Source organism: Rhinolophus hipposideros, assembly GCF_964194185.1.
Source record: "Rhinolophus hipposideros genome assembly, chromosome: 9".
In the NCBI taxonomy this organism is placed as follows: domain Eukaryota; kingdom Metazoa; phylum Chordata; class Mammalia; order Chiroptera; family Rhinolophidae; genus Rhinolophus; species Rhinolophus hipposideros.
In genome coordinates, this window is record NC_138055.1 from 706069 (window position 1) to 845105 (window position 139037).

Consider the following 139037-nt stretch of genomic DNA (forward strand, 5'->3'; position numbering starts at 1 on the left):
GGCCTGAGGTCCTGGGGGCGGGGAGGAAAGGGCGCCTCGACAGGCGCTGCCCAGCTCCGACTTGCTGGGGCGCACTCCTATCCAGGGAGACACTGGGGCACTTTCACCAGAAAGCTAGCGTATCAGGCTGGAGTCCTGGGGCCCCACAGCCGTCACGGTGGAGGCAGGCCTTTCCAGGGCTCTGCCCCATAGCCTCGCAGAGCCAGGGCAGCCAGCCAGCAGGGAAGGAGCCCCCACAGCCAGACCCCAGGCTGAGACACGGGCGCCACTCCCCACGCGGAGGGGGTCTGGGGACGACCTACACTGCTCCCACCCTTGAATTTGCATCAGCTTGTTCACCGCCTCCTATGCCGGCCTTGTTTCCTGCGGGACCCCCACCCCCACCCGCGCAATGATGTCACGAGGGGCGCGAGCATCCCGCCCGCGACCACCTGTCGCCAAACGCTTTCCAAGAAGGTCGTGGCCGAGCGCGCACGCGCCACGCCTACGTCGGAAACCTCGGGTTTTACCATCAGCGTCATCATCCCCACGTTACTATTGCTCCGGGAATGGGGGCGTCCCAGTGCCCGGACGCGCAGGCCGCGGGGTGGGGACGCGGGCGGGGGCGGGCGCGGGCGGCCCCCGGACCCCTCCAACTCGGACGAGACCCTCAGGACAACCCACCCCGCCCCCTTCCGCAGCCCCTGCCCCCCGCGGCCCCTCCCGCAGGGAAAGTCCGGCCGTGGCTTCCGGCGCCGCCCCCTTCCCGGCAAGACCGCGCCCCGCTTCCCGCGTGTGGACTTAGCCCCCTCCCCGCCCGGGCGCCGAAACCTGCTCAGCAAGGGCGGGAAAGGGGGGGCGGCGGCCTACCCCCTCCCTCGGCTCCGGGGGGCGCGGGCGGGCGGGGGGCCGGAGGAGGGGAAGGGGGCCCTTGGAGACCGACGAGGGCGGAGACTGAGAGGGGGGCGCTCGGGGAGGGGAGTGGGGGGGCGCGGAGGAGCGGGCGGGAAGCGGGGACCGGGAAGGGGCTCCCCGTTCGCACCTGCCGCGCCGCGGGGTTCCCCAGGCGCTGAGCTGCCGAGAGCGGACCCCACGCCGGGCGCGGCCTCTCAGGTGCCCGCTCCCCACCCCAGTCGGCACCTAGGTTTGGGCCCCGAGGCCGGCGGGCGACCCCTCTGCGGGGCGGGGGGAGGCAGCAGCCCGCTCAGTGGCCTGCAGGCCTTGGAGGGCGCTGCCCAGGCTCCATGAGAGGCCCCTGGGCCTGCAGGGCTGAGTGAGGAACGTGGTCAGATACGCTTTCCCGCCCTGGTCTGCTCGGCCTCCCCGCAGGTGGGTGGGCGCGGAAAGGCCCTACCCTGCATGCCATTTAGTGGCTGAGGGGCAGAGGGTGGCCAAGCAGGACGAAGGGCAGCCAGGGCTAGTTGCCCGGGCCCAGTCTGGTGATGCCCCCCAGAAACTTCAGAAGGAGCCCACTGGAATTGAGAGGAGGGGGTCTCTGAAAAGGTGGGTGCCCCTCCCTCCATGCAGCCCCACCAGGAGAGGCTGGGCCTTTGCCCCTCACTGGTGTGGAGCCAGCCAGCCTGGCGTCTGGGATGAGCCCAGTCACAATGAGGGCTTTGAGGGGCCCCTGGAGTGGGAGGGGGCAGATGGCCTGAATGGCAGCCTGTCCCTGAAAAGGCCCGAGGCTGGTCCCACCCAACCACAGTGTGCAGCCTTCTGCCAGGTGGCTGCCCACAGGATCTAGGCCTCCTGCGCCCCCCACCCTGCCACCCAGGGTCCAGTGCCCCCTCCCCATGGTCCCTGACATGCCCCCACCACAAGGCCCATTAGGCTAGCTGTGGAATAACAGCAAGAATGTCAGCACTGCCAGGTCCTGACCTCCCCCGCCCATCACCTTTCTTATGACCATCCTGTCCAGAGTGGTCAGCTGGAGCCCCTACCCAGAGGCCTGCCTGTCTGTACGGCCTTGGTACCCCCAGGCTGGGGGTCAGCAATTAGAACCCAGAGCAGAGGCTGTGTGTGGGGGGCAGCAGGGTGGGAGGAGCCAGAGTGCTGATGGGTGGGGGTCCTGGAAGGCTGGTGGGGTAAGCCTGTGAGAACTGAGTGCATGGCTGAGGGGGGGAGCACCAGGACCAGCTTTCAGGGTCCGCGCAGGTGGGGAGTGAAGAACCAGAGAGACGGTGGCCCACAGAGGGGGGCCCTGGGTCAAGGGACTTGAGGAGCCAGTGGCATGGGCGAAGGGCAGGCTTTGGTTGAATGCTGCTGGGGTGCAGTCCCACACTCCCCCAGGAGCCCTCCCGGAGATGCTAGCAGGTGAGCAAGCACTGAACTGTGGCCAGGCCTGGGTGGGCATGGCTCTGCACTGGGGGTGGGAGAGGTGCTGGCAGTGCAGGGTGGCAGGTGGGGAGGGGAGGGGACTGGACATGGGGGGTGAAAAGAGGAGCAAGATTTGGTGCCTGGTGCTGGGGGGATGGGAAGGGACTGTCCCCAGCTGCTGGGACTTCACCTTCAGCCTCTGCAGAGATGGCCTTGGCTAAAGGCTGCCTTGCCAGGCTGTGCCCCTTCTGAGTAAATAGTCTACTGGGGGTCAAAGGTGAGGCCCTCATCACAGCCTGGGATTCTCTGAAGGGTCACCTCCTTCATGCTCCCAGGGGGTCAGCTGAGGACCCACTGCTCCTCTGGGAATCAATCAGACAGGCTGAGCCAAGGCAGCCTGGGCAATGAAAGAGGACAGAGGGCCCGCCACTCGGCCCGAATGCAGTCCAGTCATCCCAGCTGTCCCTGTGGGGAGTCAGGAGGGGGTCCGCACTAGCTGAGCAGTCTGGCTGTCGGGGAAAAAGGATGATGGTGTGGGGGGCTGCTTTTGTCCTCTGTTGCTCTAGGAAAGGATAACAGTTTGGGGGAGAGACCTCCCGGTCATGACTTCATGATGAGAGGAACCAGATCCCAAGAGGGTGAACCCCCAGCCTGGTGACTGCTGTGTCCCAGCCACACACTGGCTGGGGGGAATGGGCAGGCAGGGAATGACGGCTAACCTCACGTCCTCGGACCCACACCAGGCCCACACCCCTCCTTGAAGACAACAGTGCCTTACCCCTCAGGACCTGCCCACCTCCTTCCTGGATTAAGTGGAGACATGTTTTGGGGGGACGTGCTGGCCCAGGACTGGACAGAAGGGGCTGCGCCGCCAAAGGGGCCTCAGGGCCCAGCAGCATGGCGGGGCAGGTAGAGGGAGCCCGTGGAGAGCCGAGCCTTTGAAGTCGCAGCGCTGGGAGGCCCGTAGAAGCATGGACGCTGGCTGGCGAAGACGGCAGACCCTCGGAAGAGCCACGTCAGACGTGGAGGAGGGTCTGGTGACCCTGAGGACGCCCTGCGGCCAACCCCTCAGGAACATGCTGGGAGAGACACCAGCATCATCGGCAAAGTTGGTGGAGGCTCCCGCAGGCCCTGCTGATAGTGGGAGAGGCCATGGCAGAAATGACAGTGACGGGTGATGGCACCTGATCGTCAGGCCAGGTAGACAGCTCTCAACAGCAGCAGAACTGGAGCCGGGCCAACGGCCTGAGGTGCCAGGGTTGTGGTTAACAGAACATGGTGTTCCCGGCACTGGACAGGAGCCAAGGAGAAGCAATCAAGGATGCGTGACCAGGAGGTCCAAATAAAAGGTGGTGACCTTTTATCCAGTTTCCATGCCGCAGGCAGGTTTCAGACCCAGAACCCACTCACTTGCTGGGGGCTGGGTCTGCACCACCAGACAAGTCTCACCATGACCTCGTAGCTGAACGTGGAGGGGACTGCTGGACATGGGTGTTACCTGGAGTTACTCGAGGCATCATCGTGGCTCCCCTGTTAGAGTGGGGGGCTCCCAGGAGCCAGGGAACGGATGGAATTCTGGCCAGGTCTGATCCCTGACCTTGGGTCTGCACATCTCCCCAGTGGTCATTTCTTCAGGCCTAGAACGGACAAGTGGAGCAGACACACTTGATGGTGGACATCACTTTGTTGGCCACCATCATGGACAAGTCCAGTGGACGTCTCTGTAACTACCCCCCACCAAGATAGGAAGTCAAGAGCAATGTGACATCCCGGGGTGGTTAGTGACACAGTGTAAGACCTGACGATGCGAGGTGGTGGTCCTGTCACCTGCATTTCCTCCACCAGTCTGACCACTACAAAAGGCAGGTGGTGGGTGCAGGAAGCAAAAGCCCCCCAGGTCGCAGCCAGACCTGGTCTCTCTGCTAGAGTAGGGTCCGCTCTAGGCCCCAGCTATGTGGAGTGGACACTGGGGGTGGCTTCTCCTCCAGGCCCATTGGGAAGAAGACCAGGAAGCGTGGACGACAGTGTCCGTTGAGTGTCTCCAGGCCCATGGTCTCCACTGTGGCTGACAAAGGGCCGGGTCATTCTGGGAGGGGGTGTCCTGGGCATTGGAGGGTGTTGAGCAGTATTACTGGGCTTTACCCAGTTGAGCCAGTAGCACCCCCTCAGCTAGTCGTGACAAATGTCCCTAAACATTGGCAAGTGTCTCCTAGGCTGCCGGTTAAGAACGGCCAGCTTACAAAATGTTTGATTCTGTGATACAGGATCCTGTGTAAAGACACATCAGGCCAAGGGCCCACTTTACAGCAAAGCTGGGCTGGGCAGTGACCACGAGCACTCACACGTCACACTTCCAGAAGCTCCTACACTGACCAGGTATGCAACAGCCTGCGGAAATCCAGGTAGAAGGCACCCGAAGACCCGCCTGTGGTGCAGCGTCCCCAAATGACCATTCCTGGGTTCAGGGACCGTGAGGGGCTGGCAGCAGCCCTGGGGGCCTGACCTCCCGGCTGTGCAGAGCCAGGGTCCTGGCTCCCCCAAGGGACGTGGCAAAGAGCCCCCAGTGGGCCCCAGGCCCTTTGTGACTGGGCCCAGCTGGTGAGCAGGGGTCCTTGACCGTGACCCCGGCCAGCAGAAGGCTCGGGTTGCTGACCAACGGAGGGCGGTGTCTGCATCCAAGACCCTGAGGAGATATGTACAGGGGCTGAGTGGTGAAGGGTGGGCCACGGTGGGCGCGCTGCCTCAGTGCTCTGTGGCCCCCTCCCTGGTGCCTCGGAGGTGGGGTGAGGGAGAAGGCACAGCCGCTGGCTAGCACTGGGTTACCCCAACCAAGGTCGTTAGGTCCGTGGTTCCCTGCCTGCCCGTCTTATCTGTGGTCGAGATTCCAGGAGCAGGACATTCCTGTAAACGCTGGGGGCCGGGGCCAGCCTCAGGATACCCTCCGCCGGACCCAGGGAACCACCCTCCAGCATCCTCCTTCCCACTGCACCCCAGGGGGGCCCGGGCGCAGGCTCTCAGTCCGGCAGGGGGGCCGACTGGGTGGTCCCATAGCGCCACCTGCTGGCCACGCCCGACCCACGGAGGACGAGCAGTGGCTGAACCCAGGGTCCTTATCAGGTAGTGTGGTCCCCACTGTCAGTCTGCACTGCCACCTGGGGCTGGAGGGGAGGCTGCAGGGCTAGCTGCCAGAGGTGGGGATTCCCCCGCATCACTCCCCGTGGGAGGGCGAGAGCTCCTGCAGAGGCACCAACATTCAAGCTCCCAGAACCCACATCCCTGTGCGCTGGCCCTTGGACCCGCAGCCACCGTGGTCCCAGGGGCCCTGCCTGCACCCCTCGTCCCTTCCTGGCCTGGCGGGGTCCTGCTGGGGTCAAGTCCACCCTTCCTGCCCGATCCTCACCCCGGTCCAAATCCCTTGTCCTCCACCTTGGGCCAGGTGGTGGGCCCTCCCTCACATGGGAACACTCTCCCATATACAGATGAGAAAACTGAGGCTAGAGTCTCTCCACCATTGACTCCAGACCTCAGCCTGAGAGAGAGGAGCCGGCATCCCTGCTAAGGGCATAGACATGCCTCTGGGGATGGGTGGGGGCTCCCAGAGGGGAGCGACTTGGGGAAGGAAACAGCAGATTTATGAAGGGAGCCAGCTGCTGGGCTCAGGCTAGGGGTCCTGCTTCCTGGTGTCCAAAACTGAGCCTGCCCTCTCTCTACTGCCAGGTGACTGCTCAGCCCGTCAGGACACGCACCAATGCCCCTGCGCTCACCCAGCCTGGGTAGGGATGGGGTGGGGCAGCTGCCCAGGTGACCCTGCCATGCTCAGGGAGACAGCAGCAATCCTGGGGCCCTCTCCTTGAGGACCTGAGACTCTCTGGGTTCCAGCTGGAAAACGGGGATTAGCTTCACACTCAGGCCACGAGACCCTGCCCTGGAGATGGCTTTGGCAGCCCAGGCCTGGCCCGAGTGCCAGATCGGAGCATGTCAGCGGCGGACCCCTTGGACTGAACCTCCACTGGAAGCCCTCCCTGGGCCGCCCGGTGCCGCCCCTCACACCTGCCGTGGATCTGGAGTCACCTGTACCACCCCTCCTCCCCCAGGCACCTCTGGCCAGGGCCTCCCTTCTGGGCCTCACTCCCCTCACAGGCCCACCTGTTAGCACTTCCACCACCACCAGGCTCTGTCACACCCATCTCACACCATCCTGCCAGCCCCCAGCTCTCACACTGCTCTCCCTCCTCCGACCCCGACCCCCAGCCCCAAGGTTTCCTGGAAGCCCCCCAGGCTCAGAAGGGACCCACAGCCCTGACCCCCCCACCCTTCACTTCCCTTCTCACCCACGACCACCACTCCTCTGGTGGTGACCTCTCCCACTACCACATTCTGTCCCCGTGGGCTGACCCAGCCACTGTCCCCCGGCCTGCAGCCTTGTGCCTTCTCCAGCTAGATGACTGTCACTGTCCCCCAGCGTGGAATCCCCAGTAGGTCTGGATGGGACAAGAGCTGCCTTGCCTGTCCTGCAAGTCTCCTTGCTGAGCCAACGACTCCATGTTCCCTCTGGGAACTCAGGAACATCTGGCCTGGGACTGGAAGCCCCACCAGAGCTGGACCCACAGCAAGGGAGGCTGGCTGAGGGCAGACGGGGAGAGCCAGAGGCATGCCTGCCGGGCGGGGTGTGGCTGGCGCCGTGGTACTGGCCATCACCCTGCCTGGCAAGGACCCACCGGGACAGTCCTGCCTGCAGGTGTTCCAGCCCAGGGCCCAAGTGAGAGGGACCACCCTGGGTCTGAGATCACAGGTGTAGCGTGAGGTGACCTGTGGAGCTGTGGTCATGGTGGCACGACAGGGTGAGACGGATGGCTGCCCCCAGAGTGACATTTACATGGACAGGCGTATGGGTGGTTGGGCACCAGGAGGCCGGAGGGCTGGGAGGGCGGTGAGCAGCTGGGCCTGAGCCCTGGAGCGGAGAACTGGCCAGTGAGAACACTCGGGAGGGGTGGTGTGGGAGGGTGTGCGTGTCCCCACGAAGCCACAGCCTCGTCCCACAGCCAGCCCTGTTCTCAGAACGTCTTCACTCCTCGCTGAGGAGTCGGCTCTGGCGTTTGCAGCTGATTTTTTCTCCGGCTCAACCCCCCAGATGGCTGTGCCCTGCCCTGAGGATCCCTCAACAACTCAGTGCAGGGGGCCACCGGCTGGGCCCTGACACCTGCTCCAGGCTTCAGTGGCACCTACAGGCCTGAGGTGCGTGCCCGGGCAGGTAGGTGCGGGGCCCCTGGAGAGAGCAGGGCGGTGCCTGCCCCAGTGCCCCCACCCCCACAGGACAGGGGCAAGCTGCACGGGACGGACTCCATTTTAAAGCGCCTGTACGTTTTCAATGAGACAGATCCACGTGTGTTCTATGCCTGACTACCTTCAGTGGTTAGTTTTATTACAAAGACCGGTATCAAAATATACAAATCTGTTTAAGAACCAAAAATGCAGCTTTTTAAAGGGCCGGACGAGCATCCACCGTTCTGAAGGCAGCCACTTCCTCCAGCCACCCCCTGGAGACACGGGGCACGCGCTCTGGTTGTCGCCAGGACGTCAGTGAATAATTTAAGGGGCAGGAGTGGCTCCTGACTCTGGGTGCGCGTCACAGGTCTTCCCGGGAGGGCGGCTGTGTCGGGTTTCCCTCTGTGGCTTCTGCAGACACAAACAGACCGTGTGCTCTTGAGGATGGGGCCACGAGGGGGTCATGAGGACCACCCTGTCATGTGGATTGCCTGTCCGTGGCCCTGGCAGATGGCACCCAGCCCCCCTCCAGACGCAGCTGGGTGCCCGGATGGCATTTCCAAGCTGCCCCCCTGTTCTGGTGGGGAGGCCCTGCCTGAGTCGGGGGGAGGGGCGGGCGGGGAGGGCTGGTGACGTGCGCTGCATGTCCAGAGCTCTCCTGACCGCAAGGGTCTCTGTGCCCTTGGTGTTTCAGAGTTACTGCAATGTGTACAGACGGGGACTCACCTGTCCCTACCCTGCTCAGGACTCAGGGAGCTCCTGGAATCTGAGTCACGTCTTATCCATTCTGAAAAACTCGTAACTAATGTCTTTTCAAACATTGCTTCTTTCACACTCTCCTATTCTGGAAATTCTATAAGACTGTCATGGAAAGAACTGGGTGTCCCCCAAAGATGTGGGTGTCCTCACTCCCGGAGTCTGTGCACGTGACGTCACTTTCCAAATACAGTCTTACAGATGGTCAAGCTGAGATGAGGTGGTTGGAGTGGCCCTAAGCCCATGGCTGTGTCCTTGTAAGAAGAGGGGAATTTGGACACAGACGCAGGGAGCAGGACAGATGACAACAGAGATGGAGTGAGGCCGCCGCAAGCGCAGGACGGCCCAGGACGGCGGCCACCAGGAAGGACACTGCCCTCCAGGACTCCTGGGCCCAGACGCGCAGCCCCCAGTGCCCAGGCTGCTGCTCGGCTCTGCTCCCGCCACGTCAGTCCTTGGCAGCCGTGTGGCTGGCTCCCTGCTGCTGACCCCACTCGGGATTTCACCTCCCCAGGACTGCTCTTGGCACCTGCCCATCTGCGGTCTGTGCAGTGCTGGCACCCCACTCACCATCGCCTGCCGGCTGCTGCTGCACACATGCGTCTGCTGTTTCTTCAAAGCCTTCGGGACACACGCAGACGTAGCTCCCAGGAGTATTGTAGCAGTTCTCATTTGTCCTCGTACATGCTTTCTCCGCCAGCGAGCACTCATCTATATCTAAATAGAAACACTGCAATGACTCACCTCTCTTGGCAGACACACACATCACAGAGGAGGCGGCTCACACAGGAGCACAAACGTTAGAAACGTCACTGCCAGGGAAAGGAGCGAGTCTCGGAGATCAGGACTCACGGGGAGAAAAGCAAACCAGTCCAGGCGATGAGCAGGCAGGAAGCCCAGTGCCGGCTCACAGGGGGTGACAGTGGACTTGCCGCCTTTCTCCAAGGCGGTTCCAGCCAGGCCTTGACCGTGGAGGCCCTGGTGTCCAGCCACGGGGCCGTGTCACCCTGGAGCATGAGGGCACAGGCACTCCCCAGTGGTCACCCGCATCACGCCCCTGGGGGCTAGCTGGGACAGGCCTTGCCCCCTGCCCCCTGCCCACTGCTTCTGCATCTCATGAGACCCCCAGGTGCTTGAGTAGCAGGGTATGCAGGAAGGGCCTGAGCCCAGTGTCCTGTTCCCACTGGCTGCTCACGGCGTGGTCCCTCGCAAGGTTCTGTCTTAGCCCAGCTGACACAGTCCACTGACCTGTACACTGGCCGCTTTCTTTACTGTATCCGGGGATGCACTCTTTGCACTGTCCTGGGCCCTTCCCCGTGCAGCCAACACAGGTAGAGTCACATTCTAGAAATAAGAGGGGAAAGACAATGACGACAGCGGACCAGCTTCCCATGAGCAAAACGGGATCTGAAACCACAGCACGGATTGCTGGAAGCTCTGACGCCCGAGGAGCTGACTGTCCCCTCACACATCACGCGGGGGTGCCAACACCGGCCTCTGCCTCCCGGCGAAGGACAGGTTGAAATTTGCGCCATGGACAAGTGCAGAGGGCAGTGCTGCGGCTGGGCGAGGGAGCAGCTGTTGGAAGCCACCGCTCTTTAAACAACAAGGGCACCTCAAGCGGGGTGACACTGCCTGACCGGCCCACTAGGAGTGTAGGAATAACAGTGGGGAAGTGTCCACGCTCGGTCAAGGACGTCTCTGCAAACACTCAAAACCCTGACAGCCACCCACGGACACCGGGAAAGGCAGCCCCACGCACGGCTGCCGGCACGACTCTCCAAGACAGCCTTCCTGGGGCGTGGGGCCCTGAAACCCACAGCCCCTTGACTGAGCCATTTGGCAAGTAATTCCAAGAAATGGTGAAGAACATGAAAACTACCTACGAAGGAATTCCAAGTTCATGGGTGTAAAAACTGGCAAGACTTAAATATGTAACAATATGGACAGTTGAAGAAAACCATGAAATTGTGGCATGCCCCAGGGGCATTAGCACGTAGAAAAATATGACACACGTAGCTGGCCACAGTGGTGCTGAATGAAAAAGACGGGGAACACGGTACCCTGTCACACGGGCGTGCACACGCAGTGGGTCCCCTCTCCACAAAGTGCTATGCTTTCTACCTGCTTGCCAACCCAGTGGAATTTTCTGACTTGTCGACAGCACATGTCCTTACTCGGGTTAGACCTTAAAGTCCCTAAGGGTGGCAGGACATACAGAGCCGTGCTGACCAACCACCTTCACACTGGAAAGACCCGCTGGTGTTCTCGCAGTACTGCTGGTCGCTGCAGGGGGCCACGTCTGCCGCACACTCGTCCACGTCTGGAACACAACAGCAGAGCTGTGAGTGGCCCCGACCCCTAGACCACGGAGCTGGTTCCCGGCCACCACCCGGCATCGGGCTGGGGCCACTTATCTCCCCGCTCACACTGGGGCCCAAGGCCAAGCAGCTGTGGGGGTGGCACGGACACCAGTGGTGGGGAAGGCGGGCAGCCACCTCCACCTGCCCGCCTCAGCCTCCCAGGGCCTATGAGCCCGCAGATTCGGGGTTCCGGCTGCAGGGCAGGCAGTGGCCACCTGGCCGTGCGGACAGAGGGGGGGGGGGACAGAAGCCTCAAGTCTGCACGGCCAGGCGGAGTCCGGGCAGGTGTGCGTCGGGAAGACACTGCCTCCTCTGCGGCTGAGCAGACGGACGGGCAGCCAATGTGGCTGCCAGGCCAAGGAAAGTTCTGTGCCTCGGTTTCCCCATCTAACTGCACACCAGCAGGACCTGCCTGCACCTTGCCTGTGCCACATTCTGTGTCCCCACCAGTCAGGGGCTGCCGCTCTCCCTTTCCTGTCCCCGCCCACTTGCCAGCCCCCCAACTGTCTGTTCTATCAACTCAGGGCCTGAGCCAACAGGACCACCCAGGGCCACTGATGGCAAGGACAGCTGGTGAAGGGGCCACCTTCCCAGCCCAGAGCGTAGGCTGCAGAGGGTGTGAATGAAACCATGCAGGCTCCTTCCTGAAATCCACGGATGACACCATACATGCAAATCTAGGCCTCCACAATGGGAGCCATCGAAATGTGATGTGGAGCAGCTGTCACCTTCCCCACGAGTCCAGAATGGGGCTGAGAGGGTGGGCAGGGGTGTCGAAGGCAGCCCACCCGAAAAGGGGCTGCACAGACCCCACACGGGGAGCCTCACCCACGCAGGCGCCGTCCTCCTCCACCCAGCCCACTTCGCACTGGCTGCAGTCTCTGTGGGTCGGGCCCGTGCACGTCTTGCACGACTCGTCACAGGCTGGAAGGCAGAGGTGGGATGTCTGTCAACATGCATGAATCTGCACTTAGCAATGAACACAACACCAAGGTCATTTCAGACATCAGGAGTTTGTGTTCAGCAGGGCGAAAATAAAAACCAAAAACGAGCAAAAACTCCCAGGGAAGCAAGATTCCTCTAACAACAGAAAAATGTATTCGTGTGAATCGTAATATTCACCGAAAAAACCAATCCCCGGGGCTTTCAGTGCCCATTAGTGGTAGGATTCTTGGCAATGAGGACTGCAGGGAACCTGGCTGCCCACACCTGGCCGACGGTGCCCCACACCACAGCCCTGGCCCGGCCCGAGAAAGGGCCAGGGGAGGACCGGCATGCGGACAGCAGGCGGCATGTTTACCACGTGGCACAGCCAGGGCGCTGCAGACCAGCCTTCAGCTTTCTATACATCAGAGGTGGGCAGTGAGAAAGCGCAGAGAACGGCTGTGGGTTAAAAAAACCACCCGGGTGCGGGCCTGGCCTGGCCGCTCCACTGCTCTGCCCACGGCATCCCAACCGGAATGGTCAGTGTGGTCATCACAGCCGAGAGGGTCTGTCCGAGCCCGACAGCACACCTGGACGCTCAAGCTGAGTGGAGCCCAGATGAGGGCGAGGGCACCTCTGAAGACCCAGGTAGGAAGGGCCGCCTTACCCAACACCAGGGTAACCAGACGCTGTCCTCTAGAAGGGATCTAGGGACCAGGAGGTCATACTGGCTACCTCCAGGTGCTCTCATCAGTGTCTGTGCCATCTCTCCATCCCGTGTCCTTGCAGTGACGTGGGCCTGTGCTCACTCCAGGGCACTAAGCCTGAGTGACAGCTGCACAGCCAGTCTCTGCACACGCATCGCCCCCAAGGTACCCAGCAGAGCACTCAAGGGCTGGCCATCCTGCCGGGAGAGTCACGGGGACAGCAGCCCTATGTTGCAGGGACACTCCAGGTGCCAGGCCACAGAGACCCAAGACTGGTGTGCACATGACACGACTGCCTTCTCCCGAAGGGCATCAGGACAAAAGTGACACACCTTGTCTGGGATTGTTCAGGACAGTGCCCATGGCCCAGGGGCCCCGCCTTCTCTTGTCACACGGTTAAGCTCCCTGAAGGTCTGGGGTATGAACTACAGGCAGCTCAGGAAGGGTCCCTTCTGCACACCCGTGGGCAGCGGTGTCCCCCCAGTACCTGTGCAGACGCTGTGCGTCTCATTCCTCAGCGAGCTGAAGTAGCCATCCACACAGTCGGTGCACAGAGCCCCCCGGTACCCCACGTGGCACTGGCAGGACCCGTCGCCCTCTCGGCTGCCATCCCCACTGCAGTGGCCGTTCCCGCTGCAGGGCCTCTCAGACCCGCCCTGGCACTCTGTGGGGACACAAACTGTGTTCAGAGTGTACCCCAGGAGGCAGCTGGGGCACAGTCAGAGAAAACGCCACTTCACTCAGCGTGTTCACAATCAAAGTAGCTTTTTGGGGCTGTCGCTAAAATCCAAACTGTGCTTTACCCTGAAACGAGCAGATGCTTGGGGGAACACAGAGCCTGTGAGCTGGAGAGGGCATCTGGGCAGCCTCACCCAAGACACGGGACAAAGATGCTCATACGTGGGGTAGCCCACTGTGGCCACATGTCCCTGGGAAAGGCAGGCAGGAGGCATCTGCGGCCAGGGAGAGGGTCTGAACTTGAAACCAGTGCCACTTTATCCAGCTGACCAACATGAATGACTGGTAACATCCAAGCAGCAAGCCGGCACAGCTTCAGTTTCTGTCACGGCTTCAGTTTCTGTCACAGCTCCTCGCGGAGGCTCTGCCTTGCCCACGAGGCTGAAGGTGACGTGTCGGCTCCGGCTTTTCACACGGCCTTTGCTACTCTGAGTGGGGCTGCACTGGGCCCTGCACTCAGAGGGGCCCACAGGTGGGCAGCCGTGGGTCACTGGACCCCTGAACTACAAGCACAGCTGTGATCAGATACTCAGAGCTGTGTGGCCCAGAGGTCCCTACAGCATGAAGGTGGTGACGCCGCTGCGGCCTGGCGCTCAGGGGAGGCAGCGCCCAGTCTCCCTCCCGTGCTCCTGCCCACCCGGGAATCACAACTGGGGTAACTCATGGTCTGCCCGAGAACAGCGTACCGAGGCAGTGTGGCCCGTAAGTTCCTGGAAAACAGCAGACTTTCAGTGTTTTCACACAAAACCACTCAAACAAGTCAGGGTTCTCTTTCTTCCTGAGGGTTTGAAAAGCGTTCGTTAAGCCTCAAGTGCAATTTTTTCAAAATCAGAGCGGTCTAACATGACACGTGCTCCCAGGTAACAAGTCCTGGGAAAGCACGGCCCAGGGGTGCACACGCCTCCCAGCTCCCTTCCTGCACACCTGCCTTCCTTTGAGCGTTGCACTGAGCCGACAAAAGGCGGTGGCATGGGTAAGAGAAAAGGCAGGTATGCAGGGACTGTTCGTGCTGGCTTTGTGACTTCCCTGTGTGTGACATCACCTCAGAACCGCAAGGTAACAAGCACGCTGTGTGGGCTGCAGCGCACACGGGGAGAGGCATGTGGCCGGGTACTCACAGCCGCAGCCACCAGGCCTCCAGGCGCTCCTCGTGCTCCTCTAGCATCTGATTGCACTCGAAGTCGCTGGGGCCACACAGGCTCTCCACGATCTCCAGGAGGCGGACCTCACTGAAACACAAGCCGGTCAGCACTGCAGGCCAGGGGACAGTGCCCTCAGCGGCCAGGGTCCATCCTACAGGTGCCAGCCGGAACTGCAGTGGCACTTTAGTGAAGACAGACTCCCCAGTTCAACACAGCAACCGGGGATGGGGGTAGCGGGTGCGAAGCAGAGAACTGAACCCGAGGCCGAGGTGAAGGGTAGGGTGGCAGGACGTGGGGGCAGGGGGACCCGTGGGCAGCACTGACGCTGGCGGGATGCCAGGCTCTGGACAGAGTGGGCGCCCAGCATCAGTTCATGAGGGTGGGACTCGCGTTCCAGCCTGCGTTTTAAGAAGACCATCACGTCTGTGGCACGGACAGTGGGCACAGGGACAAGTGAGGAAGCCCCAAGGCCAGGGAGGGGCCAGCGCACGAGTCGCAGGCCAGGTAACAGGTGTGCATGCTGCAGGGACGTTCTGTGCGTCACCAACATGGGTGACGACAAGGCAAGAGCCCAGGCAGGCATGGGCACCTACCTGAATTCGTACTTGGACAGCGACTTTTCCTCCCAAGCCGTGTTCCCACCGCCGAAGTTCTTCTTTGCCGTGTCTACCATTCCCTGCGGGGAGAGGGCGCGCACGGGGCTCCGCGCGGCTGTCCCCGCCCACTGTGCGGCGCCCCTGGCCCATCGGGGTGTGGCCCCAGCCCGTGGCGGTTACCCCGCGTGGGTGCCCCCGGCCCCGCCGCCCCCCGGCTCCGTGTCCCGCGGGGGCCGGCCCACCTGGTTAAACTTGTCCACCAGCTCCCGGCAGCGCTTGCAGGGCGTCGACTTGTGGGCGGCCTCGCCGGGCAGCAGCAGCAGCATCAGTAGCCCCAGCGCGGCCGGGGCCGGCGGGCGCATGGCGGGCAGCGTTTCCAGGACGCGGCCACGCGGGTACTGGCCGAGGTCCGGCGGGAAACGCCGAGCACTCGGGCCTCCGGCCGCCCACCGGCTGAGCCGCGCCGGCCGTTCCCCCGGCTACTTGACGGCGCCGGCGGGGCCCCGCCCCCCGCCAGCCCTCGCGCCACTATTGGTTGGCAGGATCCGCCCCGTCCCCATGTGGCCCAATCCGGGCTCGCCACGAGAAGCGACCAATAGGAAGGCCCCGGGTCAGCGTCCCGCGGGAAGGGAAGGAGACGGGGCGCGTGGAGAGCTGAGCCCGCCCCTCGCGCGCACCTCCCTCAGCGGCCATCTTTACTTCGGGCAAGGAGGGCTCCTGCAGCAACGGCGGCTGGGCTTTGGCGGCCATGTTAGGTTCGGGCAAGGGCTTCGCCTTCGTTCTTAGTTTCCGCCACCCTACTTCCGGCCGAGGGCCATCGAGACGGCTGCGCTCGGAGGAACGGCGCCGTGGACGAGCGAGGTCAGCGCGCGCTGTGGCGGCCGGGGCTCTCGGGGCGGGCGGCCTGGCCTCCGAGCCGGCGCTTTCGCAGCGCCCCCCGTGTCCACACGGGACGGCGGCGGGCCTATTCAGCAGGGGCTCCGCGCCGCCTCCCCGGGGGCCTGATGGGCGTGTTTCAGGGGCGCAGCCACCTCCAGGGCCCCAGGTGCCGCCGGTGCCCGGCACGGACCACGGCGTGAGCGGGAGAACCACTGGGAGCGTCGGCTGCGTTCCAGCAGGACGCGTGGGCCGGGCGGGAGACGTGCAGCGGGAGCACAGCGTTCCCCGGCGTCCGGCTGGCGGGGGCCTGATGCGCCCCAGTTCGCGTGTGTTCCCAGCGGGGACTGAGAATTTGAACGTCCGCGTGGACCGAGCTCAGCAGAGGCCTTAGAACCCCCACTGGGGGCACGAGGGCCTCTGCAGGCCATTCCTGATCCGAGCGGCGCCGCCCTAAAAGCCACGTCCTGGGGGCTCGTGCCTGTGGTGGCCTGTGATGGCGCAGATTGACGGCCCAGACCGCCGCGAGCCGGGCCGGCCAGTGCAAACGTCCGCTTACCCTGTGGAGCCCCGGCGGCGGGTGGGTCGGCCGCTGGTGTCCTGGCTGCCTTGCGTGCTCCTGGGGGCCTCTGGTTCCTGCCCCCGGTCGCCAGCCGAGCGCGCTCGGGAGAGGCCCCCGCGCAGGGGCTGCGCGGATCTGCACGAAGCCTCGCTGCGCAGCTTGTGGGGGACAGGACGTTCCTGGGGGGGCGCAGTGTCCTCTGGACGGACGCAGCGTGGGGTCCGAGGGGACAGGCCCGTGCTGAGCTGGCCGGGGACCGCTGTGGGCGCGTCTGGTCCCTGCCAGGCCGGGCGTGAGCCTCACTGTGTGGCTGCGCAGATGCCTCCTGTTTCCGTAAACTCTTTTCCGCCAACGATGAGAGGAACGGAGATCGGAGGTATGGATGTTCCGTGGTCTCCTCGGCTTTCCTGCAGACGAAGCATTAACGTACTTGTAGTGAAAATATAAGCTGGTGTCATGAGGTCTACACTTAAGAGTTTTTACCGAATTTCTTCTTCAGCGAGTTTGTTGAGCACCTACTATGCGCCAGACGCTGCTGATACAGCAGTGCGTCCGCCTGGTGGCGCTGTCTGCAGCATGTAAATCCCACAGGGAGACAATCAAAGGCGTCGTCCAGTCGGCACATGTGAGCGCCTCCTAGGATGACCAGGGTCATCCAGGGTCATGTCCTGGCTGAGGTTATGGTGGGGGGCGGGGTACAAACAAGCCAGAAAGATCCCGCCCTCTGTGAGCTTAGTTTTAGAAAGAGATAGACTACTGGCAGCACCCCTTTCCATCGGTGGTTTCTATTTTTGGAAAGGAAAACCTTAGGTTGCTTCTGATGGGCAGTGCATGTTGACTTGGTAATCCTTAACCGTGGAAGGCAGCTTCCCCTTGCCTCCCCCCACCTCACCCCCACCACGTCCGGGGTGGTCCCTGATTGCGATTCCTTCTCCACAGGTTCTGTCACGTGTGGACCCCCACTTGCTCTCTTTGGAGGGTGTGGACTTCCTCAGTGCCCCTCTTAGCAAAGGCAGCCGTGACAAACAGGAAGCAGTGTGGCTCTCTCCTTCACATTCTGGCCTCTCCAGTTTTGAGCCAATAAAATGAAACCCGTTTAATGAGAAACTGGAAACGTGAAGAAGAGTTTGCCATGTCCTCCCCCCAACTCTCCGGTTGACAAGACGTAGGTCTTCTAAGTAGGAACTGACTGGCCATGTTCTTGGTTTCCTTGGGAAGCTCTGCCACAGGTTGCCCTCAAACCGTCCTGTTGGTGTCTGGGTGACCCAGGCACATCTGTCTGAACCCCCCAAGGACAGGGCATGCTTTCTGCCACCACGTATTCATGTTCATGACCAGCATGCTGCCCTCCAGGTGCGCCCCCTTCCACAGTACAGCTCAGAAGGCAGCAGGGCGGGCGTCCATAGCCCATCCCACCCCATCCCGCTGGGTTGGGCGCAGGGGCTTCTCTGGCTGCCGTGTCCCCCTCCTGCCCTCCCACCTCTCAGACTCCTTCCTTCTCTCGGTGGGGACCAGGGACCCGAGCTGGGTTCTGCCCAACTGTCCTATGGGATTTGAGCGCCTCCAGTGCAGGGGCATTCCGCTGCCCCCCAGACGCCGGGCACAGCGAGGGCCTGGAGTGTGTTCTGCAGAGACTCGCACACAGCTTCACGCGTGAGCCAGTGGTTAAAACGTGGAAGCTTCTTGAGCATGTCTTTTAAAAAAGCTTTGTACGTTGATGTGTTTTCAGACGTATGGAAGTTGTGACAATAAGTCAAAGCATTCCCCTCACCCTTCACCAGACCTCACGATGTTAACTCGAGTGAGAGTCTAAGAGTAGGGAACCTTCGCTTTCGTTCTTTCAAGGGCTCCCAGAGTGGCAGTGCTGACGGTTGGTGACAGCGTGTGAAGGTGGCGCAGAATGGCCGGGAAGAGGCCATCGGGCTCGGGCAAGCAGCGCTGGTTGCTGGGGCTGCTGGTGGCCGTCGCTGCCGCCCACCTCGTCGCCTGTCCCTATGCCAAGGTGGAGGAGAGCTTCAGCCTGCAAGCTGTGCATGACCTGCTGTACCACCGGCTGGACGTGGAGAAGGTGGGGCCGCGCCTGCAGCCGGGTCTCATCCCCGTGTCTTGGGGCCTCTGCTGACCTCCTCTCCCCCTGCAGTACGACCACCTGGAGTTCCCTGGCGTGGTCCCCAGGACGTTCCTCGGGCCGCTGGTGATCGCGGTGCTGTCCGGCCCTGCGGTCTACGTGCTCTCATTGCTAGAAGTGTCCAAGTTCTACTCTCAGCTGATAGGTAAGGACGGGACTCTTCCGATGGTGACCGATGAAGGGTCGTGAGAGCAGGTGACCTCAGCCAGCCGGGCAGAGGCTCCCTCACTCAAGAGTGTCCGTCTGCTCAATCTTGGTGTCCTTGGCCACTCAGTGTGGCGGTCAGAGCACGGGTTGAGGTCAGACATCCGTCCGTCCTGGGGTGTGACCTGGGGCAGAGAACCGAGCACCTCTTGAATCACTCGTGACTGAGGTGTGGCCCTCCCGCCCAGGCTGGCACAGCAGGAAACCAGCCTGGGCTGGCGCCCCGACCTGCGGCCTCGCCAGAGGACGCTCCGTACACAGCGCCGTGACCTCACTCCTAGTCACAGTGCCATCTTCCCAATTCGGTGTTTTCATTGCCAACGCAGACTGGACTCGCATGTCCCCAGCTGACGTGAGCGCGTCCTCACGGCCAGTTTGACCTGCCCAGGGGAGCGCTGTGACAAAGTCAGCTTTCTGAGGAGTAGTGGTGCTCTCGGAAGGGGCAGCTACACAGGCTGTGCTGGTTGTGGCATCAGTGGGGCGCCCCGACGGGACAGTGGGGGCCCGTCTCAGTGATGGCTGTGTGGGGGACCCCCAGTGCTGGTGCCAGGCTCGTCATACTGTTGTACGGACACTGCCTGCCTGTCCTGGGCCACATGGTCACCATGACGCATACACGTCAGGTGGTCCGTTCCCTACACCTTCCTTTTTTTTTTTTTTTAAGATTTTATTGGGGAAGGGAAACAGGACTTTATTGGTAACAGTGTGTACTTCCAGGACTTTTTCCGAGTCAAGTTGTTGTCCTTTCAGTCTTAGTTGTGGAGGGCGCAGCTCAGCTCCAGGTCCAGTTGCCGTTGCTAGTTGCAGGGGGCACAGCCCACCATCCCTTGCGAGAGTCAACCGGCAACCTCCTGGTTGAGAGGACACGCTCCAACCAACAACTGAGCCACCCGGGAGCTGAGCAGCAGCTCATTGCCTTCATTCTAGTTGCAGAGGGCGCTGCTCACTTGCCCATGTAGGAATCGAACTGGCAGCCCCGTTGCCCAGAGCTCGCGCTCTAACCAACTGAGCCACCCGTCCACCCTACACCCTCCATTTTTAATACCAAAGGCCACTCCCCTGTCTCAGGGTTGTTTCCCTGTCACCTGGTCATTAACGGACCACTGTGTGTTAGTTTTAAAGACTGGCTTTGCCTCAGCACCTGTCTCACGGGTTGCCCATGTGTTGTCTCTTTGTTTAGTCAGAGCAGTCCTTGGGCTCTGTGTGATTTGGGGGCTCTGGACTTTACAAAAAGAGGTGAGACGGCACTTTGGGGCCACGGCGGCCACCATGTTCTGCTGGATGACGGCCACGCAGTTCCACCTGATGTTCTATTGCACGCGGACACTCCCCAACGTGCTGGCCCTGCCCGTGGGTACGTAGCTGCGAGCTGTGCCCGCCAGACATAGTGATGGCCCCAGGCCTCTTGCTGGGCTCAGGCGTACTGCTGGGGGACAGCCAAGGGGGTGTCCATTGAGGGAGGCGGGCACTGCTCCGGAGAGCCTTGGGCCCTGGAGACAGGCAGCAGGTGGCTGCTCTGGGCCTCTGGGTCCGGGCTGTGCGAAGGCCACGTCGGTGGGCCGGGGTTCGGTGTGGCCTCTGCCTGAGGAGTACCCCGTGTCCTGCCCATGTCTTGCAGTGCTGCTGGCCCTCACGGCCTGGCTGCGGCAGAGCTGGGCCCGCTTCCTCCGGCTGTCGGCACTGGCCATCCTAGTCTTCAGAGCCGAGCTGAGCCTGCTCCTGGGCCTCGTGCTGCTGCTGCTCTTGGCCACCCGGCGGCTGTCTGTGGCCCGGGCCCTGCGGTGCGCCGTGCCGGCCGGTGTGCTCTGCCTCGGTGAGTGGGCCGCGGGCATCCTGGCTGGGCCGTGCTCTGCCCTGTCTCCCAGACCTAGAGAAGTTGGGAGGCTGTTTTCACGGGACGAGACCCCCTAAAGCCAGGCGTCTTCATGCGTGGTCCTTGCTGTGGTGTCCCCTCCTCCTGGGGCTGCTGGCTGGGGGCCCCGGGAAGGTGCTCACAAGGGAGCAGATGCCCTGATGCCTCAGTAGCTTTGCGTGACACTGCGGGGCTGCTTTGTGGGGACATGACCTGGGACCTGGGACTGGGACTCGGGGCTGCCATCGACCCAGCAGCGTCGAAGTCTTAGCTTTCCGGTGGCTGTGTCCTTGCCTGAGGAGCTCTTTATTTTATCAGGACTGACGGTCGCTGTAGACTCCTACTTTTGGCGCTATCTCGTGTGGCCCGAAGGAACGGTGCTTTGGTACAACACCATCCAGAACAAAAGTTCCAACTGGGGAGTATCCTTTATGTGTCGTCGTAAAATGGCCATAGGGCAGGCCACCGGCCACCCCCTGGCCTTGTTCAGGAGAGACGCAAGGCTCTGCTGTCCTCCCTGCCCTCCCCACCTGACGGGACGTGGCAGTCTGCTGCAGCTGCTGCAGCACCCACACTGGCGTCTTCCACCCCGTCCACACCAGTGCCCCCTGGGCCCCTGCTGCAGCACCTGCCCCCGCTGTGGAAACACCACCCGACTTCTGCGTCTGTCCCGTGAGAGTCTGCTGTTCAGATGTTTCATTGTGGATATTTAGACGCACGGAGAGCAATGTGACCAGCCCCTGTACACCCACCACCCCGGGACTGTCTGTTTCTGTACAGAACAAAGAAGGGGAGGGTGAAAACCATGCACAGCCCGGTCCCCAGCTGCTGGACTCCCTGCCGGCACCGATGGCCCTTCTGTCCTTGGTCACCTGAGGCCCAGGCGCTCCCGCAGGGACACTCCCGGCCCCCGGCTGAGCTGGCCGAGGGTGACTGACGCTGGCACTAGCCTCCTTAACCCCCCAGACCTCGCCCCTGCTCTGGTACTTCTACTCGGCCCTGCCCCGCGGCCTGGGCTGTAGCCTGCTCTTTGTCCCGCTGGGCCTGGTGGACAGGAGGGCCCGGGTGCTGCTGCTGCCGGCACTGGGCTTCGTGGGCCTGTACTCGCTACTGCCTCACAAGGAGCTGCGTTTCGTCCTCTACGCCTTCCCCATGCTCAACGCAGTGGCTGCCCGGGGCTGTGCCCACCTGTGAGTGCTTCCGCGGGCGCCTCTGCACATGGGCTCATTGGTTATCAGGGCAGCCGGGCGTCCCGCTGGGCCTGGGCCAGCTTGACGGGCCAGGCACTGACCAGTGGCTCTGCTTAGTCTATCTTGGTCTTCTGCCAGCCCGGACATGTGTCTCGGGCCCGTTGGCACACAGCCATGCTAAGCACCCAGGGCTCGGTCACTTGGGGGCGGGACACCTGCCTACGACATAGCCACAGCTCCGGTGGCGGGGAGGCTCCGAGAGTGGCAGGTCTGGTGAAGGAGGGAGCCCAGGTTGAGAACATCCGTCCGGTGGGTGGACAGTGGGGGAGAGTCAGGCAGGAAGTGAGGGTGGCAAGGTTGGGAGACGGGGCAGAGCGCCGGAACCGACGCGGAATGGTCACTGCTGTGGTGGGAACTGTGGGCAGCTCTGTGAGTGTGGGAAGTCGGTGATGCTGTGCGCTGGCCTGGGGCTTCTCCAGTCAGGGACGTCCGGAGCCTGAGCGGGGACCCCGACACAGCAGGCTGACACCCTTGGGGCCGAGAGGGAGGATGATCTTGTTCATGGGAAACACGGGTGTCACTTAGCAAAGCCAGGAGGACGGGCTGTGCTCATGATAAAGCATGTGCTGCCCACGTCCCCACACAGAGGCCCAGGTGTGTAGGGACCCCTGTGCAAGGACTCTGACAAGCTGGGGAGTCTCCGTGTACAAGAGGTAGGAGGTGACGTATGTGGGGCCCTTTCCTCTCACAGGGACACAGCAGCAGGTCCCCTAGACGCTGCCATTTCAGAGGCGGCCCTAGGTCCTGGAGTAAAAGGTTTGGGTGTCAGAGGCAGAAACAGGACTTAGAATTGCAAACTTTGCACAGTCACTGCTCTTCATGGTCCCGGGCCCCCTGCCCGTCACCAGGTTTTGGCTGGAACATGTAAGGAATCTGGCAGCATGGGGCTTCCTCTGGCAGGCCCCTAAGGGCTGGGGCCACCCTAGGGGTGTGACTGTGAGTGGGGGTGAGGCACATGGCTCACGCTGAGGGTCTGCAGTACTCCAGAAGGTTGAGCAGCAGCTGTGTGTCCCTGACACCCGTTCCACTTCCTGGCGGCCGTGCCCCTTCCCTGAGCCGTGTGCTCTTCTTGCAGGCTGAACAATTCCCGGAAGTCTTGGTTGTATAGAGCAGGGTCCCTGCTTGTGATCGGGCACCTTCTGGTGAATGCCGCGTACTCAGCCACGGCCCTGTATGTGTCCCACTTCAACTACCCCGGTGGCGTGGCCATGCAGAGGCTGCACGAGCTGGTGGCCCCCCGGACAGGTAGGAGCTGGGGTGAGCTGGGCGGTGGCAGCTGTGGCCCAAGGCCCATGCGCAGTTGTGACCGGGCGGCTGTGGTTCCACAGATGTCATTCTGCACATCGACGCAGCAGCTGCACAGACAGGTGTGTCTCGGTTCTTGGAAGTCAATGGGGCCTGGAGGTACGTTCCCACCGTAACACGACAGCAGGTGGTGCTACTCCCAGAGGCTGCATGGGGGCCGCAGCACAGGGGCACCGCCCTGCTGTTGTCTTGCAGGTACGAGAAGAAGGAGGACTTGCAGCCCGGGTCGGAGGCCATGCTGGCCTACACACACCTGCTCATGGAGGCGGCCCCCGGGCACCTGGCCCTCTACAAGGACACACACCGGGTGCTGGCCAGCGTCGCAGGTACCACTGGGGTGAGTCTGAACTTGACCAGGCTGCCTCCCTTCGACGTCAACATGCAGACCAAGCTGGTGCTTCTGGAGAGACTCCTCAGGCCTTCCTGATCAGGAGCAGCATTCTGCCAAGAACGAGGGACAATGTGGACAAGTCGCAGAACCACCACACACTCCCAGGAGGCCTGAGGCGCAGGCCGGGCCCACCGACAGCCACACGTGGGTGGCAGCCCACCCTGTTTGCTGCCGGAACACCCCTGGGAACATCAGGCCCCCCGCCTGCATTCCAAGCTGCAAGCTATGGGGTGAGCACTCTAGTCACAGGCACATGTCCCTATTTCAGGTGAAAGTTTAGGAGATACACATGTTCAAAAAGGAATGAGAATTAAAGTTTGTAAATCTGTTCTTGTTAGCAATCTTATAGTACGTGGTATTTCCAGAGAGTGCGTTCCCCGAGGTTGTATTTTTAAGTGATGATTTCGGCACTTCCACTTTACTGAACAGCATTTGTTAAGTAGCCGAAGTATGTCTAACAATACAGAGAATGGGGTGCTGCTGCATGCGTGTCACGTGTGTCACACACACCACGCACGTGCAGAACGTCAGGCTATTTCTGTCTGAGCCATTTGGGAGTGAGCTGCTTACCATATGGCCTTGACCCCGAGTGCCCAGTGTGTCCTGGGAAGGAGGTGGGGCCTTTCCCACCTGCAGGTACTGTCTGTCCAATGGACGTGACAAGCCGACTGTGCAGACCTGTGACAGGGGACCTCCCCCAGGCCCCAGAGCTCCCCCACTCAGCGCCGTCTGGTGACGCTGCCAAGCAGCCTTTGCAGCCCATCCTCAGCGCCTGGCGGCTTCCCGGCCGCGCTCCTCTTGGCCTCTGTCGCAGCCCTGAGCCTCCGTCTCTCAGGCCTCCTTTCGGTGGGGAATGCTTTACAGACAAGATCTGGGCACAAACTGTGCTTGTCGCTATTGGGATGTCCTTAGGGTGTTTCTGTGCACGGAGTTGGGAGAACGGGGCGCCTGCACACGTGCACGTGCCGACACCTCCAGCCCCACCTGTCCACATCTGTCCGGCCTCCCACAGTGAGCCCTGACCCCAGCAGTGGCAATGCGTCTAATCAATGCGAAAGCAGCTCCAGTCGCTTTGCCCCTCCGAGCAGGGGCGGGATTCACATTCTACTCGCCCATGAGGGAGGTTTGGGGCCAAAGGCTGTGTTTGTGAATGCCTTGGGTTCGTCCCCCTCCGCTGTGGTCGTGCTGTCATCTGTCTTGGGGTTGGGTTCACTGCTTTCCATTTGCTTTCATGTTAGGACCCGACTGCCATCCTTTTCAATTATTAGCACATGGCCATGCTTCTAGAAATCCCAGCTATTCATCAAGGCCTGGCAGGGAAGTCACTCCCTCTTGTGCCTCCTCCTGTTTCCTGTAACTTCCGTCTTGGTTTTCTGGCGTTTCTTTCATGTGCTGTTTTTTGTAAAGATAGGCAAATACATGTACACACACTTTATTTCCCTTCATTACACAAAAGGTGGCACTCTGTACAGATGCTCCTTTGCATTTTGTGTTTTCTACTTCTGGAACATCTGAACATCAGCCTGTCTGTTCTGAGAGTTCTCTGGCTTTGGGGACCACGTGACTGCACCTGTTTCCGAGTCAGTCTCCTATGTGGGAACACCGGGGTGCTGCCGATGTCTTTAAACTTCAAATGAAGGTCTGATGCATTGATATCTTCAGATTGTTCGAGGTGCATCTTCAGTTTGAGTTCCTAGAAGTGGGGTGCTGGCTGGGCCTGAGTGCGTATTAGTTCTGCTCAGTCTTGCCAAATTCCTCTCCACGGGGTGGCATCATTTCAAGTTAACACCAGGTGGAAAGTCTGTCAGGCTTTTCCAGTCTGACGAGTGAGCATGGTACCAGGACAGTGTGGTCTCTGTTTCCCTCGGGAATGAAGCTGATACCTTTTCACAGCTTTAAGGGCTGTTTGTTTTGTAAATTGTCTGCTCACATCTTTTGTCCATGCTCCTTTGGATTTCTGGTCATTTTCCTTTCACCGTAGAACAATTCCCCAATTAGTAGGGCATTCACCCTTTACTACAATATGTTGCGAATGATTTCTCCGTTTGTCTTTTGGCTGCAGAAGTGTTCTCAGCTTGAGGTTTCTATGTTTACGTGTCTTTTCTTTCCCTGCGTCAGAGTTGGGAAGCCTTTTCCATGCAGAGTCCAGCCACGTTTTCTCCCCATGCTTGCCCGTGTCAGCATCTCATGTAGTCCTCTCATCCATTGGGATTTACTTTTGTGTGAGGGAGAGGTGGCCAGATTTTCTCTTTTTCCAAATGGCTCTCCACTTATTAAAAGTCCATCTTCGCCTCTGAGATTTGAAGTCACAGACTGAACTTCTGCATCAAGTTCTGGCAATTACAAATGAAACTGCTGTAAACATCCGCGTGCAGGTTTTTGTGTGGACATGTTTCTAGTTCCTCTGAGGGAAATACTGTGGAGCTCTGTTGCTGGATATGATAAAAGAGTACGTTTAGTTTTGGAAGGAACTTCCAGACCGTCTTCCAAAGTGGCTGCACCATTTGCCCTACCAGCAGTGAGTGATGGTTCCTGCAGCTCCACGTCTGCCAGCATTTTTATTGGTGTTGTCTGTGTTTGCTGTCTACCCCAACGGCGTTTTTGCCTTTGAGTGTGCCTTGTCGTTTACTGTTGAAAGGCGGACATGTCCTTGGTAACAGGGAGTACAGTAAATGGGCCTTCGTGACATGGTATCAGGTGTGGGGGGCAGTGTTCTGTGGTTCCACGATTCGGGTCAGTCTATAGTGAGCCTGCGCCCTGCACTGTGCTCCCCGTGTGTGTCTCTGTTTTCTCCTCCCCCCTTAGCTGGACCAATGGATGGAGGGGCTAGAGTTGGGTATTTCCCGTCTGCAGTCAGTGGGCTCTGATGATCCCCAGCTGGCCGGGCCCGGTTAGTTTCTCCTGAGGGCAGGCCTTGAGAACAGGGTGCCTGGTGTGTTTAAAATGGTTGCTTTCCTCCTTTGCTGGAAGCATGAGGGGATCTTTCTCTGATACTGGGAACCTGGTGGAGCTCCTGGAGATGAATCTCACGATACCGTGCGGCCCCCTTATGACTGGGTCCCTGGAGTTTCTCACTCTGACTTGTTCACTCTGAGCCTCCAGAAATGCATCGCTTACAGTTCAGGGGACCCCCATACAGATTCCCTGGTGGTTTCTGCCCGTGAATCTCTGCTCTGGGAAGCCGTGATGACTTGTGTTCACCTGTCTGTCCAGTTTGGGGAGCAGTGGTTTGCCCTGTGTCTTCTCTTCTCTTACAGATCCAAGAAGGGCTGTTGCTTTTTCAGTTTCTTCTGCTTGTCACTTGTTAGGATTGAGTGATGACTTTCAAACTCCTTACATGAGGAACCCCAAACCAGAAGTTAACAATCGTTTTTTAAAAAGACACATCAGTCTCTTACATCATGCAGAAAATGAAAAGTGGAGTTATAAAACCATGGTTACAGTAAGACTAGCTTTTATAATTGCCATGTATTTTTCCTGAACCCTTTATTTCTTCACACATTTTCAAGGTATTGTCTCGTGCCCTTTAATGTCACCCAGAGGGCTCCCTTGAACATTTCGGGCCATCTGGTGGTCACCAACTTCCTTCTGCTTTTGCTCATCTGGGAATGTCTTAATTGCTCCCTCGCTTTTGAAGGACAGTCTTGCTGGATATAGGATCCTTGGTTCACAGTTTCTCTTTTAGCCGTGAAAGTATTGGTCACTGTCCCCTGGCTGCCAGGCCCTCTGATGAGACATCTGCTGGCCATCTTATTGATGTACCTTTGTATCTGATGGGGCACTTCTCTTGAGGTTTTCAAGATTCTGTCTGTCTTTTGACAATCCAATTACATAATGTGTCTCGATGTGGGTCTTTTTGAGTTTATCTTACTTGATGGTCATTGAGCTTCTTGGATGTTTATATCAATGTATTTAATTAAATTAGAAGTTTTTGGCCATTATATATTCACATATTCTCTCTGCCCCTTTCTCTCTCTCCTCCTTCTGGGACAATGTGTATGTTTGCTTGATGAAGCCCCACAGGTCCCTTAGTCTCTGTTCACTTTTCTTCAGTCTTCTTTTTCAGACGCAATCATTTCAATTGTCCTATCTTCAAGTTTGCTGATTCTTTCTTCTTTCTGCTTGAATCTGCCTTTGAATCCCTCTAGTGAATTTTCCACTTCAGTTATTCTTTTTCCTCAAGGAAACAAATACCAGTGCCAATTTAAAAAATGTAACAGGAACAAATTTCCAGATACAGATCCAACCTGAACTGCAAAATCACTACCAACAAACCTGACAAAAAGCGAGGAGCCACGTGACGCAGTGTGCAGGCGCGAGGGGAGGTGGGCTTTGCTCTGGAACAGAAGGCAGCAGTGAGTGTGGGACGTGTGGCGTCGCCCTAGGTGGAGCGACCTGCCTTTCTTACTGAACCAGAGCAGAGCGTGTGCAGAGCTGTCACAGACTGTGGCTACCAGGCCCCCTCAGCCCCATGCCTCTGCTCTCCATGCCGGCCCCCTTCCTCCTCTCCTGTGGACTTGGCTGTCCCCTCCCTCCGAATGCAGGTCCCGGTGGCAGTGCCATGTAGAGATGGGCAGCCCCTCTCTGCTCAGGCCGTCTGCCACGCAGCACAGCCAGTTCCTGGGCTGTGGGGACAGGAGAGGTGCAGGGTGGGCAGCCGGACTGACCCGGCTGCGGATCGGCCGCCCACGTGGCCGCAGAGTGGTCAGAGCTGGGAACCATTCCCGAGCTGAAGCTCGTGGTCTGCTGCTGGAGGCAGATGGCTCCCAGGACCGGGCGTGAGGCCGCCTTACTGTGGAGCTGTTCTTGGGTACGTTTGGGGAGTGCAGGGTCATTGTGTCTTCCGTGAAGTGGATCATTTATGGCTAAGAAGCATCTCTCTAGTGGTGCTTCCTGCCGGAGACTCCCTTGCCCCATGAGCAGCCATCCCAGCTGTCCTCGTGCCCACTCTGTGTCCTCAGCGTGATGAGTGGGTCTTGTAAATGAACAGAACTGGGTTTGTCATTGTATCCAATCCAGCAGTCTCTTAATTAGTGTTCCGCTTGCATTCAATACAATTGCTGATCCACTTGGGTTTAGAGCTAAGCGTTTACTGTTGGCTTCTCTTTGCCCCTTCCTACCTTCCTTTCGGTTAATGAAAGTAATTTGTTAGTTCATTTCCTCGTTGTTAGTTTTGTAAACATTTTTATTGCTGTTAATGTTTATCTTAGAGATTATATGCATCTGACTTCTAGAATTTACTTTAACTTCCTACTGTTACGGTTTACGGGGTAGTGATGGGTCCCGTCAGCCTTTGCTCCCTGTCCTATCCCACCACCTTTCATGCTGCTGGGGCTTGTTCTGCCTTTCCTTTAAGCCCTAAGCGACACTGCAGTTTTAAATGGCCAGTGTTCACCTTGACTTCCCATTTCTTACTCTCCCCAGAAATGTCCTTTATTCCTTCCAACGTCATCACACGTCGATCTGCCTGGAGAACGCCCTTCAGAAGGCATTTCAGGGCAGGTCCGCTGGTGACAAATCCTCAGTGTTGTTTTCTCTGGAAGCTTCCCTTCACTGTCATTTTTGCAGGGTGTCCACTGGCCATGTGCTTGGTGGTCATTTCCTCTCTGCACCTCACAGGCTGTTCCATTTTTTTACAACCTGCATTGCTTCTGCTAAAGGGGAGCTGCCAGTGAGTTGTTCCTCTGGAGGTAAAAGTTTCTTCCTTTCTCTGCTTTCCAGATTTTGTCTTTGGTTTTCAGCACTCTGCTGTGATTTGCCAAAGTGTAGATTTGTGTGTCATTTTTGTTTATCCTGACTTTGTGACAGCCGTGGCCACGATTGCTGTCAGTTTGGGAAAGCCCCAGACACCCAGGCTCCTTTGGGCACTGCCTGCGCGTTCCCCTCCTCCAGCCCTCCTGGGACCCGTCAGACCCCCCACTGCCCCGCGTCTCGTCCTCTCTTCTCTCTGCGCTCCATTCCGAGGTTTTCTCCTGACCCAGCGCCAATCCAGCAGTCCTCTCTGCTAACTTAATATTAGGTCCACCTACTGAATTAGTTTGTCATTTTACTTTTCAGTTTTAGAATGTTCCTGTTTGTGGCTTTCATGTCTGCTGACATTCTCCACCTTACCATTTCCTGGAGTGTGCTAGTCAGCGTCTCTGTCTGAACAATGACTTTGGGTCACCCATGTCTGTCTTTGTTGTCCATTCTCCCCTTGCAGTCTTTGGTCCGATTTTTCTTACGAAAAGTCAAACTTTATGTAAGTAAAGTTAGAGAAGCTCAGGACCTTTCCATAGAAAGAAAATTTTGCTCTGGGCAGCAAGGTGTAGGAGGGCAGGCCACCTCGATGCACTTGAGGCTGTGCTTTGTCACGACTGGTCTATCTCGTTCGCCCTTCATGGATCTCCCCAGAGAGCTGGGGTCCTCTCGCTGCAGGCACTGAAGTCCGTGTTGCTCCCTGCCCAGGGTGCCCGCTGAGCTTCTCAGGCGCTCGCCCTGCCCCCTCTTGAGGCGCCCTCTTCCTGGACTCCGTGTTGGCATCACGGGACATCTCCAGAGTCCAGTGCTCACCCCTTCTGTCACGTCTGCAGCCGCCCCCGAAAGCCAGAACTGCTGGATGAGGACGCCCCCACGTCCTCTGCAGCCCGCAACTGGCTGGACCAGGGCTGCCATGGCACCTCCGGGGACTGCACTGCTGGGGACCGGCACAGTCCCACTCTGGCGGGGACGGCACCAAGCTGGCGAGTGCAGGTGACAGAGACAGCAGCAGAGCTCTGGGAGGGAAGGGGCCACACTGTTGTCCCCCAGCTCACTGTCATTGTGACAATCACCTCTCCCCCCCACTGTGGAAACCTGTCTTAAGTTGAATCTTTGAAGCATGAACACAGAAAGAAGCAGGAAAGTGTTGACATCCCCAGCGTGAGCTGGGTGACAGTTACATACGGGTGAGCAGAGCCGTGTGGACCTGGCTTCTGACCCAACCGATGAACTGGAGGCGGAAGGGAGCTGTTTACAGACCCGAACGACTTAGTCTTGGGCCAGCACCAGGCACACAGGTGCACAGAGCCTTCGAGAAAGTGTCCCCTGTGTGAGTCCAGCCAGACACTCAGGTGGGCGCACCAGGCCCCCAGCCAGGAGGCTGGCCACGGCCTCGTCCCGCCTGCTCTCGTGAGGCCGCGCACCACGGGACCCAGAAAAAAGAACCGGGGGACTCTGCCTTCAGGAAAGCCATGAGCCCTGACGTGGCAACTTGACAGCACCTGTTCTGGGCTCTGGACTCACTGCCTGGACCTGGGTAGAGCCTGGACACGGCTGAAGGCCGAACCCAAGCTGGTGAGACATCCACGTGGCGCTGCCTTGAGCGCTGAGGAGGGACACTTGCACGTCAGCAAGGGTCACTCGTGTGACCCCGGTCGCTGCTCCCTGAGCATCCAGAACAAGGCTGGTCTCTGGAACGTGCGCACTGCCACCCAGGCGAGAGGGTACATAGCCAAGGCGACTGCCAGGCTGCCTGACGGGCTCTTCCGTTCGGGCCCCGCACAGAACGTTCTCGGCACTGTCAGCACCGTCATCAACGCTGAGAGCTGCGTCACCACCTCCTGTGCCCTACCCAGGGCTAAGGCTGCACGCTTGGGGTTTCCGTGTCTACTGGCCCCCAGGGGACGACTTCTATTATCCTAACAATAAAAAGCCACTGTCCTCCAGCAGTAGAAAATCGCAAATAAAAAGTTTAATTTCAAAAACTGAGTTCATCATTTATAAATACACTAAAACATGGTCAATGCAAAGTCAGATGAATAATAGGTACAGTATTTTAACAAAACAACTTTTCTAAAGGTAAGAGGCAAAGGAGTGACTTGCTTCACCCAGAATATTTAATTGGTCTGAAATAATATGAACCCTTTTCTACCTGTTGAAGCAGAAACTTTGAAGACATATTACTGTTAGAAGAACCTGACAGCTGACACTTCATTCTGACGTCCTTGGGGTCCCAAAACACCCCAGTGATGGCTGAATGTTCCCCATTATAAATCTAAACACCTAAGGCTATTCTCACAACCATAATATAAATCTTCCCTGTTGATAAGCCATCTCTTCTAAAAAGAATTTTACACATAATTTGATCAAACTGGCGGTCACTACACAAATTTCAAAAGACAGTTTCAAAGTGTACAGACTTCGTCAGGGGCTTGGAGGTTTAATCAGCAGGACTGCTGTAAACGAGTCATGTTGTGTCCTGGCCGGATGCCTATTAGAACCAGTCGGGCATCAGCCACCCGGCCACGTGAGACCTGGATGCAGGGCAGGAAGTGGGAAGCTCTCCTCACCACTCACTGTATCACTGACACTCCGTGACACAGCTCGGTTTAGTTTTGTCTTCAAATGCCATGTCTTTCTTGTAGTAAACAGCTATCTTCCAGAGTATTCTCTGTGCTCCTCACATACTTTACAACCTGCACTTAAAAACCGCTCAGTCAGGATGGCTTCAACTCCACCTCCTATGTACAGGTTTTATTCGACAGCCACAAAAGCTGTTTTGCTGCAATTAAAGCAATATTTAACTAAAATACAGTACCTGATTTGTGGTTTTTACATAATTGAATAAAAAGCCTACAGAATAAAACTGTTGACATCTTCTCTGCCATTCTAGTGAAACAAATTACTAACCCCCAACTTTTAAAAAACTTTACAGTTACGGATTCAAACCTAATCATCGTATTTCATAATTGACTAGACGGGCTATTTCTAGCGGACTTCTTAAAAACCACGCCGTGATACCTGGCCGAAGGACTGGGAGTAAGGCACATGTGGACATTCCGGTGAGCGCAGGAACTCAGCGTGGACCTGAGAGTGCTGGGTCTGATGTCCTACATGGCCCCGACCGGGGCAGCCAGCAGCCCGGGACAAACAGCCGGTGCCGAACAGGCAACAGGTCTTCCGCCAGTGGCTCCACTGTGAGTCTCAATACTGAAAGTATATTAAGGGAAGATTCACTTTCAGAAAGATCAGTTTTTCAAAATGTTCCATCATGAGCCTGGACTGGCCGAAGCTTCCATTCTCAGGGTGTGTGCTAAACAGCCTCTCGGAAGGGACGATGCTCGGGGGGCAGCCCAGAAACCTGACAGCCAGAGCAGAGAGGCCCGGCCAGGCCGCCTTCTTCAGGTTCCAGTAGGTGAGCGGGTCACAGCTGTGTTCAAGCACCTCCTCCTCCAGATACGCGAGCACCATGTCCTCGGGGACCTTCGTCTTTCCTCGCGGGTCCTGCTGCTTTATCTCGGCCATGAGCGACCACAGGTTGTCCTCCCCACCGGAGTCTTTCGATGGGGAGCCTGGATCACACCCGTTGGCGACAGGTGTGTCCTCTGAGGTAGAATGCAGCATCTCGAGCTCCCTGATTAAATCCTGTTTGTACTGCTCGGCCTCTTCCTCGGAGAACAGCGAGGCCTTGTAACGCGGGTCCAGCAGTGTGGCAAACACGTACCTGGGGTCGTGCAGGGTGGCGGACAGCCGGCTCACCATGGCCTCCTTCAGGGACTTGAGCATGGTGTCGATGCCCATCGTCTCCTCGAACAGCATCTCGACCTTTCTGGTCAGGATATGGATCATGGGGATGACCTGGCTGAGCGTGGACACGTGGCTGCTCATCTCCCGGCTCGCGGCGTCGAACGGCTTCAGCGCATGACACACGGACTGCATGACCTCCCACTGGTCACAGCTGATCAGTTCTCGGAAATTACACTCGATGGACATCTCGTTAATTGCCCTCTTCTGCTCGACGAGTCGTTCAAGCATGTGGAACGACGTGTTCCACTTGGACGGGACGTCCTGGATGAGATGGTGTTGCGGCAGCTCATATTCCTTCTGCAGCTCGGCCAGTCTCTCCTTGGCCCTGTGTGACCGCTGTACCCGCTCGCATACCTTCCGCGCGATGCTGAGTAAGTTCTGGACCATCCTCTGGCTCTTCATAGCCTCGCTGACAATAAGGTTCACTGTGTGGCTGAAGCACTGCACGCTCGAGTGGTCCCCTTCATTCAGCGTCTTGCCTACGCTTGGGTTGTCGGTCACTGTGATGCCCACCTGGAGGCCGGTGGATGTCACCCAGGCCTCCCACCAACATTCCAGCTGCTTCTGAATGCTGTTGCCGCTGTAGTCGCAGTCAATCTGTGACACGTCTAAAAGTGCTGAGCAGTGGTGGTCCTCACAGTGCGGCCGGAACGAAGACTCGAACGTGACCCAGTGAGCAGTGAGGGTCAGGTACTCCCGGGTCTGGTTACTCATCCATATTCCGGACGTGAAGTGGATCACGCCACTCTCAGCTTCCTTCAGATGTGACATAATTATCTGCTTCACATTATCGTACATCCCTGGGATAGCTGTCCTGGAGAAGTAGGAAGGTGAGGGCAAAGAGTACTGAGGTTTCAAGTATTCGAGCAGCCTATTAAAGCCAACATTGTCTACAAAAGAATATGGCTGAAGGTCAAGTGCAATCATTTCCGCTATGAGACTCGTTATTTTTTTGGCAACTGGATGAGAGTCATAGAGCTTCTCATCGGTGTCATCAAAGGAGGAGGCTCGTGACAATTCTGTGCTCAGGGGCTCATGGCCGCTCGGAGCAGAGGGCAGCACGGTCTTGGGGACGTCGGCCTTCAGCACGCTGCCGTGGAACCTCTGCAGATGCCTCAGCAGACAGCTGGTGCCCAGGTTGGTCGGCTTTTTCCCCCTGCTGATTGTCCGGCCACAGTGCAGGCACACGACTTTCGTGGGGTCTGCAGGGCACACGGAAAAATGATTCCACAGCTTTGAGGTCTTCTTGCTGTGAACGGGAAACAGAGCTGGACTGCTTTTTGTCACCACTGTTGGCAAGTCAGTTAATTTGGAGGAGGAACTTTCTGCAGAAGCCAAGGTGGCATACGGAGAATTTGCCAAACTGGCCCCCAGAAGGCCCTTTTGGTTCCCAACCACTTCCGGGTGGCGTCGGTAGAGATGTCTCATCAAACAGCTTGTGCCCACATCTCCCTTCTTCCCCCGACTGATGACGCATCCGCAGTGTCTGCAGACCGCCTTCAGGCTGTCCGTGGGGGCCAGCGAAAAGTGATGCCACACTTCGGACTTCAGCCTCTTCACCGCCTTTTTATTCTGTTGGAACGCAGCACCAGGTCCAAACAAGCGAGGGCTCAACCTGTCACCTGGCCGCTTCTGGGGAGAGGACACCAACGAGGCCTCGCCGGCGGCATCGGAGGGCGACGACACAGACACGTCTTCCATCAGCGCGTCTCCGGGCAGCAGATGTGACTGTAGGTCCTCCGTGGGCCGGTCGGGGGAGGAGGCCGCCGAGGGGGACGCCTGAGCCAGCTTCCCCGGTGATGACGATACGGAGCCTGGCTCCCCGTCTGGGGGCGGCGGGGCAGGCAGCAACGTGGGGGGCGCGGAGTAGAGGGGCGGGATGGCGGCGCCCCCGCCATTCTCCTGCAGCACGATGGAGCGGTGTGCCCTCCACATGTGCCGGATCAGGCAGCTCGTGCCCAGGTCCTTCCCGTTCTTGCCTCTGCTAAACTCATTCATGCAGTGGATGCAGACGGCCTTGGAGCTGTCGAGAGGTGACAGGTAGAAGTGCCTCCAGACGGCCGACCGCCTGCGGGACCCAGATGTGCCCTTGGGAAGCGCCAGGCTCCTCTCCACCCCGCTCTCTGCAGCTTCATCGTATTGGGGCGTGGGGAGCTGTGAGTGGGGGCCCACTGTGGCCTCTTCCCGGCCGTACTTCTCGGAGGTGGACAAGTCGGAGGAGATGTCTTCAGAAGACATGACAGACACAGATTCTTCCGTCACTCGATCGGGAGATGGGATCTTAGATCCCATCCTCTGGACCAGTTTGATGGGTGACAGCACCGTGCCCAGGTCTCCGACCTCAGCGGGCTGTGGCGGGAGCAGCAGCGACGGGGGCGAGAGCGAGGGGGCCAGGGCTGAGGCAGTGCCGTGTTCCTGGACGAGCACCGTGGGGTGTGCTCTCCTCACGTGTCGCATGAGGCAGCTGGTGCTCAGGTCCTTCTCGTTCTTGCCCCTGCTGAACTCCTTCATGCAGTACATACATATTGCTTTCGTGCTGTCCCGAGGAGAGATGAAGAAATGCTTCCAAGCCGGAGACTTCTTCCTGGAGCTTATGTTCCGGCCGGACAGCAGGCTCTGCGTCACGGCCTCCATCGCCACGTCGTACAGCGTGCTGCTGTACTGTGAGAACAGGGACCCGTACTCGTCCTCGCCGTCGGCGGGGACACACCTCCCCGGCGGCTCACAGCCACAGCTTGTCTCTCTGGTCTCTGCCTGTCCGTCACCACTGTCGGCTGGTTTCCTGTCCTCTTGCTCAATTTTAAAGTCCATTCTTTCCAGACTGTGGTTCGGAATTTGACCATCATCTTCCTCTTCTATTTTAAAATTTACTTTATCGGAAACAAAATCACCACCCGCTTTGGGATGAGTTTCCTGGTTTATCTCCATGGCTGTCCATAACTATTCTGGCTGTTTCACCACGCTGATATCTTAGGTTGGTAAAAAAAATGATCCAAACGCACACTTGTTGCCCAAATGCACATTTTCTTCAGTGATTTCAACAGTTCTATCTTTTGGGATGTTTATGAATATGGCCAATCATACGTCTCCCTGAAATCCAGAACGTGTAACTCATGAGCACATCTTTTTCGGGTGCAGACCACTGCTTTCCAGGAGTTCGATAAGTCCTTCAAGCTGCAGACATACATTCACGCGGTGCAGCCCTGCCTGGCGTCTTGGAAACAGGATGGCTGCCATCTTGATGGCCCCTCTGTATTTCCTGTAAGAGATGAAATCAAGTCAAGCACCGAACGAAATCACACATTTAAAACTGATACTGCCAGGGGTAGACTAACATACACAGCGGGGGAAAAAAATCCCACGATGGTAAATTAAAATAGAAAATCTTGTTCCCTAACTTTTTAACAATCCACTTACACAATGAAAATACCCCAAAACTGTAAAACAAATGAAAAGTAAAGATACATATTTAAATTCAAATGGCCTATTAATAAAGGATCGGGTTGGGGGGACACAGAAAAAACCTACAACAGTATAAAAAGGTTGGTTTGATCTAGAACCTATACCATCAGTCATCAGAGAGTTGAGTAGCTGCTGTCATCAGCAGAGCTGAACCCCCAAATCAGTCTCACTCCACCTGCAGCAAGGATTGTCACAGGAACTGAGAACCTGGCAGCTAACATACGTGACAGACTATTCACAGACTGAACACTGAGCATCCTAAAGAAAACGAAGACTGCCCGCGTGCAGGGGTGGAGGGGAGGCCTGCGACAGCACACTGGCATCCAGCCTGGGCGGCCGCTAGGACAGCCAGCTTGCAGGGACACACCAGTTCTCAAGGACTGTAAGACCTCGACCATGACAGAGGCCAGAAGCAGGGTGCGTGCTGCTCTGAAGGCACATGAGAGTGATGGGAGCAGGAGCAGGCGGCACCTGGCGACCCAGCTGAGATGTGAAGGATGGTGCACAGGTGGCAGGAGTGGAGCGCTGATAACAGTATAAAGAAAGCAACCAAAACCCAGTCGTGGCTATATGGCTGCACGAATAGTGGGAAGAACACGCTTATGACACTGAAGCTAGACCCTAGGTAACCTACGAGAAACGCACCTTTTTTGGGGGGGACACCCACCAGGGGTTTAGTATAAATAACAACCAGCACAGAAAAACTCAAAACTACACATAAACCAAAACCAGAAGGCCAAATGGTGGGGACAAAAGGCACATTTCTAACCCTTTGTGTTAGCCAGCCCCGAAATAAAAACCAAAGTGAGAACAAATGAAGACAATGGGAAGGAAAGGCTCGCGCACAGCTATGGGAGGAGAGAATGGCCACAGAACCCAGGGGCCAGGGCCAAGCCTGGGCCGGGAGGGGGATGGCCAGGTTCTTCCCAGCTCAGCTGACCCTGAGCTTCCCCAGGGGCACCGGCACCCTGCCGGCTGGGAGGTGAGCCAGGCCGAGGGCAGGGTCTGCTCCTCCCATGGGAGCAGATGGTGGCTGGGGTCAGACACAGCCTCTGCCCACGTGTTCAGGCTGCCCATGGAGAGGATGGGCACGGGCGTCGCCACGGTGCCACCAGGAGCCATGCAGACAGCGAGCGTCCTGCCACCTGGGACCAGCACAGCTCAGAGGAGACCACTGACGGGCACTGGGTACCCAAGGAGGATCACCTGATGCCAGAAGCTGGGCCAGCCAACGGCCTGTGCCCGAGCACGTGGTGGGGGCACTGCCCAGCTCCATCCACCTGCACAGCCCCTTGGGACGCCAGCCTGGCCCAAATGCCGATAGCAGCCGTTCATGTATACAAACGTGACATATATGTGTCATGTATGTACGTTGAGCAGACTATCATTTATTGTATGTCAATTATATCCAGTGTGAAATAATACAAACTATATACATATTGGTCTCTGTCCTCAGTTCCTGCTAATATTTGGTCTTTAATCCCGGTTTCTCAAACCCTTGTAATTTCCTGAGTAATGGGGGCATTGACACAGAGCTCTTGAATCCCTGGGGATTTCCTGGGTGATGGAAGGATCTCTTGTTCTAATGAGGCGAGTCTGGGCGGCTCCTGGACGGGACTCGGTACCACCAAGACCAAGCCTTGGTTAGAACGTGGAACTTTCAGGCCTGCCCTGCCCCCATCCTCCGGAGAGGGGGAGCTGGGCTGGAAACTGAGCTCACAGCTGACCATGCCTGCATGATGAAGCTCCCTACCAATCCTCCAAGTACAGGGTTCGGGGACTTCTAGGCTGGTGAACACACCCATGCCCATCTCCACGGAGACGGGTGCTCCTGTGCTCAGCACGCTCCAGATCGCGCCCTCTGCACCTCTTCACCTGGCTGCTCACTTGGCTCCTTCACCATGTCCTTTAACAACTGTAAGTGTTATTACGTAAGTACGTATTTCCCTGGGTTCTGTGAGCTGCTCCAGCACATTACCAAACCTGAGGAAGGGGTTGTGGGAACCCCAATTTGTAGCCGGTTGGTCAGAAGCCCAGGGGACACCTGCAGTTGGTGGCGGAAGCAGAAGCAGTCTTGTGAGACTGAGCCCTCAACCTGAGGGACAGACGCCACCTCCAGAAGAGCTATGACTGCTGGTCTTTGCTTCAGAATAACTGAATGAGGGGTACAGATCAAACGGAAACGGCCATGAGTTGGCTGCTACCTGTTGAAGCAGGATGATGTGTCACGGGGCTCATTATGCTGGTCTTCCTAACAGACATGAGAAAACATCCTGAGGAATTGTTTTCAGACTTTCAAGAGAAGCAGTGTAAACAGGGAGACAGAGGAGTGATGTCTTCAAAGTTCTGAAAAAATAAAAGCCAAACCAGGATTCAATATCCAGCACAAATATTCCCACAGCAGTGAACATGAGATAAAACACTGTCCGACAGATCAAACACAGAATGTGTCACCTGGTGACCTGTATTTCAGGAAATGCGAGTGTTCTTCGGGCAGAAGAATATAACTGCATACAGAAGTTCAGTGACGCAGAAGAGACACAGAGTAATGAAAGCAGCAACAACGGTGTGGGTGGAGAGCGAGGCGTGTGGTGTGCTCACTGCTACTGGGGGCCTTTGCTTCTAGGCCCTTCCGAAGAATTAACTAAAAACCACACACACACACACACACAGTGAGAGACATGCATGTAAATAAACACCTTGATTTCACACTGACACCTCTAATTTCAACCCAACACCACAGGATCATTCTAGCCTCCCTTTTTCCATACTTGTAACTTCTTTCTCCAGCAGTGAGAAATCTGGCTCCCACCAGCTTAAAAGATTTACTCATTGACTCGGTTCTACAATATCCAGAAAGTCGTTTCTGAATGCTATCCCATACCACCAAGGAAGAAGAAGCTTTCTAACTAGAGACACTAGTTTATAAATGTTTGTCTTTGGGCTTGAGCGTACATAAGCAAGCATTGTGTCCAAGAGTTCCTTGGGTCAGTTTTCCCTCTTAAGGGTGGTTATTTTATTCATTTGAAATATAATAGTTGTTTCTGTTGGTAACACAGCACAGAACTAGAATAGCCATACCACAATCTCAACAACAAGACAAAACTGATGGAATGTTTCCTTACGTCCAAAGTATAAGCCAAGGACAAACCAAGGACACATACAAGGCCTGTAGAGTGTTGGATCTGTACAGGAGGAAAGAGAAGGCAGCCCTGGTCATGCGATACACAGGTAATCCCCAAGGAGCCCACAGGTACGCTGGCAGTGCCAGGCCAAGCTGCTGGAATTGGGAGGCATGCTCTAGGCAGTCAAGCAGGGGGCGTCAGGGCCCCAGGTAAGGTCCAAAGTGGCTGGAGCTGAGCTTCCTTCCAGGCAAAGACCCACAGCAAAGAGAATCTGCTGGGGAAAGACTCAAGGACAAAGGAAGGATAAGTTAGAGAAAGCAGAGGGGACACCCCATGAGACCACAGAGCCAGCCACTGTCCTGAGTGGCAGGGTGAGGACCTCTGTGCATCAACTGCTCCAGAGAAGCAAAGAAAGTGCAGAACTCAGAATTAACCCAAGGCCTGCAACAACCTGAGGAGTGTTAATTCAGGAAGAACTATGGGACCTGTGAGGTAGCAGGCGGTGCATTGGACCGCCCACCTTTCCTTCCCCATGAGCAGCCATGAAGCCAGCAGCCCCACAACCACAGCACGTGCGCAAGTCCACAGGCTTGCAGCCACCAGGAGGCACATCAGGTCCGCAGCCCCTTGAAAAGTTCTGCTCTCTGCAGCACTGTCACTGTCTGACCTCTGTCACAGGTCCCTAGGACAGCCCCATTCACAGAGCACAGCTACTATTTGGCCTGACTTGGAGCTTGCTTTGTGGGCGTCAGTTGAAAACAAACAGGTGCACCTTTTTTTAACATCACAGCTGCCTAAAGCTGCAACACCAGGTGGGGCAAGCGAGAGCCTGGGAACCAGATGTCTGCAGGGAGCTTTGAAAAGCGTCCTAGTGATGTCGAAGGGCACGCGCATGTGCAGAGCTGTGCACAAGCCAGGAAAGACATGAGGCGTCCCCGTTGGCTGCCCCTGAAGCCCTATGGAAGCAGAAGGTGAAGGCAAGGCCAACTGCTCGAGGACAAATGCCTGTCCCAGCACATACACACAAAGAGCCCCCGGCAAGGGTGCCCGACATATCTGTGTGATGCATTTAAGGAAATCTCTGACCACCAAGCTAAGCAAGCAGAGACTTAAGTGGCCAAACAGTACAAGGAATACAGACTTTTCAGAATTAGTACAGTAAAGTTACGAAAGAAATAAACAGGCAGAAACAAAACAAAATAAACCCTAGCAATAACAACAAACTCCAGAGGGAGGGGGATCTGATGTCTAGCTTTCAACAAAAACAAAAATATTATAAGACACACACAAAAGCAGGAAAATATGGCCCCCACACAGGAAAGTCAAAAGAAATTGTCCCTGAGGGGCCCATGTGTGGACTTACTAGACTAAGACTTTATACCAGCTATCATAAATATGTTGGAAGAACTAAAGAAACCATGTATAAGGAAATGAAAGGAAAGTATGCCAAATTTCTCACCAAATAAATATCAATAGAGAGACAAAAATTGTAAAAAAGAACCAAGTAGAAATTATGGAACTGAAATATATAACTAAAATGAAAATTTCACTAGAGGGGCTCAATCGCTGGCAGAAAAAAGAATCAGCAAACCTGAACACATGTCAACTAGAAAAACTAAACAAAATCTGCAAGCACAAAGAATACCATCAACCAACATGAAGTAACACACATCTACAGAATACTCCATCCAACAGCAGCACAATACATATTCTTTTCAAGTGAACGACACATTCCACAGTACACACCATATGCTAGGCCATGAAACAAATATTAATACATTTAAGAGGACTGAAACTACGCACGTATGTCCTTCAGGCACAAGAGAGTTAGATTATAAAACAATAGGAAATTTGAGAAATCAATAAATATCTGGAAATGAAAACACATTTCTAAATAATTCATGGGTCAAAAAGAAATTATAGGGAGTATTTGAGATCTTGTTCTCCAGCATATGCCATCAGTTTGGATCAAACAAACTTTTATAAAAATTCACATTTCTTATGTCCACACCTTGCATCCCACACCTCCCTGCCACAGCACACACAGATGTGTGTGTGTTTCTCCCCATTGCTGGGCACAGTTCTATCACAGGAGAAAGACTTTCAGATATTTGCTCCTGAGCCTGGACCAGATCTTCCCTAATTTCCCTGCAACCTAAAACAACAAACAAACAGGTGTTCAAAAACTTGAACTTAGTGAGTCTAATATTCTCTTCTCCTACGTCCTAGAGAGCCAGGATTCTCAGGGTAGAAAAGAAATAAACAAAGGTCAAAGAAACATCCTATAGTCGGTGAGCGGAATAACAACAACAAAAACCACATCAAAATGTATGAGATACAGCTAGCATTGTGCTCAGAGAGAAATTTATAGCTTTAAATGCCTATATTAGAAAAGAAAGAGCTCAAATCAATAATGTAAATATTCACCTTTTAAAAAAAGGCCTAGAAAAAATAAGAACCAAACCAAGGCAGAGAAGAGGGAAATAGTAAAGATTAGAGTGGATATTAGTGAACTAGAAAACAGAAAAGTGATACAGAACATCAATGAAACCAAAAGTTGTTTCTTTGAAAAGATCAACAGAATTGACAAATCCTTAGCTAGATTCCAAGAAAAATAGAAAACAAAGAATGTAAAAATGTGCAGACATCACCAGATTCTACAAAAATTAAATGGAATATAATAGAATACTATGCAATAACTTTCTATCAACAAAACTTAGGTGATATGGAAAAAAATCCTAGAAAATAATAAATTACCAAAAGTGACTCAAAAGAAATAGAAAATCAGAATAGACCTATAACAAGTAAAGAAATTGAATTAGTGACTTAAATTTTTCCCACAGAGAAAAATGTAGGTCCAGCTGACTTCCCTGGTGAATTTTATCAAACGTTTACAGAAGAAATAATACGAGCATTCCACAAACTTTTTGAAAACAGAGGAGGATGGAATACTTTTCAGCTTATTCTAAGGGGCCACTATCACCTGGACACCAAAGCCAGACAAAGAAAGCAAGAAAAGAGAAATACACACTGCTATTCCTAGATACATGAAGGAAACCACCATATTTTTAACAGTACATGAAGACTGCAGGAGAGGAGGCGCCAGGAAGTTAGTTATGTTGAGTCAGGTCTTTTTAAATTCCAGAAACCTAGCATTATATGAAAATAAAAGTGGCAGACAGAATAATCGACTTTCAGAGAAGTCCGTGTCCTAATCCTTGGACCTGTGGATATGATATGCAAAGGGGATTCATAAGATTGCAGACGGAGTTAAAGTTAGTAATCCCGGATAACAGGAAAACTATCGTGGATTAGCTGGGTGGACCCAATGTTATCAAAAGGGTCCTTAAAAGTATAAGAAAGGGGCAGAAAAGAGACAGGGAAAAATGCCTTCAGAATGATCAGACAGGTGTGGCGATTGGTGCTGGCTCTGAAGACGGGAGAAGGGGTCCCACAGCCAGGAGTGCAAGTGGCCTCTGAAAAGCATGAGAGGCAAGGAAACAGATGCATGTCGAGGCCCTGCAAGAGGAGCAGCCGGCTGACGTCTCGACTTTAGCCCACTGAGACCCAGCTCCAGTTCTGACCTCCAAATTTATGTTGTTTGTGGTACTCTGTTAAAGCACCAATAGAAAACCAAACAATAGGAAACAAAAGGATTAAGCTCAAATCCCAGAAAAAAAATAAGAGAAAAAAATAATAAAGAGCAGAAAAAAATCTCTATAGATAATGAAAGCACACAAGAAAACGACAGCTTCAAATTAAAAGAAAACTATAACTTATTTCAAAAGAAGCCAGTACTACTAAAAAAATAACACGAACAACAGAAATCAGGGTAGAAGAGGAGGATTTTTAATGAAAGAAATGAAGAGAAAAAGAACTCCAGAGAAACTGAGCAGTTTAGAGACAGGTAAATAGAGCCAACACAGGGGTGATCAGAGCACCCCTCACCAACAGGATGGGTGAGGCAGGAGAGCAGAATACTGAAAACTGAAAGTACCCATTGGGAGCGGGTACCAGAGAGAGAATACGTTGCATACTATTCTCTTACTGGACCTAAAGAAAAAGAAATGTCATTCAGGCAAAAAACAAAGTCACTGACAAGGGACAGAAAATAAAATTGTCATGAGTCTGACAGCTACGTTTTGTGCTAGAAAAGAGAATAACATATTTAAGATATCCAAACAAAGAAAATGTGAGCCAAGGATTTTATATCCAGTCAATCTTTCAAGTACAAAGGATGCAGAAACTTGTACGAAATGCAGGAATTCAGGAACAATTTTTCCACAAGTCCTTCCTGAGAAATCTACTAGAGAACAGACATCAACCAGAGTCTGGAGAAACACTGACCTCAAGGCTGGGGTGAGCTTTGGTGTCTGCGTGGGACTGTGCTGGTGGTGGCGGTGTGTGCTGCAGTGTGGGGCCCATGTGCCTACAAAGGAGGGGGGCAGTGGGGAGTCGTACAGAAGACGGCAGACGCTGTCAGCCAGGACATCGACAGCGGTGCTGCCTCCGTGTCTGTGAGGCTGGTGTGTAGCGAGGGGTAAGGCAAATGAGCACTTAGGGAGTCAAATACTCTCTTCTCCTCCGTCCTTGGGAGCCAGGTAGAAAAGAGACAAAAAAGGTCAAAGAAACGTCCTGTAGTCAGTGAGCAGAATAGAAACCCTAACTTCACTGCACAAACCTACAGTGAGCACACGTAACCCCCAGGTTGTGGCTCTGAAACACCCCTGCCCACAGCAAAGACCAGGGTTTCTTGGAGGAACAGCTCAGTCCCGGCCAGGGGTAGGACGGACACCGGGGGCCGAGAACACGCTGGTGGACCAGAAGCCAGGGGCTGGGTCGGTGTCTAGGAGCCAACTTGTAAAGGTTCCCACTGTGCAGAAGTGAGACAACTGGAACATAAGTAAGGACCATAATAACAATACATTAAAACTCATCAAATATGTTTAAATCTAGTTCATAAAACCAAAATACAACCAACTGGTCCCCTTTGGAGGACCACAGGATAAAACCGATACAGAGCGCAGGAAGCATTTATCTTCAGTGCGCCACATGCATGAACTATCGCTCTGGCTAACCAGTGGATAAGGACGGGTTTCTCTCCCGTGAGTCCAGCTCACAAACAGCAGCGGGAATGAACAACAGCATCGCCGTTTCCTAACTGCTCCTGAACTAATACACGTCGGTATGGGCTTGGTCAGCTCTGGCATCAGAGAGAGACGGCACACATTTGGTGCCTCCTGATGGAACAACACCCGCCCTCCTGTGAAGGTCCTCAGAGGTCAAACCTGAACCCGATGGAGCCTCTACAGCCAACGACTGGCTCACGGGGAAACAACCGAGGATGCCTCACGCCACCCCAGGGGCCCACCACCAGCCAAATCTAACTCGGGCCATGAGTCCCACCACGGCGCTCCTCCACAAATGACGTCCACGGGAGGTAGGGCGGTGACCTGTGGGTAACAGACTGAAATGTCGTATGAAAAACTAGGCTACACTTCACTACCATTTAGAGGTGCAAAATTCATAAAACTGAAGAAAAAGAAGTAACTTCCATAAAAGTGAAGTCAGTGGTTACCTTTGTTGGGAGGGAGGGAGACGTGACGGATAGGACACATGGGGAGCAAGATTTTATTTCTTGCCCCAAGCGATGGTTACAGAAGTGTCCACCTTATGACAACTCATCAAGCCGTATGTTTATATAATATTTTAGGCAGCTTCTGTATCTGTGCTATACTTTAAAATAAAAGCTTAAAAAGAAAAAAACCCTTATGAATCTGCAGTGAGGCAGGCATTACGGTGTTGGTGCCCGGGGCTAACAGACTGCCTGCCCCACAGGCCAGAGACACCCAAACACCATGTCTGCACACACCGGATTTTTATGCCAGAGTGCTGCAGAGAGCGAGGAAGACCTCCGAAGTAGTCGATGCCAGGACAATTTCTCCATGGAAAAAAGGACACTTGTTGGCCCCTAGCTCATGCCATCCCCCAAATCAACTCCAGGTAGATGGTCCACTAAGTAAGTAAAAAACAAACAAAAAGAATTGAAGTCTTAGGATAGGAGAGGATTTAGCCAAAATGGCAAGTCCTGGGGCCAGCCCGGTGGCTCAGGTGGTTAGAGCTCCGTGCTCCTAACTCCGAAGGCTGCTGGTTCGATTCCCACATGCGTCAGTGGGCTCTCAACCACAAGGTTGCCGGTTCAACTCCTCAAGTCCTGCAAAGGAAGGTGGGCTGCGCCCCCTGCAACTAACAGCGGCAACTGGACCTGGAGCTGAGCTGCGCCCTCCACAACTAAGATTGAAAGGACAACAACTTGACTTGGAAAAGTCCAGGAAGTACACACTCTTCCCCAATAAAGTCCTGTTCCCCTTCCCCAATAAAATCTTAAAAAAAAAAAAAAAAAGGCAAATCCTGAACAAGCCCTTCATAAAAGGGGCCCCTAAATGGATGCAAAGCTGCTCAGCCTCATTGCAAAGCAAGGAAGTACAAATTAAAGCCACAGCAATGCACACACTGCTGGGCCAAAGCGCGCGCGCGCGCACGCACGCACACGGGCTGGCAGGGCCGTGCTGCTGAGGCCTGTGGTACAGAAGCATCTGCCACCACCTGGGGGTGCTCACCACCACATCTGGGTCAGCATGGCTCCTATCACAGGAACAGGCCCGACAGAAATGCCCGTCTGTAAGCAGCGAGAGGCCGATGCAGAAACGTGCACAGCAGTGTGCAGGGCTCACACCGGCTCCTGTCCATGGACATGTAAGCGTGGAACGTCACACAGCACTGAAAACAAAGTATCATTATACTCACCGAACATGACAGTGAGCATAAGGTGCAGACAAAAGCACACACACTGCGCGATCCCACGTGGACTCCGCGATAGAGGTTGGGGAAGGTTCACGTGAAAAGGGGGCGGGCAGGGAGGCCACGGGCGACATCCCACGTCCTGACCTGCCCGATGGACCTGTCTCAGCTGGCGACAACTCCCTGAGCCATGTGCATTCCTGTGTGTGCTGAGGCTTGGGAGGGGGGTCACCCCAGCAGGAGGGGGGGTCCCACCACTGCTGCCTTCGCTGCAGATGAGGGTCAGCCAGTCGGTGTAAACGAGCAGTCACACAAGTGAACGCGTGGGGAGGGACAGAAAACGGTGCAGATATGAAAGACTTTCACTTTCGAGTCTATGTGCTTCTCTTTTGCTCGACTAGTTTTGCACGTATCATCTTATAATCATAAATAGCACATGTTTCTGTTTTAGGAAAAATGCTGTCACTTGCTCTAGTAGTTTACTACTAAAAAAAGTCTTTTCTTCCACTATTTCAGCACCAATTTAAAATGAAAAGCATGCTAGCTTTGGTTTTCAAACCACAAATGGACTATGTTCCTCCAGCCTTTTTGATAATTTTATGTATGTGTGAAGAACAATTTGCTATTTGCAACCTACCCTAAAACTTTGCAGGTGACACTCTGGCCTTTTCAAGATGAGGGCTACCTGCTGACAGTGCATCTGGAACCAGTTAGCCATGGTTCTGATTCTACTCTCCAGCGAGCAACAATCAGCTTAAAATAAAACCAGTCAGCATGAATATAAAACAGGGTAATCACTGACAACCAGAATCCTTCCAGAACAAATGTTGTCACTGCTGCTCACAGCCCGACCCCCAGCACAGAAGGGAACCATCTCTTTCCAGCTAGAGGCCATGGTGATGATGACACCACAGCAATGAAGAAAACACTGTTACACGTGCACGGTGAGCGAGGCCGCCCCAGATATGAGCAGAGATTGAAGGAGGATGACAGGTAGACAGGAAGCATCCAAAACCACTTTCTAGAATTATTTTACATTTTTAGTTTCAAAGACAAAAACACCTGAAAGTGATGGTAGCTAATTGGGGGATCCTTCCCATGGCTAGCAAAAGTAAAATGTATAGAATATTCTCAACCTCAGACACGTGTTCTGAATTTTTGGACAATCCATTGTTATTTTCCATTTAAAGAATTAAAGAAACCACTTTCCGAACTACTGTGATGCAGAAGTATCGGAGAGAGAATTCCCATGGACGGTGTTCCCAGTTCTCATACTGCACTAGGTTGGTCAGACTCCCTGACTTACTAATGTAACGATCGACTTTCATTTCATGATCTCAAATGCTTTACTACGTATATCCAATGCTGTGAAGTCTATTTTTCCATTTTTCATTCAAGTTAAAGCATACTAAGTAAATACTAGGCCAAGATACCAGTCTCACTGGCGGAGGCTGGCAACGCCGCAAAGCGTGGTGCAGTCTGTCAGTGAGGCTGTGAGTGCCCATGGCAAGGGAGCTGGGGCCACACCCCCGAGGGGACTTACCCATGGACCCAGCAATCCCAGGGCGGGGAACAGCCCCTGACCACGAACCTTACCAAGTACAGAACAACATCCGCCCAAGGTTAGTCCTGCAGCATCCCACAGCCAGAGGCTGGAAAGCCACTCAGACACCATCTTAGCGAGGCTGACACACTCATGAGGGCTGACAGAAACAGCAAGACACACACAGGGTAAAGGTACCATTTATGAACGACAGGAGGGAAGACAAGGGGAGGTGTGTGTGTATGTGCATTTTTGCAGGATAAAGCAGAAATAAAAGTGGTTGCCTACATTGTGGAGGCGACAGGGATGGAAGTGAGATCTCTGATCGTAACCCTTATATAATTTTGACTTCGAGCCACGTAATTATTTTGTACATAAAAATAAAAAGTTAAAAACTCCAAATCCAGGGGGCAGCCGGATGGCTCAGTTGGTTAGAGTGCAAGCTCTGCACAAGGTTGGCGGTTCGATTCCCACATGGGCCAGTGAGTTGCGCCCTCCACAACTAGATTGAAGACAAGGAGCTGCCGCTGAGCTGCCGGAGGCGGGGCAGCCGGATGGCTCAGGTGGTTAGAGTGCGAGCTCTCAACAAGGCTGCCCGTTCAATTCCCACATGGGATGGTGGGTTGCGCCCCCTGCAACTAAAGATTGAAAATGGCGACTGGACTTGGAGCTGAGCTGCGCCCTCCACAACTAGACTGAAGGACAACGGCTTGGAGCTGATGGGCCCTGGAGAAACACACTGTTCCCAATAAAATTTAAAAATAGAAAAAAACCCTCCAAAACAAATAAACCTAATGGTACATCAAATGGACAACACAGCACAGACAGAAGAGTATCTATCAAGGGGCTTTACGACATACCCAAAGGGCACAGCTGACCGTTGAACAACACGGGTTTGAACCGCATGGGGCCTATATGTGGATTTTTTTTCCAATAAACACCCGCAGTACTATTTTTGACCTGTGGTTGGGAGTCCATGGATGCAGAGGGCTACTGTATGCTTTGATCTGTCTTTTTATATAGAAGACTTGAGTGTCTGCGGGGGTCCTGGAACCAATCCCCCACAGGTACCAAGGGCCAACTAAGTTTTGTGGGAGTCAATTTATATGTAGATTTTCAGCTACATGGGGGTCAGCTAACCTCTGTGTTGTTCAAGGGTCAACTGTTATATACTAAACACAAAAAGAACTTAAACAGAAAACACCTTAAACTTCTCTAAGCAGTTTCATTAGTAGGAACAAAATATTGTAACTTAGCAATCTATTTTATATTTTAGCATAAAACAAATAAGTAATTATGCCAATGGAATTAAGAATCAAGACTTGCAGGATAAGAAAACAATGCAAATTTTAAAAATGAAAGAAACTAAGTAAAACCGTATTAACTTAACACGTGTATTGAAAGTATAGGTGCGAACTCGTGATGTTTTAAGTGTATTTCCTTGCCCCGTCCAGCAGAGAGGTGCTTACAGCAGTGGCAACGATGGACACTGAGCACGTGATCCCCAGAGCGTGGGGTTTCTAAACAACCTTTCTGCGCAGAGAGGAACCGAAGCGCTTTGGAGAAATGGCTCATTGCAGGTCTGGAAAGGGAAGGGAAACGTGCCAGAAAGGAAGTTCTCCCAGACGATGCTGGGTGAGAGGTTACAACCATCTGAACATCCAAAAACAAAAACAGAAGGCTTTAGTAGATTGTAAAATAATGAATGACTAGAAACCCATTAGACTGCACTGACAGTCAAAGAAGGACAAATAAAAAACATGGGGGTGAATATTACAACCAATTCCTTCCCCAGAAAAGTGGTAAGGAGGGCCGGCCCGGTGGCTCAGGCGGTTGGAGCTCCATGCTCTTAACTCCGAAGGCTGCTGGTTTGATTCCCACATGGGCCAGTGGGCTCTCAACCACAAGATTGCTGGTTCGATTCCTCGATATGGTGGGCAGCGCCCCCTGCAACTAAGATTGAACACGGCACCTTGAGCTGAGCTGCCTCCCGGATGGCTCAGTTGGTTAGAGAGCGTCCTCTCAGCCACAAGGTTGTCGGTTCAACTCCCGCAAGGGATGGTGGGCAGAGGCCCCTGCAACTAACAACGGCAACTGGACCTGGAGCTGAGCTGCGCCCTCCACAACTAAGACTGAAAGGACAACAACTTGAAGCTGAACGGCACCTTCCACAACTAAGACTGAAAGGACAACAACTTGACTTGGAAAAATAAAGTCCTGGAAGTATACACTGTTCCCCAATAAAGTCCTGTTCCCCTTCCCCAATAAAATCTTTAAAAAAAAAGTGGTTCCTTCTGGCCTGGGCCTGGCCTCTAGCCTCTGGGGATTTCTGGGGGGGAAAAAAAGAAAAGTGTTAAGGAAGGGAGAATTCAGCATTTTCTTGTCTCCTTGGGACGTAATGGATGAGGGAAACATGAATGAAAATGGGCTCAGGCCCAGCGGACCCCCTCCAAGGACGGTGTATAGGGCACGGCCTGCGTGGAAATGGGCCGCCTTCCTGCCAGATCACAGGGCGGACACGGGGCAGAGGGGCAAGTTAAATGACACAGCGTGGAGACAGCAAGTAATTCCACGACACGGCACATTCACAAGCCACTGGCCTAGTCTTTTCAAAAAGTCAGTGTCGAGGAAAAAATGGGGGTGGGCAGGGGAGGGGTGTTGCTCCAGAACCAAAGAGCTACAACAAGCGGCACAATGACCACACCAGAGGAAAGGACATCAGCGGTGACGTGATGTGCTATCTGCAATTGCCTCTGAAAAAGCTCGGCAGCCACCGATGGGCAGGAGGGGCAGTCATGGCGCCACTGTCCCAGGGCTCCATCCTGGGGTGGGACCATGCTTTCAACCTTCTGTAAGTTGGGAACTTCATAATGTCACCTTGCAACACGGACGCGTGTTTGCTTCCAAGTCAAAGTACACATGCTCTCCAGGAGCTGTCAGGTACACGGACGGGACCCACGGTCAGCTGAACAGTCCTGCCGGCGTTGCACCTGAGGGGACAGTGTTCCCACCAGGGTCAGGCAGAGAGGTGGGGGCTACAGCTGCCAGCCACGTTAGCATATGCTGAGCGTGTGTGGCCGCAGCTAACATATTCCAGGGGTGGTGACAGCACCAGCTATCTCAAAGCCAAATGCCGGCAGGAGCTACTGTGCTCAAGCAAAGGAGACTACAGTCGTGCACTGGCTAACCCCAGACGGAGAACCCGGGCCACAGCAGAGAAGCTGCTAAGGCCGAGGCCTCAGAAACCCAGAGCCAGAGCCCTCTCGGTGAGATGCGCTCAGAAGCCATGAGAAGGCTCCCTGGAAACAAGGCACACGCCAGGCCAGCAAACAGGCCCTGTCAAGGTCAGCTGGTTCCTGTTCCTCCCGATACGTCCTGGGTCACAGGCCAGGGCTCTGTGGGTGGTTGTCCTATTGCTTTTCTGGGTCCCCTGTACCTGACACCAGCATGCTTGTTGCCCACCTTTCTCTGGGGTACAGGGCAGTCCACCACTGACAGGTCTGAAATTGCTGCTGTGGCAGGAAGCTGCTGGAAGAGTCTTTAAAATGTTCTTTTCCTCCAGGATGTAGAATATGGCTCCTGCGACAGGGTAACGGAGCGCTCCAGGAACCGTACCCAGCTCCTGACACCGCTCCCTCTGCAGCGAGCAGGCGAGCTGACCACAAGGTAAGGCTCAGTGAGCAATGGACTTGGACCAAAACTCAGCCCTTCCGTTTGTATCTGCAGGGGTGGTGAAGCAGGACAGAGCAAGCAGCCATCACCCCGCGGTGGGCCGGCGGGGTCGCCCCAGCCCAGCCCAGCCGGGGCCAGTATCGTCTGTGCGTATGGCACAGACGTTTCTGGGACAGAGCTGGGGCCCGGCTGCCAACAGGCCTCTCCTGACCGAGCTCCACTTCAGGAGGATGAGGAGCTGGGGAGGGCGATCGACAGGACAGGTTCAAGCAGAGGAGCCAGACTCCACCACCCATGTGGCCTCCACCCTGTCGCCCCCAGACCCTTGGGGATGGACTCAAGGTCCTCTTGCTCCACGAGGTGAGGTCTGCCGGAGCCCTTCTCGCAGTGCCCGCCACCCGTGCCCTCGCCCAGCCATACTTGTCCTCAGACACTCACTGGCCCTGCTCTGGCCCACGTCTACCCATCACTCCTAGGCTCTCCTGTGGAGGGCCTTCTGGTGAACAGCGCCTCTGCCCAGCAGGTGGTGCAATGCCAGGTGCAGGGTAGAGGCGGGTCAGGCACCTGTGTCTCTTCCATCCCCTCTGCCTCAGAAATAGGGGACATGAGGAGGAAAGACTTTCCTTTATTCCTAGCAGTGCCTGCCGAAATTTCAACTACCAAAAGCACATATCAAATTAGCAAGGAAGTGATCTGCAATATTCCAGAATGACAACAAATGCAGGCAATGAAAAGTGGGGTGAGAGAGAAAGACGGGGATGCAGAAGGGCCGGAAACCGGCTGTAACCCAGACACTGGAGGGAGGCGGGACCTGAGAGGCTGTGGGCAGTTAGGAGCCAGAGGCTCTCCAATACGTTTTCACGCAGCTAGATTCAGCAAAAGAAAAACATAAATACGAACAACGGATCCCTACAGCTTCTGTCCTCAAGTTCTGAGATTTAAATAGTGCCTTCAAAATCCAAGAGGAATTAGACAAACGACAGTCACTGACTCTCAGAAACTACACGTTTTGTGTAGAGAAGCTCTGGAAACAATGCTGGCGAGGGGGAGTTGCCTAGGCCTCTAACCCCATTGCAGGCTCCATGGTCGCCATTGTGCCCAACGGTCACTCACCTGACCTGTCCCCTCACAAGGCGATCATCACACCGAAGGAGAAGGAAATCAGCCCCGAGGGGCTGAAGCCAGGCAAAGAAAACACGGCAAATACAAAACACTGACCGTGATCACTGCTCTTGCCGCTCCAGCAGCTCCATTCCCGTCTGGTCACTCTCCAAATGTTATGTGGGACAAGAATCTGAAACACAGACACACATAGAGTTGTCCCTCAGGGTCCAGAACCCACCTCGGGTCCCCAAATCCAAGACACCCGCGTCTCTTCTGTAAACAGCACAAGGCGGGGTCGGGGCGCCGATCCCTACCCTACGTCCATGCAGTCAATCGCGATCGCGCACAACTTTTGACTCCCCCACATTAATACTAACAGCCTATTGTTCTGGAAGCCTTGCCAGTAACATAAACAGTCCAGCAACACATATTTTGTATATGTGTTATACACTGTCTTCTTATAATAAAGAAAATTGTAAAAAAAGTACATTTACGTTATTTATTGAAAAAAACTCTACATATAAGTGGACCCTCACAGTTCAAACCCATGTTGTTCAAGGGTCAACTGCATTAACACATAACCTGCACATAACCTCCATAAACTTTAAATCATCTCCAGGTTACTTATGCGTCATACAACGTAAATGCAACATGACTAGTAGTTATACTGTATTGTTTAGGGAACAATGACGAGAAAAGTCTCTACCTGTTCAGTACAGCCCGACATGCAACATCATAGCCAACTACAAAGCAGACACCAGCAACAATGTAATTTTCTTTTTCCAAATATTTTCCATCTGGCAGCAGACACAGAACCGGCCCAGGCAGTGACAGAGGGCCAATGCAGAGGCAGGGACAGAGACCCGACGCATTTCCTTCACTAAATGAATACCTCAGAGCAGCTTCTCCGGCACACAGAATTCAGTCAACAGCCCTTATAATTTGCTTAGTCTTTCTCCAAGGTGTTAGGGACATTCTTTGCACAGCTGGAGTTACTTAGGGACCTCCTCGTGTGTGTGTGTGTGTGTGTGTGTGTGTGTGTGTGTGTGTGTGTGTGCATTCACTAGCAGCAGACTGTTCCCATCCCAAGACACCAGCAATTAACCGGGCCGGGAGGGGGCACTGCCAAATACCTACTGCCAAGTGGACTAGAAGTCTGAGCTTTCTTCCAATAGAGAAGAGTGTGTCCTGCGAAACTTTGAAGATCCACGGAATATCTCTTAACTTGTGCTAGATCCTTTCCTGAGAAAATGTAAATCATGACGCCAGACAGAATCTGTTTACGGGTGACAGGAAGGTGGATTCCTCGCAGACATCCCACTGGAAAGCCTCGGCGTATGGAGTCAAAGTCTTTCTCTTCGCAGAAGTTCCCCTGTTGAGAAGCGGTTTCCTCTCACAAGATAACTTGGTTTAGTAACCGAAATTCACAATGGAAATCTGGCTTATTCATAGCACTTGAAAACCCCAACTAAATCCTTCCAAGTCTCATTTTAATCACCGTGCTACAGAGAAAACATCGAAAATTAATTACTTCTACATATACACTCACAAGGGTACCCGGGCTTTAGCAAACTGGCTCCGTAAAGTCTGAAGTGAATTTTTGAAAACTGTGCACTTGATCTGATTCCAGTTAACTTGAGAACAAACAACTTCCCTTTTTACAAACAGCAGAATGCCACCAGAACCCGCCTGTTGGCTCAGCTTGGCGGCGCTTGTTTCCCGAGAAACGCGTGTGTCTACGGCCAGAGGCCGACCACAGGCGGGCAGCACCAGGGGCCAGCGGGCCGGCGGGGCTCTCAGGTGTGGGTCACGGGGAAGGACAAAGGACGCTCGGCTGAGTCGACGTTCACCTGGGCCTGGAGCAGACGGCCCCTGGAAAAACAACTGAAATGCTCCGCAACCCGGCACGCGTTTTTGCGAATGCGAGTTGAATGTTCGCAGTCAGACGAGCGCGCAGTAACTGGAAGCTTCAAACGCCGCGCTAAGGACCAACTCGCCCGTTCGCTCCCGAGACGTGTTTCAATGGGGCCCCTGGTGGTTTCTTCCTGGAAACGCCACCGAACACGAAATGTGTCTCGAGAAAACACCCTAAAAACGCAATGTGCAGGCAGTGCGCTGCGGCGGCGGCGGGCAAGCGCCGCGGGGAGGACCCCGAGCCGCCGGAGGGCCCCCCGAACCCGGACGCTTCCCGCCCCACGGCGCTGCCGCCACGGTCCTGGCTGGCCCCTGCAGACCACGTTCGCTCCACGCGCCGGCCCCACGCGCGGCCAGCGTTCACGCGGGCACCCACCGGGGAACTTCGGCGGGCAGCGCTCGGGGCCCTCCGCCCGCACGACCCCCGGGCCCTCGTCGTCCGCTCCCCGCGGTGGCGGCCACGGCAGCGCACCCACTTTTTACCACTTCAGGCGCTTCGTCAACAAAACCCCGCTGCCCGGAAAGGCGCCTCGGGAGCGACGGCCGGGCCGGGCCGGGCCTGCGGCCGCCGCTCGCCAGCTGTCAGCGGAGCCAGGTCGGCACCGGGGCGTCGGGCGGCGCGCAGGCTCGGGCGCCGCAGGCAGCGCGGCCCGGTCGGCGGCCCGGGCGGGGTCGAGGCCACGGGAGGCGCGCCGGCCGCGGCCGCAACCCCAGCCCCTCGCCCCCGCGGGCGCAGACGGCACCGTGCGGGTGCTGCTCCGGCCCCGGCCCGAGCACCAGCCGCCGGCCCCGACCGCAGCCTGGCCCGGGCCCCGGGCCCCCGGCCCCGGCCCCCGACCCCGGGCCGGCCCGACGGCGCGCAAGGACGGCCGGGCCCCGGCGCGAGCTCGCGGCTGAGACAGAGCCGGCTCTGGCCTCGCACTCACCGCGGGCTCCGGGCTCGGGCGGCGCGGCTCCAGCCCGGGTGCCGACGACCGACAGCGCAGGCGGACGCGCTCCCATTCATTAGCCGCGGCTTTGTCTGCCCCCGCCGGCCCCTCCCGCCGCAGCCTCCGCCGCCCGCAGCCCGCCTGCCCGCGACGCCGCCGGACGCTGCGCCCCTCCCAGGGCCCCGCGCGGCGCGGGGCGGGGCCGGGGAGGGGCGGGGCCGGCGCGCGCAGGCGCAGTGCCTGCAGGCCCGCCCCGCCCGGGGCCGACCAGGAGAGCGGCTCCGGGGACCGAGGCCCTACTGCCCGAGGGGGCCCGGGGCAGACCACGCAGGCGCAGTTCCGGGTGCCCGCCCCGCCCCCGCGCTGGCCCGTGCGAGCCACGCAGGCGCAGTCCCGGTGCCGGCCCCGCCCCTGCGCCGGTCCGGACCGACCGCTCAGGTGCAGATTCGCACGCCGACCCCGCCCCAGGGCCGGGGAGGGCCGACCACGCAGGCGCAGACCCCGCACGCTGGCCCCGCCCCCGCGCTGGTCCGCTCCGACTCTCCAGGTGCGGACTGTCGCGCGGGTCCCGCCGGGGCCCGAACGCGCAGGCGCAGTCCCCACGCGCCGGCCTCGCCTTCGCGTTCTGGCCGGCGGGTCGCGGGAGGGTCGCGAGGTGTCGGCGGCCCAGGCGGGCGCCAGGCTCGCTGGCAGGTGTGCTGGCGCGGCCCTCCTGCGCGGGCCCGGGCCCGGGGACGCCACCTGCGGGCCGCCTGCCTCGCGTGGCCGCGGACGCGGAGCGCCGAGGCCGCCTTTCCCCGAGGCGGCGCCGGCGTCCCGCCCGCGAAGCTGCCGCGGAGGCTGCGCAGCCGTGTGCGGCCTTCAGCCTCAAGTCTAGGCGGTCGGCTGCTTCCCCGCGCGGCCTCGTTCACTGCGGAGCGGGGATCGCCACCTAGGCCGTGGGCCGGACCGTGGACGCTCGCTCGGCGGCGGGCAGGGCCCTGAGGACACGTAACGTCTGGACGCGCGCGTTCCCGGTCCACAGTCCCCGCAGCACGTGGAGCCTTCACGCGCGGCGTGGCGCGGAGGCCGCCGTCTGGCTCTGCGTGGGACTAGAGCTCATTTATGTCACAGGGAGAAGCATGTTCGCTCTGGGGCTCCGTGTCGCGCTGCGGAAGTCGTTCACGCGCCGGGTACGGCCTCGTTATGGGGCGAGGGGCGCTGCCGCCCGCCGCCGTGACCCCTCCTGTGGCTGCGCCCCTGGGCCCGCTCGTGCGGCGCGGCTTCGGGGCCTCACTTGCACGACTGAGCCACACACGCAGAAACAGGATCTTCTCACACCCCCGAGAGTGGACTTATTTCGCATCGCGACGCAGTAGCAGCAGAGGGTTGTCCCCTCTGTGTTCTCACGATGGCTGCCACCTCCCAGAACGCCGCCTTCGCGCGCGGCGGTGGCGCTGGCGGTGTTGGCTGTGCGGCTCCGAGGGCGGCAGCCACCCGAGCTGCAGTCTCACCCCCGCCCACCAGCTGTTTCCGTGCGGCTCCCCACCCCCCACCAAGAAGAATGGTTCCTCAATTTTAAGTGGCTGGGAAAAATCAAACTAATACTGTTTCGTGATCTGTGAAAATGATATGAAATTCAAAAGATCTGGGCGCCAGGTTCTCTCAACAACGTCTGGTCCACGTAAACCCCCACGGATGCCCATGGGCTCCAGGCGGGAGGTCGAGGCGGTCAGGGTGGCTGGAGGGCAGACACCGCTGCCCCGGTGGAATTGGGCACTGGCACCAGATGAACCCAAACACTGTACTCCGGTATCCCCCTACTCGGGTACCACTCCCATCCCGGCATCTCCATCCTTGCCGGCCCAGGACCCCTCCAGCTTCCTTGGTGGGTGGGGTCTAGAGTGGAGGCGCCAGCAAAGAGGAAGTGCCTTGGGGCTGGCCCTTTTCAACTGTTTTCATTGTTACTGGGTGCTGGGAGAGGCACAACTCCCTCCAGGCTCCTGCCGGAGACGTGTGTGGTGTGTGCGGTGTCCAGCTGTTTCTCTCTGGGGGCTCATGCCTGGAGTGGCCCTCCTCCTTTGGGGTACACAGCTACAGAGCCTGCACAGAACAACTTCCGGAAAGCTTGCCCCGGGGACAAGGATGACTTCGAAAACAATTAGATGTACATCTCGCCCAGATTTTATATACAAGCCTGTAGATTAAAAAGAAAAGGTTTTACCAGATCGACTCTTTTCTAACCTGCTGTTTCCACTTAATAAAATACGGACTTACATGCGCCCCTATGGCTGATCACCGCTGCACAGCACTGTTTTCACAGCTGCCTGACCTACCCAGCACAGGTGAGAGAACACAGCTCTGGGGAGGGGTGCCAGCTGTGTCCACCTCTCTATCATAGACAATTCTCAGAGAAGCATGACTGCTCTTACCTTTGCAGACCCTTCTGGTTATTTTTTTAACTGAAAAATTTACTGGGTTATTAGAGACTCACAAGCAATCCTAAACTAGCAGGAGCCCTGGTGTGTGTTAGCTAGTTTCCCCAAAAGTAACTAACATTTTATAAAACACAGTAGAAGGTTACAACCAGGACACTGACACTCATACAATCCACTGATCTTGTTACAATTTCTGGTTCTACCTGTAACATGTGTGTCTTAAATTCTATACAATTTCATTCCATGAGTTGGTTCCTGTGTCCACAGTCAAGATATGGACGACACCCCTCTTCCCCCCCCCCACACACACACACACACACACACACACGAGGATGGCTCCTGTTGCCTTTTTATAACCACACCCACCTCTGTCCTGCCCCCCACCTGTCACCAACCCCTGGCACCCACTAATCTGTACTCTGTTCCCCAAATTTGTCATTTTAGTGCTCCACACTTGGGTCCTAGTAACTAACCTTTGGCAGTGACTAATTTTGCCCAGCATGGCTTCCTGGACATGTATCCAAGTTTCTGCATGCATCAGTCGTCCATTGCTTTGCAGTGAATGATCATCCACGGCGTGGATGGGCCCATTTGTTTAACCACTCATCTACGGGAGCCCATCTGGGTTGATTCCAGTCTCCCCCTGCCACGAACGAAGATGCTGTGAACGTTTGTATGCAGGCTTTGGTGTGAACAGGAGTCTTCATGGCGCTGGGATAAGTGACCAGGGTGCAACGTGTGGGTCACACACCACTGGAGTGCTTAGTTGTTAGAGAAACTGCCAAGCTGGTTTCCAGAGCAACCGTACCATCTCGGTTCCCACTGGCAAAATCTGAGCAGTCCCATTTCTCCACATTTTCACCAGCATTTGTTGTGGTCACAACTTTTTATTTTCGTCATTATTATAGGTGTGATAGCTCGTCATGCTTTTAGTTTGCATTTCCCTAGTGGCTAATGATGTCAATCATCTTTGTATCCAACTGGTTGGATAAGGCCCACCAACATAATGGAGAACAATCTGTTTACTCAGAGTTCACTGATTTTACTGTAAATCGCACCCAAAAACACCCTCACAGAGACATCCAGAATAATGTTTGATCAAATAGCTGGGCACTGTGGCCCAGCCAAGTTGACATGTAAAATTAACCGTCATGACCCTTTTATTACTGATTGGGTGTCTGTGGGGTCTGGAGTGACATATCCTATTTCATTCTTTATGTTGGTAATTTGTCTTCTCGTTTTTTCTTGTCAGTCTTTCCTGAGGTTTGTCATTTTCATTGATCTTTTCCAAGAAGCAGCTCTTTATTTCATTGATTTTTCTCTTGTATTTCTGTTTTCAATTTCATTGATTTCTGCTTATTTATATTATTTGCTTCTTTCTGCTTATTTTGGTCTTTTTTTTTCTAGGTTCTTAAGGTGAGAGCTTATTGATTCGAGACTTTTCCTCTTCTCTCAGATGAGTATTTAGTGCTATAGAGTTCCCTCTAAGCACCACCTTAGTTGTGGCCCAGAAATTTTGACACATTGTATTTTCATTCTATTCAGTTCAATATTTTAAAAATCCCTTGAGCTTTCCTTTTCATTCTACTTTCATTCTATTCAGTTCAATATTTTAAAAATCCCTTGACCCACGGATGACTTGGGAGTTTGTTGTTTAGTATCCAAGGTTTTCCAGTGGTCTTTCTGGTATTGATTTCCAGTTTGATTCCATTATAATCAGAGAACATACTCTGTATGACATAAATTCTTTTAAATTTTGTGAGGTTTGTTTTGTGACCCGGGACATGGTCTACCTTGATTAATGTTCCATGGTGCTTGAAAAGGATGTGTATTTTGCTGTGGTTGGATTGGGTGTTCTACACATGTTGTTTAGATCTTGGTGGATGATGTGTTGAATTCTTCCATATCTTTGTTGACTTCAGTCTAGTAGTTCTGTCAGTTGCTAAAGGGGGCTGTGGCAGTCCCCATCTATAACTGTAGATTAGTCTATTTCTCCTTTCAGCTGTATCATTTTTCGCTTTATGTATGTTTAAACTCTGTTATTCGACATATACACAGCTAGGATCGCTCTGTCTTCCAGACGGACCGATTCTTTTATCATTCCTCTTGTAATGTTCCTCTTGTTCCCAGTAATTTTCTTTGCTCTGAAGTTTACTTGATCTGATTTTAATAGAGAATTAATAACGTCGTAATATATAATGTATACGGGATTGCCAAAACAATGTGTACACATGACTTGTATTCATCTCTTGCTATCAGTATATATTATTACAATTGTAATACACTTTTTTCCTTTCTTAAAACGTGTACACATTGTTTTGGCACCCTCTGTGTTATAATATTTAAGAAATAATATACTATGGCCACTCTTACATATTTTACTAATATTTCCATTTATGATATCTTCATTCTTTTCTTTTTAACCCACCATGTCATTATATTTGAAGGGAGTTTCCTGTAGACAGCATGTAGTTGGGTTGTGTTTTTTTTTTTTATTAACTCTGACAATCTGTGTGTTTTAATCAATGCATTTAGATCATTTACATGAAATTTTTTGATACTTTAGGGCTTAAGTCTGCCATTTTATTATTTGTTTTGTTTATTCCCTCTATTCTCATTCCTCTCTTTCTCTTTTCTTGCCATCCTGTGGGATACTTGAACATCATTTAGAATTCCATTTTGATTTTTTTATGCTGCTTTTGAGTATAACATTTTGTGTAGTTTTCTCAGTGGTTCTCTGGGTATCACAGTATACGTATATAAGTTATCAAAGTCTGTTGATACTGTTTTAGCACTTTGAGCACAATGCAGAAACCTTCTATCCAGTTAGCTCCCTTTACCATTCCCATTATAAAAATATGATTTCCAAAGTATTTTCTACATATACATTTAGTGCTATATCAGATAGTTACATGTTTTGCTTCAACCATCCAATAGGATTTAAGAAACTCATGGTAAAACAAAAAGATGATCTATTACATTTACCCCTATTTTAACCATTCCAGCATTTTTCTTTCCTTTCTGAAGCCCTAAGCCTTCTGTTGCAATTTCTTTTCTGTTTGGAGAACTTCCTCTAGCTACTCTTTAAGGATAGTTCTGCTAGTGACAAGTTATTTTAGTTTTCTTTGTCTGAGAATGTTTTTATTTCCTCTTCATTCATATTTTCACTAGATATAGAATTCATGGTTGACAGTTCTTTCCTTTCAGCACTTGAAAAATGTGTCACTTCCTTCTGGCCTCTGTGGTTTCAGATGAAAAATCCACTGTTATTCCGACGGTTCCTCCCTTACAGGCATGTGTTGCTTCTCTCTGTTTTCAAGATATCTTTCTTTGTTATTAGATTTCAGAAGTTTAATTAGCATGTGTATGGCATGGGTATCTTTGGGTTTTTCTTGTTTGGGAATCACTCCGTGTCTTGAATATATATATGTTTATGTCTTTTGTCAAATTTGGAAAGTTTCTGCCATCAGTTCTTCAAATATTTTGTTCGACCTCACACTTTTCTCCTCTCCTCCTGGGATCCAATGATACAAATGTGAATTTTTTTTTATAGTCCCACAGATCTCTTAAGTTTTTTTTTCTCCCCCCAATCTATTTTCTCTCTCTTTTTAAGATTGGGTAATTTCTATTGCTCTGTGTTCTAGTTCATGGATTCTTTCTCCTGTCATATTAACTGTGCTATTGAGCCCATTCAGCAAGTGTCTTATCTTGGTGTATTTTTCAGTTCTATAATTTCTATTTGTTTTTTTTTTTGTTGTTGTTGTTTTCTCCCAATAACTTGTTTCTTTTTAAGATTTTCTGTTTTTTCATTTGTTTCAAGACAAGTTGTAATTGCCTGTTGAAACATTTTTGTGATGGCTGCCTTAGAATCCCTGTTAGATAATTTCAAATCTGATTCATCTCAGAGTTGGTATCTGTTGATTGTTTTTCTTATTCAGGTTATGAATTTCCTGGTTGTGGGTATGACAGAACTTTTTAAATTGTAATCTAAACAGTTAGGAGAGCTGCATGCTACTTAAACCTTCGATTTTAGCAGACAGTCGTCCCGTTGAGGTGCAGCACATCATGGCCCACGTGTGTGTCTTATGGCTCCAATGATAATTTAGTTTTCAGGGCCTTGGCCTTGCCACGCTGGTCTTTTTATTATTTTTCATCTGATGCCACTGGAGCTTCTAACTCATTCTGCTGATGCTGTCTGTAGGGACAGAGGTGAGTGTGCAGGCTGCCCAGAGCGGGGAGGGGGCCATGGGGAAGGACGCACCATGGGATACAGAATGCTGCCTGTGAACCGGTGTCAGCAGGGTTCCTGAGACTGCCAGTTCCCCTGTGACAGGAGAGTCGGGCTCCCTGTAACTGCTGGTGGAAGGGCAGGGAGACACAGGGCCCAGGCTGCCTTCTGCCACTGGCTGGTCAGGACATACCGAACCTGGGCAGCCTGGGCTACTGGGTGGGGGGTGGGAGAGGCCAGCTGCTGTGATTTTCCTCAGTACTGGTCCCTGGCGGGCCTACCTTCCTTTTCTCACCAGTCCTAAAATTGTCTTCTATATTGTTTCCTAGTTTTTAAATTTGCATTTAGTTGGAGAAGAAGGAGAAATGTGTTCACATCATCTACACTTGAAGTAGAAGTCTCTGGTGTTATTTAAAATTTTTATTTATGTAATTATTCGATGTATTTTAAAAACAGCTTTATTGAGCTATAACTCACATATCACACCATTCACCCATTTAAAATGCACAAGTGAGTAATTTCTAGTATATGCACAGGGTTGTGCACCCTTACCAGTCAATTCCAGAACATTTTCATCATGCCCAAAGAAAGCCCATACCCATTAGCAGTCACTCCCCATCCCCACCCCCGCCCCCGGCAACAACTAACCTCTTTCTCTATAGATTTGCCGATTATGGACATTTCATATCAGTGAAATCATATAAGCCTCTGGCTTCTTTCACTGAGCATAATGTTTTCACAGTTCATCCATGGTGTAGTGTATGTCAGTGCTTCGTTTCTTTTTATTGCCAGATAATATTCCATTTATGAACAGACCACATCTCGTTTGTCCATCCATCAGTTGGTGGACATCTGGGTTGTTTTCACTTTTTGGCTTTGATGAATAATACTGCTATGAATCTTCATGTACAACTTTCTGTGTGGGCAGGTGTTTTCATGTGTCTGGGGTCTGTGCCTAGGATTGGAATTGCTGGGTCACACGATAACTGTTTTTAATCATTTGAAGAACTGTCAGACTATTTTTCAAAGCAGCTGCACCATTTTGCATTCTCACCAGCCATGCAAGAGAGTTCCAATGGCCCTGTTCCTTGCCGACACTTGTTATCATCCATTAGGTTCTAGCCGTCCTAGTGGGTGGGCGCTGCCGTCTGACTGTCTCCCATCTCTCTGGTAACGAATGACGCTGAGCATCGGTCATGTGCTTATTGGCCACTCGGGTAACTTCTTTGGAGAAACATCTTTCGCATCCTGTACCTATTTTCTAATCTGGTTGTCTATTTTGGTTGTTGAGTTGAAGACTGGGAGAGGTAGGAGCCACTGGAAGGCTCTAAGCACAAGAGTAGCAGGATCACTTGAGCTGCTGTGTAGAGAAAACATATAGAGGAGTAAAGGTGAAGCAGCAATACTAGTCAGGATACTGAGATGATACAGGTGAGAGGGTGCTGATTGGCTTTCGGGAGGTAACAGAGGAGGTGGGAACACAGGGCTGGTTCTGCGCACATTGTGAAGGGGGAACCAACAGGATTTGCTGATGGGTCAGGTGTGAGCAGGAAGGCACTGCCTCTCACTCAGGAAGCCTGGAGTTACCATTTACTGAGAGGGTGTAGCTGCCACAACAAAGTACCACAAACTAGGTGTTTAAAACAACAGAATTTTTTTGTCGCACCGTCTGGGGGCTGCGCGTCTGGGCCCAGGAGTCCTGGAGGGCAGCGTGCTTCCTGGTGGCCGCCGTCCTGGGCCGTCCTGCGCTTTCGGCGGCCTCACTTCATCTCTGTTGTCATCTGTCCTGCTCCCTGTGTCTGTGTCCAAATTCCCCTCTTCTTACAAGGACACAGCCATGGGCTTAGGGCCACTCCAACCACCTCATCTCAGCTTGACCATCTGTAGAGACCCTATTTCCCAGTGAGGTCACGTGCACAGGCTCTGGGAGTGAGGACATCCACATATATTTTTGGAGACACAATTCAATCCATAACAAATGGAGAAGATGAGAGAGAAGTTTGTGGCTGGGGGCTCTCAGTGTCCACACGCTGAGTTTGACGTGCCTGTTAAGACGTCCCAGAGGAGATGCTGGGGAGGCAGCTAAGTCGAGGAGCTATGAAAGCGTAATTTTCAAAAAGTTAAAAATATGACTCTACAGCTCTCAAGTAAGAATGTGTCAAAGATTTCTTTAAATCATTCATGAGGAAACCAGCATGATGGTGAGGCTGGCTCAAAAGCTTGGGCAGAGGAGGAATTATGTATAGTGGCTAAAGAAAAGCTTGCTTGGGTAAGTTTGTAAAGTAGATTAAAAACAGGCCAACATTCTACAGGGGCTGTAAAACTGGCATCTTCTCCATTGGACAGAAATAACTTCCATCACTTACTAACTGAGCAAAATTCATTTGCACGGCTGTCAGACAAGAATCATTTTACCCAGCCATCGTTTTCTACAAGTCTGTCCTCCCGAATTATAAAAAATCATAATCAATAGTAAATACTGAATAAACACCTCACCCCCAAGAATCAGATAACCCTCTTGGCAGGTCTGCTAGACAACACTCAGTCTCCCACCCAAAGGACCCACCACCGTCCTACTTTTTCATGTTTTGGAAAATTTTTATTAGGCCCCTTCCCATGATGATAATCTCCAGAGATTATTGTTGAGCACAGAATGCTAGTCTTGCTGCATTTGGACCTGATTCATCCACACAGGTGCTGTAAAAAATGCTTAATTGACATGTATGAGCCTCCTGTCTGGGCCAGCACATCTACACCACATGGCATTACCCAACGACCAAGGCCGGAAATTCAACCTCTGTCTGGCGATGACATCGTAAGGAACATAGGACTGGGCCTCTGCTATGCCTAAGATTTTAATTTCTAGTCTTCTCTGCTCTTCCCAGGTTACGAAACGAAGCCAGTCGCCCGCAGCTTTGCCTGCCGTACCCGTGCACGCAGGTACATCCCTCTCTTTTTGAGGACTTTGGTGTCTGCCACAGAGCCCGTCTTCCTACCACTTGTAAGGCGCAGCCTGGCGCCCCGCAGTACAGGGACTGACCGGTGTGGGTCTGAGGGCTGCATGGGCATTGGCTCACCACATACAACCCTTCCTCCTAAGCTGGGTGGGTCCTACGGAACCACGACACATATTCTCAAACGTGACTCCAATGTAAGGCCTTGGTTGCACAGCTGACTTGTCTAATGATATCCTGGTAAAAAGGAGGACTGATTTCTATTGCAACTGTGCAAACTAGATTCCTATTGAAACTGAAGAGTCAGTGAAGACTACTTTTCCTGAGTTCTGAAGTGAGAAAACACCATCTCAAGAATGTGTCACTGGTTTGTGAACACACAGCCCACCAAATGCAAGGTTAGAAGTGGGTCAAGAATAAAGGATTTGATCTTACTTCTGCCAGAAAATAGCACATTACACAATCACACTGTACCTTTAACCCGCCTTTTCTGGACCCAAGCTTTCAGTGGCCAGTCCAATGGTGTGGGGCTGGGTTGGAGGTGTGGAGTCCCCAGAACTGAGCTTTTGGTTGGTGCCTGTAAGTGGGGGCAGTGGTCGATGTGTCTGGGGCCAAGTCTCTGGCTGGCACAGCCCCCACACACAGGGGACTGAGCCACTGGGTGACTGTTGACAGTCATCTAGAAGGGGAAGGGTAGGATGAACCCTGCTGGATTGAAACAAGCCCCCAGCATGAATTCAAGTTTTGTTAACAGATATCGAAGAAGATAGAGGTGTGTGTGCAAGCTGACACACCTTTCTTATCGCTCACTGCCGAGTGTAAATGGAATCACACTTTGCAGTCTCCTGTCAGCTGTCTCTCCCATTCAGCATTATTGTCTGAGATTCTGCATGTGGCTCCAAGTGCTGCAGTTCATTCATTGTAGCCACGTGCACTATTCCAGCATGCAGACACACCCACTTTATTTATGGTCTCGTCCACGGACATGGATGGTTTTTGCCAGCATTTTTGGTGTTCAAAACAGTGTTGCTTTGAACATGGACGCACATGTCTTCTGATGAACAAGTCCAGACCTCTCTGGCCCAATCTAGGCGTGGAATGTACCCAGGAGCACATACCCACTTAAGCCTGCAGCTGGAAACGGGTGCATACATTATGGCAGCTGGCACATTCCCAAACTGGCCACAGAAAGTTTCCCACACTTGTGCTCCTCTTAAAATGTGACTCTGACACTTCTCTCCACAGGAAGTACGGCTCAGCATCCCCCCACGTCTTGAATCAGGACAGGCTTGTGCAGAAATGGTGTTCTGCGATTTCTGAGTTGACAATATAAAAAGTGACACAGGCCCCTCCATTTCTCTTGGGACTCTTGTTCTTGGAACCTTGCCACTGTCCCTCAGCTCTCAGCCTATAGCTCGAACCAGCCTACCACCATACGTGTGCGCCATCTTGGACATGGCCCCTCCAGTCCCTAGTGGAGATGCCCCAGCTGGTGAGCACGGAGTGGACCAGCGGTGAATCCTGCCCACAAAGCGGATCCATGAGCAAAGGGCATGAGTGTTGTTTTCAGCTACAAAGTTTTCGGGCTGGTTTGCTACGCAGTGATAACTGACACACACGTACAGCTTCATTGGGTAATGCCGTATTATTCACCAAGATAACTGCACCACCTGACATTGCGACCATGTTTCTTTTCCGTCGATCCACCTTCTTGCCATCACAGGGTATTGTCAGGTTTGAACACCTGTGCTCACTTGGTGTGGTTTCAGTTTGCATTTCCAGAATTACTACTGAGGTTATTGGCCCTTTTCACATTCTTCTCTGTAAGGAGCCTGATTATCGGTTTTGCCCATCATTCTATTCGCTCGTCTTTTTCTAATGAATTGGAAAGCGTTCTTTATATATTCTGGATATGAATCATTTGCAAGGTACACCTGTTGCAAATACCTTCTTTTAGTTTTTTGTTCTTCCTTCTTTTTTGCTACTTTGAGTTGGGTGATACATACTTTCCATTTATTTTTAATCCTCTGTGACATTTTTAGGTGTATTTCTTGTAAACACTATTTAATGGCATTTGTATTCCAGTTGAGAGTCTCAGTCTTTTGATAGATTACTTTAATTCAATCATGTCTCCAGTTACTCAAACATTTGAATTCATTCCTGTCATCTCATATTATGGTCCTTATTTATTGTGTATTCATCTTTTCCTCTTTTCTGCCTTTGGTTGGCACTCTCAATTTTTCTTCATTTCAGTTATCCCCCATCTGTCTTAGAATCGGTAGATCCTATTTCCATTTTTCTAGTGGAAACTTGTCTATTTTAACATTTTAAAGCTTTTTCTATCCATTCGAAACTCCTCTAACAACACAAGAACTTCAGTGAACTTTCACTTCCTGCTCCCCTCTCCTCTTGCTGGATGCTCTATTCAGTTCATCTGGGACTTTCTCCCAAGTTGGTATTTGATTTTTCTTTTAACAGTCCAAACTGGTTTCTTTGCTGGCATCCATGTCTTACTCAGATTCACTTTTCATTTTGCTAGGGTGTGTCTCTCAGTAAGATTTGAGAGACCATGTGTGGTAAACTTGGATGTTTACAGGCTGTGAAGACACCTTTATCCTGCTGTTTCATTGAATGCTTGTTTCATCGTGTATGGAATTCCAAGTTCAATTCTCTTAGAATTTAGTCAATCCATTCTTTGCTAAGGAACCACCTCAGCTTCTCCCTCCTTTCAAAACAATGGCCAATCAGGTTCAGTCTGATTGAAGAAGATCCTTTCTCTCTGAAGGTTGAGCTAGTCTCTTTATCCTTGTATTCCACATAGTAGGTCTGTGAGCAAAAGGAGTGACTGTTGTTTTGAGCTACTGACATGCTTGTAGGTCTTTTTAAACTTTTCCTGGACATCACTTACTTCCATTGTCTGAGAAGTCATTCTCTTGTCTGTCCTGTGGAAAAGGGTTTTGTTATCTTTCATCTTCTCTTTCACCAGACTGTTTCTTACTTTTGCTCTGTGTGGTGAGCCGCTCCAGCTTGTTGATTTGCATCTGGCTTGCCCATGGTGGAGGAGAGAAGGGTGCAGGCCCCACTTGCTTGACCTCAGCTACTGGCTGCCCCGGCATGTTTGGATTCGGACAAGCAGACATCTGAAGAGCGGGGAGACACCTGCAGCTTCTGTGTCTGGTGCGGATGTGGCCCGGGCCCCAGTGCCCAGCCAGCCCCACCTTGGCCCAAGGAAGTCTCTGGAGGGGACACCAGCTTCGAGGTGGGACCTTGCCCAGGGTTGACCACTGGGTGACCTTGGCTGCAGTCCTACCTCAGTCTCCAGGCTGTACATTGGATGCAGTGGGATACAAGTCACCAAAAGGCCCGTGAGGCTCCATCTCCCCCAAGGACATCTGGGTGCAGAGGGGCAGCCCACTCCCAATAAGGCGTTTGGTGGGGGATCCTAAGCAGTGGCTGTGCCCTGCCTGTCCATGTAGGGGAAGAGCTGACCGGCTGAGAAGGACCCAGCCTCTTGCCTGGGCGGCTGTCCATTCTCTTCCTGAGGAGCCTGCCTTGATGCCCCAGGCTGGGGGCCACCTGCCTGCTTCTTTCCCCTGGGGCTGGGCTGCACACACGGCCAGGGGCTCCCTCATGGCCACCGCACTAACAAACCCGCCAAGGAAACCCAGGAGACATCTAGGCCTCTCTGTCCCCTCAAGACATTTTGGGGTTTAATCTCCGGATGAAAACTGTCACAAAACCCCCGGATTTTAAGTTTCCACAAAGGCCAAAGTGGAAGCAGCCCGTGGGCGAGTAAGCTCAGGTCGCCCTCTGTGTCCCCAGGATGCCGGGGAGGGTGTTCAAAATGCTAATTAGCCGCCTAGCTGGCCTAAATCGCCCAAAGGAGGGCCGAGCTGGGGCGAGCCCCTCAGGCCCGGCTGCCCACGGCCCGCCCGGCCCGCACGCAGCAGGCGCCCCTCCAGGGTCCGCGCTGCTCCTCCGTCCCCCACCAGCACCCCCTTCCGCCCGTCCCCAGCTCGCCCGCACCCCTCCGCGGGGGGCTCCCTGTCTCCCGGGAGCGCGTCCAGCGTCCCTGCCCTTCCGGTCCGGCCCCCACGCCCAGCCCCCAGGGCCGCTTCCCGCGCGCGTCCCTCCGCCCGGCTGCGTCCCGGCCCGGCCCCGCCCCCCACAGGCCCCGCCCCCGCCCCGCCCCGGCCCCGCCCCCGGCTGCGTCACGGCGGCGGCGGGCGGGGCGCGTCTCGCACGCAGCGCGCCGGGCGGAGCGCTCGCCGCATTGTTTGCTTCGCTGGGGAGCGAGCGAGCAGCCGGCCCGGGCGTCCGAGCAGCCCCGCGCCCGCGCCCGCGCCCGCGCCCCGCGCCCTCCGCCGGCCGGGCCCCGCGCCGGCCTCCCGGCCCCGCCCGCCGTCCGCAGGGCCGCCCGCCGACAGGAGCCCGCGCCCCGAGCGGCGGCGGCCGGGCCTGCGCGGCCGTTGGCGGAGGAGCCGCGGGCGCCATTAGCGCCGCCTCGGCCGCGCCGGCCCCAGCGCCCGCCCGCCGGGCTCCCGCGGCCCCGAAGGTGAGTGGGCGGGGGCCGGGCCGGGGACGCCGCGGCCGCCGCGAGGGCCGCCGGCCCGGGGCTGCGCCGCCGCCATGTTTGAGGCCGCGGCGGCGCATTGTCCGCGGGCGAGCGGGCGGGCGGGGGCCGGGGGGCCGCGGAGTCGGGGCCGCGGGGGCGGCGCCCACTGGGTCCCCGGCCGCCCCGCCGGCCGCCCCGGGCCGGGCGCTGTGGGGCGGCCCCGCGGGCCGGGCGCGCCGGGGCGGTACCGGCGCCAGAGCCGGTCGTCACCCGGCCGGCAGCGCGGGCGCCCCGTCGCCCCGCGGGTCGCGTTATGTAACAGATGCGCTCGCCGGGCTGGCCGGCGGGGCGGCCGGTGCGGGCCGGCGGCCGGTGTCCTGCGGGCCCCGGGAGTCGGGGCCGGGAGTCGGGGCCGGGCGGCGGGGAGGCGGCGGGGAGGCGGCCCTCCGCTTCCGGGCGGCGCCGGCGGTGAGCACGCCGCGGTGGACTTGTGCCCCGGCCGCGCCGCGCCTGGGCTTTGGGGACGGAGCCTCACGGCGGTGCAGCTCAGGGCAGGGCGGCTCCGGGCGGCGCCCGCCGAGTGCCGGCGCTCTCACGCCCGGGAAGCCAGCACCGCGCCGGCGACGCCCCGTCCGCCCCGCACGCAGCCCGCCCCGGTCATCGCGGAAAGCGGCGTCCGTGCACTTCGGGGTATTTCCCTCCGCGGCCGGGCACCTGCCCCGCCAGGCGCTGCTGCGAGCGGGGTGTTCACCCCGGCTGCACACGGCCCGGGGGTGTGCTCCGGCCCCGCTCACACTTACGTGGTGCAGGGCGCGAGGCTCGGAGATGAAGTGACACGTCCAGACCGGGCAGGAAATGAGCTGCGTGGACAGCGAGAGCCGGTCATTACCGTGGCCGGTCATTACTGTGACGGCCAACCCTCTTCAGTGCGCACTTAACAGAATCGTTCCCGGAGATGCTGGCTTACCGTCTTTGCCGATTCCCTCCCGTGGAAATGCTTGTCCCTGTACAAAAGTGCCCAGGGTGTCTGGAGCCAGAGGGCCACAGACGGCCTGAGGGTGTCGGGAAGTGATGAGGCGATGGGTCACTCTGTGCTCGGCACTGCTGCTAAATGCCCTCTTTCCCTGTCACAAGTACACTTTCAAATTGCAGAGGTGCTGTGACCATTAAGTGTGAGGCCATTCCTGTAGCAGGTGGTCACTTAGAGCTTAGTGCCCATTGAGACAGTGTGGGTTTTGAAGGGCTGGATGTACTTAACAGCTACTGGATACGTGGCTGTAGAGCAGAAAATTTCATGTTTGCTGTTAATGTGAATAACAACGTGTGTCTTCTCCCTCCAGTAAGGACACGCGAAGCTGTCCTGAGTGTTGACACCTGGGGGACACACCCAGGTCCCCTCAGGAAGGATTGTAGGCCATTGCCAGCTGGCTGGTGGCTTTGCTGACTGCTCCCCAGGAACTCTGAACTGGGATTTGGCTGACCCAGGGTTTGCCATGTTCCTCTTGGCAAGGAATTCATATTTTAAACCGTTTCCATTTGACACAAGAAAGCCGCAGTCTGATAAGTCAGTCTTAAACAGTGCATCGGAGTCCACTGGGATTTCCTTTCGGGATGTAGAGTGAAGCCTGCTCGCTAAGGCTTTTGCACAGACCAGCCCGGTGGGCAAGGGGCTGTCATTCAGACTCCTGTGGGCGCCCAAGGCCGGGCTCCCCACCCCACCTGGTGGGCCACATGAAGCAGCAGGCCTTGGACTCCAACTCAGCATGTTTGTTTATAAGCCAGTCTCTGAAAAATCCCTTTGCTTCCTGTCAGTAAGATGTTTGGTGGGAGGAGTCTGAGAGGTCTGTGACAGGTCCTTGTCAGTTCCTAAGGTGACACCTGTTTGGTTGGTGGTGGTCCACATTGGAGCCTTACTTGAAAATAGTGACAGTCCCACAGCGGAGATCTGAAAAGAGCAAATTGTAAATCTCTGGCCAAGGTTTCAGGCACCTGAGCCTGTGCTGGCAGGACGATGGTGGTGGTTCTGTGGGCAGTGTGGGGCCTCGGGGTGGCCCTCGCCTTAAAGCATGGCACGTTGAATGTGTCTCGGTGTGCTTGAGAAGGAGGAGGGCCTGGCCTGGTCCTGCAGTCTAGCCAACAGCTCAGAAGTGCCCGAGGGGAAGGGGCAGGCTGACTGGCCCTTGAGGCCCTGGAGAAGCTGGGATGGGTTCTCCCTGGGGTGAAGACTGTCCATCAGACAAGTATGGGGTTCACCTTTTGGGTCCTGCTGTGGAGGACGTGTTCACGGAGGGGAAGGACAGGCTGTGGTCAGACCACTGAGGCCTCTGGCCCCTCCGCACAGTGCTGCCAGCACCAGTGCCCTGGCTCCAGGGTGGCAGCAGTGGGGGGAGAGGGCGTCCTGGGAATGTGGGTTGGGAGCGGGGAGCGTCTGAGCACCTTGCCTCACTGTGACAACCTCTCTGCCTGCTGGAGTCTAGCCCTGGGCCCAGGCGTGGGCCACTCGGTCTGGAGAGATGTTGCAGTCATCGCGGTGATCTGTTGGTTTGGTCTAGGAAGGTAGCTGGCAGGCCGTGGGAATCGGGGTCGGAGGGACTTGTTGCTGCACATGCCTTTCGAGGGTCACTGCTCACGCGGCCTGTCCTCCCCTCTGGTCCTGGGAGTCCCTGGTGGGGTCGGGATGGATGGTTCTGGTGCATCTGAGCCGGGTCAGCAGGGGGATTGGACTTCGTGTGTGTGTGCTTGCCCTGCCCAGTTAACTAACGTGCCTTCTGCCTGTGTCTTAGGGAGTCAGTACCAAATGAGGAGGAAAGGACGATGCCATCGAGCCGCTGCAGCAAGGCTCCCGTCCTCCCCGTGCGGCACTAAGCACTCCCCGGCACGCGAGACCCTGACGTACGCACAGGCGCAGAGGATGGTGGAGATCGAGATCGAGGGGCGCCTGCACCGGATCAGCATCTTCGACCCCCTGGAGGTCATCCTGGAGGACGACCTCACTGCCCAGGAGATGAGTGAGTGCAACAGCAACAAGGAGAACAGCGAGCGGCCGCCCGTGTGCCTGAGGGCAAAGCGCCACAAGAACAACCGTGTCCGGAAGAAGAGCGAGGCCGCCCCCAGCGCCCACGGCGCCCCTGCCTCAGCCAGCGTGCTCCCCGAGCCCAGGGTGCGTGTGCTGGAGTACAGCCCCCCGGCCGCCCCCCGCCGGCCCCCCGCCTACTACAAGTTCGTGGAGAAGTCGGCGGAGGAGCTGGACGGCGAGGTGGAGTACGACATGGACGAGGAGGATTACGCCTGGCTGGAGCTGGTCAACGAGAAGCGCAGGGCCGAGTGCGTGCCGGCCGTGTCGCAGGCCGTGTTCGAGTTCCTGATGGACCGCTTCGAGAAGGAGTCGCACTGTGAGAACCAGAAGCAGGGCGAGCAGCAGTCCCTGATCGACGAGGACGCCGTGTGCTGCATCTGCATGGACGGTGAGTGCCAGAACAGCAACGCCATCCTCTTCTGCGACATGTGCAACCTGGCCGTGCACCAGGAGTGCTACGGGGTGCCCTACATCCCTGAGGGCCAGTGGCTGTGCCGCCACTGCCTGCAGTCCCGCGCGCGGCCCGCCGACTGTGTGCTGTGCCCCAACAAGGGCGGTGCCTTCAAAAAGACCGATGACGACCGCTGGGGCCACGTGGTGTGCGCCCTGTGGATCCCGGAGGTGGGCTTCGCCAACACGGTGTTCATCGAGCCCATCGATGGCGTGCGGAACATCCCCCCCGCCCGCTGGAGACTGACGTGCTACCTCTGCAAGCAGAAGGGCGTGGGCGCCTGCATTCAGTGCCACAAGGCGAACTGCTACACGGCCTTCCACGTCACATGCGCCCAGAAGGCCGGCCTCTACATGAAGATGGAGCCCGTGAAGGAACTGGCTGGCGGCGCCACCACCTTCTCCGTCAGAAAGACCGCTTACTGTGATGTGCACACGCCCCCGGGCTGTCCCCGGCGGCCTCTGAACATTTACGGGGACGTTGAGATGAAAAACGGTGTGTGTCGAAAAGACAGCTCGGTCAAAACGGTCAGATCCACGTCCAAGGTCAGGAAGAAAGCCAAAAAGGCTAAGAAGACGCTGAGCGAGCCCTGTGCGGCCCTGCCACCCGTCTGCGCTCCGTATATTCCCCCTCAGAGGTAAGCGCGTGCAGGTGTGGGCTCCAGGGGGAGCCTCGAGTGGGGATGTCAGGGAGGCGCCCGGTCGGGCCGTGGGCCCGCATCCTCGCATCCCTTGAAACCTGGCCTCTTCATTCACTTTGTGGGAACATGGATGTCACTAAGGACTCGAGTCTGTCAGACCTGGAAGGATGTATGGTTTCCCTAGGGGCCACACCGGTGCCGGGGGTAGGCCAGACAGTGTCGGGGTGACCGTGAGTCTGGGGCCCCGTCCAGCCCGGGTGTGGCCGCCTTTGACACAATGAAGTGCCCTTCCTCATCCTGCTCTCACCAAAGTTTGGGAACCTTGTGGAATTTTTAACATGTTTTGTTGGAAAGCGAAGCAGCTTGGCTGAGTAAGAAGATACAGGTGGAGATCAGGGTGGGGCCCCCAGGAGCCACGTGCAGGGGCGCTGGCCGCCTTCCTGTCGTGTGACAATCTTGCTGGTTTTTCTGACTGTTGTCGTTCGTAGTGCAGACGTCGCCGCGTCAGTGTGGGGCTCTCTGACCTAGAAGGGTGGGGTCCTGGCTCTGCTGCCCCTGCTGTGGTCAGGCTCCCTCGCTCTGGCGCGTGTCCCAGGGCCAGTCCCTTCCTGCTGCGTCTGCCTCTGTGCCTCAGTGTCCTTGTCGTCCTCTTGGCCTGTTCTCTCATTGCGGACCCCCTGCTTTAACGCCATTATCTTTAAAAATGCCCTTGTTCAGAAGGTGAGGTAAGTGACCGCTGGGTTCCACACCGGGCCCAGGGAGTGCCGTGTGAGTGTGGCAGGGCAGACGCCCCTCTCCAACGCTTCCTTGAGCTTTGAGGAAGTAGCTCTTACGACAGGGCTTGGGGCTTTGAACAGCTTGGTTAGGGAAGTCAAGCGTCGAGCTGATGAGGTCAAGATGGAAGTGACGTCTGCTCGCGAGACTTGTTGGTACCTTGACTATCTTGTTATTCGAAAGTGAGTCCCATGTAGGTAAAATTATATTTATCTTACACATGGAGTGGATGACACACTACCAGGATATTTTTGTTAAAAAGTAAACAGTGTCTTCAATATATTGAATATTAGCTTTTTATATCGTTTCCTGTATATCTGTCAGGTAAGACAATTCATGTTTACCACCATGTTGTGATTAAATAGTGCAGTTTGGTTTCAGTGTGTCATGAATTTGGTCAACCCACTAATTAGGTGGTAAGGGCATAGTGGAACCCACACTTAGAAGCCTGGTTTTGTCCCGAGTGGAGCCAGCCTTTTTTATGAAGAACCAGAAGTGTGGCTTTTTTCCCCCCCGAAATGAAATCTTTTTCCTTCTTACAGAGTAGCACATACTCATTACAGAATCAGTAAATTCAAACAATGAATAAAAAGTCCTCGTGCTCCTTCTCATCCACACCACTGTCAGAACCAAGGTGTCTCTTGCAAATCTGCCAACCTGACTTTCAAAAGACAGTTTCACTTGGATTTCTACTTGTGAGTCAGAAAGTGTCGAGTTTGTATCTGAAGCTTCTGTGTAAGGGCCCTAAAAGTTTCAGCGTTAATGAAATTGAAGCAGACAGGACAACAAATGTGATCTAACAAATTGGACAATCAGAAGTCCAGGGTACTGCCTTTGTGCCCAGCCCGCGTGTCCTCACTTGTTCTAGGAGGGTGTGGGGTGCAGGCCATCAGCAGGTCGGAAAATGTGGGCACTGGAGGGTCTAAGATGAGTAGGCCCGAATGAAAAGAAGGCTCATGCTTTGGACCTAAGTATCTCAAAGCAGGCGACATAGATGGATCTTGTTCTAAATGTGTAGTCTGTCTGTATTCCGTTTTTTCCTTTTCCTGATTTAGGAATGAACTGTTCCTTCGGTTTGGAATAGAGATAAAGGACGCATCTGGACAAGTGTCTGTGGCCCCAGGCTTTGCCTTCTCACTTGCCTGGAGTCTTTGGGAGGCGCTGTCATTTCTGGTCACCTTACCACCTGAGCGAGATCTCCCAGCTGCCCTTTGTTCGTCAGTGACTGGTATTAGATAACCTGTGGGTTCTTAGGGCAGGTGCTGGGGCGGCGGGTCAGTGGGAGGTGTGGCTGGTCTGGTGGCCCCTTCTTAGGACCCAGGTGTTGACCTTGGGGGTGTGTGCAGGCAGCCCTCGTGGAGTGTAGATTGGGGGAAGGCTGGGCAGGCAGGCTGTGTGCAGGGAGGGGTTCGGGACCACGTATGTTCTGAGGCAAGATCCCAGGAGGGATTTGGGACCAGGAGAGGAGGGATGTGTCTCCCTTATTCCCTGCAGAGAGGACGTTTGTCTGGACAAGGCTGGGGGAGGGGGTGGTGGGCTGGCAGGGACTCTGAGTGCTTTCGTAATTTGAGTGGTTTAAAAGTTAAGTTTTCAAGTAAAGAAAATAAAGGGATTGTAAGTTACAATCTATTCTTATTGAGAGGAGAGCGAGATGTTTACTTTTGAAGTCACAGATTATTTTTGACTTTTTGATTATAATAGACTCTGGGATAAAGATGGGGGGTATTCTGAGGCTCTGCTTACCCATTTGAGAACTCTGAGTCGCCAGAGGCAACTGGGGGCCTGGAGGCACGCCGCTCTGCCCAGCTGGGGCGCATCGAGTCTGGCGGACACAGCAGCCGCGGTTTTTTTACGTTAGTCCTGAGTAGCTGTCCCGAGCCGTGTCTGTCTGCCCTCTCTCATCCGCTTCCATTAAAATAAAAACTTTTCCAACATAGAAATGTATTTAAAACTGGGCAAGACAGGAAAAGTTAAGTCTGAAGGAGCGAAGACTCCTTTCCTCCCTTCTTTGCCTTCCCAGTTTTGGCGCGTGCTGTTGCGTCTGCTAGGAGTCCTGCCTTTTCCTCACGTGGTGCCCTTCGGGTCGGGTCTTTCTCTGGTTCCTTCCCCATTTTATGCTGCTTCATGGGAGAGGGGACAGGCCGGGAGGGCACGCACCGGGTTCCCCCGAGTTCCCAGAGCACCAGATCTGGTGATGTCGCTCTTCCTCTGTGGAGGAGAGGGCGTCTTGGTGTGGACTCCGGCCGGGTCCTCTCAGCTGCCTGGACTCTTTTTACGGGCACTGAAATATAGTTGTTACTTGAGTTCGGGGTAAGGGTGTGGGTTGGGTCCCCAGCTCTGTCGCCTCCAGGCCACTACTGCCGGGCGCCCTCGCTGTCCAGACATCAGAGAATGGAAATGGCAGAGTGAGCGCCTCGTAGCCACTGGATGGAGGGTTTTGCTTGTGACTAACAGGAAGAAGTCAGGATTCGAGTTGTGTGTATCTTTTATGTGGCTGGCTGTTAATTTTGTTCAGTTTTATGGAAGTCCCCGTGTGTTGTGGACTGAGGACACGAGGGAAGTGCTGGCTGAGCGCCGCTGGGTGGGTGCCTGCTCTGGAGGCCCCACAGCAGTGGGGCACGTATCGGCCCCTGTGTATGCCTGCTGGGGGGATCCCGGAACCCCCGCCGGCTGTGGGTGGCAGCTGTCCCCAGAGCCCCCAGGGGAAGGGCTAATGCAAAGGCTGCTCGGGAAGGAAGCACTAAAAGCCAGGCTGAGAAGTCACTGGGAGGGGGCGTGCTCTGGTGGCGGCCAGGGACACTGTGCTCCACGTCTGCCCGGTGCTGTCGTGGGTGCTCCAGTTCTCCATCCCCCGCCCCCCAGGACTTCAGGCTTTCTATGGTTTGAATTTGGGGGGAGAGGCCGGGTGTCTGCTGTGCGAGTCTGTCCCCATCCAGCCTGCATGCAGGGCGCTCCTCCGGTGAGCGGGCTACGGTACATGTGGTGAGCAGATTTGTTTTGATGAAAGAGCCAAAATGAAGACACATAAAATAGTGCCGGGAAAACTGGGTGCTTCAAGCTGTGTCCGCACTGTCAGGGTACGCTTCTAAGTGAGTCCTCAGAGCTGCCTGTGTTCACTGAACTACAACTCCTGTTTCCGAGTGCAGTGCCGGGGGCCAGGCTCCGTGGTCATCGAGCATTTACACCCCTCGGCCCAGGCCCTGCTCGGCCCCAACAGCGCGCAGGCCTCCTCGTCCCGGGGGCTCTGCCCTGGTGTCTCCCCTGCCATGCACGTGTGCTGCGATGGCCCTGCCAGCAGACCCGGTCCCTCCTTGGGCATCACCGTGTGCAGAACATGCTCTGCGGCACACGGTGGGGAGGACTGGCCAGCACGCTTTTGCCGTCCTGTTCACGACCCCCACGTGCGGACCTTCGGCAGAGGGAGGTCTTCAGTACCAGCGGAGGCAGTTGCCACACACACCCTCAGCACCACGCCAGCCTGGGTGCAGCCGTGGCTGACGTGCAAAACGTCGCTTGTGGTGTCTGCTGAGTCAGTACCCAACAGTAGTCAGCAGTGGGGCAGGCGACGGGAAGTGCCCTGCCAGGCACACCGCACGGGGCGGCGGGGTGTCATCTTCACCTTGGTGTTCTGTTTGGGAAAACGCCACGTGTGTCAAACACTGCAGGGGAAGGAGAGGAAAGAACGCCCAGATCCTCTGTACCCACCGTCACCTCTTGCTGACCACGTGTCCTACGTGCCCTGCGCACACATGTAGCACGCACACGTGGCCACGCCCCCTGCGGGGACTCCCTGCGCCCCTGTGCTCTGACTCGGGGCAGGCACAGTGATGGTTCTGCGTGGTCCATTAGCAGCCAGCGGGAAGGACTGAGGCGCTGCGCCATCCCCTGTTAGGACCTGTGCTGGTCAGTCTCCTTTGGTCTGGACGTTTCCGCAGCTGTTTCCTCAGTGTCTTCTGAGATGTCCTGTTTTCGAAGAAGACAGCCCTTCCCTTTAGTAGAGCCCGCCTCGTTTGGGGTTTGTCTCGGGTCCTCATGGCTGACAGAGGTGTTCCAGGTACCGTGGCGGTGCCATTCATCCACCATCTGGAGGCAGCGATCGCCCCTGCTTCTTGGTGACAAAGCTGTCGCTGGCATCTCCACTCTGCTTTTCAGTCTTAGTTGTGGAGGGCGCAGCTCAGCTCCAGGTCCAGTTGCCGTTGCTAGTTGCAGGGGGCACAGCCTACCATCCCTTGCGGGAGTCAAACTGGCAACCTTGTGGTTGAGAGGATCCGCTCCAACCAACAGCCATCTGGGAGGCAGCTCAGCTCATGGTGCCGTGTTCAATCTTAGTTGCAGGGGGCACAGCCCACCATCCCTTGCGGGACTCAAGGAGTTGAACTGGCAGTCTTGTGGTTGAGAGCCCACTGGCCCATGTGGGAATCGAACCAGCAGCCTTCGGAGTTAGGAGCACGGAGCTCTAACTGCCTGAGCCACCGGGCCGGCCCTGATTTCTGCTTTTGATCTGAGGTCTGGGAGACCTTTGCAGGCCATGTGGCCGCCCTGTTCCTCTTCACGGCCCAGATGTCAGGTCCGTCTGCTCTGGCCTGGGTCATCTTCCCCAGCTCAGCCCTCCCTCTGTTTTCCCATCAGCGGGATCCTTCCATTCTCCTGACGTGGGGCTGGCAGGTGCTGGTTTCAGAGAGGTGCACCGGCAGGACCCACAGCTGGGCTCCTGGGTGTGGGGGCGAGGTCGGGGCCACTCCAGGCAGGCAAGCATCTGGTAGGACAGCTGGCTGTCCCTGTCACCCGGACCTTGGGAATCTCAGCTCTTGGTTAGGTAGCCGAGGGGTGACCCCTGCCGCAGGCAGCCACCCTACTGACTAGGTGATGATGAGGCCCAGCCGGGAGGTGTGGATACGTGCACCCCAGTGATCTTGGGGCTCTGTGACAGTCGCCTCTGTCTGGAGGAGGTGTGGATAGTCCTGACCTGAGCCATGCTGAGCCGGGGTGGCGCAGAACCACGATTGGAGGCAAAGTTGGGGCTTTTTATGTTTGGAGGGTTGGATTTCACTGGTGCCACCCTGACCTCCATCTGACCTCTGAGCTGTTCGTGCCCATCATGAAGATTCAGACAATTCAAAAAGTGTTGGAAAGGGAGGGTGGGCTCTAGTCCCGCCATCAGAGATAGTGGCTGGGGACGTCATGAGAGCGTTCTTCTCACATGTGGAGGTGGGAATAATTTTTAATTGCATTTTTGTTATTTTTCATGATTTTTGTTTAAAAAGCTTAGAAACAAAAAACTAGAGAGAGAGTAACATTAAACTCATATATCAAATGTAGAAAATTTTTAGAAAGCAGAATATGGAATGACGACTCTGGTCACTTCTGGGGCACTCCGTTCCCAGTAGCCCCCTTGCTCACAGCAACCACTCATTGTAAGTTGGGGTGGTTCTAGCCTATACTGCTCTGTTTCTCTGCACTGGTACACACCAGGTGGGCTACGCTTTGCCCACTGACCGACCTTGAATGCAGATTCCGGTTCATTCTCGCTGAAGTGCCCCCTGGTGGTGGGCGGGTGACATTGGGGGCGTCCATGCCGCTAGTGCAGGCGCTCTTGGGAGCCTTGGTTTTGGGTGTTGGCACATTGCCCCCAGTACCGCGTGGTGTGTCTCCCTTTTCTCTGGCCTGGGGTTGGGGGCCTGTGCATGTCCCCAGGGCGGAGGTTCCGCCTGGAGCGCATGTGGCACTTTGGTTGGGGTTGTGTTCGTGGCGTCTCTTCCCTTGGGCTTCTCACTTTCAGTGTCTTTAGAAACTCTTCAAACTTGGAAACGTGTAAAGTAGGGAGAGCAGAGCCCAGCTGGAAACGTGTAAAGTAGGGAGAGCAGAGCCCAGCTGTCCTGTGACCCAGCTTCAACGGTCACTGCGCCTGTCTCGTCTCCCTGGCCTGTTCCTGCCTTGTGATCGCTCTGAGGCTGATCCCAGTGATGTGATGTCATCCGTGAACGTGTCGGTGTACAGGATAACAAGCGTTCTTCAGCAGCCCTCATTTTGATGTGTCGTATTGAACTCAAGTTTATTAATTTCAGTGGTTTTCCAATACGGCGTGTGTGTTCTGGGTCTGGTCTGAGGACCCTGTCCCTCCCCCGAGCCCTCCGGTGTCGGCCCCCGGTGTCCTCCGGAGTTGAGTCCTGCAGCCAATGGTTGGGTGCATCCGGAAGGGCGTGCTTTACACTCCCTCTCGACGGCCTCCCTGAGCCAGATGTGTGTCGGGCCAGCCCACCTTGTTCTTCCCTCGCCCGGGCTGCACTCAGCCTTTGCCCTCCTGTGCCTTTGGTTGAGTCCCCCTGACGCCCGCGTTCCTTCAGGAAGCCGGACTCCACACCACTGACGTTACTTGAACAGGAACATGGACGTGGCCCACCTTGGCACTCACTAGGATTTCTTTAGTGTCTTCAAGAAAGTTCACGGTTTGCTCTGTAACAATTGGGTGTGATAGTGTTTTCAAAATGAGGTTTTTTTGCTGTTAGTATAGGTCTAGGTTTTTGTTTTTAGATTGGTGTAATACATTGTGGATTCTCTTAGGTTATATTTGTGCACACTGTCTGTGAAAGAGACAGTTTGGCTGAGCTTTGCCATCCTTCAGTTTTTCTTGTCTTTATCCAAACAGCTCAGCCCAGGACTGCCAGCCTAGGGCTGAGCTGACGGGGACCCTGGCGCTTTATAAGGGATCGCCTTTTATTTTCTTAAATGTTTTTATTTATTTATTTTATGGCTAGTCTTGTCACATCTTGTTTAAATGATCCTTCATTTTCCTGAGAGCCTCTCCATTTTCTAGAAGCTTTCGAATGGCCCTCCCTGCCCTGGCCCTCCTGCCCTACTCTGGCCTTAACACTGACCTGTTTCTTCCAAACACCCTGATTTGCTGCTGTCGCCTCCCTGAAGCGTGTCAGCCCCCCCGGAGGGGGGGGGGTCTTTGTTCCCAGTGCATCTGTCCCTTCAGTGTCCCTCACGTTTAGGCCTTCAGTCACTTGAGGACGGTCTTCGTTTTCACTGTCTCACTCCCTAGAAACCCACTTCCAGCCCCTGGCCGGTTTCCCTGCTAGGAGGCACCCTCTGTCGCCCAGATTGGCCCGGCAGTGGGGTTCCTCCTGACGCATGGTTCCTTCATGTGCGTCCTGGAGTCCTCCAGTCGGGTTTCCTGATGAATTTGGCAATTTCCATGGACCCCACGGACCAGGTGAGCTTGTCTGTGTGTGTGATACTATCCTTCTCTTGCTGAGATTGTTCGCTGAGTGTCACCACCTGTTCAGACCTTCGCTGCCTCTCGCTGCTGTTTTATAAGTGCGCGGCAGGTCCTTCAGCATCAGCTGTCCTCACTTGTGGGAATGTCCCCTGCAGCTCACAGAGCATCTCGGTCCTGGTTTTGAGGGCAGCTCCCAGTGGCCCTGCTGGCAGGACCCTCACCTCTCCTTGTGTGTTGCACGGCATGGTTGACCTGCTTTTCCACATTTTTTGAGGTGGTCCCATTCTGCTCTCTTATCTGTTGATGTGGGGTTCTGTTTCTAGAACTTCTACTCAAGACCTCCCTTGCCTTCCTGGGACGAACCCCCTTGTTCAAGATGGGCAGAGTTTTTTTGAATTTGAGTGGATTTGGTCAGTGCCTTTTATTTTAGCATGCATCTGTGTTCACAAGCGAGTGTGCACGAGACCTCACCCGGCGGCCGGACACACCGCCTTTCTTCCGATTCTGTGGTGCCAGCCTGGTGGTGCCAGCTCGCGCCCACCAGTCTTCCAGTGGCAAACCTGCTCTGAAAAATCACCTTTTTCTTTTCCTTTTCTTTGGGAATATGAGGAGAAATTTAGACTACATGTTGTTTCAGTTTCTAAAATTATTCTATGAATGTATTCAGGTTTCCCTGATTTCTTCACAAACTGGTTTTGGTAAGTTACATTTTCTACAGATTTTTTTATTTTTTTAAATTAGGGAAGGGGAACAGGAGTTTATTGGGGAACTGTGTGTACTTCCAGGACTTTTTTCCAAGTCAAGTTGTCCTTTCAATCTTAGTTGTGGAGGGCGCAGCTCAACTCCAGGTCCAGTTGCCCTAGTTGCAGGGGGCACAGCCCACCATCCCTTGCAAGAGTCGAACCGGCAACATTGTGGTTGAGAGGACGCGCTCCAACCAACTGAGTCATCCGGGAGCTCAGCAGCAGCTCAGCTCAAGGTGCCTGTTCAATCTTAGTTGCAGGGGGCGGAGCCCACCATCCCTCGCGGGACTCGAGGAGTTGAACCGGCAACCTTGTGGTTGAGAGCCCACTGGCCCACGTGGGAATTGAACCGGCAGCGTTCGGAGTTAGGAACATGGAGCTCCAACCGCCTGAGCCACCGGGCCGGCCCCATTTTCTACAGATTTGTTTTACATCTCAGTTTTCACGATACTCATTTTTTTTTTTTAATTAATTTTATTGGGGTGACAATTGTTAGTGAAATTACATAGATTTCAGGTGTACAATTCTGTATTACATCGTCTATAAATCCCATTGTGTGTTCACCACCCAGAGTCAGTTCTCCTTCCATCACCATATATTTGAACGATACTCATTTTTAATTGGATTTCTGTTCCCTTTGCCCTTTTCCATGGGTGACATTGTTTTGTCTTTTTTTTAAATTCATGGTTATTTTTAATTCCTCTCTTTTTTTTGACTAGTGCTTATCAAAGTTTGTTTACTAGTCTTCAAAGAGCAGAGTTTTGGTTTTGTTGAGATTTTCTCGTGTGTTGTTTCTTGCCTCATTATGTTTTTTTCTGTCTCCTCCCCAGCTTTACTGAGATGTAATTGACTCTGAGTTGAAGGAGTCCAGTGTGATGATTTCATACACGTGTATGTTGTGAGGTGTTTAGCATAACGTGAGTTCACACACTTTCCCCTTACGTGATTGCTGTGGTTGGGAGGTGGTGAGAACATTAAAAGGTCTCGGCAGCTGCGAGTGTGCCGTACGCCCGTTAACCAGCCACCGCACGGGGACAGGGGCCCATGGGTCCCCCTTTGTTGCCTTTTACTTTGTGTTTTTTTTCTGACTTCATCAGTTGGATACTTAGCATGATGAGTCAGCCCTTCTCCTTTCTTTTTTTTTTTTTTTTTTTTTTTTTTTTTTTTTTTTTTTGATTGAGAGCCCACTGGCCCATGTGGGAATCGAACCGGCAGCCTTCGGAGTTAGGAGCACGGAGCTCTAACCGCCTGCGCCACCTGGCCGGCCCAGCCCTTCTCCTTTCTAAGAGGCGTTTCGTATGTAACCCATCAAAGTAATTTTGAAAAGCAGTGCTGAGCCTTCCACATTTTTGAGTTGAAATCCAGTATTTTTCACCCCGTGGTCAGACGGCAAAAAGGCATAGTTTCTGGAATATTGAAAGTGCACGTGTTGAAATGCTGGTCACTTGTGGCATTTTGCCCTGGTGTTCTCCACTCAGGGCTGACAGTTGCCCAGCTGCTATCTCTATGTTATTTCACGTCAGTCTCACTGGACTTTGAGTGTTACAGTTTTTTCCTACTCAGGTTGTTGTTACAATTGTTCGCACACACTTGAGCAAAATAGATGGACAAGTTGAAGACTCTTAACCAACTGACACTTAAAGGGTTGGTTTCTGCGTCGGATGTGCTTGCTGTGATGGCACAGGTCTTCCTCAGTCTGTTCCGGTTTCTGTTACCATAGACACGAGTACTGGAGGCCTTGGCCACGTGTGTAAGTGGGTGGAGCCTCGGACTCAACTGCTAAAACTCCCTTCCAAGCCGTGTACTGAAGTCCGAGCTGACGTTTTATGAACTGACCCTCCTGGGTCCTCCTTCGGTGTCTTCAGAAGCTACGAGTGGCAGTTGCAGCCTGCAGCCATCCAGTACCTCCCGTGTCCCTCCCAGGGCTTTCCCACCGGCACTTACGGGTATGTCTCAGTTTTGCCGGTTTCTCTTCCATTTGAAGGGAGACACCTGGTTTATCAGGTAGACACAGAAACGCTTGAGACAATCAAGCTTCTCTGATCCTTTCAATGTCCTCCTGCCAAAACCGTAGTCAGAACAGGTTGCAAGTCGAATGCAAAGACAGAAGGTTGCATGGAAGAAGTTCCTACCTAGCTCAGTGAATTACATAGGGTAGCCATGCTCATCAGCACCGTCCACTGGGGAAGACAGGACCTGGCCAGGCCCCGAGCCCCTCAGTGACCCTTCCTGCCCTTAGGGCCACTGCTGTCCCCACCTGTGTGGGACTTGGCCTGCCCTCCCTTTTCTGAACAAGGTTCACTGGGCCTTCGAAATTCATGAGTCCTTCAAGTCTCCCTTCTTGGTCTCTTTCCCTTTGGAGTTTGTCGAGGGAGCCGGATCACCCCCAGTCCTGTCTTGGGCCGCCCCATTCTACCTTGGGTCCCCCTGCGTCCTGTCTCGGGTCCCTATCTGTCGCTTGGCTGGACGTTTCCTAGGTGGTTTGGTGCATTCCTCTGCTCTCCACGTGTTGTGAAAGGTGGTTGGTTTGGCGGGGTGAGCGCAGCAGGATGTGCTGGGTGGCTGTCCGTGTCGGCACGGCTGCACGTCCTTCTGGGAGGCACAGGTGTGGTGCCCATGCTGCCTGGGCGCTTGGCTCCCCTCCGCTGCTGGGGAGGTAGACTCCTGCTCAGAATGCGGCTTTCCAGTAAATACCGGAGGACGGTTTTAGGTACAGTCTCGTCACAGCCTGTTCACACCAGCTCTTGCTGGCCCACACATGCTGACGGGGCGCGATGGTGGCTGGCTTCATGAGGTTCAGAACCTTTATTTATAGGCATGTTGCCAAATAGCATTTCTTTGTACCTTGAAATTGTTACAAAAAATAAATCCTTTTATTGATGTTGCTTCATTCGCTGTTGAAGTAACAGCGTGTGTGTGTGTGTGTGTGTGTGTGTGTGTGTGTGTGTGTGTGTGTGTGTAGGCCCATGGAGCACTAAGGTTGTGCATGAACTGTCCCTGCATGATGCCTCAGTCAAATATGGCAAAAATGGGCCCAGCAAACATGGCACCTGTGAGCTGCCCAGGACTGGCCTCGCGCGCAGGGCTGTGTGCAGGCCTGGTGCCCAGCACGCCTTCTGCTGCAGCCCTCGGGGATGTTGGAGTCAGGCTGGGTGCTGCTGGCGGGTGTCCTGTCCCTGCCACCTGCTGAGGCCATGTGACCAGGTGTCCTTGAGCTGCGGACCTGTGACCCCTCCCTCAAGGGCAGGCTGTGGTTACCCTTCAGCTTGCGGTTCATACCTGCCTGTGGAGGCTCTACGTGCCTCCATCTGGGGGTTGGATCTAACAGGTTCACTTCGGCAAAGCTCTGGCCTGTGTCCGGCGTGGAGCTGCTCCCCCCGGGTCGGTTTTTCAGGCCGTGTCCATCTGAAGGACTCGAGCTGGGTCCCCATGGCGAGCGGGTCTCGGTGACCGCAGGAGTTGGGCAGCGATGTGCAGCGCACGTCCTCCAGAGCCAAGCACGGAGGCTGACCCAGCAGCGTGGTAGGGAGCCGTCCTGGAGACGAGCAGGAGCTGCTGTTTTCAGGGAAGGGCCATCATAGGTGTGGACATGGCAGCACTGGGGTGTTCTGACGGTTTTGTTCACTGGTGGTTTTATACAAATCAAAAGTTTTGTATTCTTGAAGAAGTTTGGTCTTGAAATTCCTTGATTTTGTTTTTGCTCCATGAAGAATGCCTTCTTGTTGCATCTTTGTAGTTTTGTTCTGTTTTTGGTTGAGCTTATATTTCAGCATCCTTGTGAGGCAGATTGATGCACTGACCTGTTTTAGCAGGAAGGGCAAGGGTCATGGGCACTTTCTGGAAGCCTCAGGCCTGTGGTGGTAGGTGAGGCGCCCGGGTCTGTGGTAAATAACCCCTCCCCCATGTGAGTGTCTACAAAGCCTTTGCGTTTCATGGTTCACTAAGGGTGAGGTCTTGAGAGACTTGAGACCCCACTGTCATTTCAGTGAGTTACAGTAGCCCCTGTCTGTGTCCAGCCCTGGCCCATCAGCTGCTACTGTCCCTTTGACATGACTGAGTGGGACCACTGCCCTGAATCCACCCAGCCTTTGTGGGAGCGGACTGTCCCCGAGGGATCATTCATGCGTACACTGCAGCCAGTGGGGCTTCTGCTAGACGCTGGTGACAGCCTGTGTGCATGGGGACTGTATCACGTGAGAGGAATTAACATGCTGTTCTTTTTTGGGTGTTGATAGACACTGGGTGAATGAAAGGTGGGTGAAACCTCTGCTAGCTTGGGATAGTGGAGTTGGTCCTGCAGAGCCTGGATGGCAGGATGTGGCATGCACGTACCACGGCTCCCTGAGTGACAGACACTTCAGTTTCCACGAAGAAACGTGCTGATGTACTGCTCGAAAGCTAAACTTTGAGTTTTCTGTGTTTTAGATTGAATAGGATTGCGAACCAGGTGGCCGTGCCGCGGAAGAAGCAGTTCGTGGAGAGAGCCCACAGCTACTGGCTGCTCAAGAGGCTGTCCAGAAACGGCGCTCCCCTGCTGAGGCGGCTCCAGTCCAGCCTGCAGTCCCAGAGAAGCTCGCAGCAGGTACGCGCCCTCTGCACACCTCCCGCTGCCTCACCTGACACAGCGAGCAGGCGCAGCGGCTCCTGGGGCCCAGCGCTGGCTTCTTGCTGGACGTGGCGTAACCCTCCTCTGCAGCCCCGGTCCGGCCCAGTCCCGTAAGCGATAGAGGACCTGTGTGTGTCCTGGGCTGCTAGGCTGTGGGTTCTGCATGTACTCATCCATCCATGTTGCCTCGTGTCCCTGCACATGTGGAGGTGTCCGGACAGCCTTGACCTTGCTGAGCACATGGGGTGGAGTTCCAGGGGCAGAGCAACGACAGGTGGTGAGGCAGTGCCCGTGGGCCGGGTCTGAGCTGGGCCCGTGGGCGGGGTCTGAGCTGGGCCCGTGGGCGGGGTCTGAGCTGGGCCCGTGGGCGGGGTCTGTGCTGGGCCCGTGGGCGGGGTCTGTGCTGGGCCCGTGGGCGGGGTCTGAGCTGGGCCCCAGGGTGGGGTCTGAGCTGGGCCCCAGGGCGGGGTCTGTGCTGGGCCCCAGGGCGGGGTCTGAGCTGGGCCCGTGGGCGGGGTCTGAGCTGGGCCCCAGGGCGGGGTCTGAGCTGGGCCCGTGGGCGGGGTCTGAGCTGGGCCCGTGGGCGGGGTCCGAGCTGGGCCCGTGGGCGGGGGTGGAGCTGGGCCCCAGGGCGGGGTCTGTGCTGGGCGCTCCTGTATTGAGAGGTAGCACAGGAGTGATTCATTTTAAGGGCCTTGCTCTGAAGGCTGGTTTTCCATTGACTGCAGTGCGGAGGGAAGGAGGTGAGAGCAGATGTGAGTGAGAGGGACAAGAACTGGCTTTTTAAAGAAAAGAAGCAAACAGACGCTTATGTGTTAGTACTGAATTTGGTTTCACAAAGCCCTCTGGTGTTATTGTAAAACAGTTCTGAAACAATGGGTTTAGGGAGTGAGAAATTAGCTCTAAGAAGTTGCAATCAGAAATGGTTTATTGGCAATTGCCCCAAAGTCCTGGCTGGCATCACAGGAAAGACCTGGCCACGTTCCGGTCCAAGAGGCTGGGAGGTGCCCTTGCTCTGCCATCCCTGGCACACAATGGGGACGAGTTCGTGCTGGATCGCAGTGCGGCTGCCACACTACCATTGTGTAAAGCATGCTGCTCTGTTCCTTTTGATGCTGTTGTCAGGTGGCTGAGCAAGTCCGAGGGGACACTGTCAGACCCAGCAGGACGTGGTGGCCCCCGAGTGGGGAGGGGTGGGTTCCTGACTTGTGGGGTTCTCTGGTGTGCAGGGTCTCGGGCCCTCGCGGCCCAGTGCTTACTCTGCTGTGCTGGGGGTTGGGCACGACTCCTGCTGGATAGCTCTGGTGTGAAGTCGGTGCCTGTTCCTGGCGTCACCTCCCTCCACGGCCCCAGCACAGAGTAGACAGAGGCCTAGAGGAGTGTTCTTGGTCGTGGAGCGAATCGACACCTTTGTCATCCCACTGTGTCTTGAGATGTTGCTTTCGTGTCTCTGCTGCCCCTTCTTAGTCACACTGAGAGTCCTGGGCTGAGTGTGTCCCTCTTCACCTTGTTGCTCCTGGCCTGCATGTTGACGTCATTGTTAGGGACCCCTCGTTTTAACTTTTCCTAAATCGGTGGTGACAAAACAGTCAAAGTATTGACATATTTAAATGTGCAGTTGTTTTTTTAAGTTTGATTTTAATGTCTTTTTTTAAATACTTTTTGAAAACCCAAGAGAAACGGAAGATTGTGGGCCTCTGTGAGATGGGCTGTGGCCCTACCCTCCTCCATGTCAAGGCCCGAGGGCTGTATTTCTCGGGCCTGCTGCCCCTGGGATGGTGTAATGGTTGGGCTGTCCCTCCCCTCTGTCCTGGTGCCCGCAGTGCCATCTGAGTTGCATCGCTTGTAACGTCCAAGGACATGCGGCCTCAGGCAGTGGCGAGGCAGGGAGCGTGTGGCGGGGTCAGCCCCTGTGCAGACCGGCAGGGCCTGCCTGGTGTTAGGACAGCGAGTGCTGAGGTGGGGCCAACAGGGCGCCTGTCCCGCACACGAAAGGCTGCTCCCTTAATCTGAGGTGTCGGTGCTCTGGACACCCGCGTAGATGAGCCCGGGCTATGCAAACGTCGTGAAGTGCTGCAGACCTGCTGAGTCGTCAGCTGCCCGCTCCATCTGGCGTTGGGACGACGCACTGCTTTGGGCACATTGCTTATTTCTTGTCCTGCCTGCTGCTTACCCCAGGGGCTGTGTGCATGGGTGTCTTACACTCACTGGGTTGGGTCTGGATGTCTGGAGTCCATTCTCAGCCTTCACATCGAACCTGGGATCTTTGTTAGTGATACCTGCTTAGCTGCTGTGCTGCATGTCCGTCCCTCCTTCCCTTGGGGATGGAGCTCGTGTCCCTGCCAGGGCTGTGCCAGGACTTGAAGCCACGGGACTGCCGGCTACAGCTGGCCTGTTGTCGGGATGTGCTGACCGCACGGTGGGGCAGGAGGTTGGGACCAAGCCTGTAAGGCCTCCAGTGTGAGAGGGGGGCCTGGGCCTTTGCGGTGGATAGGGTACAGTGAAATGGGGGTTGTGGGGTGATTGGGACCCTGAGGTGTTACACCCCGAGAGAGAAGTGGGAGGACGCAGACCCAGCCTGCTTACGTGTCCACACGCCGTGGGTTAAGCCCATGGTCAGTGGGGCTAGCCATCCGCGGCACACATGGACCTCCTAGGAGAAGTGGGGCGGGCAGACGCACCCAGCATGGGCTTGTGTGGCTGGGGGTGAGGCGGCAGGAGGAGGCAGGCCGGGGGTGGGGCACACGGGCCGTGCAGGCGCCAGCACATTGGTGTGAGGCCGTTACTTGAGAGCTCACCTCCCATCACACCAGACCCTCTGTAAGAACAGGAAGACGAGAAACACAGGTGTCGGCTGTCTCAGAGGGTTGGTAGGAGCGGCGCGGATCTGAGTGTGTGCAGCTTGAACCAGCTGGTATTGACGACCCTGAGGTGCCCTTGGGCCTGCCTGGCTCTGGAGATGTGCTGACACGGGTGCAGGACTCTTACTCGTGGGCCTGGCGTGGGTCCCAGCCACAGGTGCAGGGCGGCCCTGGGTGGGCAGGATGGGAGGTGGAGGGGCTGTCCCCACGCCATGCTTGCCCACTTTATCCTGTAAGGGTTGTGTAGGGAGGGCCAGGGCCAGGAGTGCAGTTTCCAGGCTCTTGGCCTCCCATGGAAAGGCACTGGCTGGGCTGTTAGATGGCCATCAGCTGGAACCAGTTGGCCATTAGCCACTATGGTTTTGTATATAATCGCCGTGGCTGCGTTAGCAAGCACGGATTGCTGATGGTGTGGAATGTGTGGCTCCTGCTTCCTGTGTCTTGGCCGCCCGCCAGCGAGGGTATAGTGGTATGAACCCCTATCCATGGCTCTGCTGTTGTTCCTTTTTGGCCTCGAAGTCTCCTGGGGTCACTTGCCAAGAGCGGGAGCAGAAAACCCTGCGTTACAGGTTGGCTTTTTGGGGGCTAGGGGGACAGTTCCAGAATAGTAATGTTCCACACAGAATGTTTAAGGCTTGGTGTGATTTTAATGTCTTTTGAAACTTAGGAAATTCTTGATGTTACAGTTTAATTTGACTCATTTGTCCATGTTTCTGGGCGCTTGCCCTGAACCAGGCTGTCATGCAGGGACTCAGCTCCTGCTACCCGCACAAAAAACGCAGGACATGGTGAGGCCAAAAGGAACACCCATGGAGCCATAGGTAGGGGAGTCACACCACTATAGTCTTGCTGGCGGCTGGTTGAGACACAAAAGCAGACATCCGCCAGTGCCCCAACGAGGGTTCTTCCTGCACCCTAGTCTCGCTGGTGGTCGGGCGAGACAGAGGAAGTAGGATCCACACGATCTGCAATTGACAATCCGCCTGCTCACTGCGCTTGTTAGCTGTAGTCTGTGCCTTCTAGCGCAGCCACGGCAGTTATATTAGTGGCCAGTGGCTCACTGGTTACAGCTGACGGCCAACTAGCCACAGCTGATGGCCATCCAATCACAGTTGATGGCCATTTACTACCTGAGCCAGCACCTTCCCACGTGAGGCTGAGAGCCTGGAAACTGCACTCTGGGACTCTGTCCCCACACAGGTCCTGAAAGTGGCCAGGCGCAGCCCTTCCCTCCCCATGCCTGATCTTTTGTTGGCGGGACAGGCAGAAATGGGACTAGCTGGCCTGAGGGCACATGAGGCTCTTCCTGGGGCCTCTGCTACCGTGTTCTCCGAAAATCAGCTTTAATGCGTCTCTTGAATCAAAAATTAATATAAGAGCCAGTCTTATTATATGACCTGGTATTATATAGTATAAGACTGCGTCTTATATTAATTTTTGCTCCAAAAGATGCCTTAGTGCTGATTGTCCAGCTAGGTCTTATTTTTGGGGAAACACGACAGGATGGTGCCCCATTCTCGGTGCTCTGATCAGAGCCCACCGAGGCCTTGTCTAGCTGCGAGCACTGGGTCCCTGCCGGCCCTGGCTGGCTGGGAAGTGCGGGCCCCTTCCTGGAGGGCCTTTTCACTCTGCCCTGCTGCTGTTGGCATTGGCCCCTCCTGCACCCACTCCAGGGGTAGGGACCCCATTGCCCCTTGGGGTTTCTCGCCAGGTAGTGCCCTGGGACTTGGGTAGATGTGCTGTTCCCTCCCCTGCCCCTGGAGCTGGCCTTCCCTGTCCCCTAGCACGGGGTCTTGGTCCTCACCGTGGGGGGCTCTAGACATTTCCCCGATCCCAGCACCCCGACTCTTCCTTTTAGGTGGGCATACTCTTCTCGTTTGTTGAGTGGAAGTTGGGTCGATTTCAAACATGGTCTTCTAGAATTCTCTTGAGATAGATTTTGGTACTAGAAATAAGTTCGCCTGTATCCCACTTCATGGCATCTTCAGGGTTAGTTATCACGCAGGAAATAAAGAAGGAAATAAAGACTGCTGAAGGTCAAGGTCAGAACACTCAGGCCTTTTGAAGACACGAGGCCGCTTGGCACGTCTTGGTCCTTCCTCCAGTTGGGACAGTGAGCACGCCGGTCACATGGCACTACGTACAGTCACCCGGTCACCAGGCCAATATCCTGGTGGTTGGTGCTTGATTGCGAACAGATGGACAAGATGGTTTTCAGATGCTCTCGGGGAATTTGCTTTTGTAAACCTATCTTTCTGTGCGTTACAGCTGACGCTGTTAACTCCTGTTTGATGCCTAGAGTTTTAAACTAACGTGAAGTAAGCCCAGTTGTCTGCACCTGGCGGGTGCTGAGGCCGCCTCCCTGTGAGGACGGGAGCAGCGCGTGTCCCCATCCCCCCACGCGGTCCCTGGTGCCCTGGGCTGGAGCGCACTCCCCTGGTCTCAGTCTGTTGTGCCATGTGTGCATTGTGCCAGCTGCAGCGGCTGCTCCAGCTGTTCTTTAGAAAAGCACTGTCTGCATGAGGCCTCCAGCTTGGATCCAGGGAGTGAGGCAGTGTGGGGGCCAGCCTCCTGGGCACCACGTTCCAGCTCTGCAGGGTGGGTGGTGTGGGGCTGAGTGGTCCGTACAGAGAAAAGAGGGTCTGACAAGTGTGAGTATGTGCTGGGAAGTGATGCTGTGTGACTGGCCGAGGCCAGAGGACTATGTCCCAGAAGTGGGAAAGGAAAGCCGTCTGAGGTGGGACCTTCCCTCGGTCCAGGCAGTCGTGCACGGAAGGTTGGAATAGGACTGTGGCGTCCTGGAGGAGGTGAGGGGTTGTCCCTGAGGTCTTCCTGCACTGCCCGCTGTGCTTGGGCAGAGGGCGGGCCTGCAGCTGGGCTGTGGGCTTAGCCTTGGCACGTGGATGAGTGGTGCTGTGTTGGTAGCCAGTGGTAGAAGGTGGGCCTGGGAGCAGAGCAGCAAGAGTGGATGGTGACCACCTCAGGCGTGCGTGAGGACCGCAGGGCCGGGCAGACCTTGGGGGCCAGGAAGGGAAGTGTGAGGAAGTGCATGGGGGCTGGGCTGTGCCCGCATTCTGTGTCTGGGCGGTGGGCGGTCCTCCTTTGGTGGGCAAGGTGTGTGGCTGCTCTAGTTGGGGGGGCCCCTCGCCCTGGCCTGGGCCGCTGGTGCTCTGCACGGCAGAGTCTCTGTGCCCTGCAGCTGCAGGCCGTAGGGAGGGCTGGGTTCACCGTGAGGGCTGTCGATTCATTTTCTCAGAGAGAGAACGACGAGGAGATTCGTGCCGCCAAGGAGAAGCTGAAGTACTGGCAGCGGCTGCGGCACGATCTGGAGAGGGCGCGCCTGCTGATTGAGCTCCTGCGCAAACGCGAGAAGCTTAAGCGGGAGCAGGTGTGTCCCCGCGGGTTCCTGCAGCTGTCCTTGCGGGTGGGGCCGGCTGGGTGGCCGCCTGCCTGGATTGCAGCTTTACAGAGGGGCGACTGACTGCTTGGAGGAGGCCGGGTGGTGCGGTGGAGTGTGGTGTCCAGTGTGGTGTCCCTAGAGGGTCCTGGGTGGGGGAGTGGGAGCTGGGCTGGCACCCGGTGCGAGTTTGGGGGTGCCATGCCAAGGTGCAGTGTGAGCTTTCATTGGCCATGGCACGTGTGGTGATGCTGAGCGCCCGGGAAGCAGAGCAGAAGGTTCTTGAGACTCAGGTGCGCTGTCCCCCAGGTAAAGGTGGAGCAGATGGCGCTGGAGCTGCGGCTGACCCCGCTCACGGTGCTGCTGCGCTCGGTCCTTGACCAGCTGCAGGACAAGGACCCGGCCCGCATATTCGCCCAGCCGGTGAGCCTGACGGAGGTGGGTGTACACTCTGCTGCTCCAGCAGCTCCCTTTATGTGCCCTGGTTCTTTGTGGAATGTGTGCGCGTGTGTCTGTGTGGGCGCGTGGGGTTGAGGGGTGTCCCGCCTCCAGCGTGCGGGAGAGCCGTGTGCTGGCGCTGAGGCCCTGTGCCCGCCGGTCCCCCCCTGACCAGGTGCCGGACTACCTGGACCACATCAAGCAGCCTATGGACTTCGCCACCATGAGGAAGCGGCTGGAAGCTCAGGGCTACAGGAGCCTCCCCGAGTTTGAGGAGGACTTCGAGCTCATCGTGGACAACTGCCTGAGGTACAACGCCAAGGACACGGTGTTCTACCGGGCGGCCGTGCGGCTGCGGGACCAAGGCGGCGTCGTCCTGAGGCAGGCGCGGCGCCAGGCGGACAGCATCGGCTTTGAGGAGGCGTCCGGCGTGCACCTGCCCGAGCGGCCTGCGGCAGCCCCGCGGCGGCCCTTCTCCTGGGAGGACGGTAAGCACGGCCGGCCCGCCCAGCCGGAGGCGGTGGACGACGGGCGACTGGCCGTCGTTTCCGCTCGCCTTGTGAAGCGAACGGAAAGAAAGGCGAAATTTGTTTTCCTGACGTACCTGCAATCCAGTGCGTCTGCGTATTGTGATTCTAACATGCTGTCAATGTAAAAGTCACCGAGGGTCCTTTCCATTCACTTTTCTCTTCTGCCTGGTGTGTGCGTTATGCTCACAGCACCTCTGCAGACCAGCCATGTTTCATGTGCCTCTGTGGGTCTGCGCTCTACCCGATAGAGCCCAGGAAGAGTGCTGTTGGGGACCTGTCCCCAGCATGGGTCGTGGTGACTTCGGGCAAGGCTGTCTGTCACCTGTGTTTGAGGACAGACACAGCCCAGGCGCTCGGGCGCGCCTCCCTCCCACCCCCACTCCTGTTTGCACTCTGCCCGCCTCCTGCTGAGGGCCCCTGCCTCTCACACACGTCACAGCTGCCTGCCTGCTTGTGCCGGCGCTTGCAGACGGGCTACTCTCCCTGCACCGTGCTCCAGCCGCCGTAAGACTCCCTGCAGTGGGAAGGGGTTTGGGGGCCAGGGCCTCTCCATGTTGGGCTTTGCAGAAAATGACCATGCAGGTTGATGAGGTGAATTTCTGCCCTGAGGTTTTCACTGAAGAAGTAGGGATGAGAAGTACTAAGTGATTTATTTCTGCCTTGGTATTCGGGTGGGGACGTGGCTGAGTTGCTGGACTAGGTGTCATGGGCATCGGTGCCCTTCCTTCCCTCCCACTGAGCCCTCACGCTCTGTTCAGGGCTGAGACGTTTCCCTTTGGGGGCTGCAGGTGACATGAGCTTTGTTTCCGAGTGTTTTTGAGCTTGTGTTGTCCATGAAGTTTTGTTAGAATGATGAGCTGGGTTGAAGCCAGGCCATTACCTGTCAGGCATTCTCATTTATTTCCCTGTGCTGATGTCTTGTTTACTTCATAGAAAAGATAGATGCTTTTAATAACACGTCTGTTCCTGGAGGAGGTGGTGTCACTGGCCTCTCACAGCGTCTGTCGTTCCCACTTTTATCTTCAGGGAGCTCTAAGAGCAGGTTCTGTCTTAGCTGCCTCTCGCTACCTTGAAGTGATCCATGCTTCATAAAGGTCGGTGTTGCTGAAATTGAAAGTACTAGGGGTTTTTGTAGTAAATATGCCTGAAATTCAGAATGACCTGTGAATCCCGCTGCCCGCTTCTAGTCAGCGACATGCGTCTGGACACTCGCGGTGCGACAGCCCCAAGCTGGGCCTCTAATGCCTCTGACTCGTCAGCGCCGGTGTCGGGGGTGTGGTGACGACAGGGCTCGCTGTGCCCGTGCACCCGGCTGGTTGTGCTTGCTGACACCCACGGGTGAAAAGCACGCTCGCCGGTGGCAGCGGCCTGTCATGGGTTCCGGCACAGCTGGAAGGCCTGTGCCCCTCATCCCCTGGTGACACGGGTGGAGGGCCCGGTGGATTTTCCTGTCTCAGAAGACAGCTTAGTGCTTGGCTGATGTGTGTGTGTTCTTGGCCTTCAGTGGACAGGTTGCTGGACCCGGCCAACAGGGCCCACATGGGGCTGGAGGAGCAGCTGCGGGAGCTGCTGGACAAGCTGGACCTCACGTGCGCCATGAAGTCTAGCGGGTCGAGGAGCAAGCGGGCCAAGCTGCTGAAGAAGGAGATTGCACTCGTGCGGAGCAAGCTGAGCCAGCGGCACAGCCCGGCCCCGGCCGCGGACTCAGGTATTGGAGGCTTGCAAGAGGAAGGTGCTCAGCTGGGGCCGGAGACGGGGGACGAAGGTAAGCACAGCGCCTGCCTGGACTCACGCTCATGTGCTCCCACCACGCCTGTCCCACTCGGTGCCATCTGTGCTGCCGCTGGCACTTCAGTAGCCAGTTATAAGCTTAAGGCACAGATTAAGATGGTTTTCTCAGCCGGGTCCTGCAAAACTACTTGCACAGGATGGTTTCGGTTCTAGGCCACCCTGCAGAGTGGCTGGGGAGTGGTAGTGGCTGTGTGATGACAGGAGTGACTACCTTTGTTGACTGTCTCCTCCGTCAGCGGAGGAGACTGGTTTAATTGTGTGCTGGATTATGAGGTGCAGCTTGGTGAAAGGACCTTGGGCACCACGCCCACTCCCCTCCCTGATTCTTTGAAGGGTGGGTGGGGACCTGGGCATCTGTCCCTGCGGAACAAACTAGTACAGCCCCCCAGAGAGAGCTCTGTCTGGGCAGCATTCTCGCCTTCCTGCTGCACAGTGAGCCAGCAGGGGTGTTTTTATGGACAGGAAATATACAGACGGGAAGAAACCCATCCACCCAGCAGGAACGATCGTACCATATTTCCCTGAAAGTAAGACCTAACCGGAAAATAAGCCCTAGCATGATTTTTTAGGATGCTTGTAACATAAGCCCTGCCCCAAAAATAAGCCCCAGTTAAGATCGTCAGCCAGACGGACGGTTTTAGTATGTCCGTTGCTGCACATGACGGATGTATTGAATTAAAATAATGTTAACATATAGTTAAATATAAACAAATAATATTATTGACATTAGTACTTAAATGATAACATAAATTATAATTAGTTGTAAATACCCAAGTGGGTGCCTTTGGATGAGAGTTAAGCACCTATGTAAACAGATGAACTTGAAACTTATTGCCGAGTGACCAATTGGAGTGGACACAACGCACGAATAACGTGTGCGCTTGATAACAAACGGACGTGGTTGTGTCTAATATGAATCTTCATAATTCAATACGTCGTGTGTTGTAATGGACGTACTTAATGCACTCGTGTGAAATAAAGAAACGTTTTCTGAATTTTGGTGCCGCAAGTTTTCGTCGCTTTTGTGTGGACCATCATTCTTGTCATCATTTTTGTTGCCACTCCTGTCTTGTAAGTCTTCAGTTAACACTTGATTTAATGGTAGATTGAAAGGGAATGATATTTTGGCCTCCAGAGAAGATAAGTGCAAAAAGAAAGAGTTATTTTCGTCGAGTACAAGAAAGGAATCATGGAGGACTCCCGGGGCAAGAATCTTACGGCTTTCTGCAAAGAGAAGTTGTATCACCGAATGGTCTGAAAATGGCGAGCAGAGTACGATAACCTCAGTCAACAGGTGGAAGAGGGACATGCTAAGAAGCACAAGTGTGGATCAGGCCGGCAACCATTACTTCCTGAGCTGGAAGACATCATCTGAATAGACTGCTCACAGGAGAGCAAAGGCTTTGGCTGTGCACAGGGCTGATATTCAAGCATTTGCCCTTGCAATGGCACCATAGTTAGAAATATCCCCAGAAGAATTCAAAGCATCACGACACTGGCTGGATGGCTTCCTTCAGCCACATGAACCGTCTCTAAGATTGACAACACTGTTCAAGCTGGAAGATACTGAAGTTATTAAATGTGCACTTGCATTCAAGTCCTTTATTGATGGCAACGACTTTTCTAAATACCAACTCTCCAACATGACTGCTGTGGATGAAACTGCAGTGTTTATGGGCCAAGGATCTCAAACGACACTTGATCAGAGGGGTGCCTCGTCAATCTACATGCCCTCCACTGGTTATGAAAGCGCACGTGTTACCTGTATTTTGGCAATTCGTCTGGATGGAAAGAAAGCCCCACCTCTCATCATCACTAAGGGCAAGAAAGATAAGTTTGAACGTGTTTCAGGCATTTATGTTCTTGAAACCGAAAAAGCCTGGTGCACACAAGCAGTTATAAGGAAGTGGGTCGATTTAATGCTGCCAGTTGTTTGGCGAGGTGGCCAAAGAGGTCTGCTAGTCTGAGATTCTGCCAGCACTCACGGTGCTAAAGACATAAAAAACTTCCTTGCAGAGAGAAGAATAGATCAAATAATGATTCCTGCAGGAATGACTGCCTATCTCCAGACTCTTGATACTGCAATAAACAAGCCATTCAAGGAGCATTTGCACATGGAAATCAATTGAAAATTGATTGGAGAGAAAATAGAATGGAGAGAAATCAACATGATTGAAAATAGAATGGAGAGAAATCAGCCTGGAAACTTTGTGAAGCCCTGCCTGCAAGAGGTCGTGACTTGGGTGAAGACTTCATGGGATAAAATCACTGACAGCTGTGTTGCCAATGTACTACGAGCGGGCTACATGGACAAGACGTGCTCATTTAAGGAGAGCTCTATTGCTGGACATAAGAGATTAGGGCCAATGGTCCTACAGGAAATGGAGTCACAGGAAATTCAAGCTGGAATTCGGGGTTTGGAGAGTTATGCCGATGTTCCAGAAGAAGATGGCATGACTGTGTTTGAATAATTGCAGATTTTTGTGTAGATTGTTGTACATGAAAAAAATAAGACATCCCCTGAAAATAAGCCCTAATGTGTCTTTTGGAGCAAAAATTAATGTAAGACCTGGTCTTATTTTTGGGGAAATATGGTAGGGTCCCAGGTGGGTGGTTACAGGTGGGCCTTGCTCTGGGAGGCGCTCAGCTGGAAACTTAAACTGTGGGAGCAGGTTCAACTTGGTGTGAGCCTCGCCCCCTCTTTTTCCCCTCTGCTTTTCTCATTTTAAAGTTGGCACATTTCAGTTACACAAAAAGAAAGTGCCAGAAGACTCCCTCCTTCCCAGCCGATGGCAGTTGGGTTTATAATCTTTCCAAGTGTTTTAAAACTAGACACACTCAGTTGGCTTACTGAGAAAGCCTTTCGCCTGCCTGGGCATGTGTATCAGCTGGCGGGGCCTGTGGTGTCTTGGTCATGACCACGCGGTGTTTTCTTGTGCACTGCAGTCCGCCAGCCCCGCAAGTAAGAATTGGCTGTGAGCGGCAAGTCCCTGAGTGTCACACGGTTTCCGTGGGTCACAGCTCCGATGTCCTGCTGCCTGAGGACTAGAGCCCTGGAGGTTCTATCTCCCAGAAAAATGACCTCCTGTGTGCGGCTGAGTTGTTGGACTCGGTAGTTCAGGTCACCTCTGTGTGAGGTGCAGCTCTAGAAACTGTCCTTTGGGTGCTGCACATACGTTCGGACCCAGAGCCCAGTAAAAGCTTCATTTCCGAGGGCCCTTTCCTGACTGGGGGGTTCACTTCTCAGGAGCATTTTCTCCCAGGGACCTCTGGCAGCCAACGTATCTGGCTGCCCCTCTTTTGTATGTAGTGGGTCCTAGGAGTCCAGGGTGGCCACAGGTTGTCAGGCCTGTTGCACCCCAGGTGGGGGGAGGGCCCTAGGACGTTGCAGGGCCTGTGGAGAGGGGTCAGTGTTCGCCACCCACCATCCTCCCAGCCAGTCCCCTTCCCGTTGCCCGAGCTCTCGCTCTGTGCAGGCTGATCTTTCTCTTTTGGAAAACTACTCTTTGTGTGTTATTTGCCCTGAAAAGAGTGAGTTGGGGAGAAAGCTTGTCAACAAGCTGATTCGCCATCATTAGAAGAGCTTCTTTGAACACTCGCTTTCCCCCAGTCCTGGTCTCATTGCAGAGCCATGTGTGACTTTTCGTGGTCCTTGGGCAAGGACTCCCTCCCCGGCATCGGGTTCCCATGGAGGAGCACCTGGCAGCCTCACTTGCCAGGCAGGAGCACCCCAGTTAGGCCCGGTCCCTCTGAAGGCCAGCTTTGCTGCTCTGTGGCACGGGTTATTTTAAAGGCAGCAACACGTGAGATCTGAGAAAAGGGCTGGGATCGCTTGTAGATTGTTACGCCCTTGTTAAAAGTGACTAAGTTACAGAAAGGGCGTTTTACTTTGAGCTGATGGGAAGGAGGGTGGGAGGGGCAAACAGCCTTAAAGTCCATCTGGGGGGGTCAGGAAGGGAGGAGCCTCCAGATCGACCTGGGGTTTATATCTAATTACCTAAATGTTGGTGAGGACAGCCAAAATCAAGACATCTGTGTCGCTATAGAAATGTGAACTCAGGAGCTTTATAATGGGACAGAAATCAAGAATTTTCTAAAAGTAAAGGACCCATAGCTACGATATTATCACACCTGAAATAGTAGTAATTCCTTAATATCAAGAACACAGTCTGTCTTAGTTTAACATTTATGTGGTTTCCATTTGAAGAAACTTGAACAGGATAGTTAGAGCAGGTGGCAGGCCCGCTGAAACCCCCTGGTCTGAGGAGGGGAGGCCTCCCGGCCTGGCTCCCCCAGGGCGTTCCTGATTGAGCCCCTGGGGTTGAGGAGACCTGGGTGTGGGCTCAGCAGCAGGCCGGACTGTCCAACACCACACTCCCCGCAGGCTGGGATTATTGTTGGTGACTGTGGAGCTGGTGAGGCTCTCAGCTGGAGGTGGAGTCACAGAGCAGCGCCTTTTGGCCCCGGAGTTTGTCGTCAGTGCACAGGGCGCAGCACAGTGAGGAGGGCGGCTTCAGGAGAACCGAGCTGTGGGCTGGCCGGTTTCTGCTTCTGGTCTTGGGGCGTGGCCGTGTGTTGAGCCGGGTCTTGCTGTGTCAGCGCTGAGCTGTCCTGCTTTACCGCGGGGTTGCCGGGTGCTGGGTCCCCCTCTGTGCACGCCCTTCTGCAGTGTGCGAGGACCCTGTCGTGTCGCCAGAGGACTTTGCATGCGATGTGAATTGTACCAATGTGCAGCTTCCCCCTTGCGATTTTGGCACTGGCAGGACAGTCTACACTGGGCGGAAATGGCCGATGCATGACTGGTTTCACCAAGCTTTTTGTGACTCTGCTGTGGAAATGTTTGTTGGGCGTAGTTGACGACCAGGTGTGCAGTGTTGGAGAACTGTCGTTGCACACGTCAGGGCGTCTCGGTCCCCAGGAGTAGCTGGTTTTAGTCAGGCGTCCTGAGGGTGAGGCCTTGTGGCCGTCACGTAAACGTGACACGTTCAGTGCGTGGACTGTTGGATGCCGAGTCCTGTATTCATAGACACTGAGACCCCAGTTCATCGCGTAGTCTGTCCTAGAAGTTGAGTGAGCGTGAACTTCTCATGGAATTACGTTGCACGTAGTTGTCGGTGGGCAGTGACTTTCTAAAAGAACTTCCACATGTGTCTGTTGACTTCCAGTGAGGCCCCCGCTCGGGGGCTGCGGTGCAGGTGTTCCCTCTGTGGATGAGGAAACAGGCTGCGTGGGCCTCCTACCCGGTCACCGGAGCGTCTCTGCTCTTGGCCGTGCCGTTGGCGTGCCTGCCCCCTGAACACCTCGGGCGCCTGGCTGCGAGCTGCCCTGTCGGTGGGTGCGCAGTGACTGCAGAGCAGGGCGCTGGGTGAGCAAACTCAGGCCACCTTTGGCTAGGAGGAGGGGTCACGTGAGACCTTTGACCCTTGTGTCTGGTGTGGGGCTCATATGAGGGAGGAGCCTGTATGTGGGCCAAGTGACAGGCGGGAGAGGAGAGCCTGTGGACAGTGGTGGTTGGGGCACCTGGTGGGCTGCTGTCCTCGGGTGGCTGAGCAGAGAGGGGTCAGAATGCGAGTGGGGGGCTGGGGACAGCTCGTGAGGAGGGGGCAAGCCGAGGCCCCTCAGGCTCCGGTGGGCAGTGCCCCATGCTGCCTGGACCCCCGCCAGGACCGAGTCTGATGTCTGCAGGGAGTGCTGGCCGCACTTCTGGTGTGATGGCTAGGATGGGCCGTGCTGTGGGGGCCCAGGGTGAGGCCCAGGGCGAATAGAAGGCAGGGAGTGAGCCAGGGTGGGCGTGCGTGTGTGCGCACGTGCGCCTCAGTTGTTAGCAGGAAGCTCTGTGGGAACTGTGTTCTGAGTGTTTTGTACATGCTGTTTCCTGAAATCTGTTGGTACCCCTTAACGATGGGTGGGAAGGATTTCATCGGCAGCCCGCGTGTCGGGCAGCATGGCTGGTGATCCAGCACTTCTACGTAAAGGACATCACAGTGTCCCCACCCGGATACTACTACTGCGTCTGGCAGCTGCTGCATGCACTGGGTGGGCGAGTGTCCGTCTAAAACTGGCTTTACTTTGTGTTGGGAAGCACTCTCCCTTGGTATCTGAGCCACCTGTGATGTGCTCTGACAAGTTTGGGGAGCATTTGAAGACCAAGTCACCTTTCAGGCACAGCCGCAGGCCGCCACAGCCGGCTGAGGCCCGGATCTGGCTGTTTCCAGAGATGAGCAGAGCCCACCTCACCGTCCCAGCTCTGGCTCTGGGGGGACGTGGGCCGGCTAGTTGTGTAGCTTTTTATTTTCAGAGTGAATTGGGTCCAATGTTAACCTCACATCTTTCAAGTGGTTTAATAAGATGAAAACTACCTAGTGATGGTAAATGCTAGTTAGGCTCGCTTAATGGTCCTCTCGCTGTATCTCTCGGTCCTGTAGTCTCGGGCAAGTAGTCTTGCCCAGAAAGATACCGTGTGCTCACTGGCGGGTGACCTCGCTCGGTCAGCCGCTGTCCCTGCAGACCGGCCTCCAACCGTATGGTTTTCAGACTACTCGTTTTTAAGCAAATTTTTGAAAGCCTTTTTTTAAGTGGTTAAAATATTCTTCCAAAGATTATTTTCATTTTTAAAGTCAGATTGAAAAAAGAGCTTACATTGTAGCATTTCAGAATGAAGTGTGGAAGTCAGTGTACCTCGGCCGGCAGTGGTCACAGCCCTTCCTACGGCCTGCCCCCTCTGGCATCGCCTTAGGAGACCCTGGTCAGAAATGAGGTGTGAGTGTGTTTGCTTTTGTGTGCTGACCGCTGGCCCAGGTCAGCACTGTGTGGGAAGGCAGGGCTAGACCCTTAGTTATGTGCAGTATGTTTTCTTCCTCAAGGTAAGTGAACTGTTGATTGAGAAATTGCCATGAACTCGAATGATGTATTTAATGTTGGCATATGTGAAATAATGTTTCACAGTTATTTGCAGAGAAGAGCGGTATACCGCTGGGCACCTGGACCCAGAGCGCCAGGGCACCTCAGTCTGGGGTTAGGGACACGCACACAGTGTGACCCGTGGGCCCCGAGCCCCAGCCGCTGCAGCCCCCACTGCAAGCAGACAGTTATTGTGATGCTTTGTTTCCTTAATTGAATTAGTGTTTTGGTGGACTTCACATTTATAGTAAGTTTTATAATAGATTTTATAATTATCAGTTTTCAAAAATCACTTTATTTATAATTTTTTCAGGAGATAAATCTCCCCCTAAACTTGAACCATCAGATGCATTACCTCTTCCTTCAAACTCGGAGCCTAATTCAGAACCACCAACCCTCAGACCAGTAGAACTCAACCCAGAGCAGAGTAAACTATTCAAAAGAGTCACATTTGGTAATGAGTCACATAGCGCTCGCGCTCAGAGCGCACTGGTAATCGGACACCCTGCACAGCCCACCCGCGCCCGCACGGGCGACGCGCCGGCGGCGGCCTCCGCGGGGGCGGAGCCTTCGAGCGATGTAAACAGACGCACCTCTGTTCTCTTCTGCAAATCGAAAAGTGTAAGCCCCCCAAAGTCTGCCAAGAACACTGAAACCCAGCCAACTTCTCCTCAGCTAGGGACCAAAACCTTTTTGTCTGTAGTCCTTCCGAGGTTGGAGACTCTTCTGCAGCCAAGAAAAAGGTCGCGGAGCACCTGCGGAGACTCCGAGGTGGAGGAGGGGTCCCCCGGAAAGCGCCTGGACACAGGTAAATGCTACGCTTGCGCCCTTCTCTTCTGCAGGGGCTGGCGGCCCGGCTGGGTGGTCCTGCTTGTCCTTCCCTCTGAGTTTTCACACCAACAGGGGCTTCAGAGTGTGATAGTCATTTTGCGCGTGCTGTGCGTGCAGGTAAACAGCATGTCAGAGGGACGAGCGTCAGGGTGACACCATGGGGCTCTAGTCTGCAGCGTGCGGGGTGTCCCTTTCTGAAAACTCTGTGTGCGCTGGGCCCGGAGAAGGGGTCCTGTGCTTGGGGCGCCGGCCACACTGCCCAGTCGACTGAAGACCTTTCTGGTGTTTTCTCACTGCTTTGTGTGGCTGTTACATACACGGTGGGTTACCATTTCCCGCTAAAGAAACACTTGAACATGTCGCTTGTTTACCAGTAAGCTTTTATGGCTACAATTCGTGTCCTTGGCTGAGAAGTTCCTGAAGTATCTTCCGCCATCCGCGTTTGTGGGTGCCCTCGGCATCTGGTTTTCACGCTGCAGACCAAAACCCAGGACTGTTTGTGTTGGTGACACTAGCAGGGCTGTTTGTCATCGCGTGTGGCTCAGCACTGGCTATCCCTCTGGGATGCTGGGTTCTGTCTCCGACTTCCCCGGAGGTATCTTTGAACGTGTCTGTCCTGCAGGTTCTTGTCTTGGGCCAAAGCCTGTCTTGTGTTTCTTTGGCTTGTGTTTCTTACTGGTGCCTCTGTTCTGTCTGCACAAGGAGAAGTGTGCTGGCCTCTTCTAGCTGCCCTGGCTGTTGGGGCGTTTCTCGTCTCAGCCGTGAGGACATGAGGCTGGGTGGCAGCAAGCCTGTCCCAGTCCTGGGACCCTGCCAGGGCAGGGTCAGGTGGCCGGTGTAGGGCCTCTGCTACCTGCCGTCCATCGTGGGGCTGGTGTCCGTGTGGAGGTGGTTCCGGGCTCTTCACTCTGAGCCCGTTCCTACACTTCACCAAGCAGTTCAAGTGCATTCTCTTTGTTGCCAGTGATTCCTTGTAATTTCATTTTAACCTGTGGGAAACTTTTGCATATGTAATTAATTTTACAGAAATTTTCCACCTCTGTCTTTTTGTTTTGATCGATTGATGTCAAGTTGGAGTTCTTTAATAATTTGCTAAAGCCATTTCTGTGTCTTTGTAATGCAGGGCTTCCTCAGTGTGGGCGGTTCAGGTGAAGATGGAAGTGGGGCTCAGTTCAGGGCTTGGGCACTCCTTCCACTGCACTGCGGCCTTTCTTAGCCCGATTCAGTGGGACTTGTTTCCTGCGTGTTGTCACGCATCCTCACGGTTAGCAGTGGGCGGAAGGTCCCAGTGCTCTGTGTTGTGGGCACCAGGGCGGTTCTGCTCCCTGGTCTGGGGTGCCCACCCATGCCAGAGCCTCCGACCGCCCTGTCACCTACCTTTGGGCCTCCAGCCATCGGTGAGGTTCCACCTACCTGGCGGCCGTGGCTTTCAGGGGCCCCTTGCACTCACCAGACGTCCCTTGTAGAAAGCGACGCAGCTGTCCTCCCGCTTTTGGTGTCGGTGCACAGGGTTTGCAGGCGGCGGTGGCGCGTCTTGGAGGTCGGTGGCGCAGGCCTGGGACGTGGACGCGCCTGGAGCCATGCATGCGCTGTGACCCTGACTGCAACACAGGTCCTGGCTGTCTTATTCCTGAGTGGCCGTGGAGTCAGCGGGTGGCCCTGGGGCCTCGCACTGCTGCACTGCCCGCAGCCATAGTAGCGCTTGGGCAGAGCGCCAGCCGGCTGACGTTGCCTCCACGCCCGTTTCTGGCTTCGCCCCCTGAGCCTGTGGCTGTGCGCGCTGAGAAGTACTCTGAGCTCCCAGTCGCCCTGGACGCTCTGGCCGTGCTGTCGCTTCGTGGGGGCTGCCTGGCGCCCCGCCACGTGTCCAAGCATGCGGCCTCCGAGGCCTGCCCCCGGGCCAGGCGGGCGCTGCTGCGCAGCCCTGCTCCTCCGCTGTAAGGTCTCGCGGAGCCCCACTGTCTCCTGGATCCTTCTGGACCGCAAATCTGTTTCCAGCCATGAACTGTCAGGCCAGAGCTTGCGCTTTTGTCTCCTCTCTGGCCACTCCTGCGCGTGGTCCCTGTGCACCTGCGGGGCGTGAGTGGCGGGTAGAGGAAGCCCTGTGTCCTTGCTGGTCTGTGGCTGCCTCAGTCACGCTAAGCCCCCTTTTCGCTGTTTTCCAGGCTCTCCTTGTAACTTTGGACCCTAATCTTTTTTCTCAGCTTGGGTGGGAGCTCTGCTGAATGGCCCTTTTGGGGGCGCAGGGACCACTGCCCCTACTTTTACATAGTTTCTTCCGAGGACAGAGCGTTAGTTCAGCCATTTTCCAAACAGCAGCATGTGGCGGAGACCTTTCCCCCAGTAGTCAGAGCCAGACATCCCAGAAGGAACCATGGGACCCGCCGCGGCCCTCCTGGTCGATGGACAGACAGCCTCCTGTGTCCATGGACTGCTCCCATGGACAGGTTCGGACCCCACCCCCGCCAGGCACAGAATTGGGCCTGAAGTGATAGGGCTTCTGGAAGGAGCTCGGCTCAGTCCCGGGGCCGGCCTGGACAGCTGGCACAAACACCGAGCTCTCCCTCCGCTTTTCCCATGTGCATCCTGGCCTCTGCCTGACCTCCCACCCTTCACTTCTCCCCTTCATCTCCCGGTCTTCCCCGTGGGTCATGGGGCAGGGCAGCTCTGTGTGTGGTCACGGCGCCAGCGCCTGCTGCCAGGAGCAACAGCCTTGCCTGTGGGCAGTGAGGCCTCCGTCTGCCTCCTTGCAGCCTGACTTCCTGGAGCTGGTCTGGGCTGCGGCTCAAGCAGCAGCGTGGTTGCGGTCTTACTTGTTGTGTTTTTATTGAAAGGTTGAAAAACAAAATGCAATACTGTTACCAATAGTAAAAATAAAAATGTGTAAACAGAGTAACAGGTATACCCACCACTCCCAGAGGCTGAGTGCAGTATGGTGGTGGGTCGCCCTGCCCTCCTGTCCCTGAAGCTAGTTCCATCACACCCTGTGTCATGTTCAGGGCAAGCACTTATGTGCATACTGCGTGGCCCCGCGTGGACAGCAGTGAGCGCAGCCTCTTGCTGGGCTGCCATCCAGAAGGTTCTTCAAGTCCCTGGGAGGGAGGGCATGGCGGGTGCAGACCTCGGCTGCCATACCTGTGGGAGCACCGGGGGCTTCTCGCCACTAGGCAGTGCGGGCTGTTGAGACTGAAGGGCCAGCCTGGGTGAGCTCCTGCTGATGGGCCGTGTCATGTGCACGCGGCCCAGGCGTGACCTGGAAGGGGGCTGGGCTGGGTCACGTCTCAGCAGAGGGGGGGTCTGCATGTGCCTCCTGAGAAGTGTTGGCATGCCATGACAGCGCGCCCTGGGGGACGCAGCTTCTGTGTTGGAGAACTGTGCCCTTTTCCTGAGAGCCGCCTCGTCTTTTCCGAGCGCATCGACGACTCTCAGCGTCTGTACAGCACCTTGTGCTGGAATAGTTGCGGGGAGGACGTTTTGCGGGGTACAGGGCTCTGATGCTGGCGGTTGCCTGATGTTTGTGGTGGCCCATGGGCCCATCTCTGCCGACCTCCAGAACCTGCCCCACCAAGTGTGGTTTCATGTCCTTGCAGGGTCTCCAAGGCGGCTTGGTGGGCTCCCTGAGCTGCACCTGGCAGGAAGGGTTTGCACAGGTGCCCCCTGCCTGCCACCGAGGAGGGTCACGCCTGAGCTGTTGTGGGGCCCTGTTTTGGCCACAGCAGACTCGGCAACAGGGCGTCTCTGCGGTGTCTGCCACTTAGCAGGTGCTCAGTGACATTTCATGGGTAACACGTGAGAAACTGTGTAAGTGAATATCTGTCACTCTGGCTGTGTGTGTTCTCTAACTTGGTCCTTAGATGGAAAGGAGATGTGATCATTCTGTCATTTCTCAGATTGAGGCTTCCCCACATCTGATCTTTTCTCCTTAGTGTCACCTGGTTGGTCGTGTCCCCAAGCACATTGTCGCCTAGTGGATGTCATGAGTGTGGCCTTACCCTGTGTTCTGGTGCCGGGTCTCCTTTGTCCCAGACGCCACTCTGCTTGGGCACCGCCCTCAGTCACCGTCACCAGGTGGCTCTGGCGCCGCTTGCTGTTCCTCTCACTGTCCCCAGCGGGTACCACCTGCCACAGGGACCAATTGTAGAGGCCAACCCTGCTCGTCCCTCGCTCCAGCTCTGCCCAGGTGCTTCTGTGTACCTGTCACAGGTGGCGGGACTCACCCACCACTTTTCAGAGCCTCCTCGCTGAGGCCCAGCCGGCCCCTGCTGTGCCTGGAAAGGCGTACAGACAGCTCCTTTGCAAGGAGTGAAGACGGGACCCCGAGGTCTGGGGCGTTAGGTGCGTGGCGAGGCCGTCGGGAACCGCTGCGCCTCAACTCTGCGTCGAGTCTGTATGGAGTGGCTTCATGACTGCATGTCCTTGTCACCCACACTCTTGCCACAGGGTGTGTCCACCTGGTTGGCTTATGTCCGGGGCTTCCCCTGAGGACACAGGTGGTAGCCTTGTGGCCTTGCTGGTGCTGGGCCTGGGTGTGTGCCTGCGTGACTGTTGCCCCTTCTCTCAGACCCTGATCCTGTATCATGGGCTCCGTCCATCCGTCTGCCCATCTGTCTGGGTTGGGCGAGCTGTCTCTGACTTGCCTGACTCAGAGTTGGGTGTCACTCTGCTCTTGGGGATCCCAGTTTGCGAGGACAAGGCCTCCTGCGCCCTCCTGAGAACTGTTGCCCTAGGGACCCTGGGTGTTGAGATGCAGGGCCTGTCCCTTTGCTCCTTCTGCTTCCCCAGCTGCTGCTGAGTGGGGCTGGAGTTGGTTCTTTAGTCCAGGGGACATGGGACGCCAGCATTTCACCATGGTTTGGTAGATGCTTACAGAGGTCCAGACCATGAAATGAGCATAACACCCCCGCCGTCTGGGGTTGTTGCTTATAAATGTGAATTCTAAGATTAAAAACACCAACTTTTCCTAAAGCCAGTGGTGTTGAGTCCAACAGAAGTGGAGTGAGACGTCTCATGAATTTACTTGCGGAAAACGTGTGGCTTTGGTCTGTTCAGGGAGCAGCAAAACCCCGTTCAGTTTCTGCATTTTTACTTCATAGTTGCCATCAAGGTTTATTCATCTCCCTCATTTAAAAGTAAGTTACACTCGCTGAGAAAATACAGAAAGGTAGTAGGGATATGCCGTGGGTATCGTGGGCTCAGTTCCAGACCCCCGCAGTAAGGCAAGGCCCGCATGTGTCGGTTTCCCAGTGCACACAAGCGTTACGGTCACCCTCCACGGTCGTCTGTGAAGCGTGTGGTAGCATTGTGTCTAAAGAAACGCTACACACCTTAATGAAAAGAGACTCTGCTGCTAAAAATAGGAGAACCGTGATGTGAGCGTCCGCGAGTTGAGGCGCCGCCGTCTTGTTGGGAGGGTTGGCCACGGTGCGGGAGGCTGCTGGCTGCTGGAAGCTGGGGGGCCATGCTGGTTGCTTGAACTAAGACACCTGTGAAGTCTGCCGCATCGACGGAGCCTTCCTTTCGCCAGCAGTGGGTGACAGCACTTGACCCGCAGCACAGCTTGTGTAGACACTGGAGTCGGTCCTTGCTCTCAGACCTGCCACTGCTGTCTCAGCCGAGTGACGTCTGAGTCCTTGGTGCCGTGTCGACAACCTTCCTGCAGCTTCCCCAGGAGCAGGCTCCGGCTCAGAGTGGAATCTCTGCCCACCCGTGAGAAGCAGCTCCTCCTCTGTCCAGCGTCGCTCGTGACATGGCAGCGGTTCTGTCCCTCCAGGCCGCCGCCCAGTTCTGGTTCTCCGCCGTTGCCACCAGGTCTGCAGTGACGACCTCCACTGGAGTCGTGAACCCCTCAAAGTCACCATGGGGGTCGGAATCCACTTCTTCAAGCTCCTGCTCATGTTTTGACCTCTTCCCATGAGTCCTGAGTGTTCGTAATGGCTCCCAGAATGGTGACTCCTTTCCAGGAGCTGTTCAGTTAACTTTGCTCAGGTCCACGAGGAATCCTGTCCACAGCAGCTGTGGCCTTACGGAACGTCCGTCTTCAATACTAAGACCTGAAAGTCACAACTGCTCCCGGATCCGTGGGCTGCATGGGATGCCGTGTTAGCAGGCCTGGCAGCATTCAGCTCACGTCCGCCCCCACCAGAGCGCGTGGGTAACCGGGTACATCGTCACTGAGCAGCCACAGTGTGAAAGGAATCTTTCACACTATACACTAAACAGACTCGGTAACCTGTGCTGTAAACAGATGTGCTGCTCTCTGGGCTTTGTGGTTCCATTTATAGGGCACGGGCAGAGTCCGTTTAGGTAATTCTTAAGGGCCCTGGGACTTTGAGAACAGTAAGTGAGCACTGGCTTCAACTTAACGTCCCCCGCTGCTGCATGAGCCCCTAGCAGGAGAGTCGGCCTGTCCTCTGAAGCTTGGAACCCAGGCACGGACTCGCCTCCCCAGCTCTGAAAGTCCCAGATGGCACCTTCTTCCGATATTGAAAACCTACATTGTAAACCTATTGTGTAGTGCAACCACCTTCATGAATTCTCTTACTTGGCCTTCTGGATAACTTGGTGCTTCACTTCGCATGTTGATGTTACGGAGACGGCTTCTCTCCTTAAACCTTAATGAACGAACCTCTGCCAGTTACAAACTTTCCTGCAGCCTCCTCATCTCTCAGCCTTCTCAGAACTGAAGCGACTTCGGGTCTTGCTGTGGATGAGGCTTTGGCTAAGGGAACGTGGTGGCTGGTTTGAGCTTCTCCCCAGACTCCTAAGACCTTCTCCATGTCAGCAATAGGCTGTCTCACTTTCTTAGCACTCGTGTGTTCACTGGGGTAGTTGTTAACTTCCTTCAAGAACTTTTCCTTTGTGTTCTCAGCTTGGCTCTTTGGTGCAAGAGGCCTAGCATTCACCTATCTCGGCTTTCTGCTTTCTGTGTGCCTTCCTCACCGAGCTTAGTCATTTCCAGCTTTTGACTTAAAGTGAGAGTCTTACAACTTCATGTGAACACGCGGAGGCCATTGTAGGATTATTCACTGGCCTCCTTCCCATATTGTTGTGTCTCAGGGAACGGAGGATGAGGGAGACGGGGAAACGGCTGGTCGGTGGAGCAGTCAGCACACAACACTTAGCCATTAAGTTCACCATCTTATATGGGCCGGTGTGTGGCACCTCGAACAATTACAGTAGTAACACCCAGAATCACTGACACTTAACGATACGATAATGAAAAAGTTTGAAATATTGTGAGAATTATCAAAATGTGACACGGACACAAAGTGATCGTAGGCTGCTGGGAGAAGGGTGCAGTAGGTAGACGCAGGGTTGCTACAAACCTTACAAACCTTCAGTTTGGGAAAAACGCAGTTTCTGCGGAGTGGCACACGGTGTGCCTGGAAGGCAGATGAAAGAGCCCTGCAGTCTGGTCACCCACTTCAAAAAAAATGGTAAAGAAGGGTTTTAATTTTTAAACATATGGAATGGGATTCGTTTTGGGGCAAAAATAGTATGTACACAGCTATAGCTGTCGTACTGGCAGGAGCCAGGCTGGACCCACGGCAGTGGACGCGGGCTGCGCTCACCGCTGCGAGTGGGGTGTCTGCACCGTTTCCTGCAGTCGTGATGTCGGTGGGAGGGACTCTGGAGAGTGCCTTTTCTGTTGATGGGCACGAAGTCAGGCTCTTGTGGAGATTTGCCTTGACTAAAGACACTCATCAAAGACAGGTGACGTGGTGGCGTTTTGCTGGGCTGCCAGGGGCTCTGAGTGCAGTGGGCCGAGCCTACGGCTCCTCCCCACGGGCTCGGTGCCGATGGGCCCGCACGCCGCAGGACACGGTGTGTCGGTGTCTCGGGGCTTCTGTTTGAAAGCGTTCACGGTGTCTCTGAGGTTGTTGTCAGTACTTCACTTTTGAAAGGGTTTTCTGAAACTGAGATTTCCTTTTAAAATCTTTCTTTTAAAATCTTTCAAAACACTTTCTTTTGAATCCCCACTGTGTGCACTCTTGGTGGTGCCAGTCCTTAGCGAGGTGGCTCCACCCGCCCTGGACAGGCCTCCTGCTGACGTGGCTTGTCCCTGGCATGGCCCAGAGGGACCCACCGGGGACTCTGACTGGTGCCCTTTGTTTGCCTTTGTGGAGCCTCCTGAATATTTTGTCCTTTTTCAGAAGAGCGTCGTCTTTACCCTGGTGTTCCCTGAACTAGCTTGATTTGAACTTTCTGTAATTTTGTTCCTCACGTGTTCGTGTGTCCCCTGTGTCGTCGGCCCTGTGCTGGGTGCTGAGGTTGGGGTATAGAAACCGAGGTGCCATCTGACTGTGCCCACGCACCATAGTGCGGACGCCCGGTGCAGAGAGGACCGTCGCATTGGCCAGCGACCTCAGGTGCCTGTGTGTCTGTTGCAGGTCTCACCAATGGCTTTGGGGGTGTGAGCAGCGAGCAGGAGCTGGACGGCGCCCCAGGCCGGAAGGCCACCCCCCGGCGTCGCTGTGTCTCCGAGTCCAGTATCTGCTCCATCAGCAGCCCTCTCTGTGACACCAGGTGGGCGCCCGCCCGTCCCCCCACTGGCCTTTGACATCCCCGGGCCAGGGCGCACTCTGACCTTGGGGTACTTTCCATGTCCCATGTTGATTGGTTTTATAGAATTTAACTGGAAACGGGAAACAACTACATGAAAACGAATAACACCTTTTGAATGTGTAGTTGGTTTACACTTTCCCCCCAAAGTCTTGCCTTCACTGACGTGGTGGCGAGCAGAGGGCAGGCCACTCTGTGCCCAGGGCCCCGCGTCTGTCGGCTTGTGGGGCACGGCTGCTCCCACAGGTGGAGCGGTGGGGACGGGCCACTTCTGACCACTGCACTTTTCCCCCTGAAGCTTTAGTGCTCCCAAGTGTGGCCGCGGCAAGCCTGCCCTGGTGCGCAGGCACACGCTGGAGGACCGCAGCGAGCTCATCTCCTGCATCGAGAGCGGAAACTACGCCAAGGCGGCCCGGATCGCGGCTGGTGAGTCCTGCTCAGGCCGCCGCCTCCGGCCCTGCCCTGGCCCGGACATCTAGAAGGCGTCACGCCGGGCCCTGCGTGCCCATGGTGGAGGCTGCAGCTGCCTCTTCTCCCTCAGAAGCGAGGCGGGCGTCGGGGCACACAAGCCTTCAGGCGGGGTCCTTGCAGCCACTGCTGGGGCCGTGGGGGAGTGACGGTTCTGTCTGCAGCTGTCGTGTCTTGGGGGACAGTCTGCTCCGCGTGGTTTCTGGGTGCCAGACACAGGAGGCTGCCCCACGTTTGTTTAAGCTCAGTGGTGATTTGCAGCCGAACCGCACAGCAGGGCTCCTGGCATCCATAGGAGGCTGGGGGTCAGCTGGGGGACGAGGCCAGGAGAGAGGCAGCCATGGAGGGCTCGGAGCAAGTGACAGTCTTGACTACGTGCAGAGTGGCTGGGGACTGGTGGGCCCTCGGTCACCAGGACTTGGTGGGCTACAAGTAGAGTCGGGAAAGGCCCCCTGAGGGGCAGGTGTGTGGGGTGGGGGTAGGGACAGAACAGCTGGCACTTTGGAGGGAGCCAGGGCAGCGGTTTTGAATTTGGGGTGTCGGTTGTAGAGATGCACTGGGGGCCCCTCCTTGGAGGTTGGCATGGGGGAGCTGAGCAGGGGAGAGATGTTGGGGACCTGGTGGTCAGAGGCTCTTGAGCTGGGAGGGGCGAGAGGGTACCTGGCCCTCAGATGCACTCGGGCCAGGGGCAGGCACTGGCGCACTAGTGACCGTCCTGATGCCATGGGGCTTTGGGGGTGACTCCTGCCAGCTGGGGTGGCCTCGAGCGTGACCGTGGTGGGCACTCTGCCATCCTGCCGATGACTCACGTGTGTCCGTCCCTCTCTCCCCAGAAGTGGGTCAGAACAGCATGTGGATTTCGGCCGATGCTGCGGCCTCCGTGCTGGAGCCCCTGAGAGTGGTCTGGGCCAAGTGCAGCGGCTACCCTTCGTACCCCGCCTTGGTGAGCCCGGGTGCTGCCGCCCGCCGAGTGGGAGGGGCCCGGCCGTGCGCCCCCAGGTCCAGAGCTGTGGGCACCTGCCCAAGGCTGCGTGCGTGCTGTTGGGGTGGGTGGGGCTCCTTCAAGGCCACCTCACATTGGGGCCCAGGACTCCCTCGGGGGCGCAGTGCGAGCGTTCAGGTGTGTGACCCACGTGTCGTCTCCTGGCAGATTATTGACCCGAAGATGCCACGTGTGCCTGGCCACCACAATGGGGTCACCATTCCAGCCCCGCCGCTGGATGTGCTGAAGGTCGGCGAGCACATGCAGACCAAGGCCGATGAGAAGCTGTTCCTTGTTCTGTTCTTCGACAACAAGAGGAGCTGGTGAGTGTCGGCTGCGCGCTGTCCCCCTGCCTGTCACCAGCACGCATGTGCCTGCCGTCGGGAGCAGGAATGCGGCCTGGAGTTCTGGGCATGTGCGCACAGCCAGGCCCGCAGGATGGGACGAGTGCTGAACTGTGCCAGCCAGGCCCCAGGTTGCGTCTCCTTGTTGTGTGGGGCCCTGCGGTCCTCACCGGCCTCCGATGGCCCCAGGCCCTGGCCACAGTCGGGGAGCACGGCCCACAGCACTTGGCAGTGCCGAGCGCTGGAGCTGATGGCTGCAGGCGGTCCCAGCACAAGTCCTGCCCCTCAGAACTGCAGCCCGTCTGTGCCCGAGGTGTGTGGTGTGCGGGGCCCACGCGCCCTTTGGGTGCTTGTGGAGCCAGCCATGTGGGGCAGCCACATCGGCACCTGCCAGCATGGGCACATGCAGCTGGGTTGGGTTTGTGCATTGCACTGTGTGGCCCTTCGTGGCTACATAAGAAACGCGTGGGAGGCTGGCGGGGTTTTCAGGAGAGTCGTTGTGGAGGAGAGGAGGTGACAACCTGGTTTTCGTGCCTCCCTGAGCCCCCGGCCCCCGAATGTGGGCAGGAGAGCTGGGCTGCGCTCCCGGCCCCGCGGCCCCCAGGCTGACCAGGGCCGCGTTAGCTGCCTGGGGGTCTCCCGAGGGGCCCAGGTCCCACCCTGGACCCCGCAGGGCCTGGAGTCGCTCAGTGGGTTCTGAGGTGTCTTAGGTCGTGTGTGAAGCATGTGGGAGTCCCTGAGCAAGCAGGTCTTACGTCCCCACCTTGCTCCTCCCAATAGGCAGTGGCTCCCTAAGTCCAAGATGGTTCCCCTTGGCGTTGACGAGACGATAGACAAGCTGAAGATGATGGAGGGGCGGAACTCGAGCATCCGCAAGGCTGTGAGGGTCGCCTTCGACCGCGCCATGAGCCACCTGAGCCGCGTGCACGGCGAGCCGGCCAGTGACCTCAGCGACCTCGACTGAGCCCTGCTCGCGGCCCACGCGTGCGGGGACGCTGTACATGTCTGTATATTGTCAGAACCTAACTTATTCCGGTTTCAGGCGCGGCTCTCTTACTTCTTCTCCCCAGGAGGGGGAGGGTTTGTTTCTACGAAACCCTCCCCGCCGGGGCGCTCTGGATGGCGGTGCGTCCTCCAGACACGACTGTGTCCCTCACAGGTCACAGGTCACACCCGAGGGTGCTGCTTGCGTCACTTTCTTTGATCCGTAGCTTTTTTTTAAAAGACTTTTGAATGTTTAATAATTTTGTAAATCAGACTCTTTACACAGAGTACCACTTATTTAATAAGACGGGATGTAAATTTACAATGACAAATGTGTATTTTAAGAAAGAAAATGACATTATTTTGAATGGTACTTTGTGGAAAGAGGTGGAGAATAAATTTATGCCGTTTGCATCGCCTGCAAATCACCAAAAACACTCCGCCCCCCGGAAGCCGGTGGGCGTGTCCTCGGGTGTTGCTGTCCTGTCCCGGCCATCGGCTGCCCACGGGGTGCCTGTCAGCGGGTTATTTATTGTAGAAAGTGTATCCACTTGCTTTATAATGAAAAATAAATTTGAAAAAGTATATTGATATGCATTTTTATACAGGCACATAAAAGTTCCACTTGCTTTGGGAGCGGGATATGTTGGTTGTGTAAATGACTCTGGCTGTGTGTTCTTTGATTTTGTAACTTGTCATCTTTTGTTTACAACAGGGGCTTTTCTGTAACTTGTTTTAATTTAGAACTTTGGTAGCAATAGAAACTTTGGATACGTTTTTGTATGGTACATGTGATGTATATAGAATTAGTACTTTATTTTTATTTTTAAGAGGTAAAGCATTATGTTAGGGGAAAAGGTAGGGTGGGTTTCCAAAATTGCATTTTTTATATTAAAAAATAAAGTCAAGATTTGGACGGTGTGGCCATTTCATTCCTGCATCACTAGAACGCTGGTCGGGTGGGCAGCCTGGGGGCTGGTGAGGGCCAGGGTCCCGGCCGGCTCGATTCGCCAGCTGGACTCACGTGACACACCATCTGAAAATTGTCATGGGATGGCATTATTTATTATTTTACCTAATCATATTTTTATTTTAAAGTGGTAGTTTGAAATTTCTAATTGTTTTTCTTTTCAGTCTCCATTGTAACATCTCCACAGAAACTTGAAAATAAAATGTCTTCCTTTGATAGTTTTGTCCTGTGTCTGATGGACGCTTTCTCTCTGCTGTGGTCCCCCGGGACCACTGACCCTCTCTGCAGGCGGGCGAGCCCTGGCTGTGGTCTCCACGGGCCTGGCCGGCTGCTGGCGAGCTCTGCTGAGGTCCTGTGGGCAACAGGAAGGTGACATCACAGTCTGACAGGGGCTTTTTGCTGGTGGCTTCAGCTGGGGGCCTGTGACAGGCTGCAGGGCAGGGCCTGGGCCTCCCCAGAGTAGGGGAGGTGCTTGGGGCTTCCGGGAGGCTTCTGCCCACCCCACGAGTTGGCACGTGCTGCTCACTCCCTACCCGGGCACTGCCAGGTCATCTGGGAGCAGCCCATGCTGTGCCCACTGACTGGAAGGGGGGGTTCTGCTTCTTGACCCAGGACTTGTTGGCGTCAGCACAGAATGTCAGCTCTGGCGTGTCCTCTGTCACCCACCCAGGCAGCACTCAGGCCTGAGGCCTGTGGTGGGGCTACCTGCATTTGGGGTGTCCTTTGGCTCTGAGTCATGGGGGTGTCAGGGCACCCAGCTCTCTGCTGGGTCCCAGGTTCTGGGTGGGGCTGGGCAGAGGGTGAGGTGGGTTGTCTGTAGACTGCTGTTTGGGGGAGGGGCTGGTCCTGGAAGTCCTCTGGTGGGTGGGCTGCAGGGGGGTTTTGGGGGGGGCTCAGCAGAGGTGTTGGGACCCCTCAGGAGTCCGGAGCCTGAGCATGCTCTTGGTGGGGTGCCGCCTTCCCCCTTAACACCAGTAGTCACTTGCTGCTGTGGGACCCCTGTGGGCATGTTGTGTTGTCCTCTCTCCCCCTCCCCCTCCCCAGGCCACAGGAGAGGAGCAGGCGCCCACCCCAGCTGTTTATAACCCAGAAGCTCACTTTAAAAATACATCATTTCAATAAAAGCAAACTATATGGAGCTTGGTCAGGACACTCCAGTTACCGCTCAGTTACGAGGCTCAGCCTGGGCACAATTTTGTGGTTTACACATGTGGTGCATATTTAAAAGTAAATGCTTTGATATCCTGAAGGGGTATTTTATTTGGTTTTAAAAAATGATACTAAGAGAGTGAAAATTAAAAATTCATTGGTACTCAGGCTCCGTGCATGGCCCATGAGACAACGGTGATTTGTCAGCGGCGGGGGGCTGGCCCTGGATCTCTTCTGTGGCTTTGGCTCCCAGGGAAATCCGTGGGTGGGGTGGACGCGTGGACTGCTGGGCTCCTGCTTCCAGCGGCTGGGCGGCTGGAGTAGACCAGCCGCGTGGACAGACATGGGCTTGAGTCGTGTCTGCCCCTCCTGGGATTCTGTGACCTCTTTTCTACGATATTTATTGTCAAAGAAATGCGTCTGGTGGAAGTAGCCCGAGTTTGGATGTTAGCCCAGGAAAGGGCGCTCCCACCCTGAAGCCCCCAGCCTCACATGCCCGCCCAGCGGGGATCCTCTGGGAGAAGGAGGTCTGAGGGCTGGGGCTGTGGGGGCCGCGGGGCCGCCCAGGACGCCGGACAACAGCTGCTGCAGCCGCGTCCAGGTTGGAGTGGCCGCTGCATGGGCCAGAGCGGCGGGAGGCCCAGCCCTTCCTGCTGTTACTAACGAGAGCCCAGGTTCCCAAGTGGTGGCTGCTGGGTCGCCTCCCCCGCCCCTGCCTGCAAGCTCACTCTGTGATCGCTATGCTGGGCCTGTCCCTGCGGTGGGGGTGGGGCCTCTGGTGACAATGTCTGGGACCAGGCTGGACCTTCCAGCCGGCCCTCGATGCAGCGGAATTTTGGGTTTCATGTCAATCCAAGGGTTGAATTTGTGTTTGATGAGTAAACAACAGCCATAAAAATATATATTCATGCCTAAGTTGACATTTTTAACCCAATGACTGGCAAGGATGCACGTTGATGAGTGACCCCAAGCTTGGGGTCGGTGGGTGGGGCTTGCTGGCAGTGGGCGGGGCTGCAGCTGTTGGGCCCGCCCTGTCCACCCCCAGGACAGACCCCGGCGCCCCAGCCGGCACAGCCTGTCCTCCCGCATTTGTAGTGACTGCTCTCGCTGTGCACAAGAACTTCGTGCGCACACACCGCTGTGCAACCTGTGGCCTCGCCGGTGACAGCTCCGTCCCCTCAGAGAAATGGCACATTTGTTGTAATTTATACGAAGCAGATGCTTCAACTTCGCTGCCACCCAAATGAGCCACTCCTGGAACATGGGCGTTTCGGGTCCGGTCTGCCGGGCAGCTGGGGTGCAGGTGCGCAGCTGGGCTCCTTGGGGCTGGGGGCTGGTGTGGAGACCCGGGCAGGCCCGTGGGCTTGGCGTGTGGGCTGGGGGCTCCTGCCGGCTCGCGGTGCTCCTCTGGCACGTGGCCCCTCCGCCCCGGTGTGCTCCCCCGCAGGCAGACCTCGCATCTGTCACTTCCTGCCACATCCTCGTAGAGGACTCAGCTGTTGAGATAGTGGCAGTAGTGTCCCCATTTTCCAAAGGAGAAATTGGGGCTCGAAGGGTGACGTTACTTGCTCCGGGGTGATGAGAGCGGGAGCGAATCCGAGTCATCGTTTGTGACCTCGTCTCAGAAGTGACACCGCGTCTCCTGGCTGTATTCTGCGTGTTGGAGGTGAGACACCAGGACTGGTTTCCGCTCAGGGGCAGGTCACCGAGGGCCTGGACCCGTGGGGCCACCCCAGAACCTGCTGCCACACATATGTTGACTTATCTTCTAAAACTGAGTGTGAAACTCCTCTGACACGTTTAGAATATTTAAGTCCTAGAGGCTGTGGGGACAGAGCCAGGAGAGCAGTTTCCAGGCTCTCGGCCTCACGTGGAAAGGTGCTGGCTCGGGTAGTGGATGGCCGTCAGCTGTGACTGCGTGGCCATCAGCTGTTACGGGTTGGCCATTAGCCACTGGTATAACGGACGTGGCTACGCCAGGGAGAGAAGCAGATGGCGGGTTGCGGATCGTGTGGATCCTACTTCCTGTGTCTCGCCCGGCCTCCAGAGAGACGGGGGTGCAGGAAGTCCCCCTACTGGGGTACTGGCGGATGTTTGCTTTGGTGTCTCGACCAGCCGCCAGCGAGAATATTGTGGTGTGACTCCCCTATCTGTGGCTCCGTGGGGGTTCCTTTTTGGCCTCACCATGTCCTGCGGGGAGCGGGAGCAGAGACCCTGCATGACAGAGGCTTCATAGCTTCCGTACGCATGTACATGTGAAAAACCTTGATTTTCCTAAATTGGTGCTAATGTAGGAGCCGTCTGAACTTTTGTTTGTTCTGACAATTGGTCCTGTGGGTTTTCCATGTACGTTGCCACTGAGCTGCAGGAGGGGCAGACGCACCTTTCCTTCCGAATTTGCACTGTTTGCTTCTTTATTGCCCTCTAGCATTGGCTGGTTCCCCCAGAGCCATGGCCCTGCATCCTGAACCTCTGGTCAAAGCCGAGAGGCCTGGTCAGGCTGAGGACGCCTCCTCCTCAGCCGGGACTCCCCCCCACAACAGCAGCTCCCATTGGCTGAGCTCTGCCTCTGACCTTTTGACGTAGGGAGGCCCAACCCACACACTCAGGGACCTCATGGTCAGGAGGGGTCAGCAGGGTCCAACCAGAGTGGACAGTGCTGGCAGGAGGGCTCCTGGGAGCCGCTGAACACCCGCTAGGCAGATTTGTCCAGCTCGCGGGTGCTAGGGGCACCCATTATTGTGCCCCAGACCTGCCCACCAGACCCCAGGTTTTCTCCATCCTTCCCCTGGGGGTTGAGACACTGTCTCCCCTCCCCAAAGAGAGTCCTCGTTGCACATTTTGGGTCGGGGCAGCTGGGCCATCCCTCTGGTCACCCACCCCAGCTCCCTCTCTGCTTCTGCCCACGGGCCACACCCTCCCCAGGTCTCTGCCCAGACCCCACACTTTCCTCTCCTGACCTTTGCCAGAGAACCGTGTGCCAGGGCCATGCCCTGGAGCAGCCCCGGCCCGGCCTCATCGCTCTGCCTCTCGTCTGTGCCCTTCAGCCTCCAGCTCTGCTCTTCTCGAGTCTCCTGTGTCCTGACACTCCTTCCTTAACCCACCTGTTCCCTCATTCATTCCTTCACACACCCACCTGGTGCCGTGGGTCATTCCTGGGACCTACAGCATGCCAGGCTCTGTGTCAGGACACAAGGTGGGGAGGACGAGATGAGAAGCTGCTGTCCCCGCCCAGGCAGGAGCTGGGCAACAACCAAGGCCAGTGATGAAGGAGTCGCAAGTGCCCGGGGCAGGCTGCCTGGAGAAGGGGCCTTCCCGCTGCCCAGAGGGGAAGCTCCTGGGTGGATGGCAGGGAGGGGTCAGGAAGAGGGCCAGCCCCAGGGGCTGGGGCTGAGGTGGAAGAGCCCCTCAGAGCAGGGTGGGCTCTGCTGTGTCTCTTTCCGGGAATCTGTCCTTGGGGAGGGGTGGTGGCCACTCTGTGTGGGCTGGCGGGGCCTGGTGGTCATAGGAAGGAGAGGCCAGTGGGGGTGGTGGGGTGGTCAGACAGATGCTGTCCCACTGGGAACTGGGCTCCGGCACTGACTCTTGATTCGGCGCCCTGTCCCCAGATGCCTCCCCACGTGCAAGACCCCTCACCCTGTTCCCCAGAATCTGCTGCCACACATATGTGTGGCATATGTCGGGGGAGGGAACCACGCTGGCCACGCCCCGTGGCTCAGGAGGAAGCGGGTCTGTGTGCAGGTGTCTGACGCCCAGAGCTCACGGCAGGGTCTCCGCGGCCGCGGCCCGGGCTGCGATTCGGGTCAGCCTGGCGTAGGACTGGCCTGAGTCCCGCAGTGCCCCACACGTCCTCCATGCGATGAAGCCGCCCTCAGGCCGGTCACCTCTGCCCCAAGCGCCCTATGCGGGGAGGCTGGAGCGCTGAGGGGATCTTGGAGATGGTGGGTGGGACTGCGGGGTGTGGGGAGTCCCATTCCGAGGAACAGGGCAGGCCACGCGTGTCAACAGCCTGCGGGATATGGGGCCAAGAACCAGGAGACCACTGCTGGCCCTTCAGACCCGTCCCAGTCTTGCTGGGGGTATAGAGGCTGGGCCCCTGCGTGGGGAGCTGCACGCGCTTGGGAAGACGGCCCTCCGGGTGGGTGGCCAGGCCCCGTATCCTGCTAGCCAGCTGTGCGGTGTGACTTGGGGAGGGATTGGACCGGCAGGCAGGGCAGGGGGCCTCTGGGCTGGAAGTGGGGAGCACCCTCACCCTCCTGCTCTCTGGGGGGCACACAGCAGCCCCGACCCAGGGTGAGCAGGGTGACTGTCGTCCCTCTGGGTGCCCCCAGACCATGCCACCCCTCTCCCGGCAGCTTGAGAAATTGGATTGTGAGTGATGAGGTTCAGCCGGATTACTCCTGATGGATTCCTGCAAGTTAATTGAAAATAAAATGCACGATCTTTCGTTTGATGAGAAAAGGCAGCTTTAGCTGGAACTAATCAGCACCGGGCCCACAGAAAGTTAGAGACTGAGGACAGAAAATAAAAGTTCGAAGGCGTTTGAAAAAGCCCACTGTCCTCCCCAGACAACGTGCATTATGGTGCATTGATGTCCCGGCTCCGAGGGGTTGCCGGCTCGGTTGGCGATCAGAACCATTACCCTGCTCAACACAATTCTCAATTTGCCATTATCTCTTAATTAAATCACGGTATGGATGGTATTTGCTGTCACACATACACTGTCCCCAGCACCTGAGGCTCGGGAGCCATGCACCACAGCCTCGGAGCCCCACATGCCCATCACTCACTCACAGTGGGGGAGACCCCCTCTCCACCCTGCTCCCCCCACCACCCCAGGCCTCAGGAATGAGCCCAGCGGGCAGTGGCTCTTGGTGCTGTGGGTGTCAAGCGGCTGGTGATGTGCCCAGGTTGTCCTCCAGACTCGGCCGCACAGCGTCCCAAAGGCCATGCCCTCGGAGCCCTGGGCGTGAGACCAGCTGCACTGTCAGTTGTCCTTTTGCTGTTTGCCACACAGGTGGCTCAGCCCATGCGTGTTTGCCACCTCTCTGTGTCTGTGGGCAGGGGTCCGGGGCGCTGGCGGGGCCCTCTGCTCAGGTCACATGTGGCCACGGTCAAGTTGGCAGCTTGGTTCGGGGAGCACTGGTTCCTTTGGCTGTAGGACTGCGGCTGCAGTTTCTTGTCAGAGCTCCCACCGCCCAGTGTGAGTGCTTTACTCCTCAGCAATCCAGCAGGGTGAGGTCACAGTCCTAATGATACAGTCACATGCACACAGCCACGCACACCTGTCGCTCTTGGTTAGAAGCCAGTTGCAGGTCCTGCCCACACTCCTGGGGAGGGGGGCATGCAAAGGCATGGGCGCCAGGATGTGGGTCGAGGGTCACCCTAGCATGTGTCTGCCAAGCCCTTCAGGTGCGTCTTGCCACCCGTAGTCTGAGCCCCACTGTGTGTGCACCCTGGGGATGGGAAGGCCAAGGCATCCCTGCTGGGTTTCCCAGCAGGCCCAAACCTCGCCCCCCATCCCTGTCCCTGCAGGCTGAACCTTCTGCGCCTTGGTTCTTCCTATTGCCTCTCCCTAGAATGCCCTCCCCTCCTCACCCACCCCTCCCTTGTGAAAATGTAGTTGTGTGTGTGTCTAACAACAGAGTGTCAAAATGCCTGAGGGAAAACCTGATAGGCTGCGAGGAGAAGTGAAGAATCCTCTGACAGTTTGAGGCGGCAGCACCCCCTGTTAGTAACGACAGAACCAGCAGGAAAAAGTGGTAAAGAGTTGAACTCAACAGCACCATCAAGCAATTGGATAGAATGGACATGTGTAGACGGCTTCACCCAGCCACAGCGGAACCCGCATTCTTCTCAAGGTCACGTGGGACATTCATCCAGACAGACCACATGCTGGGCCCTAAACACTCCTAACACATTGAAAAAAATAGAAACCACGCAGTGCGTGTTCTCAGAACAAAATGGAACTAAACTAGAAATCCACAAGAGAAAGATGGCTGGAAAATCCCCAAGTATTTGGAGAATAAATAACACATAGGTCAAAGAAAAGTCTCACGAGAAATTTAAAAACGTTTTGAACTAAGTGAAAATGGAAATACAAGTTATCAACACTGGTGGGATGCAGCGAAAGCTGTGCTTACAGGGAATTTACAGAAGAATGCATATGTCAGAAAAGAAGAAAGATCAGGATCAATAGTTAGGCTCTCACCTTAGGAAACTAGAAAAAAGAAGAGCAAATTAATCCAAAGTAAGCAGAAGAAAAATAATGAAAAGTAGGGCTGAAGTTCATGAATTGGACACAGGAAAACAGTAGAGAAAGTCAATGAAAACTAAAAGCTATTGATCTTTGAAAAGATTGATAAAATTGATTAAACTCTAGCCAGGCTAACTAAGGAAAAGAAAGAGAAGACACAAATTATAAATACTACAAAGATCGACCATCACTACGGATCCCACGGGCATTAAAAGGATAATAAAGCAATGTTATAAACCACTCTGTGCCACAGATTTGAAAACTTAGATGAAATGGACCAATTGCTTGAGAGGGACAACCTACTAACGTCACACAAGGAGAAAGAGACAATCTGAACAGGCCCATGCCTACCATGGAAACTGAACCGATAATCAGTAACCTCCCCAGACAGAGAGATCAGGCCCACATGACTTCACTGGTGAATTCTACCAAACATTTAAGGAAGAACTTGTACCAGTTGTGTACAATCCGTTCCAGAAAATAGCAGCAGAGGGACCATCTCGTAACTCATTCTATGAGGACCCCATTCCACTCACACCAAGATGAAGACATTACCGGAAAAGAAAATTACAGACCAGCATTTCTCATGAACAGAGATGCAAAAATCCTCAACAAAATATTAGCAACTCAAACCCAGCCTTGTATGAGAAGAATTATGCAGCACGACCAAGTGGGATTTATCCCAGGCATGCAAGGCTGGTTCACCCTCCAAGAATGAGTACTTGTAATCCATCACTTCAACAGGCTAAAGAAGAAAGAGCAGATATCATATGGTAGTGTTACATATCAGATAGGACGTACATAACCATCATATCTGCACGCACAGAAAACACGTTCTCTTTTCTTGCTGAGCAGTGTTGTGTGGACATGCTATAATTTTGTTTGTCCGTTCACTAGTTTGGGGTTGTCTCCAGTTTTGGCTGTGTCCATGGACAGACCCCTGCAGAGGGCTTGTGTTTTCATTTTTCTTGGGTCAATACTCAGGACGGGAGTGATGGATGATGTGGTCAGTGTGTGTCTGACTTCATGACAAATGCGTCCATCCCCACCAGCCATGGGAAAGACTTTTAGCAGCTTCACCTCCATGTCAACACTTGAAATTTTCTTTTTGAAGAAATAATGGCCCCATATTTCCCAAGTTCAATGAAAAGTACAAACCCAGATATATAACAAGCTCAGTAAGCTCTAAGCACATGAAGAAAACCACACCAAGGAACACTGCTTAAAACTAATGCTAAAGAGAAAATCTCCAATGCGGGTTCTCGGGTGGCCTGAGGCTGCCTCCCAAGGCACAGAGCCTGGCTCGTCAGAAATTGGGCCCCTTCTTGGGGAGTCAGCGTGGGCAGGGAGGGTCAGAGGCTGAAGGGTCCTGTAGTGCCAACTGTCTGGGCCGGCCCTCTTCTCGTCGGGGCCACCAGGCTTGCTGTTGCGTCTGGGTGGTGTCCAGCCCACCCGCTCACTTGCCTGTCCACCACGGGGAATCCAGATAGCCTTTGGGTCTAACCTGTTCCAACCTCTGAGGGTTCCAGCCTCTGAGCAGCCCTTGTGTGTGCCACGCCCAGCTCCATGCCTCCCGGCTCCTGGGGACAGTCTGGGGTAGAAGCTGCTCAGCCACCTCTGGGACGTGGCACCCTGCCAAGCTGTCCCCATCCCTGTCCCTGTCCCCGTGGTGGCCCTTTCAGACTCAGAGCCTGCAGCTTCATCTAAGGGCGGGGGTCTTGATTCTGTTATGGGGGGACCCCACCCAAGTGAGCTTTGGAGCTTGTGGAGCGGTGACTGAGTGCTTGAGTCCTGTCTGCTACTCCAAGGGACTCTGGCTAGTCAGCCACTGGGGTTTGCTTGTGCCGGGCAGGCGTGGGGCACTGTCGGCCCGTGTGGGGACATAGGGGGATGTCTGGCATAGCTCCCTGGGCAGCAGCTGTTTGGACCATTTCCTGCGGCTCCCTGGTCCCCAGCGTTACTCCTCAGAAGCAAATGCTACCTGTCAGGCTAAATGCCACCGTATGCGACGTTCACATTTAGAAAGTCTAATGAGACCGGCTCCCCGCTCTTTCCAGATCTGCATTTAATTTTCCCATCTTCATCTCTGAGGACGTGGGGCAATTTGCTTCTCTTCAAGTTCACACCTGTCAGCCCTGACTCGTCACCAGGTGTGGCCTCGGCGGGTGGCCTGGGAGGTGACTCTCAGATGACATAGGGCACCTGCTCCGCACCCTGCCCACTTCTCACTCGTAGCTGGCTTGTCCCTAAGAAAATGCTTTGAAAGGATTTTTAAAAATATGTCTGGCTCAATTGTAAATAAAACCCAATTAGCAGTCCACTTCCAACTTTGTAACAGTTACTTCAGTTTCTCAACCGTAAGTGATCACAGGAAAATAATGACTTTCCTTGTCTGTGAAAACTTATATGGCCGCCTTCAATATACTATTACTTCCATATTAGTGGCTCTTTATGGCAGGGCCATGGGGAGCAGAAGTGGCCCAGCATCTGTGTTCACTGCTCAGCGAGGTTTGTGTGTTTTTTGTGGGGGCTCCTCAGATCTTGCCGGGGGCACTGTGATGTCACAGATGTCCTCTGGAGCAATTGGGACTGTGGAGGTGGGGTGTCCTCTATGCTGGAAGCTCAGGGCTTGTGGGAGTCTGTGTCCCCACTGTGTGTGGGGGGGTGGCTGGCACGGGCTCCCTCCACCCTCTCTCCCCCTGGTCCGTTGGGGACTCCAGGGTTTGAGCGGCCTTCACAAGCCTCTGCCCGGAACCCGCTGTCCAGTCTCCAATGGTCTGGTCCAGTCGGAGCCCCGCTCTGGACCCCTGCTGCACCGAGGGCACCAGGACAGCCCAGGACTTTCTGAGCTCAGCCCCCTGAAGTCCCCCCTGCCGGAGACACACATTAACCATCTGCTGTGTGCAGGACATGCTGTGGGGTGGTCTGTGAACAGGGGCCCCCTGGTGATCTGAGAACGTCATCTGTGGGGCCACCACCCTCCGTGTGGATTTCACCAGAACAAACTGTAACATTGCTTTGGGTTGATTTTAAGAGGATTTTCTTAACTGCAATGCATATGCAACAGTTTTTATTAATATAAACAAATTTTCTTTAAAAGCAAGAAAAGACATCAAAAGATATTCAGAATCTTGAGTTTATGTGAAGTAGCAGATCTGAAAAAAACACAAGAGAAAAGTCGGGGTGAATTCCACAGGGTGGAGAGGCTTTTCTGGGCAGGCGGCTCTGTGCCTGGGTCATGCACCTGAGCTGCCTGGAGCAGACCCATGTACCCCCCCCCCAAGTCGCCTGGCCCGGGATCACGTGACCCATCTGCTTTCCTGCAGGGCCCCTTAGAGGTCAGCCCGGTCTCCCAGGCTTGGGCTCTGCTGTTGTTCTGTGCTCGGGCCTCGCTGGGACCTGGGGCATTCAGAGCAGGCTTGGGGAGCTGAGGTTCAGTAAGAGGTGGGGGTGAGGGGGTAGACCCGAGACCCTCTTCCTTCCAGCCCCTTTGCCTGGGGGTCTCAAAGGCATGCCGGCCTGGACCTCTCCCCAGGCTCCCAGGGCCCTTCCTTACAGATTCTGTGCCAGATCTGGCATCCGTTCCCAAGGGCACAGCGGAAGGCGACTGAGGCTGGGGGCTGCAGACTGGGGACCCAGGCCCCTCGGGAGAGCGTGTCGGGTGGTGGGTTTTTGCTGCAGCATCTAAGGTGCTGATTGTTTCCACTGGCCCGGCTGGCGGAGGGTCTCTGCCTCGGGGTGGGCTGCACCCCCTTACTCGGGCGTCCCCATCCTCTCCCTCCCGCCGGCACTGTCCCCGAGCGGCCACCAGATGGCAGGCGCACTCTTCACCGGTCGGCTCCGGCCGTGGGTCCTTACCTTGGACCAGGACTGATTTCTGTGAATCCAAAGTTCGGGAGCGAAGCATAAAATATTCAACAGGAGACGTTTAAATCATAACTTTGGGCAGGATGTAGCTGTGTCCTTGGATTCTGAAACGGTGCCGGTTATTAATTAATAGCTCGGTAAAAAGCAGGACAGCAGGGACCTGGGGGGCTGACGCTCGGCTGGGCTGCGGGTGAGGGAGTGGAGACACCTGTCCTGCCTCACGGGCTGTGTGGGGTCTTCACACCCAGGCTGGGGGTGTTCTGAGTTTGATTTCCGGGGCGGGAGGGGCCACTGTGGGACCAGAAGACTCCGCACACTGGGCCCGTGGGCAGGGCGTGGCCTCCAGGGAGGGGTGGAAGGGGCTGGTGGTGTCTGAGTGTGCTGAGAGCCTGCCGGGGCTTGGGGGACATGGGGGGGGGTCGAGTCCGGCCCCCTTCCCTCCTGCAGGGAACACGTCTGGGGGTGTGGGGCCTGGAGGGCAGAGGCCCCCACGTTTGAGGTCCTGAGGAGTTGCTGCAGCTCTGCTGGACCTAGGCTCTGGGGCAGCTGGCCGGCAGCAGTGCCTGTGGGGATCCCCTCGTCCCTCAGCTCCCCAGGAAGCCCCTGGCCCTCCAGAGTGACCTGGGGCCACATAGGGGGCTGTCACTCCTGGGAACTGATTCACGTCATCGTTCCCCAGACTGCAGCCCTGAGGGCAGAGCCATGCTGGTGAGGCCCCCATGGCATTGCAGCCAGGGCCTGGGGCACAGAACGTGGGACGCAAGCAGCCCCAAGCTGGGAGTCCCCGGTGCCGCTGGGAAGGGACCACAAGACCCTGGAGTGTGGGGGCAGCCAGGCTCCCCCGTCCATCCTGGTCCCTGTTTGTGTGGCGTGGCCTCTGGGGGGGGGAACTGAGGGGTCCCTCCTGCAGGCGGCGGGCAGCGGGCATTGGCGGTTGGTGAGACAGTGACGCTCAGACCCTGCTCTTCCATGACCATCATAACGAAACTACTAGGTAAAGAACGAAGGTTCATCACTGAAGGAAAGCAGGACATGAAATGCTGGGTTTTATTATTTGCTCTTTTTTTCTCTAGACGCACGTCGGCAGACTGGTCACTCTTTACTGACAGAAGTGGTGGGGAGCTGGTCAGGCCTGGGTGTGGCTGTGCTGACCTCTCTCTGTTCCCCAGAGGAGGACGGCAAAGCTTACTGCATCACTTTCTTCCCAGGAAAGTAAAGGGGCCTCATTGGAAGTGGATGGAAAAAGGCTGTCACGCTGTGAGGCCACTGGAGCTGGAGGCTGGAGGGTGCTGCGGGCAGGGCAGAGGCCCAGCTCTTTATCCGTGTCCCTCTGAGGTTGTTCTGAGGTCACCAGGGCCTCTGGGGGCTGGCGGGACCAAGGAGAAGCAGGCCACCCTGGAACTGGGGTGGGCGGACCCAGGACAAGCTCTGTGGGGGTCCTGGCACCCTTTGTGACAGCCCTGGGTCAACAGAGGCTGGGGGAGGCAGGAAGAACCCTGCCCAGCATGGCCCACACCTGAGTTTGGACCTGTGGCCCCTAGGACTGTGGGAGAATCCAGTTCTGTTGCCCCAAGCCTTCGCTTGAGGTGCTGTCATGGCCACCCCAGGAACTGCATGCAGACGGACTCTAAGTTCCTTCTGAGCAAACCGGGTCTGTGTGGCTCTCCCAAATCCATGCGCTGGAATGTGGGAGAGCCATGCGTGGGGTGGGACCCTCTGCGTCTTCCCAGCCCCACCCTGTGTGGGGACACATGCTTCACTGTTTATGGGGGGCCCTCTCCCACCCTGGCTCTCTGCAGGGAACCAGGTCAGAAGCTGCTCCTGCTTCCACTGAACCCTTCCTTTGGGGGAGACCGGGCTGACCCCACCCCAATGCTCAGACTGGCCACCGCACAGCTCACCAGGGCTGCCTTCAAACTATCCAGAAACAGTGCCTCCCTGGTCTCCTCAGCCACCTCCCCACTCGGCACCCCTCCCCTGGACACCCCTTCCTATGTCCCTCCTGTCCTGTGGGCCTCCTCAGGACGTGTAGGCCACCCCACGGCTTAAGTCCTCCATGACTGCACTTGCACCCGTCCTCACCTGTGGCCGACACTTACGCCCCGTGGCCGGCCTCTGACCCCGCCCCCTCCATCTGTGTCCCTCGCCTGCTGCCCTGCGTCGCTGGCCTTCAAATGGGTGCAGTCAGCATCACTTGTGGGTCCAGTTCGCCCATTTCCCCGGCTCCTGGAATGGCGTCTGGTCACTTTGCACGGCTGGCCCCTTCTCAACATTCAGGCCTGTGCTTCAGTTTCAGCCATCAGTTTCTTGCACTGCTTTGTAATTTCTTCCTGCACAGAGAGGGTTCTTTCCTTGTTTCCTTGTCAAACCAGTCGTCTGCCTGGTTTGCTGCTGCATGGAGCTGGGTACCTGCTAAGTCTCCAAGAAAGGGCCATTCTTACTGCAGACCACGGAAGACATCTACCAGCCAGACACCAAACCCCGGCCACCCCGTGTCCCCCCTGCCCTGGCAGCAGCAGGGTGTGTCAGAGGTGGGGTCAGGGCCAGTGTATCTGCAGGTGACAGCCTGATGGATGAGAGCCCAGGACATCTGGGAAGCACTACGGTGAGTTCTAGGGGGAAGGGGTAGGGGCAAGCTCCCTTCCCCCACTCAGTGAAGTCAGACCATCTCTACTTGCTGATTACATGATCCTGTGTGTATAAAACCCAAGGAATCCACTAAAATCTACTGGAGCTCAGAAACAAGTTCAGCAACAGTGCTGCTTACATGATCAATATACAAAAATGAATTGAATTTCTGTACAGCAGCAATGAGAAAAAACCGAAAATGAAAGTAGGAGAACAATTCCATTTACAATAGCATCGGAAAGAATAGAATACTTAGGAATGAATTTAACAAAAAAGTGCCAACATTCATGTCAAAATAAATTACATTTAAATAAATGAAAAGACGTGCCATATCCATGGGTCAGAAGATTTAATGTTTTTAGGATGGTGGTGTCCCTCATATTGATGTACAGACTCAGTGCAATCCCCCCAAAATCCAAGCTGACTTTTGTAGAAATAGAAAACCCCATCCTAAAATGCATGTAGAATCTCAAGGGACCCTAAATAGCCAAAACAATCTTGGAAAGGAGAACAAGGTTGGAGGCCTCATATTTCCTGATGTGAAAACTTTCTACAGAGTTGCAGGAATAAGAGAGTATGCCGCTGGCATGGGACAGACAGACAGAGCAATAGGATAGGACAGAGCCCGGAAATAACCCTCCCATTGTAGTCAACGGATTTTTGACAAAGGTGTCAAGACCATCCTTGTGGTGGGGGGAAGAATAGAATAGTGTTTCCAGTTAACAGTGTTGGAACAACTGGGTATCCAGGTGCGAAAGAATCAGGTTGGATCCCTACCTCATACCTGTTACAAAAATTAAGTCAAAATAGACCAAAGACCAAATCGTAGGAGCTAAAATTATAAAACTTTTAGAAGGAAACAGGTATAAATCTTCATGACCTTGGATTAGGTAAGTTTCCTAAATATGACACCAAAATCAGAAGGAACAAAGGCAAAATGGATAAGCTGGACTTCATCGAAATCAAACACTTTTGTGCATTGAAGAACGCTGTCAAGAAAATGGAAAGACAACTCTGAGAATGGAAGAAAATATTTGCGAATCGTATCTCTGACAATGATCTCTTTAGAATATGTAAGAATTACACAAGGTACTATTACAACTCAATAATAAAATGATAAACTGATTAAAGTAAGCAAAGGGTCTGAATAGACATTTCTCCAAAGAAGTTGCCCGAGTGGCCAGTAAGCACATGACTAGATACTCAGCGTCATTAGTTACCAGAGAGATGGGAGTCGGAACCACGGTCAGACCCCAGTGCCCACTCCCCAAACTGAGAAGGCTCATTCCTTAGCAGTCTTTGGAGGAAAATATTCTTTCTTTGGTTCACCTTCCATCCATCTACCCATCATCCATCCAGGAAAGTATTGACTGAGTCCTGATCCCTGTGGAGAAGTTCAAAGTGCATTCGGATTCGGGGCACACATTCATGTGTCCTGAGGATGAAGCCCTGACGTCTGGGCCAGGTCTAGTTTGTCACCGGGAATATAAATGGGGTGGGGTATCCGGGGGTCCTGGGTCCTGCAATGGTGGGTCTGACTTGGTGGGCTGGGAGGCAGGATGTGGGCAACCCCTCCTCTTCCGCAGCCTCAAGTTCTCCTCTGGCCTAGCCACTGACCCTGGCTAGCTGTTGACCACCCGATAGCCCTGGGCAAATCTCTTTGCCCTCCTGAGCCTCAGGGAGTCTTTTGTCCACAAGGGAGGATGGTCCACCTGCGTGCCCACAAGCCCAGCAAGGCACTGAGTCACGACCCGGTGTACCACTGGGAGCCTGAATCATACTTCCTAGGTTGGCTCTAAGATTTCCACCTCCAGGAAGCCTTCCTAGGCTGGTGCCTTCCTTGGGGGCTCCGCTGGCCCTGTCCTAGGTGTGGGAGCTTCCGCAGGCACCAGGAGGGGACACCTCTGCTCTTGCGTAGCCGACATCTAGTGGTAGAGACACATGTGGATGTAATTCCTGAGGCAGGAAACATGCAAGTCTGGGGGTTCGGGGGTGACAGGATGTGAGCAGACAGCCAAGGACAGCCAAGAAAGGCTTCTAGGGGGCAACGTTTGAGGAGAGACCACCAAGAAGTGAGGACGAGAGGGATGGAGGGTCTTGTTCCGGGCAAATGCAGGTGCCCACAGGTGACCAGGGCCATTGGGGTCCCGTGAGGCGTGGCCTCAGGCAGGTTTCAGGCTACAGGTACCAACTCGGGGTGTTGGAAGGAGAGGGCTCCTGCTGAGGGGGCCTCATGTGTGTTACCTGACATTGGGAGTTGTCACCTGTGTGTGGGTCTCCCTCTTAGCCACATGATGACAAATGTGACTTGAGCAGGCTTTCCTGTCAGCTAATGATGGAGGGGCTAGTTTTCCAGGTGACTCAGGGGGAGGTCAGGTCTACTTTCCAGTATGGGGGCCCCAGGGCCACCGTGCTCTGCTGCCTCAGCATTGGGCATGGGGGGCAGCCTGTCAGTATCTGCAGAGCTGGGACCTCGTGGCCCCCCTGCATCAGCCCTGCCAGCGTGTGGGGAGACCCCAGGCAGAACACTGAGTCTGGGAGCTTTAAAATCCCTCTGGAATTTGAGGCGAAGAAATTTGTCAACACGCAGCTTCTTTTGACAAAACAAGAGATTTCCTCTGAATGGTATTTGCAGCTGAAAGTGAACTCCATTTTTCAGAGCTGTAATCTGCGATCATTTGGAGACTGGCTCTCATTTGGCCCCATCCTGTGTTTTATGAAAGAAAGTCAAAATTGCTAACACATTTCCTTACATTTCCATTTGGGAAGGGGCTATAAATAACCCGGTTCTGTCAAAGCTGTTCGCTGGTACAGACACACAGCTGCAAACTATTCCTGGTGACAGTGGTAGGAGCTCGGCCCCCAGCATCAGGACTGGCTGTAGAGATCAGTAAGTGCGGCTTCCGGTGAGGACATCGTGCCTGGAGAGGGACCCCGGATCACCCAGCAGGGCCCAGGGGGGTCTGCGTGCCTCTGCAGGTAGAACCCATGCTTCTTTGTGGTCTGACGTGGATGGACCTGCCAGCTCAGGAAGCCCCAGAGCTGACGGGAGCTCATTCCTCCACGTGGATACTCGATCTAGCTCTGGGCAATTCTGTGTTCCAGGAAGTGTTTCCTTCCTTTGGACTGAAACCAGCAAGGCTACCCAGCACAGCTGGCTCCTTCTTTCTTTTGCCAGAGCTCACCGTCCTTGTCCCGCGCTGCCATCCTTTCTGAAGGATGTTCCTTGCCCATCTGTCCGAGGCCTTTCTCTAACGAGGTTGGAAGCTCCAGCCTGTCCACCACAGCCAGCCCCTCCGTCCAGTGTGGCTTTGCCCCTGGTCAGACCTGCAGGGCTGGGCTGGCTCAGGCCTCCGTCGGTGCCTCACCTGAGTGGGGGGTTTGTTGGTAATTTAGTGGCAATGGGTGGACAGAGCCAAGTCCCTTCAGTCTGTTCACAGGGCCTGGTCCCAAACCTGTCCTGGCCCCTCTGGCCCCTGAGACCTGGGACTGCGTGGGAGGCGGCAGTCCCATGGTCCCCATCTCGGCCCTTACAGACCCACCTGTTTTCACCCCTGGCGACACCCCCGAATCCATCGCTGAATGTCCCCAGCACCCATCATCTGCTCGTGAACAGGTCAGCCAGCGCCTCTGTGACTCTGCCCCGATTGCAGCCTGCGTGCAGCCGGGCAGCACCCCGGTCAGCGCCGCCCTCGCTCAGGGAACCCGAGTTCTGCGTTGGAGGCGTGGTTCCTGGTCCTCACGTGGGGGTCCCCTGCGTACCCTGCTCCTGAAGCCCCTCAGGGCGGCGCCTCCTTCTGTGGGTTCCTCAACGAGTCACTAGACTTGGCTTTTGCAATGACATCAGCAGCGGGGAGGGCAGGGTCAGTCCTCTCCTCGGGGGCGGCCTGCAGGAAAGTAGAGCGTCCCACCAGACAGGGTGAGGGGTGACCCTGGCCCAGAGGGTGCAGCGTAGATCCAAGCTGGCAGGGTGTTATTTAATGCTAGTAAATCAATATTTATATAGCACATTACATGAAAACATAGAAGCAGAGGTTCATAAATGATTCAATAAAAGTTTAAGTTCCATCCCTGATGACAATCAATTTGCATGATAAGCACAGAGGACGCTTCTTTAATTCGACAGAGGGTGTATGCAGCAAACATGTCTCGTCAGCGGGGCTCCGCTGGCCAGGAGAGCGGAAGGAAGCTGCCCCCCCACTCTCGTGCAGCGGCTCTCGTGCAGACTTACTGAGCACCAGCTTTGTGCAGACGGTGGGCTAAGTGCTTCCCACACCTTTTCTTACTTCATTGTCACCACAACCTATGAACTGAGGACACTGTCACTTCTTTCCAACTTAGGCGATCTGGCCTTGGGACCCAGGCCCCAACCAGTACACCGTAAGGAACAGAAGCAGAACCAGCGTGACCTGAAGTCCCACGGAGTCATCAGAAAACCTGCTGGACATACACATGTGCCCACCACCCAGCCAATCTCAGAACGAATGTGCCCTTGACGTTCCTCTCCGGCCACTTCCAGCAAGGTGCCTCTGTACCAGCCCTTTGTGGCCGCCTGACAGCCTCTGCTCTCCCGGCTCTGCTCCCCTAGGATCCCCAGCTCTGCACACAACCCCCCCACCCAGCCCAGGCATTTCCCTGCCTGGACTTTACCCAGCCCAGTCTGCCCTTTTCAGAAGCTTCCAGAGCACCTGGTCCTTAGAGCACGCTCCTTACTGCTGTATTCATGCCCAGGTTGCTAAAATCCAAACCAGATTGCTTCCATTCACAGACCCCTCGTTGTGGGTGGGTTCACTCCCAGCTGCCCTGGGAGGCAGGGACTGTCTCTCGCCATGCTTGCCTCATCGACCCTAACACAATGATGTGACAGGTGTCCACAGGTTGACGCTGATGCTCAGATTTCATTTCCTAACATCACAATGAATTGTACAATATGAAGGTCAGGTTGAAAAGCACCCAGAGCCACTGGTTGGCAGGCAAGTTCTCGAGCATGGCATCTGGGCTGCCGGCTCGAGAAGGTGATGGACAATAGGAAGAAGGGGCCGCTGTGTGTTCTCGCCCTTCTGGAACCTTCTTTCTAGCCAGTGACCCCAAGCACCGGAGCACTTCCAGCCCACGTGCAGGAGAGTGAAGCCTCAAAGGGCTCTGACAAGTGTTTGCTCTGTCTGGTAAGGCCATTTCTATAATAAAAGTGACACTGGCACTGACATCCAGTAATAGAGGTTATCTGGCCCAGCAGTAGAAAATTTATGTGGGGTCCCAGCCCTGGCCCAGGTGGGAGGGGTGGCCCACCCGCACTAAGCAGCCGTTTTCTTGGTTTGTTTTTGGACTTGAGGCCCTTTCACACTCTTAAAAATTATTGAGGACCCTAAAGAGCTTTTGTGTATGTGGCTTATGTCTATCGATATTTACCATATTAGAAATTAAAACTGAGAAGTTTAAAAAATATTTATAAATTCATTCCAAAATAATTGTAAATCCATTGCATTTTAACACAGATGACATATTTTTATGAAACTAACTCTATTTTCCAAAAAATAAAATAAATAATGAGTGAGAAAAGTGGTGTTATTTCACATGTTTGCAAACCTCTTTGCAGCTGGAGTCTCACGTCTGCTTCTGACGTCAGTTTCCCAGGACACGCTGCTTGGATCGAAGTGTATGAAGAAAAGCGGACGTCACTCAGAATGCGTAGTAGAACAGGACAATGAAATGCGCTTTTGAGATAATTACAGATGGTTTGGTGGTCTCTTGAAGGTCAGCTGTGTGTGAAGCTGAAAGCACATGGAGACCCCCTGTGCACTGGTGGTTCGCTTACCCAGCACCATCTGGAGGGAGCTTCAGGTACTGGCTGTTTGAAATACATCCGTCCGCTGAGTCACCTTGGCCTTCCAAATGCTGACACGTTTCGTCAGACAGTCTGGAAAAGCCACATTCATTTACATCCACCTACTTCATCAGAAAGGTCTGAATACTGAGAAGCTGTCCGGCTCCCAGGGGAGGAGGCCAGTTTTCCAGAATCCTAACTTTTGCTTCAAAGCTCAGGTTTTATCACTGACAACAAATGTGTCAGCAGTTGACCTTGGAGTGACAGGCTCACTTTACCATTTTTGAGAAAATGTCTGCCAGTTACCCAGATCTGAATAATCGGGCTTGGCCATCATGTTTCGGGTACAGCGGTGTTCTGACACAGAGGTGGCTAGTTTGGTTGGCGACTCAATAGACGAATGCTTTTCCTGGGCTGGCCGTGGGTCTTCCGTGGGCAGCAGGGGCCCTGCTGGCTGCCTCTCACGTCACACAGAGGCACGCCCAAGGGTAGTTATCATTTTTATGCTCATCAAAAACTCCTAAGTGAACGTGGCATCTTTTCTAACCTGGATGTGTGGTGGCGTTGGTGCTGCTGTCTCCATCTGCCCTCAGGACAGGCAGTCCCATGGCCGTTGTGAAAAAGAGCAAAGCACATCTTGATATTGTTGTGGAAATGGTTTTGACCCCAGGGGTTGGGCCACTGAGCCTCAGTGGGCCACACTGAAAACTGCTGGTCTAAGGGGAAGAATCTGCAGACGTGAGAAAGGTGTGACAATGGGGTCAGTGTCCTGCCACCGTATCCGGGGCGGGATCTACTCATGCTGACCCCTCTGGTCTCCTCACATCCCGGCTAAACATGGCGTGCTCAGCCCTCAGTCCGTCCCCTGCTGTCGGGAGCAAGACAGAGGAGAAGGGGTGACACAGGCCTGGCTTTGGGGATCTGGCAGGCAGCTGTGTCTAGTAGATGGCATCAGGTGAAGGCCCGGGCTCCACTAATCCCTGGGGGCTGCGCATCTGTCAGTGTGATCGTCGATTTTACGCCAGCTTGACTGGGCCTTGGGCACCCAGCTCTCTGGTGAAACCATATTTCTGAGTGAGACTAACATTCGAATCAGAAGGCTGAGCAATGCCGAGGATTCCTCAGTGTGGGGGGGCTCATCCGATCCTGCGAGGCCTGAACAGCCCAGAGGGCTGAGTAGGGGACTCGCCCTCTCTGCCTGGCTGTCTCTGAGCTGGGACATGGGCCTCTCCTGGCTTTGGACTTGGACCCACTGGCTCCGCTGGGTCTGCAGGTTGCAGATGGCAGATCTCAGGACTTCTCTGCCTCTGTAACCACACGAGCCAGACGGACCATTTAAACAGCATTTTTAGCTGTGCCGTGTCTGTCTCTTCATCCTCTCTTCCCGTTCACACCACAGTCGTCTTTTGGAGCCCCCCAGAGGGACCGTCCCCGCGGCGTCTGCATGGCCACCTCTCTTCTTGGCATGCTCTTGCTTCCTACCCGGCAAGTGCAGGTCTGGATGAGTGGGTTGATGGGGCTGGTAGGGACCCTCACGTCTGCCCAAGGGGAGAACTTGTGCCTGGGGTTCTTGTCCCGCCTGCCCATGCCCAGCCAGGGTTTCGCATCTTGCTTAGGGCACCAGGAAAGACTTGCCACCTCATCTGCCCTTGGTGGCAGCAGGGGCCACCTGAGGCTGAGCCCCTAGAACGCTCACACCCCCAGCGAGAGTCAGAGGTGGACGTTCCCTGGACCTGGGATCCTGTGGCTCGGTGCTCAGCTGTGTGTGACCCCTGGAAGTCACATGATCACCAATGAAGCGTTGACGTGCTCTTGTCACCGTATGCGAAGGTGTTCCCGTAATTCACCCACTAGGCTCCCTACCTCAGTCCTATTCTTCAAATGGGAAAAACCGCAGGCCCTTCACGCCTCTTTCCTGGGAAATACCTGACTGAGAGCCTCTCCATGTGCGGCTCTCACTAAAATGTTTTCTTTTTGTTTTTGTTTTCAAGCTCAGTGTTAAACACACACATTAAAAGTCTTTGCTGGCATTTAGTGTAAAAGCCATCGGCTGTGAAGCCGAGATAAACATCATGGGTTACTTAGCACATGGGTCCTTGGGTGAAACGCGTCTGCAGTAATGACTCGTAGGACACCGAAGGACCAAAACGCTCCGGAAAGAAGACCGAGGCCCGCCTGCCTCAGTGGGTCACTGAGCACCACTTGTCTGTCCTCTGCTGTACCAAGACCTGGTTTCGGGGCCTCAACGGATGTCCCTGTGGAGCATCAGCCATCCTCCATGGGGACAGGTGTCAGGTCCGGTGGCTAAGAGCATTAGCCCTCACTTCATGCAAACGGAATATTTAGGGGCAGATGGGAGTAGACTCAGGGTTGGTTCTCCAGCAGGCTCTTTCTATCCATGAATTCTTCCTTGAAATACTTACAACAGCCAGCTTCCCCCGGCATGGGCACGTGACTAGCCAGTCCACGTGGCTGCAGGTGACAGCTGGCCTCAGGGATGGAGGGCTGGGCAGATGGACGCCTGTACATAGCAGCTCGAGTCCCACATGTGGTCTGGGGGCGAGGGGGCCTGCGAGCAGGGCCGAGGGGTGGGGGGCAGTTCTGACGTTGCAGGAACCAAGCCGCACGCCGTGGGGACAGGGTGCATCGATGACCCCGAGGAAAGGGCTCCCAGGACCCACACTCTGTGTGCGCTCACTTTGCAGCTGCCCCGGGAAGCCATGGTCTATTTCCCCCTCTTTAGTCTGCGCCAGACCTGTGACCTGCTTTGGCCAGCAGATGGCAGTGCGGTGGCAAGGCCAGGCCTCCAGGGGCCATGCACACTTCTGTCCCCGACCCCTGCCGTGCCTGCTGGAGGGTGAGCGAGCAAGCAGGGGACAGTCAAGTTGTCCCAGTCAAGGCCATCCTACACCAGCCTTCAGCCAGCCGGCTCCCACACATGGGAGTCAGCCCAGCTAAGGTCAGCTGAACTGGGGCCCCCAGCTCCCACGTGACTTCAGAACACTGAGCGAACTCTGCTGACCCAGACACTTGTGAGAAGTTATGCATGTTTGTCGTTTCAAGACACTGAGTTTGGGACGGTAGTTATGTCGTCACAGCTAGTAGGAAGGAGAGGAACCAGGTCCCACCAGAATATGTT

At 55.2% G+C, this 139037-nt stretch overlaps 4 protein-coding genes across 16 annotated transcripts; 2 read left to right on the forward strand and 2 right to left on the reverse strand.

Moving 5' to 3' along the window:
- Nucleotides 1-7700: 7700 nt before the first annotated feature.
- CRELD2 (cysteine rich with EGF like domains 2) lies at nt 7701-15291 on the reverse strand. The gene is made up of 10 exons (XM_081060715.1): nt 15029-15291; nt 14784-14866; nt 14167-14277; nt 13735-13826; nt 12798-12974; nt 11508-11603; nt 10556-10639; nt 9565-9660; nt 8887-9033; nt 7701-7971 (listed from the first exon to the last, which is right to left on the reverse strand). Exons 1-10 carry the CDS (start codon nt 15146-15148, stop codon nt 7922-7924), a joined length of 1056 nt encoding a protein of 351 aa, XP_080916841.1. The 5' UTR covers nt 15149-15291; the 3' UTR covers nt 7701-7921.
- A 245-nt stretch (nt 15292-15536) lies between these two features.
- Nucleotides 15537-32284, forward strand: ALG12 (ALG12 alpha-1,6-mannosyltransferase). Of its 8 annotated transcripts, none has more exons than XR_013993983.1 (11): nt 15537-15647; nt 18070-18292; nt 18365-18497; nt 19737-19910; nt 20175-20369; nt 20727-20830; nt 21375-21598; nt 22734-22903; nt 22987-23062; nt 23159-23584; nt 29802-32283. XR_013993983.1 is itself a non-coding variant. In XM_081059190.1 (11 exons), exons 3-11 carry the CDS (start codon nt 18125-18127, stop codon nt 23388-23390), a joined length of 1476 nt encoding a protein of 491 aa, XP_080915316.1. In that variant the 5' UTR covers nt 15580-15647; nt 17164-17389; nt 18070-18124; the 3' UTR covers nt 23391-32283. The 8 variants fall into 8 exon arrangements, 6 of the variants coding, with proteins under 6 accessions (XP_080915315.1, XP_080915316.1, XP_080915317.1 ...); XR_013993984.1 differs by having other exon boundaries at nt 32029-32283; XM_081059190.1 differs by adding an exon at nt 17164-17389 and having other exon boundaries at nt 15580-15647; nt 23159-32283.
- On the reverse strand, nt 31045-55632 carry ZBED4 (zinc finger BED-type containing 4; the record flags this gene model as incomplete). 5 transcript variants are annotated; one of them, XM_081059185.1, is made up of 4 exons in its annotated part: nt 55448-55580; nt 52722-52797; nt 38567-38708; nt 32298-36159 (listed from the first exon to the last, which is right to left on the reverse strand). In XM_081059185.1, the coding sequence occupies exon 4, from the start codon at nt 35826-35828 to the stop codon at nt 32298-32300; it is 3531 nt and encodes a 1176-aa protein (XP_080915311.1). In that variant the 5' UTR covers nt 35829-36159; nt 38567-38708; nt 52722-52797; nt 55448-55580. The 5 variants fall into 5 exon arrangements, with proteins under 5 accessions (XP_080915314.1, XP_080915311.1, XP_080915312.1 ...); XM_081059186.1 differs by lacking the exon at nt 55448-55580 and adding an exon at nt 53741-54997; XM_081059184.1 differs by lacking the exon at nt 55448-55580 and adding an exon at nt 38817-39006 and having other exon boundaries at nt 52722-54997.
- Nucleotides 55633-69475: 13843 nt separating this feature from the next.
- Nucleotides 69476-116390, forward strand: BRD1 (bromodomain containing 1). 2 transcript variants are annotated; one of them, XM_081058335.1, is made up of 13 exons: nt 69476-69604; nt 72388-73768; nt 86936-87092; nt 93234-93365; nt 93684-93812; nt 93988-94300; nt 95847-96107; nt 103347-103841; nt 112255-112390; nt 112725-112852; nt 113728-113837; nt 114045-114199; nt 115001-116390. In XM_081058335.1, the coding sequence occupies exons 2-13, from the start codon at nt 72402-72404 to the stop codon at nt 115182-115184; spliced, it is 3567 nt and encodes a 1188-aa protein (XP_080914461.1). In that variant the 5' UTR covers nt 69476-69604; nt 72388-72401; the 3' UTR covers nt 115185-116390. The 2 variants fall into 2 exon arrangements, with proteins under 2 accessions (XP_080914461.1, XP_080914462.1); XM_081058336.1 differs by having other exon boundaries at nt 103737-103841.
- The last annotated feature ends 22647 nt before the right edge of the window (nt 116391-139037 follow it).

Bases quoted from the DNA above. Each gene is read 5' to 3' on its own strand.
- CRELD2 (XM_081060715.1), bottom strand. From the start codon at position 15,148: ATGCGCCCGCCGGCCCCGGCCGCGCTGGGGCTACTGATGCTGCTGCTG. The intron at 11,604-12,797 runs GTACTGGGGGGA...TCTGCCTTCCAG, and splicing joins GACGCACAGCGTCTGCACAG to CCTGTGACGAGTCGTGCAAG. The intron at 10,640-11,507 runs GTGAGGCTCCCC...GTTGTGTTCCAG, and splicing joins GGAGGACGGCGCCTGCGTGG to ACGTGGACGAGTGTGCGGCA.
- ALG12 (XM_081059189.1), top strand. From the start codon at position 18,125: ATGGCCGGGAAGAGGCCATCGGGCTCGGGCAAGCAGCGCTGGTTGCTG. The intron at 18,293-18,364 runs GTGGGGCCGCGC...CTCCCCCTGCAG, and splicing joins ACCGGCTGGACGTGGAGAAG to TACGACCACCTGGAGTTCCC. The intron at 18,498-19,736 runs GTAAGGACGGGA...CTCTTTGTTTAG, and splicing joins GTTCTACTCTCAGCTGATAG to TCAGAGCAGTCCTTGGGCTC.
- BRD1 (XM_081058335.1), top strand. From the start codon at position 72,402: ATGAGGAGGAAAGGACGATGCCATCGAGCCGCTGCAGCAAGGCTCCCG. The intron at 87,093-93,233 runs GTACGCGCCCTC...TCATTTTCTCAG, and splicing joins CCCAGAGAAGCTCGCAGCAG to AGAGAGAACGACGAGGAGAT. The intron at 93,813-93,987 runs GTGGGTGTACAC...CCCCCTGACCAG, and splicing joins AGCCGGTGAGCCTGACGGAG to GTGCCGGACTACCTGGACCA.